This window comes from Coregonus lavaretus (genome assembly GCF_964263955.1).
Source record: "Coregonus lavaretus genome assembly, chromosome: 9".
Taxonomy (NCBI): domain Eukaryota; kingdom Metazoa; phylum Chordata; class Actinopteri; order Salmoniformes; family Salmonidae; genus Coregonus; species Coregonus lavaretus.
In genome coordinates, this window is record NC_139996.1 from 36326577 (window position 1) to 36470755 (window position 144179).

Sequence of the window (144179 nt, forward strand, 5' to 3'; positions counted from 1 at the left end):
TGCCAAGCTTATAGAGACATACCCCAAGAGACTTGCAGCTGTAATTGCTGCAAAAGGTGGCTCTACAAAGTATTGACTTTGGGGGGGTGAATAGTTATGTACGCTCAAGTTCAGATTTTTGTCTTATTTCTTGTTTGTTTCACAAATTTTTTTATTTTGTATCTTCAAAGTGGGGGCCTCGCCCAGCCCTCACCCTTACCTGGCTCTGGCGAGTGGCGCAGTGGTCTAAGCCACTGCATCGCAGTGCTAGCTGTGTCACTAGAGATCCTGGTTCGAATCAAGGCTCTGTCGTAGCCGGCCGCGACTGGGAGACCCATGGGGCGGCGCACAATTGGCCCAGCGTCGTCCAGGGTAGGGGAGGGAATGGCCGGCAGGGATGTAGCTCAGTTGGTAGAGCATGGCATTTGCAACGCCAGGGTTGTTGGTTCGTTTCCCACGGGGGGGCCAGTATGATTATTATTTATTTTTTATTAAAATGAATAAATAAAAAATATATATAATAATGTATGCACACACTAACTGTAAGTCGCTCTGGATAAGAGTGTCTGCTAAATGACTAAAATGTAAAATGTAGGCATGTTGTGTAAATCAAATGATACAAACCCCCCAAAAATCCATTTTAATTCCAGGTTGTATGGCAACAAAATAGGAAAAATGCCAAGGGGGTGAATCCTTTCGCAAGCCACTGTACAATGAGGAGAAGAGGTAAAATGGCAGGTCTAGTGTGTGGGTGGACCAGGTCAATCAAATGTGAAAGAAAATAGAAGTTTGACACTCTTTAATGTCTCTCAGGACGTTTATTTCCCATGCATAGTTTGGACAAGTGTGTAGTGGAATTTGAGATTGAAATTTAAAAAAGAAAAGATCTGACATTCATTATTACTTTTCCATTATTGACATTTGGAATCATTCACAAAATGTTTTCAATTCATTTTAGTTAATGTGAAAAGGTTTAAATTGATCAGCAAGTCCTTCAAGGGATGAGTTTGGAGGAGGAAAAGTGCTGTAAAAACATAAATACATTACAAAAAAGCCTCTAAAACTAAAACATTCAGCACATTTGTACGACACAGTGCAATAAAGGGGAAATTCGAAATGGTTCTCAGCACTGAGTTCCTCGATTTGTGACTTGTTGAAAATGCTAATCTCTTTTAGAAAAGAGAAAGCAATGCAATTGTAAACATTAGTGAGTAAGATATGACTGATACAGCACTGTTCAAAACCACAACAGAGCAAAAATACTCAACTTTTCACTGCCATTTAGTTTTCCAGTTTTTAGAGCAGAGAAACATCTGCCTGTGTAACACAGGGAAAAGTAGGGAAGGGAACACCACAAGTAACAAACCGATCCATTTAGATCATCATGAGAGGTTAGGATAGTGGAGCACAGGACCAACTAACTCAACTCTACAGTAAGGCTGTGCCAGTATAGCCAGTTCTGACTGAGGAAAGATTGCATTTCGCAGGTCTATTCAACACCACTCTGTAAACCAGGGATGTATGTGTGTTTGTGTTTTAAACATGACAGTTATAGGAGCTATCTACCGTGTGTATCTCTCTACAATCTGTGAAATACATCTGCTGTCCCTGCCTATCTCTCTTACACCTTCTCTCGTTTTTTCTACTTCATTACCGGAAAAACACAATAGAACAAGCACACACTAACAGGTGTCAATTAATCAACATAGATTTGAACGGATCCCATGTCTAATTCAAGCATCACATAGAAAGATGGTGGTGTATCAGCAGCTGCAGATTGGCGGATGTAATATGTTGATACAGTAGGAGGTTGGTGGGTTAAAGGTCAGGTCTAATGGGGAGAGGGGCGGAGTTGTGAAGGGCATTATAGGAACAGGAAGTGATGTGTCTTCATCCTGGTACTCAGGTCCAGTCATCTTTCTTCTACCCAAATTTAAAGCACCAGTATTAAAACTTACTTCAAATTGTTTCTGGAAAAATAGGCTATAGCTAATGACCAAATACTGGAGGAAAACAGTTTTTTTCAAACCTCACCGATGAATAAAGAACAAAAGAAAGAAATGCTGACAATAATGAAAATAAGGTTCAGTGTCATCCCAGTGATTACTGTGAAAGATATTACATATCTACACTTACAAAACACTTTTACACACCAAGACTGAAACAGTTCCTTCGAACAGTATGAAAACAATACAAATAAAAAAAACAAATATTTTCAGACGCTAGGTAGTTTTCTGTTGACATGAAATCAGAGATAAATATTTCCCATGCTTTCCCTTGCATTAAGAGAACATAAAAATTGTGGTTTAGGAAAAACTAATCTATCCATTTGCAAATATTTCATCTGTAATTGGTAACCTTGTGACACCCATTCCTGTAATTCAGCTAAAATGCTTTAGCTTTCTAGTTAGCAAAAGAGCCAGTGTTCAAACAAAACCATATAATTATTTTAAAACGTCATAGGTAAGTAGAAATAAAAAGGTGGAGATTGTAAGCTCCACTAGAGGGCTCCGAGGGACAACAGTTGTCCCCACTCACTGACAGGTCATGAGCATCAACGGCACAGGAAAAGCAAGTTGTCATGAGCAAGAAATGCTTCAAACAATCATAATCAAATCAAGACAACTGTAATATAAACAATTCAATTAAGCTTGCTCAGGAGATTAAATGTTGGATCTAAAAGTCATTATCAACATTCTGTGAACCCTGGAGGTGAGAGGGGAGGGTGAGGGCTACGGAACAGGTATTGAGGTGGTGGGGACGGGAAGGTGGGCACAACTGTGTGTGCAGGTAGCGCATCTCCGCTCTTAGTGTAATACGAACTTTGACCCATAAGAAGAAATAAGTTACCATAGTAACAATACCGGAAGCGTCAACGTCCGAGCAGCTAAACAGTGCCTGGCGAGTAACAGTCACATTTACTTCAGACAGTCCAGACGTGGTGCCATGCCGTGGTAGCACTGACACGGGTGAATAGCTGGGGCTGGGCTGTAAGGGAACACTGTGCAGAGACAGGCATGCTCACTTGACGTGCTCAGCGCTGTGGGAGGAACAGTAGTACTTTTTGTGGGCTATGAACGTGGACAGGCTGCTGAACTTGATATTGCACAGCCGGCAGAAGCGGGTGTTACAGTTCTGCACAGGGGAGACCAGGGGGGTCTTAGGTGTGGTAGGGGCCGGGACAGCGACAGGGAGTGGGAGACCCAGGGTGAGGGCTGCCCTGTCTGGAAGCAGAGCAACAGCAGCCTGGTGGTTCATAACCCCCACCTCCCTCAGGACCTCAGGCACAGGGGACACAGTCAGGGGGAGGGACCTCGTGGGAGACACAGCAGGAGGGGCTGCTTTGGGGGAGCTGCCACCACTGGCATGGGGACCCAGGGGGCTAATGTTCACCAGGGGAGAGGAGGGGGAGACAGTGTCCCTTCTGACCCGACTGTTGATGCTGTCCCTGCGGGTCTGGAGGCCCAGTTTGGGCGGGGTGGCGGGGGTCCCATCCTTGGGGCTCAGGCTGGGGCTGATAACAGCTGGCTGGCCCTCCAGGTTCAGGACCAGGCCATGCATGGATCTGAAGTGCTCCACCAGGTCACAGGTCACCGCCCTATTGGGAGGGCAGTAGGGGCAGACCACAGGGGGAGAGCCTGGGCATTTGGCTGCAGGGCCGCTGTGAGGGGATGTAGCCTCAGATCCAGGTAAGGCTGAGGGGTGAGGGCTGGGCGAGGCCCTCTGAGGAGCCTTCTCTGTGGGGAGCCCTTTGGCCTCTGGGTGAAGGTCTGGCCGCTCTAGGGCCCTGCTCTTGGGGGAAGTGGAGGATGGTCTCTTCAGCCTGTGGAGCGTCTTCAGGGTGTGGGGCTGCAGGGTGGTGGCTGGGCAGTAGTAGGTCTTGTGGGCCAGGTAGTTTTCAATGCTGTTGAAGCTGATGCTGCAGGCGGTGCACTTGTGGTAGTCAGTGAGGGGCAGAGCAGGGATGCTGCTGCCCCGTGGGGTGTCCCTCAGACGGGGCCTCTTACTCAGGTCGATCGGGCCGTCTCCATCAGGGCTGGTGCTACGGGAAGTGGCTGGACACAGGCCCAGGGCCAGGGCTGGGACAGTGGCCTCCAGGACCCTCCCCGATGAGGCAGCATCCTCCTGCTTCACAGCCAGGCCCAGGCCTGGAGCAGAGGGAAAGGCAATAGCAGCAGCGTTGGCCAGGGCCTCAGTCCGAGCCATGTGGATCTCATACATCTTCTTCCTCTTGCGCGTGCGGATGGGCTGAGGCAGGAAGGTGGCTTTGCCAGCGCTTGACCTCTGGTTGGACGGATCGTGGCGCGAGGCACAGTAGAAGCGCTTGTGGACCGTGTAGTTCTCATGGCGACTGAAGTGAATGTTGCAGGCCTGACAGAAGGTCCTGGTGGGGTCTTCTTCCTGGTCCTCTGCTGAGCCGCTGGGGCTCTGGCTGCCCTCGCTGGCCCGGCCTCCTCCTCCACCACCCTCCCCCTCAGAGGAAGAGGATGACACAGCCTCTTTCAACCCAGGGTTCTCACTTTTCACCTCCACCAGCTTGCCCTCTGTGCCGGTGCTGCCTGGAACAGGGTCTGAGTCACTCGGGGAGGCTGAGGCAGCCCGACTACCTGTGGCAGCCTGAGGGGATGAACTGTGTCTGACAGATGGGACGGTGACCCCCGAGGCCCCCTCCTTCACTTGGCCAGCCACGTCTCCCTGCTGGTGCCTGCTGGAACAGTAGAGCTTCTTGTGAACATAGAAGTTGTTGATGTTGTTGAAGGTGATGTCACACTCTAAGCAGGTGGCCCCCTTGTGGACAGTGATGGTAGTGCCTGCGGGATAGAAGGCTGGCGCTGCCCCAGGGGACACCTGGCCCTGCTTCAACCGGCTGTGGACCATCTCAGACATCTTGGCCAGGATCTCTGAGGCCTGGGGCAGGATGGCTGCCTCTGGGCTAAACATGTACTGTGGCAGGAACACAGCTCCTCCAGGCAGCACTGAGCCAGGTCCTCCCAGGTGGGCAGGGCTGGAGCCAGGGGTGGGGCTGGTTGGCTCTGCCTTCACGGACAAAGCAGAGGGACTCCTGGGGGAGGTGGTCTGAGAAGACCCTGCCCCTGTGTGTCCACGGCTCTTCCCCTCCCGGTCCGTCTCCTCCTGCCCCTCATTCTCAGAGTCTGAGCGTGGCTCCTCTTTGATCCTCATGTCTGTGGGCAGGTGGTCAGGTGGGCTGCAGCCTCGCGGGGTGGCTGAGCTCCCATTGGCCCCAGGGCTGGAGGAGTCAGGGTGGGGTACGCAGGCGGGGGGCTCAGGGTGGTCAGCTGAGGAGGGGGTGCTCTGGCGGGGTGAGGGGCTCCTCTCTGCTGGGACCCTCACCTCCAGGTGTGTGCGGACATGCTGCTGGAGCTGGCCGGGTGAGTCTGTGATGTGGCCACATATCTGACATTTCAACACAACACCAGAGTCTCCTGGACTTAGACCTGCCACAGAGAGACAGAGACACACATTATTAGAAATGCGTTTCCTACTATTAAACATAACATTAGATCACTGTTGATTTGGTGACATCGCTAATAGACCAGACACTAACTTGAGGTAAGAGACAGAACTAGTCTGTTTGGTAACATCGCTAACAGACCAGACGCTAAAAATAGGCAAGAGACAGAACTAGTCTGTTTGGTAACATCGCTAATAGACCAGACACTAACTAGAGGTAAGAGACAGAACTAGTCTGTTTGGTAACATCGCTAATAGACCAGACACTAACTAAAGTCTATTAATCTAAAGTGGAAGTTGGGAGAGTTATATTTGAGTGTTTCAGTGAAACGTGAGGGAGGCCCCGCTCTCTCGCTTTCCCAGATGCTTAGTTAATTTCATTCCGATCTCCTTTGCATTATTGTAGCCTTTTCTGTAGCCTGTCAACTATTTGTCTGTCTATTCCTATTCTCTACTCTCCGCACAGGCCATACAAACGCTTCACACGGCGTGGCTGCTGCCACTCTAATCTGGTGGTCCCTGCGCGCACGACCCACGTGGAGTTCCAGGTCTCTAGCCTCTGGAACTGCCGTTCTGCGGCCAACAAGGCAGAGTTCATCTCAGCCTATGCCACCCTCCAGTCCCTTTACTTCTTGGCGCTGATGGAAACATGGATTACCACTGAAAACACTGCTACTCCTACTGCTCTTTGATCGTCTGATCATGTGTTCTCGCATACCCTGAGAGCATCTGGTCAGCGCGGCGATGGCACAGGAATCCTCATCTCTCCCAAGTGGACATTCTCTTTTCCCCTTGACCCATCTGTCTATCTCCTCATTTGAATTCCATGCTGTCACAGTCACTAGCCCATTCAAGCTTAACATCCTTGTCATTTATCACCCTCCAGGTTCCCATGGAGAGTTCATCAATGAGCTTGACACCTTGATAAGTTCCTTTCCTGAGGATGGCTCACCCCTCACAGTTCTGGGTGACTTTAACCTCCCTACGTCTGCCTTTGACTCATTTCTCTCTGCCTCCTTCTTTCCACTCCTTTCCTCTTTTGACCTCACCCTCACACCGTCCCACCCCTACTCACAAGGCAGGCAATACGCTTGACCTCATCTTTACTAGATGCTGTTCTTTAACTAATCTCACTGCAACTCCCCTCCAAGTCGCCGACCACTACTTCGTATCCTTTTCTCTCTCGCTCTCCTCCAACACTACTCACTCGGTAATATGCCGTCGCAACCTTGGCTCTCTCTCTCCCGCTACTCTCTCCTCTTCCATCCTATCATCTCTTCCCTCTGCTAAATCCTTCTCCCTCCAATCTCCCAATTCTGCCTCCTCGACCCTCCTCTCCTCCCTCTCTGCATCTTTTGACTCTCTATGTCCCCTATCCTCCCGGCCGGCTCGTTCCTCCCCTCCTGCTCCGTAGCTTGACGACTCATTGCGAGCTCACAGAAGAGGGCTCCGGGCAGCCGAGCGGAAACGGAGGAAAACTAGACTCCCTTTGGACCCGTCATCTTTTCACTCCCTCCTCTCTACATTCTCTTCCTCTGTTTCCGCTGCTAAAGCCACTTTCTACCACTCTAAATGTCAAGCCTCTGCCTCTAACCCTAGGAAGCTCTTTGCCACCTTCTCCTCCCTGCTGAATCCTCCTCCTCCTACCCCTCCCTCCTCCCTCTCTGTGGATGACTTCGTCAACCATTTCGAAAAGAAGGTTGACGACATCCGATCCTCATTTATTAAGTCAAATGACACCGCTGGTCCTGCTCACACTGCCCTACCCTATGCTTTGACTTCTTTCTCCCCTCTCTCTCCAGATGAAATCTTGCGACTTGTGACAGTCGGCCGCCCAACAACCTGCCCACTTGACTCTATCCCCTCCTCTCTAATCCAGACCATTTCCGGAGACCTTCTCCCTTACCTCACCTCGCTCATCAACTCATCCTTGACCGCTGGCCATGTCCCTTCCGTCTTCAAGAGAGCGAGAGTTGCACCCCTCCTCAAAAAACCTACACTCGATCCCTCCGATGTCAACAACTACAGACCAGTATCCCTTCTTTATTTTCTCTCCAAAACTCTTGAGCGTGCTGTCTCTAGCCAACTCTCCTGCTATCTCTCTCAGAATGACCTTCTTGATCCAAACCAGTCAGGTTTCAAGACTGGTCATTCAACTGAAACTACTCTTCTCTGTGTCACGGAGGCTCTCCGCACTGCTAAAGCTAACTCTCTCTCTCCTCTGCTCTTATCCTTCTAGACCTATCCGCTGCCTTTGATACTGTGAACCATCAGATCCTCCTCTCCACCCTCTCCGAGTTGGGCATCTCCGGTGCTGCTCACTCTTGGATTGCGTCCTACCTGACAGGTCGCTCCTACCAGGTGGCGTGGCGAGAATCTGTCTCCGCACCACATGCGCTCACCACTGGTGTCCCCCAGGGCTCAGTTCTAGGCCCTCTCCTATTCTCTCTATACATCAAGTCACTTGGCTCTGTCATATCCTCACATGGTCTCTCCTATCATTGCTACGCAGACGACACACAATTAATTTTCTCCTTTCCCCCTTCTGATAACCAGGTGGTGAATTGCATCTCTGCATGTCTGGCAGACATATCAGTGTGGATGTCGGATCACCACCTCAAGCTGAACTTCGGCAAGACGGAGCTGCTCTTCCTCCCGGAGAAGGACTGCCCGCTCCATGATCTCGCCATCACGGTTGACAACTCCATTGTGTCCTCCTCCCAGAGTGCAAAGAGCCTTGGCGTGACCCTGGACAACACCCTGTCGTTCTCTGCTAACATCAAAGCGGTGACCCGATCCTGCAGGTACATGCTCTACAACATTCGCAGAGTATGACCCTACCTTACACAGAAAGCGGTACAGGTCCTTATCCAGGCACTCGTCATCTCCCGTCTGGATTACTGCAACTCGCTGTTGGCTGGGCTCCCTGCCTGTGCCATTAAACCCCTACAACTTATCCAGAACACCGCAGCCCGTCTGGAGTTCGACCTTCCCAAATTCTCTCATGTCACCCCGCTCCTCCGCACACTCCACTGGCTTCCAGTTGAGGCTCGCATCTACTACAAGACCATGGTGCTTGCCTACGGAGCTGTGAGGGCAACGGCACCTCCTTACCTTCAGGCTCTGATCAGACCCTACACCCAAACGAGGGCACTACGTTCATCCACCTCTGGCCTGCTAGCTCCCCTACCTCTACAGAAGCACAGTTCCCGCTCAGCCCAGTCAAAGCTATTTGCTGCTCTGACACCCCAATGGTGGAACAAGCTCCCCAACGACGCCAGGACATCGGAGTCACTGACCACCTTCCAGAGACAATTGAAACCCTACCACTTTAAGGAATACCTGGAATAGTATAAAGTAATCCTTCTACCCGCCCCCTCCCCATAAAAAAAGAAGAAAAAAAGTGGTTGTCCCACTTGCTATCAAAAGTTGAATGCACAAATTTGTAAGTCGCTCTGGATAAGAGCGTCTGCTAAATGAAGTAAATGTAAATGTAAGTAGAGGCAGTGCTGTTATCCTCTCACTGCAATAGTAAACAAAAAATGTCAGTCTGTCCATGTATTTACCTGTGGACAGAGGCAGTTTGGGCAGGCCAGGGCCTGGGGAGTACACTTCACTGCGTGAGCCGGGCTGACAAACCATGTGACTGGTAACCAGGTGGCTATAGAGGATGTCCCTCGTGGTGGAGACGAAGCCACAGCCATGACACACTCCGTTTTGCGTGTCCGTGTGCACCTTCAGGTGACGCTCACAGTTGGCTTTAGTGGTGAAGGCCGACAGGCAGATCAGACACACAAAGGGACGCTCACCTGCTGGCACACAGGATACAACACAAGAGAGACAGGTCAATAAAAAAGAAAGTGTCTAACGCTAACATACAAAGTGTACAAAACATTAGGAACACCTTCCTAATATTGAGTTGCACCCAGGGCATGGACTCTACAAGGTGTTGAAAGGATTCCAAAGGGATGCTGGCCCATGTTGACTCCAATATTTCCCACAGTTGTGTCAAGTTGGCTGGATGGCCTTTGGGTGGTGGACCATTCTTGATACACACAGGAAACTGTTAGGCGTGAAAAACCCAGCAGCGTTGCAGTTCTTGACACAGTCAAACCGGTGCGCCTGGCACCTACTACCATACCCTGTTCAAAGGTACTTAAATATTTTGTCTTGCCCATTCACCCTCTGAATGGCAAACATACACAATCCATGTCTCAATTGTCTCAAGGCTTAAAAATCCTTCTTTAACTTGTCTCCTCCCCTTCATCTACACTGACTGAAATGGATTTAACAATTGACATACATAAGGGATCATAGCTTTCACCTGGTCAGTCTATGTCATGGAAGGAGCATGTTTTGTACACTTAGTGTAGGTCTTTAACACACAATGACGACCGGTAGACTTGCTTACCTTAATAATACAAAGAGAGAAAGGGTCCTACTGTTATAACTGACTATTAAAAGTGCAATATTTACACAAATATTCAAACTTTGCTTTGAGAGCAAGCTAAAGTAATGTTTTGTTAGAGACGTGACAGTTCTCACCACTGTGTGTCCGCATGTGGATCTCCAGGGAGCTGGCGCTGGGGCAGCTCTTGTTGCATTGTGGGAAGGGGCAGACACGCTCATTGGGGTAGGAGTCCTTGGGCTTGTCCTGTGGGGGGGAGCAGGAGGACTGCTGCTTCTGCCGGCTGGCACAATAGTACATGAGGTGGGCCTGGAGGTTCCTCTCACTGCGGTACCAGATCCCACAGTCCTTACACGGAAAGATGTCCTCTGGACCAAGCAAACAAACAACTTAACTGTATCCCTGCAACAACCAATCACTTATCAAATTAGCAGTACATAAACAATGCACGAGAGCAGTGCATTCATAAAAAAAAAGAAAATGATTTCATATGATCTGCTTACACATTAAAACGTTACATAGACACTTACATGTATACATCATCGTCACTGATGTGTATACACATCACCACACACACATTCACATGCGTCACATGATCGATTCAATGGCGGAACGAGGAAAAACACTCGATATTGCTCCGTGGTCTCCAAGGCAACGAGAGCACAGAGGTTGTGGGAGCGAGCGCCCCGCCTGCGCGGGGTAATCGTACTGATCTGGTGTCAGGGCTCATGTTAAACAGGCTATTTTTGATAACGTCCATAATTACCCACAGTCCTCAGCACAGTGCTTCTACAGCAGGAACCGGGGATACGGCTGATCATGTTTTACCCTTTAGCTTGATTTGTGGTGATTAATCATGCACTCATCACAGCATGTCCATGCCTGCTCCCGCTGCTGACTACACTGCCAATAGGGGACTTTATGAAGAAGCGTGAAAGCAATTACAATGCCGTCTACCTCTGAGACCAGGCATTACAGAGGAGTTACATTGCCACCTTGTGGTGTACTGGGTGAATGAGAAAATGTGGCATGGTGAACTGTTGCACTTGCATTTATCTAGGTTGCAACATTGAGTCCCTCAGCATCTGTTGTTCACATTGACAGTATATACAGTAACTGACAATGCTTTGTGCTATGCATGTAATGACTAAATAGCACTGCAGACACAAGTACAGACATACACATTTGCATGTGCTCACCATAGACATCAAAACCAGTAGATGGTGATTGCGCTGACATTCCTATGGAAAACTCCCGATGGCGCATGAAGCCGGAAGTATTTGAATTTGAAGCGCGCCATATTGCTGAATGGGGCTGAATGGCACAAACAAATTGCTAAGGATCATAGGGAAAGTGGCCGTAACTAGCAAAGGATCATGGTCAATGTACTTGATTTCATCCTGCCTGAGAGAGTCACCCTTAATGTCGATGGTATGAGGGCGCGAGCCTCCTCGTAGCATGCCGGCCCGTGATTGGTCTGTGTCAGAACGTGGTCCTGTGTGACGACAAATGTAGTAGTCAGAATAGGTCACTATTTAATTAAATATCTCGATTTGTAGCGAACTTTAAAATAATGTTTGGCCGTTCTGGCGATCGTAATTTACATAGGCTTTCTAGGGCAGAACAGGGCTTTTGGCACCGCTAGGTTTCTACGCAGTAGGCGACCAGCAGAGCTCGTGACTTCACGCTCCAGACCGGACACTGGCGGCCTGGGTGCTTACACATGTACGAAAGCACACAAGACACACACATAAAAAGAACACATTATTACACATTATTATCCTGAGCACTCCGACACTCACTGTTGACAACTGCCGTGGCCAAGATGGCTGCCATCCCAGCCTGCTGGGGGAGTAGCTGTATCTCAGAGTGGAGGGATGCTGGGTAGACACCTGTAGGCTCCTCCTTCACCGCTACACCCTGGGTCTGAGAGGGGGACAGCTGCTCCATAGAAGGTGTAGACAGCGTAGCCAGCAGACCGTCCCCTGTGGAGATGTCCTGGGTCACCTTACAATACAGCTCCTCACCTAGGGAGAAGACACCAAGTCACACACAACAACACACGTCACACCTGGGGCATGTACCGAAACACAGATGGTATTGTACAGTATGGTCTCTATGGAATGTATAGTAATCTATAGTAGGTCAAAAGATCTCCGTTCTGGTCTCACTCTAATAACAGACCTCTGATTGTAAGAGCACCAGAACTAAAATGTAACAATGTAAATGGTGCATTATCTGCATGAGTGCTGTGTTGATTGTTTGGGCAGTTTGTAGAATTCAGGGATTGGGTCTGTTGGGTAACTACCTTGGCTGTAGATGGTACAGTTGGTATCTGTGGCATCGGAGGTTAACAGGACTCTACTGAGCCAGCAGTCTGCGTCCTCACACACCAGTGTCAACCTGGAGATCTGTAGACACACAAATAAACATACAGAGACAGTCAGACTTCCTCTGGAAACACAGGGTCACGTTGTCAATACAGAATGAGGTGCAGCAAATAACAATTATCATGTATCTTCTGATTCTCACACACATTTCCAAGTCTTTTCTGACAAACCTATTTTTATACAGAACATTATACAGACAAAGACCTACTGAAAAGTGAGGTTTACCAATGAATTAATCCTGACAATGTCCTCTGAATATACTGTTCAATAATTAAAGCACATTGAATATACTCCACAATAAAGGGACTCATCTTTTCCAGCAGTAAGGTGCAGCCCCTTAACATGGGCAATCAGAAGCATAGAGGGAGAGGAAGAGGGCACAGGCTGAACAAAGACTCACAGAAAAGATCTATAGACAGGGCATGGAGAAAGAGAGGGAAGGAACAGAGAGACCCCAGGAGAGAGGAGAAGAAAAGGTAAGAAAGGAGATCCGATGACGTCGTAGTGCTCCTATTCACCCGGACGCCATCTCAGGAGCTTCTCTCAATACATGATGGGACAAAAGGTATGTGAGTAGAGGAGAGTCATAATCTATCTGTGTGTGTTGAAGAATGTGTGTCAGTGTCTGCACATGTGCGAGTGCTGCTGTAGCCAGGGTAGGGCAGACCAGAGAGAAACACACACCTGTGCCATCCTCAGCACAATCTTGTCTTTGTTCAGCTGGGGCTCACAGAGCATTCCACCTGACAATCACTCCCACAGGCTTATCGTGTGTCTGCATGGGACACACACTCATCTATGTACCGCTGTGTTACGGCACAGTTAAGCAGAGTGCATTCATAACCAAATATCTTATAGCAGTCCCATTAAAATGTAGTCTTCTTTGTGAGGCTCAATGATAAATTCATGAGATTGTGTAATAAAACCATAAACACAGTAGCATTAGGTTGAGCTCCACAACTACCGTATAGTATAGTTGCACAAGGCCAATAGCAGCCCTACTACTGTATGGAGGCCTGAGGACATATCGGTTCTAGAACACTCTGTCTCCACTAGGTGGCAGCAACCACAGTCAGTCAGTCAGGCAGTCAGTCAGTCTGCTTGCTACAGAGGATACTTTGGTACACATATTCCAACATGGTAACACATGGACTGAAACTTTGAGAGAATATGAGGTACGAGTTTAAACTGAAGTGTGTAAAAGGACTGGGGGTATATGGGGTGAGTTGGAAGGCAAGGGAGGACAGTGGAAGGGTTTATTTATGAATCGGTCTGTTCTAGCCTGAAGACGCTGCGTATTGTATTTCATGGGGAACTTTCGCTGATGTAGAGATACGGATTCTTTTGTTTTAGTTTGTAACCCAATGCTGGAGCCGTCTGAGCTATAAGTGCTGCTAATTTGTTTCAGACTAATTTATCACAAATCTATCACGATGCTTTGGTATTCACTGAAGAAAAGGCCAGTGTGGTCCGACTTGAGGAAATTTCACCAGAACATTTCACACAAGACTACTGTATATAGGACAGAAAAATAAAACCTTACAACAGAATCAGTTGGGAGTTTTGGACAGTATGAACAAATGCAAAATGCTCTCTATCTTCCTCGATCTCTCCCTGAAAGATTCTCATAGACTAGCAGAGAGAAGATGAGGTGGAGATGGTGGTTTAGCTGGCTCTGATCTGGCTTTGGGCCCTGGCTGGGACTTGAATGATGGCTGGAACCAACACACAGAGAGATAATGAAAAATAAAAGGCATGGGGCAAGATTGCAGTTTGATTAGGATGTGTAATTAACAAAGCCAACAGAGGCTGTGGCCGCCAAAGATTGAGTTAAGAGGAGCAGAGAAGCCTCTAGTATCACATCTCCATAGCCTGGAGGACATTTTCAACAATTACAGTAAGAAATTAAACATATAATCAAATGGCAAGTCCCTACCTCTGAACATACACACCCAACCATACCACCTGCTAACAAGCACACTCCACCACTAGTGCTGTAAACTATCCCACAATGAAGTGGCCAACATCCCTAACTGAAACACTTTCTAAGGAGGAGGGAGAGAACAAGGGAGGGGGAGCAGGAGGAGGACTAAAAGACTAAGAGAAGTGAATGTTGCTCTGCGCTGCCTGTGTTCACCCTGGCGGTCTCCCTAGGATCCAGGCACTTTGAGAGCGCTTCAAGTCCCTCAGTGAGGGAGTCTTTGAGGTGCAGTCTAAGCCCCCTCTTCCGGACCGTCGTCCCTCATGAATATTAATCAGCCCAGCCGGGCTTTAATCTGCCTGATCCCCGCACTGCTGCCGCCGAGACGATAGCAAATCTAATTATTTGGTCTGATATTAACCACCACCAGCCCCACTCCCCACACCATCCAGCCTCACCATAGCCACCTTCAACTCACAAACACACACACAGCCTCCGTGCACATGCAACTCACCGCAGCCCACGACTCCCTCTCCTTATCACTCCCAAAAACGCCCTCTTCTCACACCGATAAAACTTTAATGCAAATGATGCTCGGCTGATTTCATTTCTCTATTCGTTCATTCTGTAGCCCCGTCGTTGCTGAGTATAAAAAGGAATATAGAATTCTCCCCAGACACGCTCGTCTGGGGGTTGGAAATGAAGGAAGAAACCTTTCCCTGAACTAACCCCAAGTCTAACCCTGACTCAGATCAATTCAGCTTAATATACGGTTCAATTAAAGCAGAGGAAGTAAGAAAATGCCTCCCCCATCCTCTAGTAGATTAGAAGATTAAGCCTTCATACCACATAGATTTTCATTTGCATAGACATCATTGCTACCATAATTTGCTGAATATTCCCTGGTGGTTGAAGCAATTATAGAATCCTGTTCTCTGTGGAATCATGAGAAACCCAATGGAATGATTGGTCAATAATGAACTTCTATTTCAATGTGTGCATCCTGGATAATGATGTCATCCAAGTGTGTTTGAATGTACTGTATGAAGCGGACACAGCTGGACAGACAGAGAAGAAAAGAACAGGAAGGTAGAATAGTGTCTGTCCTTTCCTGGCCTGTTCAACTGACTTCCACTGAATTCCACCATAGGCCTCCTGACTATTGTGGCTGGCCTGGTCTTTATTCATACTTGTTTTCCCTCTCGCTCTCACCCCCTCCTCCCAATTACCTCTTCCCCTTTGCTTAATCTTCCCATCCCTCCCTCTCTACAGTACTGTATGGCTAATCACGCCCTCTCTCATCCCTCTCTCTTTCCCATTCCTCGACCTCCCTCTCTCATTCCTACCCCTCTGTCTGCCCCTCTATCTCTATCGCTCCCCTTCAGGAAATGGTTTCTTTCCCAAAAGGGGAATGAAGGGGGTACTCACTGTCCCAAACAAAGAGGTCCCTGTGTGAATCCTCCAAAAATACAGAGAAGAAAAGGAAGGAAGATAAACATCAGAAACCTACTCAACATCCGCCTCTCACACACACATGCTCTCTCAAAACACACACACGAACGCACACTGCACACGCAACATTTCTCTAACACAAATAAATACGCACATTAATACATGTGCTTACTGTACTCAAAAACTCTCATACTCAACAAGCAAACACACTGAAACCCATTCCCTTATACTGGTGTGCTCATGCACAGCCTCACATCTGCAAATACACTATATATACAGAAGTATGTGGACACTCATTCAAATTTGTGGATTCTGCTGTTGCTGACAGGTGTATATAATCGAGCACACAGCCATGCAATCTCCATAGACAAACATGGCAGTAGAATGGCCTTATTGAAGAGCTCAGTGACTTTCAATGTGGCACTGTCATAGAATGCCACCTTTCCAACAAGTCAGTTGGTCATACATTTCTGCCATGCTAGAGCTGCCCTGGTGAACTGTAAGTGCTGTTATTGTGAAGTGGAAACGTCTAGGAGCAACAACGGCTCAGCTGCGAAGTGGTAGGCCACACAAGCTCACAGAACGGGACCGCCGAGTACTGAAGCGCGTAAAAATTGCCTGTCTTCGGTTGCAACACTCACTTACGAGTTCCAAACTGCCTCTGGAAGCAACGTCAGCACAAGAACTGTTAGTCGGGAGCTTCATGAAATGGATTTCCATGGCCGAGCAGCCACACACAAGCCTAAGATCACCATGCTCAATGCCAAGCGTCGGCTGGAGTGGTGTAAAGCTCGCTGCCATTGGACTCTGGATCAGTGGAAACGCGTTCTCTGGAGTGATGAATCGCACTTCACCATCTGGCAGTCCAACGGACAAATCTGGGTTTGGCAGATGCCAGGAGAACGCTACCTGCCTGAATGCATAGTGCCAACTGTAAAGTTTGGTGGAGGAGGAATAATAGTCTGGGGCTGTTTTTCATGATTTGGGCTAGGCCCCTTAGCTCCAGTGAAGGGAAATCTTAACGCTACAGCATACAATTACATTCTAGACGATTCTGTGATTCCAACTTTGTGGCAACAATTTGGGGAAGACCCTTTCCTGTTTCAGCATGACAATGCCCCCGTGCACAAAGCGAGGTTCATACAGAAATGGTTTGTCGAGATCAGTGGGGAAGAACTTGACTGGCCTGCACAGAGCCCTGACCTCAACACCAACACCTTTGGGATTAATTGGAACGCCGACTGCGAGCCAGGCCTAATCGTCCAACATCAGTGCTCGACCTCACTAATGCTCGTGGCTGAATGGAAGCAAGTCCCCGCAGCAATGTTCCAACACCTAGTGGAAAGCCTTCCCAGAAGAGTAGAGGCTGTTATAGCAGCAAAGGGGGACCAACTCCATATTAATGCCCATGATTTTGGAATGAGATGTTCGATGAGCTGGTGTCCACATACCTTTGGTCATGTAGTGTACCGCCAAGAAAAAATAATCCAGGTTTGATGAGCTGCATGCAAATGACATGTAAAAATATACAACTGCGATACTTAACAGGCGAGATAACAGATTTGAAAATGAGGCACTCTTGGAAAGCGGGCTCCAGAATGCCGGAGATGAGCCTCGGAGATAGGTTTTCCTTCTCTCCTTTACTCTCCGCCCCGCAGAAGCCAGCGCAGATGACAGCAAACTGCAGATACCAGCCCAGTCACAAGGACTGAGTGATGAGTATAAGCACCCCCTCCCCATCAACTCCATCTCTCCATTCCCACCTCTTTCCATTCCCTCTCCCTTCCTCTCTGGCACTGCCGTCGTCCTTTTGCTGGCTTTTGCCATTGGTCTTTCCTATCATTTCGATCTTTCTCCTCTCTACTTGCCCATACCATAGTCCACCTCTTGGTCCATTCCCTTTCACTAGTCAACATCTTCTCAGTGTCTGGCAGGGGCAGGAAGACAGAGTAAAAGGCAGAGATGCCATAGTGGAAGTGCCTGAGGAAGGATTTAGTCATCTGGTCCTCCTGTGAGCTCTAGGTGAGCTCTCAGCTCTGTAGCACAACCTCAGGGCCTTGTTGCCAATGAAAGTATACATGGACGTGCTCTCAACATATCTGCCATCAAGATTAAGTTAGTGTAGTGCACTTTATTATCATAGACATTCAGGAGCGATCAAGAGGATGACAAGTGCTAAATTACAGATTTGGGGTCTTCTGGAGCATCTGTTTTAATTAAGATCTAATTTGAGAGGGCGGAGTGCAGAAGGCTGCCATAGACCGTCTCTGTTGATAATTTCAGATCAACTGGAGAGATTTACCAGGAGGTAAACAAACACTGCTAGATAGAGAATGAGAAGGTTCTCACCTTCACTCGTCCTTCCTAGGGAACGACAGAGCAGTGAGGGGGAGAGACTCCCCAAAAGTGTGTTTGCAAGCCGTGGGTGGCGCGCCTTATCGTTTGAGTTCTCCTGGAGAGATTATTGGGGGATTAGTGCTAACGCTTGTTTCTAAAACATGATGAAAAGACGTTCCGCACGTGATAACGCTTTGAACTCTCCGCTCCTTCTAGGATCATGCCTCTAGGCTTCGTTTCCGCGAAAGACAGGAGGGGGAAGAGAGGGGAACAAAAGCGATGCGTAAATTGAGTTGCTTCTGCAGTAGTGTCTGCTCGGCAGAAGATGGTTTGGAGGAGTATCACTCCAACTAAGGTGGAACTTTAAAGCATGATGTTCTTTCCCTTGTTGAAGCTTTGTCATTCTGAAGTTATTCTAACTTGTTTGTTACCAGCAAATCATCACTACATATCAGGTGTAACCTATTAATCTTATGACTCTTGACTGAAAAATATCATCAGAATTTGATCAATTTGTGATCAAATCAAACGAGGGGAACTATATCAAATGTGTCTGATCCAATCAGAAAATACACATTGACCTCAGTTGCCATGAGATGAGGACATGTTCACTGAACCACAAACTCCCAGCAATCGAAAGAAACCTGATCAGCTCATCAGTAAACAGTATTACGCTGTGTACCAAAGTCCAACATCCATATCAGACAGAATATATTTAAAATATATTTTATGCCTCTTTCTCAAGAGATGCAAATGACAGGATTTCCATATGACACACACACAGCCCAGTGACATTGATAATCTAATGAGTGAGATCTCTTTAAGAGAGACCTGTCATGGATATCATCTCACCATCCAGCCCGTTTCCTTAAAACTGACTAACGCTCATGATCCCCACCCACACAAAGCAACAAACACACGCATGAACGAATACACACATTTCTCATAGAAGAATGGTGTCACATCCCTCCAATAGAGGTCCAGACACTGTTTTTTTTTTTTTTTTTTTTTTTTTTTTTTTAACCAGGTAAGCCAGTTGAGAACAAGTTCTCATTTACAACTGCGACCTGGCCAAGATAAAGCAAAGCAGTGCGATAAAAACAAACACAGAGTTGTTTACATATGGGGTAAACAAAACATAAAGTCAAAAATACAAACAGAAAATATATATACAGTGTGTGCAAATGTAGTAAGTTATGGAGGTAAGGCAATAAATAGGCCATAGTGCAAAATAGTTACAATTTCGTATTAACACTGGAATGATAGATGTGCAAAAGATGATGTGCAAATAGTGATACTCGGGTGCAAATTAGCAAAATAAATAACAATATGGGGTGAGGTAGTTGGGTAGGCTAATTTCAGAATGGCTGTGTACAGGTGCAGTGATCGGTAAGCTGCTTCCGACAACTGACGCTTAAAGTTAGTGAGGGAGATAAGAGTCTCCAGCTTCAGAGATTTTTGCAGTTCGTTCCAGTCATTGGCAGCAGAGAACTGGAAGGAATGGCGGCCAAAGGAGGTGTTGGCTTTGGGGATGACCAGTGAGATATACCTGCTGGAGCGAAGACTACGGGTGGGTGTTGCTATGGTGACCAGTGAGCTAAGGTAAGACGGGGATTTGCCTAGCAGTGATTTATAGATGACCTGGAGCCAGCGGGTTTGGCGACGAATATGTAGTGAGGGCCAGCCAACAAGAGCGTACAGGTCACAATGGTGGGTAGTATATGGGGCTTTGGTGACAAAACGGATGGCACTGTGATAGACTACATCCAATTTGTTGAGTAGAGTGTTGGAGGCTATTTTGTAAATGACATCGCTGAAGTCAAGGATCGGTAGGATAGTCAGTTTTACGAGGGCATGTTTGGCAGCATGAGTGAAGGAGGCTTTGTTGCGAAATAGGAAGCCGATTCTAGATCTAACTTTTGATTGGAGATGCTTAATGTGAGTCTGGAAGGAGAGTTTACGGTCTAACCAGACACCTAGGTATTTGTAGTTGTCCACATACTCTAGGTCAGACCCGCCGAGAGTAGTGATTCTAGTCGGGTGGGCAGGTGCAAGCAGCGTTCGGTTGAAGAGCATGCATTTAGTTTTACTAGTGTTTAAGAGCAGTTGGAGGCTACAGAAGAAGTGTTGTATGGCGTTGAAGCTCGTTTGGAGGTTTGTTAACACAATGTCCAATGAAGGGCCAGATGTATACAAAATGGTGTCGTCCGCATAGAGGTGGATCCGAGCTTCAACAGCAGCAAGAGCGACATCATTGATATACACAGAGAGAAGAGTCGGCCCGAGAATTGAACCCTGCGGCACCCCCATAGAGACGGCCAGAGGTCCAGACAACAGGCCCTCCGATTTGACACATTGAACTCTATCTGAGAAGTAGTTGGTGAACCAGGCGAGGCAGTCATTAGAGAAACCAAGGCTATTTAGTCTGTCAATAAGAATGCGGTGGTTGACAGAGTCGAAAGCCTTGGCCAGGTCGATGAAGACGGCTGCGCAGTACTGTCTTTTATCGATCATGGTTATAATATCGTTTAGGACCTTGAGCGTGGCTGAGGTGCACCCATGACCAGCTCGGAAACCGGATTGCATAGCGGAGAAGGTACGGTGGGATTCGAAATGGTCGGTGATCTGTTTGTTAACTTGGCTTTCAAATACTTTCGAAAGGCAGGGCAGGATGGATATAGGTCTGTAACAGTTTGGATCTAGTGTCACCCCCATTGAAGAGGGGGATGACCGCGGCAGCTTTCCAATCTCTGGGGATCTCAGATGTTACGAAAGAGAGGTTGAACAGGCTAGAAATAGGGGTTGCGACAATTTCGGCAGCTAATTTTAGAAAGAAAGGGTCCAGATTGTCTAGCCCAGCTGATTTGTAGGGGTCCAGATTTTTCAGCTCTTTCAGAACATCAGCTGTCTGAATTTGTGTGAAGGGGGGGGGGCATGGGCAAGTTGCAGCGGAGGGTGCAGAGCTGATGGCCGGGGTAGTGGTAGCCAGGTGGAAAGCATGGCCAGCCGTAGCAAAATGCTTGTTGAAATTCTCGATTATTGTAGATTTATCGGTGGTGACAGTGTTTCCTAGCCTCAGTGCAGAGGGCAGTTGGGAGGAGGTGCTCTTATTTTCCATGGACTTTACAGTGTCCCAAAACTTTTTGGAGTTAGTGCTACAGGATGCAAATTTCTGTTTGAAAAAGCTAGCCTTTGCTTTCCTAACTGATTGTGTATATTGGTTCCTGACTTCCCTGAAAAGTTGCATATCGCGGGGGCTGTTCGATGCTAATGCAGTACGCCACTTGTACAATCTATGCCAAGGTGCATTGAATCTGTTCTGGCTCATGGTGGCCCAACGCCTTTTTAAGACACTTTATGTTGGAGTTTCCTTTATTTTGGCAGTTACCTGTATATCAGATCAAAAAAGAACAGGCCTTATCTTAGCTAGGATCTATGTTTGTTGTGTGAGAGTGCACTAGTGTGCAGTGTGTGTGGGTGTTCAAAGTGAACGCTTGTTTCGTTGTGTTACAGGGTAGGCCCATATTAAACTGATCGCTTATCTGGCAAGATCAAATAAGAAGCACATTTGCTCAGAGAAGGCTGAGCAGAGCAGGCAGGTTTGGCATGGATCTGCAGGTATGCCAGGCCAGGCGAGTGGTGCCAAGTCACCCTATGATGTGATGAGGGGCAGAGCCCAAGGGCTCCAGAGACGCCACTGCAGGCTGCATGACACCACCACTGGGACAGGTCTGAGGTGGGAGGGGACAGGGAGGAGGTCACACTAACTGGACAGCACACGGCATACTACCATGAAACCAACACATCAACACTGAATGTCTCTTTTCTGTTCTGGCTGAATCAGGTAACCCTTTGTCCAATCCCCTACACATAATATTCCCTACTGAGGCCTATCAAGCAGAAAGGTTGGTAATAAGTGTACCTCAATCACAGAAAATGAAACAATAGTTAGCTGTGTAAATTGGGTATTTGGAATTGTTTAGGCTGTTAATGTTGAATCTTTACACAGTACATGATCGCAACAGTCATGCAAAGACAAAGGAATTGCCCATCCATTGGAAGCACCACTAGTTTATTAATAATAATTGGTCTCTTTATAGTAGGAGAGAACGCAGCAGAAAATAATCTTGGCTAAGCAGAGATAGAGATGAAGGGCTGCATAGCGGTGGATCTACTCTACTGAGGGTAACCCTGACCCCTGCTGACCCCTGGGCTGGCGGCCTGGCGGGCGGGGAACTGTGGGAGGAGGATGCAGAGTGACAGTGGGAGACACGGGAGGAATGTGAGATTAAACCCACTATCTCCTCCTGATAGAGGGTCAGTCTTCACTCTTTCAGCCCGCAGATAGCAGAGGGAGCGAGAGAGAGCGGGAGCGAGAGAGAGAGAGATGGAGAGGGTGAGAGAGAAGGTGAGAATTCAAAAGAGATGGTCAACTGCATTGAGACGTATTCTTCTTGAACCTGATTAAAGGAAAGAGTGAGAAAAGGAGATGAGCAGGCGAAGGGAGGAAACGAAAGATAGGTGATGGGTGTGTGGACTCAGAAATTCTGATAATAAACTACATCTTAGAAATGAGAGCCTATCAACCAGAAATCCATCATTGGAATTTGTTGTCCAGGAGGATGGCGCCATGCAGAGATAAAATACAGGCGGACGTCTGGGGAGCAGAGGGTAGAGGAGAGGGGTGGGCTGGTCTGGGCTAGCCGGGCTGCAGATGGGAGAGGAGAGGCTGCAGGACCAGTGAGTCAGTCAAGCTCATGAGCATGAGACAAGCCAGTAGAGGAGCAGTCTCTCAAAGAAACATTCATGGTCGTTCAAGTATAATGTCTTCATATATTTATTTATTAACCCGTCATTTAATAACGACATCGCAAAGGGCCGCTATACATTTTAGATTATAAATTGGGTGGTCTGAGCCCTGAATGCTGATTGGCTGAAAGCCGTGGTATATCAGACCATATACCACAGGTTTGACAAAAAAATACTTTTTACTGTTCTAATTCCATTGGTAACCAGTTTATAATAATTGCAATAAGGCACCTCTGGGGTTTGTGGTATATGGCCAATGGCTGTATCGAGGCATTCCGCGTTGTGTCGTGCATAAGAACAGCCCTTAGCCGTGGTATATTGTCCATATACCACACCCCCTTCAAGCCTTATTGCTTAAATAGAGCATGGACTACAAAGCTTTAAAAAGTATTTGATCCAGTCCAGAGAAAGTGTGTGTGTGTGCGTGTGTGTATGTGTGCGTGCATGTGTGTTTTCGTGTATGTGAGTGTGCAATGTTCTGGTATCTGTATCTGGTCAGTGCCAGGAAAACTCTCCCAGCTCAGCATCACATGATTAGATGGACTTTCAGCACATGATGAATAAGAGACAACCCCAGCGAGAGAAACATCCTGTCTCTAACATTTCCCAAGGAAATGTACATAGCGATTAGCCATGGGGTAATAGGAGCGTACGCACACACAGATATTTCCATTTCCCACCACTGACAGATCTATGGGTGATAAGGTATTTTTTAATTATCCTGTCCCATTGACCAAACCCCTTCCCAACCCGCACCTTGACCTCTAACCTCTCCCTCCATGCACTTCGAACCTTCACCTCTGACTCCTGGTCATCTCCAGCATCTTTTGTTTGGACGATTCCAGCGTATGGCCCCCATAGTGTGTCGGTGGTTAGGTCCCTGCAGGCCAGGACCTTGGGGTAAGCAGTATCATCACTCAGCTCCAGGTCATCTACAGATAGAAAGGAGAGAAGAGAAAGGGAAGAGAGAGAGACTAAGTCACCAAGGTCCCACAAGCAAACATGATACACAGCCAAACAAAACCCAGGGAAAAATATGGTCTCAAACAAAACACAACCACAATGATGCATGTCATTTAATGGCCAGAGCCCTGGAGATAACTGAGGAACAGACATGGGAGTCAAGGCTTTTCATAAACAACTGGTGTAGACTAACAGTGAATGCTTACTTATGGGTCCTTCTCCAACAATGCAGAAATCTAACAAAAAATGTAAATAGTGACACAAGGAATAAATACACAGTGAATAACAATAAGGAGTAAAAATAACATGGCTATATACAGGAAGTACCAGTACCGAGTCCATGTGCAGGGGTATAAGGTAATGGAGGTCGCTATGTACATTTACATTTTACTCATTTAGCAGACGCTCTTATCCAGAGCGACTTACAGTTAGTGAGTGCATAAATTTTTTCATACTGGCCCCCCGTGGAAATCGAACCCACAACCCTGGCATTGCAAGCGCCATGCTCTACCAACTGAGCTACACGGGACCTGTACATATACTCTAGGTAGAGGTAAAGTGACTATGCAACAGGATAGATAAAACAGCAGCAACAGATGTGATGAGTGTGGGAGTGTGTCATCAGTATGCATGTGTACGCATGTTATGTGTATGTAGTGTATGTGTGTGTTGGGGTGTCAGTGTAAGTACTGTATGTGTGAGTGTGTGGGTAGAGTCCAGTGTGTGTGTGCATAGAGTCAGTGCAAGAAAGTTAGTGCAAAAAAGGGTCAATGCAGGTAGTCCAGGTAGCTATTTGATTAGCTATTTAGCAGTCTTGTTTAGCAGTCTTATGGCTTGGTGATAGAAGCTGTTCAGGGTCCTGTTGGTTCCAGACTTGGTGCACTGATACCGCTTGCCGTGCGATAGCAGAGAGAACAGTCTATGGCTTGGGTGGCTGGAGTCTTTGACAATTTTTAGGGCCTTCCTCTGACACCGCCTGGTATAGATGTCCTGGATGGCAGGGAGCTCAGCCCCAGTGATGTACTGGGCTGTACTCACCACCCTCTGTAGCGCCTTGCGGTCGGGTGCCTTGCAGTTGCCATACCAAGTGGTGATGCAGCCAGTCAAGATGCTCTCAATGGTGCAGCTGTATAACTTTGAGGAACCTGAGGGCCTATGCCAAATCTATTCACATACAGTAAGTTGTCATATGACACAGCCCCCTTAGCAATGGTGCTCTACAGTGCAGTCCCATTGGAAACCTGCTGTGTACCAACCAGTGGTGCTCCACAAACAGCGTTCGCCTGTCCCTCTCCCTCCATGTTGATTCTGTTGCACTGTGCTCCCCCTCTTCTCACCCCCTCCTCCATGGTTCAGCTTCACTTTCGGGGGTCGGGCTAAAGTGCCGAGCCGATAAGAGTGTTTGTCTAACACTCTCCATGTCAAAACACTCATCTATCTTCTCTGTATCTATCCCCACCAGAGAACAACAGACGCTGATAAAATGGCTTTCCCACAAGCCAAGAGTGGGAGAGAGAGGGATGGAGAAAGAGCGGGTGGCAGGGGGAGAAAGAGCGGGTGGCAGGGAGAGAAGGAGGAGTGGAGGAAGGAAAAATATTCAGCCGCAGTTGTGAGAAGGAGATGGGAAGGAATCAAGCTTGTGAATGTGTGTATGAGTGTGTTACTAGGTTGATGTGACCACCGCTTGACTCTGGTTGTCATAAATGATGCTCATACCACTATTTATTTGAACACACTGAAAGCTACTGTATGAAACTGCACTGGGCTAACAAACTCATGATAAAACAAACTCCATTGAAAATCTCTGAAGCTAAAATTCATTTGATTCCCATGAAATGCTGAAGACTATACAGGCCGTATGCCCATGTCTCTATTAGCTATTAGTCTTCAGTCCACATCAGTGAGGCTGAAGTCCAGTGTCCAGGCTTGGCCTATATCCCATCACCCCCTGGTCAGATCACACTCTAACCCCCTAATCTCAACACTCCAACAATGTCCAGTCTGCTGCCCTGACATTGGCTGGCCTCGTTCACATGATGCCTTATCAGTATGACCACCACTAATAACCTAATTGTGAAATTGTCTGCTGGGATTTTACCTTTGTGAGGAAATATAAAGAGAGCACACAGAGTCGGTGTTCAGAAGCGAAAAATATTTGATCCTGCTGCCCTGTCCTCTCCCTCTCTCCCATCTGTACCACAGGAAGGTGGCGTCACCTCCTGGACGGCAGGGTCCAGCTCTGAGGTGCCCACGGTCAGCCGCCCGGGCACACCATCCAACAGGTGGCTTTAAATTAAAAGATCAGTTTCATCCTCCCACTGAGGAGGAGGGAGGGATCATGAGGCCCATTTTCATCACTGCACATGGGTAATCTCTGCAGGTTAGCACGGTGCTACTCTACATAGGGCCTCCTACAATCCTAATCCCTGCTAATTACCACTACCGCCCACCACAAACCCCCATAATGACCTGGGGCTCTTATCAATACTGCTCAATGCCCTGCCGCTCGCCTCTCGGCCTGATACTGGCTGCTCTGAAGACGATCTACACCCCCACAGCCGTGTTCAATGCCCTGCCACTTGCACGCTCTGTCTGATATCCTGGCCCCTCTCCTCACCTCTACATCCTCTCTATACCCCCACAGCCCTCAACAATATCCCCGGCCTGGACCACAGACATTATCCACGCTGCTGCGTGACCAGTGCCCACAAAAACACAGGCCTTATCAATAGGGATCTTGCGCCACAGAGTCCACACAGACAGAGCGGCCAGCCTTATCAATATAGCTCCACTCTAGCAGTGTCCACACAAAGACTCATCAATACGGCTGCTTCACCAGCCACTGGGGCGCCCTGTCCGTTTTACAACAGCAGACAATAAAACAATCACTCTATCATTAATGAAATGACTAATGCAATTACCCGATGAGTAGAAAGATGGGGATAGAGGGAGGGTAGGACGGAGAGGAAGGACAGGAGGGTGAATAATGCAACAATGAGGTCATACATTAGTATGAAAAATACATTAGCTTTACATGTTTCAACAAAATCATTTATGTGATATACATGTACAATATTTCAATTGCATCATTGACCTGGATGTAACCAACAATCAGAAAACCAGTTTTATTTTATAAGGTTTGTGACCTTTTGTGGCACCTACCCACAGATCCACACACAACTAGCCAAGGGTGACAATTTAACAGACTCACACAAATTCCCTTCCGCTCTGAACCCTTCAAGAGGACCAAAGGAAACATCAGTTAAACATCACATCTAAGCTGAGAAAAATACATACTTGGTAACAGACACCTACAAGTAGTTTGACAAGTCTGTCAAGAGAACAGTGACGTTCTGTTGTTACATGCCCCTATGAGTAACCCAACACCAGCAAATGGGTTATAAATTATATCATGTTAATGTACTACCTATGACTGTAGTTTATGGTATAGTACTGTAGGGGCACTGGAGTTCAGACTAGATAACCCAAACAATGTTTTGAGACAGAGATACAGTAGCACTTCCTGGTAAAGGTCAAATACATACCGTACACTTATCTATTTATTCCCAACAATTCATGGGACTATTGGACAGCAAATCATGGTCTAATGGACAAGAACTTTGAGTTATTGGGCAACGAATGACAACATCACCAGCATTACTCAACGACAATAACCAACATTACATCAGCCAACCTAACCTTGCGTTCTGTTGGTTGTCACGTATGCAAAACAAAATGCATCTGCACCGTCCTATGGGAGTCAAGCATGCTCACAGGGTCTCACCTGATTGGACCTCAATGAGTAAAAAGCAGTTACACAACCCTAAGTAGCAGGTGCGCCCCTATTCCCCAACACCATAGTCTCCTCTATCAAGGCTAATAGATTTTTTAAAAGACTATTGTTGATATCAAATGAGCACATCGCTGCAGAGCCATTGATTTTTTGACACAGTACAACAGGAAATCTTTATCAGGGCCGTACTATGACCCCGCACTAATAGGTGGGGTTTAACCTCTGCTGAATGACAAATCCCTGAGCTTTCTTCCCCACTCACTCAGCATGGGGGCTCCCTCTCTGCTCCGCCCTGTAACTCCCAACTGAGGAAAGGAGATGGGTCCCTACCGGTAAATCAAAATTGTATTTGTCAAATGCTTCGCAAACAACAGGTGTAGACTATCAGTGAAATGCTTACTTACGGGTCCTTTTCCAACAATGCAGAGTTAAAGATTAAAATTGAAAATATAAAATAAAAATAGATAGTGACACGAGGAATAAATACACAGTGAATAAGGAATAACAATAAGGAGTAAAATAACATGGCTATATACAGGGAGTACCAGTACTGAGTCAAGTGCAGGGGTACAAGGTAATTGAGGTAGCTATGTACATACTGTATAGGTAGGTGTAAAGTGACTAGGCAACACGATAGATAATATATTGAGGAACAAAGGAATGCCAAATCTTTTCAGCCTCCTGAGGGGGAAGAGGCGCTGTTGTGCCCTCTTCACAACTGCGTCGGTGTGTCTGGACCATGTTAATTCCTTAGTGATGTGAACACAGAGGAACTTGAAGTTCTCGACCCGCTCCACTACAACCCTCATAGATGTGGATGGGGTGTGCTCAAACCTCCGTTTCCTGTAGTCCGCGATCAGTTCCTTCATCTTGCCGACGTTGAGGGAGAGACCGTTGTCCTGACACCACATTGCCAAGTCTCTGACCTCCTTCCTATAGGCTGGCTCATCGTCGTCGATCAGTCCTACCACCGTCTGGTCGTCAGCAAACTTAAAGATGGTGTTGGAGTCGTGCGCAGCCACGAAAGGTTAGGGTTAGGTTGAAAATGTCAGTGAAGACACTTGCCAGCTGGGTCAGAGCATGCTTTGAGTACGCGTCCTGGCCCCGCGGCCTTGTGAATGTCAACTCTTACTCATATCTGCTACGGAGAGCGAGATCACACAGTTGTCTGGAACAGCTGGTGCTCTCATGCATGGTTCAATGTGGCTTACCTCGAAGCGAGCGTAGAAGCGAGCATAGAAGGCATTTATCTCTATCTCACCCGTCGCTGGGCAGCTCGCGGCTGGGTTTCCCTTTGTAATCTGTGGTAGTTTGCAAGCCCTGCCACATCTGTCGAGCATCAGAGCCGGCATAGTAGGATTCGATCTAGGTCCTGTATTGACGCTTTGCCTGTTTGATGGCTCGAAGGTCGTAGTGGGATTTCTTATAAGCGTTTGGCTTAGTGTCCCAATCCTTGAAAGCCGCAGCAATAGCCTTTAGCTCAGAGCAGATGTTGCCTGTAATCCATGACTTCTGGTTGGGGTATATACATACGGTCACTGTGGGGACGACGTCATCGATGCACTTCATTAATGAAGCTGGTGATGTGGTAAACTCCTCAATCGGATGAATCCTGGAACATATTCCAATCTGTGCTAGTGAAACAGTCCTGTAGCTTAGCATCCGCTTCAATGGACCATTTCCGTATTGAGCTCGTCACTGGTACTTCCTGTTAGAGTTATTGCTTGTAAGCAGGAGGATAGAGTTATGGTCTGATTTGCCAAAGGGAGGGCGAGGGAGAGCCTTGTATGTGTTTCTGTGTGTGAACTAAAGGTGATCTAGAGTTTTGTCAACTCTAGTTGCACAGGTGAGATACTGGTAAAAATGAGGTAAAACAGATTTCAGTTTCCCTGCATAACTTCCCAGAGTCTGCCGTCCGGTCTTGACGATGCATAGAAAAAACAACGAGATGTATATCCATGTCCTCGTTCAGACACGACTCTGAAAAACATAGGATATTACAGTCTTTCAGGTCCCGTTGATAGGATAGCCTCGAACAGAGCTCATCCAGTTTGTTCTCCAGTGATTGCACGTTCGCCATCTGCTATCCACTGCAGCGCCACAGGAGCACTACGGTGAAGGCTTGGAGAGACCACTAGAGTTAATAGTATCAATACCTGCCTGTGTCTATGAGACAGACAGACAGACAGAGAGCGAGACAGACAGAGAGCGAGGAGAGAGAGAGACAGACAGACAGAGAAAGACATACACACACACTGAGAGAGAGAGAGAGAGAGAGAGAGAGAGGGGGAGAGAGAGAGAGAGCGAGCGAGAGAGACAGAGATGGGGAGAGAGAGAGAGAGGGACAGAGAGAAAAAGCCCACTCCTCCAGTCAGGGTAGAGACAAGGCGTGGTTTTCCACCTACGCTCTCTAACAAGAAACATTTCCATGATCATCCAAGCAGACCTAGAGTCCCTTCGGGTCCAGTAGCGGTTCAGTTGAAAATATACACATTTCTGGGATACGCATCTCATGCTCAGGACGCAATCATTTCCATTTTACCCTCTGTTGCACAGCAAAGATAAGACACCTGCATTGCCATGCTAATCAGATGAGCTTCAACAGAACTTTATCATTGACATTTACGACTGTTTACCCAACTAATTTCTTTTAACTGCACTGCTGAACTTTTATCAGCAAAATACATACCCTAGGAAAGAGCAGATGCCAAACATGCAAATTCCAAATATGTGAAATAAGATAAAATAACTTAAAACAAAATGGGGAACATTACTGTAAGCCAGGGTGGCAAGACAGTGTTGACAAAATGTACTCCTGGGAATACAGACAGAAATCAGAAATGAAGAATGCTGACATTCACATGCAAAACTTCATTTTGAGTTCAAAAGCCCAGTGGTTTACTTGTGATAAGAGCCTGTGATTGGGATACATTACTAGTAACACCCTTCTCTGAGTTTATGCTTCAAGTATACTTTATCACTCTAAAAACACAGCCAGCTGGGAGCCCAAGCTTATGTAAAAATGAAACATACAAAAAGGAAAAGCACTGAATGTCATCATTAATAGTGGCTATGTGAAATGTACTTTCTGTGTCTCCAGGAGGCTGTACCAATAGAGGGCACTGTGAAACAGTTATGGTCAAAGGCAGCAGTAGGAATGGAGGGTCACAGATAGGGAGAATGGTTAGATCTGAACAAGACACCAATACTACCCCTGATCTGCACCAATACTCCTTTTTAAAGAGAGAGAGAGAGAGAAAGAAAGATAATGTGTGTGTGTGTGTGTGTATATGTGCGCATGTGAGCTCACTCTCTATTCATTCTTTGCCTCCATCTCTTCCAGCGTCCCCTTCCTCTACTGCTACCCTTTTATAAATTGAAAGTAGAGACCTTCCAGAAACTCTCCCTGATAATCACACATAAATTAATTAGAAAATGTTTCTTGACATTCTCTCCGCATAGATGGAGGAAAAAAGACTCGGGCAAAGCCACAAAATTAATTGTACGGTATGTGACTTCGATAATTAATTCAATCATTCATTCATGTCGTCTTTAACAACTCCTTCTGGCTTCATGAAGGACATTTCAATCATAGCTGTATCAGGATGTAAAGTGAAAAGTGTTATAGAATGAAGCTACTGTAAACGGTCAGGGCCATGTACAGATTCACTAGCTAGACGTTAGAAGGCCTAAGGAGCTATAATAATAGTGAACAAAGAAGTGAACAACGTGCTATAAAACGTGAGTCCTTTTTCTTACACTGGGTTTTGTTTTTGTTTTTTTGTCATTTAGCAGACGCTCTTATCCAGAGCGACTTACAGTTAGTGCATCATTATTATATATATATATATATTTTTCATATTGGCCCCCCCGTGGGAATCGAACCCACAATAATAATAAATAATAATAATATGCCATTTAGCAGACGCTTTTATCCAAAGCGACTTACAGTCATGCGTGCATACATTTTTTGTGTATGGGTGGTCCCGGGGATCGAACCCACTACCTTGGCGTTACAAGCGCCGTGCTCTACCAGCTGAGCTACAGAGGACCACACACAACCCTGGCATTGCAAACGCCATGCTCTACCAACTGAGCTACATCCCTGGTTTGTGTCTGTGCCTAAAAAGAGCAAAACATTTTTTCCATAATGCTGCTTCCTGTAATACATCTATACAGTAATCACGGGCAGTGGTGTAGCGGAGTGTAAATGCAGTTTACCCACCTATTTGTTGAGTACTATTTCACTGATCACGGGTAAGAAATGGGAAGTATTAATGGGCTAACGGAGGAGAGACAATTGAGTCTGCTCTTGTTCCACTTCCTAAAATGGCTACTTTGTTCCTACAGTATTAACGGCAGGTGAAAGAGAACTATAAGGGAATTTAGCTTTTGTTAGAGAAGCACATGGAAAAAGTGTCAGAAATGCCAATTTCCTGGTGTTAATTCATTGAATCAGGGTGTAGGCGGTAACTATTGTATCGACATTCAATCATTCCAGAGATACTTCCCTTTGGGCACACCAAGCCAACAATGCATATAAAAAAAATACTGAGATGAGAAATAACTCTTACTAGCTACACTGCAACCCAACATGGCCAGTCAGTCACCCTCTCCAAGTTCACCACAGTACATGTGACAATGCTCTTTCCCCAGCATGAAATCTCACCACACACATCAGATCTGAACCATATAAAACATTCAGTATAGTGGAGCAGTGAGCTGGAGTGGGAAGCTGGTGTGAGTCTGGCAGCGGAGAGATAGAGGACAGGAGGGGGAAAGAACAAACTGAAATGCAGGGTAAGAAGGACAGGATGTGGGCTAGCACTGCTGAGAAGCCAGGCATCTGATAGGGTTGTAATCACTATGGCACTGTCCCGGCAGCAGGCGCTAACACATCGGCGATGGGAGCAGCTGGGCTGATAGGGCCTGGACAGCACTGAGAAATGTTCCTTTAGATTATACCCCTCGCCTATCAATCATCACGAGGGGAACAGAGTGACACAGAGACAGGACCGGTTGAGAGAGAGTGAGAGCGAGAGCGAGAGGAGGGGGTGAGGTTCAAGAGGAACAGAGATAGACGGGGTAGTTAAAGATGAACTACAGTAGCTCCTTCATTCTAGATAAATACACTAAAGCAGGTCCATCGTTAAATAGTGAGCGTATTATACCACGGTGAAACAGACATGTAATGGCTACCATATTTATTCACAGGAACAGATTTGCTTATGATGGCAGAGTGACAGTCAGCCACACACAAACACACACAGTAGAATTGTTCATGTGACATACATTGGGATGCTGTTGCAGTTTCTTCTCAGCCACAGTGGTCCCACCCTGAGGTTACAGTATAGAGAGAGCAGGTGGTGAACCCTTCAAACAAAACCATACAACTCTATGCATAGGAACTACTTTTGACAATTTCCACTGAAACATGTCCGCAGAAAGAATGGGGTGTCAGCTATGACATGGAACATTGAGTTTTCAAAATATATATTTTGGTTATTGAACTACAGTAAGTGAAGTGGATTTCAACGGAATTCCGGTAATGGAATTACAACATGGGTCCCTGATCTGTACTACAGAGAAATGCATAATTATGGATATGAATGTCATTCTCCTTATGTTTCACAAGTTTAGACATGTGTGAGAGAGAGAGAGAGCGAGAGCGAGAGCGAGAGCGAGAGCGAGAGCGAGAAGGTTGTCCACTCAGAATATTTTAATACTCTTGGTTTGACCATCAGATGACAGAAAGAGAAAGAAAACAGTTATCAGCTGAACATAACAGTATGCCAGTGGAAGGGAGGACAGTAGCAGGTTACCCAACTGTGGTTCATGACTGTTATGATTTCACATTGTAGGCAATTCAGTTGCAGTAATTCCGTTAACGATTTTTTGGTAATTCCGTTACCAATTTGGTAACGAATTACGAGTTTTAATCACTTAATAATTCATTTGTAAAATCACATCTGGTAGATGTTTTCTAAGACCCCTTTTCCATCTGTTTATCCAGAAATCAAAGCCTTTACTTATGCCAAATTTTTTATTTGGAAAATGGTAGAAAAATGAATCTATGCCTTAATTTCCCAAAAATATTGACTCTTAGCTTTCATTTGACACCCAATTTGATATGCTCCTATGAACTTCACATGTAGGCAGTGGCGTGTATTCATGGATGCCAAGGGAAGCCAGGCTTCAACAAATATTTGACCAATAAATAAATTACAATTATAAAATGTTTATCTTTCGTCTCTTTCTGTCAATTCGCAAGTGGCTGAATCTCACCGGAGAAATCATCAGAGCGAGGGAAACAGCGCCCCCCTGTCCCTCTGTGTAGCCCATGTATCTGATGCTGTCTGGACCAAAAGAGTATAATGCGTTGCCGCCGTAGCATTTGATTGATTGATGCCAGCAAGCATTTGGCCTCCCTTGATAAAAAGAATGAGACAATCAGCGTTGAGCTGAGCTCAACTGTGGGTTGTCCCGGTGCAGCAAAACGCCCTCTAAGGGAGGCCAGTTTGGATTTGGCTTCAGACCAATCAAATCACTTCCTTTGCAAAACGTCATTTTCAGAAAAACTTGTCAGTTTCTGGTCTGCTTGTGTTGATGTCCTGCAGTAGCTAGCTTGCTAAAATCGTCCCTTTCCTAAGTGATGGATGGAGATGGTGATTTGGACTTGTGGTTTTGAATTCTCTGTACAGGCCAATGATTATGACACCGATTCTGATCTAACCATAAATGAATATGTTGTGCCACTGGCCTGAGACGATTGAAGTTCAATATGTAGCCTAGTAGGCGCACATTAACTAGCTTACTTAGCTGGTTCATTGTTGGCTATGCTAGGACATCAGGCCAGCAAGCATTTTAGCTAGGTAGCCTATGTAACCGGTGTGAAATGGCTAGCTAGTTAGTGGTGCGCGCTAGTAGCGTTTCAATCGGTGACATCACTCGCTCTGAGACCTTGAAGTAGTTGTTTCTCTTGCTCTGCAAGGGCCGCGTCTTTTGTGGAGCGATAGGTAACGGTGCTTTGAGGGTGACTGTTGTCGATGTGTGCAGAGGGTCCCTGGTTCAAGCCCAGGTTGGGGCGAGGAGAGGGACGGAAGCAACACTGTTACACCTATGACAACAAAAACTAAAAGTGTGCTGTATGACAGAGCCATAGACCATTTTGCAAACATGAAAGAGAGGAGGACGTCATTGGCATTCAACTAGTCTACAAGTAGGATGAGTCAACATTTTTGTTTAACTTAGCGCACACACACACAGCCACATTATATTTAGTAACATTGATTGGACTAAATCATTTTTGGTATCTTTAAGTTTGTTTTCAGTGTATTAAACTAAGCATATATAGCCTTGTTGATTTGATGTCTAAATGTTTCAGTTGAAATGGTGATGGAATAGCAGAGGCAGTGCTCCTGCTGTCTTTGTGCTGACTTGCGGTACTCCGTGGTTCTAAATCAGTAGTTGTTTAGTAAACTGTCAAAAACATTAACTTGCTTGACCATGCTGCAGGTGATATAACTGTTTGTATGCAATATTTGCTTTGGGGGGGTGCTTTGCTGGTGACACTGTCTGTGATTTATTTATAATTGAAGGCACACTTAACCAGCATGGCTACCACAGCATTCTGCAGCGATATGCCATCCCATCTGGTTTGGGCTTAGTGGGACTATCATTTGTTTTTCAACAGGACAACGACCCAACACACCCCCAGGCTGTGTAAGGGCTTTTTTACCAAGAAGGAGAGTGATGGAGTGCTGCATCAGATGACCTGGCCTCCACAATACCCCGACCTCAACCCAATTGAGATGGTTTGGGATGAGTCGGATGGCAGAGTGAAGGAAAAGCAGCCAACAAGTGCTCAGCATATGTGGGAACTCCTTCAAGACTGTTGGAAAAGCATTCCAGGTGAAGCTGGTTGAGAGAATGCCAAGAGTGTGCAAAGCTGTCATCAAGGCAAAGGGTGGCTATTTGAAGAATCTCAAATATAATATATTTTGATTTGTTTAACACTTTTTTGGTTACTACATGATTCCATATGTGTTATTTCATAGTTTTGATGTCTTCAATATTATTCTACAATGTAGAAAATAGTAAAAATAAAGAAAAACCCTTGAATGAGTAGGCGTGTCCAAACTTTTTGACTGGTACTGTATGTTGAATTCTGGTTTTGTGATGAAACAAACGTATGTGTAGTTGAATTTATTCCGCCACTGTGTGACTGTTGTCTTTTTGTTGTCACGGCCTTATTGTATATCACGGTGGCGTATGAATGAATGGGTTATAGAGTAAACAACACAACATAGGTGGCTTTTTTTACTGGCTTGCTCAGTGATTTTACCCACGCACTGCGTGAAGGTGGACCAATGAGCATGTACAGTGAGGGAAAAAAGTATTTGATCCCCTGCTGATTTTGTACGTTTGCCCACTGACAAAGACATGATCAGTCTATCATTTTAATGGTAGGTTTATTTGAACAGTGAGAGACAGAATAACAACAAAATAATCCAGAAAAACGCAAGTCAAAAATGTTATAAATTGATTTGCATTTTAATGAGGGAAATAAGTATTTGACCCCTCTGCAAAACATGACTTAGTACTTGGTGGCAAAATCCTTGTTGGCAATCACATAGGTCAGACGTTTCTTGTAGTTGGCCACCAGGTTTGCACACATCTCAGGAAAGATTTTGTCCCACTCCTCTTTGCAGATCTTTTCCAAGTCATTAAGGTTTCGAGGCTGATGTTTGGCAACTCGAACCTTCAGCTCCCTCCACGGTTTTCTATGGGATTAAGGTCTGGAGACTGGCTAGGCCACTCCAGGACCTTAATGTGCTTCTTCTTGAGCCACTCCTTTGTTGCCTTGGCCGTGTGTTTTGGGTCATTGTCATGCTGGAATACCCATCCACGACCCATTTTCAATGCCCTGGCTGAGGGAAGGAGGTTCTCACGCAAGATTTGACGGTACATGGCCCCGTCCATCGTCCCTTTGATGCGGTGAAGTTGTCCTGTGCGGTGAAGTTGTTCCCCAAAGCATAATGTTTCCACCTCCATGTTTGACGGTGGGGATGGTGTTCTTGGGGTCATAGGCAGCATTCCTCCTCCTCCAAACACGGCGAGTTGAGTTGATGCCAAAGAGCTCGATTTTGGTCTCATCTGAACAAGATGTTCATTGGCAAACTTCAGACGGGCCTGTATATGTGCTTTCTTGAGCAGGGGGACCTTGCGGGCGCTGCAGGATTTCAGTCCTTCACAGCGTAGTGTGTTACCAATTGTTTTCTTGGTGACTATGGTCCCAGCTGCCTTGAGATCATTGACAAGATCCTCCCGTGTAGTTCTGGGTTGATTCCTCACCGTTCTCATGATCATTGCAACTCCACGAGGTGAGATCTTGCAGGGATCCCCAGGCCGAGGGAGATTGACAGTTCTTTTGTGTTTCTTCCATTTGCGAATAATCGCACCAACTGTTGTCACCTTCTCACCAAGCTGCTTGGCGATGGTCTTGTAGCCCATTCCAGCCTTGTGTAGGTCTACAATCTTGTCCCTGACATCCTTGGAGAGCTCTTTGGTCTTGGCCATGGTGGAGAGTTTGGAATCTGATTGATTGATTGCTTCTGTGGATAGGTGTCTGTTATACAGGTAACAAACTGAGATTAGGAGCACTCCCTTTAAGAGTGTGCTCCTAATCTCAGCTCATTCCCTGTATAAAAGACACCTGGGAGCCAGAAATCTTTTTGATTGAGAGGGGGTCAAATACTTATTTCCCTCATGAAATTGCAAATCAATTTATAACATTTTTGACATGCGTTTTTCTGGATTTTTTTGTTGTTATTCTGTCTCTCACTGTTCAAATAAACCTACCATAAAAATTACAGACGGATCATTTCTTTGTCAGTGGGCAAACGTACAAAATCAGCAGGGGATCAAATACTTTTTCCCCCTCACTGTAGGTGCTCATGGGTCCTTTTCGATGGAAATGCCCTGTATCAACACATCCAATGGGTATAGAGTATCTAAAAGGCAAACAAACCTCTGGGAATGAGTAAGAAATAGCTTATGAATGATAAATATAATCTGATGTAATAGAAAGGTTACAGAGAAGCCATGAGAAAAATGTCTAATAATGAGTGGTTGGCTTTCTATACACCACTCTGCTGTGTGCTCATTATAAGAACATATCAAGAGACCAATATTTCCCTTAGACACACATTCCCAGCCTCACCCCAGGGGGTGAAACACATTCCCTCACCCTATCCCCTCACTCCTACTCCTCACCCCTACCCCTCAAGTTTGATGTCAGACCACAATCGAATGTTTATGATGTGACTGCGACAACTGTCTACAGAAATGTCAATAGACCAACTGTAAACCAGCCTTAACACTGGACACCCCTCCCCCCAAGATAACAGGCTGTCTTTACACAACCACAGTCGCTGCCAACCGGATTACCATTTTCTTCAAATTAGCTGCTTTACTTTGGCATTGCCATTATAGAAAAATGCATCCTCTTTCTCAAAGACAAGCTGTAGATATACACCCACACCTTTGCAGAAATGCATAGAAATGCAAACTGTACCATCACAATCAGTACTCTTCATCCATGAAATAATCACTTTGATTTGTGGCCACAACAAACAAGTGTTCTTGTCCTTAGAATCTTCATCTAGATCAGTACAAACTGATGATTTCTAATACTAATAATAGAGAAAATAGCTACAAAACATTATGCAAATATATTATTACTGCACTTGATACCTCCACTGCCTTCTGCCATTCGTGACACACAAGGAATAAGCTGAAATAACAAACCTCAGAGTAAAACTGCTATTTCGCAACCTGATACACAAGACTCATTTGAATAACTTCTCATTTGATGGATATATCTTTACAGAGAAATAAAAAAACTTGCAAAATAATAAAAAAGCAAAGCACACAAAGAGCATTTACCAAATAACGTTACTGCCTTTAATACTCTGCATGGTGATAGAAAAAGCTCTGTCACACGGGATCACTGTCTCCAAAACTTCTAAATATAAGGCATGTTCAAAACCTTGCTGTTAGGTACATGAATTTGCTTTATAATTCACATACAACCATATATCATATGTAGATTTAAAAACAGACTTCATAATAATAATTGTCCGAATTTTTAATATAGTCATGATTAAAACGAATTGTATTTAATACGTTAATCTTGGTATACCTGTAAGGAGCCATGTCAGTACTACCTCTGCCTTTTCCACTTTAGTTTTGCTCATCCCTCAGCTCTCCCTCTAATTCCCTCTACGGAGCTCTCCTATAGAGGGACATGCAGATTCAGTCACTCTCTGCAGACAGACAGAAAACCTAACCCACTATACACACACCTTCATATCAGGACCACTCCCTCCCTGCCCCTCACCCACCACCCCCGCTCCCCCAAATAAATTATTATAATTTATATGCCATTGATAATATGCATATACTAAGTCACTCCATGGTCCCTCATAATTAAATATTATAAAAAAATCCACCACGCCTGGTAAATACTAATAATTATTATTATTACGTTGCCATAATAATGTTTTATTGGGGGTCATTTGAATAACTCTGGAGGATTATTATTTATTATTATAAGGATAGCGTAAAATGCTAGCAAGGCAGGTCTGCTGGGTTTCTCCGGGTCCGATTCTGCAGCTCAGTGACACTCAGTCTGTTCTGTTCTGTATGTGGAGGAGAGAGAGCCAGGAGCGACAGTCCGTGAGCCACGAGGGATTACTGTGACGGCTATTTGCATATCAAGAATTTTATGCAGAGAGGAAAATATCAAACCCTCCAGCCAGCAAGGTCATTCAAAAGATACATTTTTTTCTCTCTTCATAATTTATTTGGCATATCATGCAGCAGGACACATCCTAGATTAAAAAGCCGCTTTACCGTATCATACTATCCCTGCCTGACACTTGTTCCCAGCCACCGCCTTTCATTCTACAACACCACACCCTCATCTAACTCTATATTATAATATATTATATTACACATACAACCACAGACACACACCTCATCTTCCCGATGGCCTGAAAAATATAGCAAGAATATCATTAATTAAATAAATATTTAAACTAGTGTAAGCCTTTTCCTACAGCATCCAACTTATTTAAATATTGCTTATAATCAAAGCATATTTTTGATGTTCATGGTTTTCACTATCAATTAATGCCACAAAGGCATTGTTTTGATAGTTATTGACAGTGAACAGAACAAAATTAATTCAAAATACTGCTTGATAACTATAGTCTATAGTCATATCACTCAGTTGGATGAAAGTGTAGGCTACAATCATACGATAACCACTTATCATATGGTCCTACCAGGACAAATAACACACTAAATCACACTACAGGAAGATAATGTAATGGCTTTCTGGTGGGAAGTGTCGAATTCTATTTTCTAATAACAGGAAACGAATGTGGTCGACAAATATAGGCATGGGAAGAATTAAAATCCTTATTTTCAGCAATTACAATATGAGTCTTCCTTTTGTTAGTGTGAAATATATTGTCTGAGCAGTGGTAATGACACACACACACAATGCAATATAATTTACAGGAACTAAATTGATTTAAGAAAATATAAAAATCCTTTCTATAAAGAATTGCTAACGTAATAATCATTACCATTATATTGTAAAAATTCGACTTTGACAGAATTGGAAATTACATGAAAAATATTTCTACACTGTAAATGAACGACAAATATTCATGATTGTGTTCATCATTGACTCATTATGGCATAAAGAGAGAGAGAGAGAAGGCTGCGAGGGCCTGAAGACATCATTCATGGAGACAGAATATATCAAATTTCTCACATGAAGCGTGGCTGCCATGACATGAACATCTAGAAAGCACAGAAATTGAGGGCAAGCACCAATCTCTGGCAGACAGGAGCATGACAGTCTGCATTTGTGAGGAGGAAAATAGTTAAGTTGGACAGCTTGTGAGAGTGACAGAGAGACGGAGAGAGGGAGGGGGAAAGGGAGAGTTAGAAGGAGAGGGACCTGACCTGACCAGACCCTGCTCTCTAGTGTAAACCACCCCAAATCCATGTACCCAGACGGACAGCCAGAAGGTAGAGACAAAAACAGATACGTGGCTAGAAAGTTCTGGATCTTCAGTCTGATCCGAAAACAGGGGTAAACTAAGTGACAGTGAGAAATGAGCGGAATGCTAACACAAAGTAGGAGATAAAATACTTTTCCATACAAGCAAATGTTCCTCTCCCAGAGACTTGTGAGAAATCGCTGATAGAGACTAAACGAATGTATGAACAAGACCACGTTCACCATGTCTCAATTCCTGACATTCAGAAGAAGAAAAAAGAGGGAAGTGCATGTCTGGGTTTGGGGGTTGTTAGTGGTGATGGGGGGAGGGGGGGGGGGGGTCTTGGCGATAAGAGAAAAATTCAGACCGGTCAAAGTTTCCCTTTTGCCAATCGTGCTCCTGATAAAGACAGTGCCTGCTCCAGTACTGATAGAAGGGCTATCTCTTGCTCGCTCCCCCTCTCTCTCGCTCTCCCGGCAGTTAGTTTGTGAGGAAAAAAGCCTATCACACTAACATCACTGTGCTGCCATCAACCAGTAACCACACAGCAATTAATATCGCTCCAATTACTGTTAAAGGGACAGGCTGGGACATGACGATAATGAAAACATCCTCAACTAAAATAATTAAAACACTGACACATACTCACTGATGGGCACACACACGCAGACAGTTTGAAAATAAATATGAAAGCTAGATCCTGTGGTAATCTCCTTACATGATTTAATCGAACAGAAGAAAAATAAATAACAAAAACAGCCGTGACAAGAAGGAGGAGAAAGAAAAAAAAAAGATGGTAATTGCTTGTTAACTCCCCTGTGTCATGGTTGAATAAATTCCCATTGGTCACATTAATGGCTGCCTCTCCAAAACAACAGCCTGGGCACATCACACCATCTACACAACAACACAGCAACTTAAACACACTCACACTTACTTTACAAAACAAATACACAGTCATCTGTTATGACACAAGAACAAACACATTACACATGCACTACACAATAAACAAGACAAACTAGACATGGATTCACAGTCTCTGACTAGTGGGACAGACAGACAAACTGACTCACCTGGACCCCTCCAATGTAGACAGTCTTCCTCCTCTTCCATCTCCTCCTCCTCTTCAGTGTGTGTTGGACCTTTCTCCTCCACATCATCATCAGGCGCACAAAGGGAGTCATGTGTCCTTGGCTCTGTTTAAATAGGGTATCAGAACAATGAGACATCAAACAACAGGGTTGGTGTATAATATGACATTACATAGACATGAAAATAAACACTGTTCATAAGAGGATAGATGGCCATCCAGTGGCTATTTATCCTCTTACGTCTTTATTCAACCTGTGTGTGTGTGTGTGTGTGTGTGTGAGAGAGAGAGAGTTACCGCCGCTCTGATATCGAAGTTATTTCCGGCTGTTTGCAATAACACAAAAAACATTCTGGGCTAATAACGTAGGAAATAACACACACACAAAAAAAATGCAAAGTTGCTTAAGAGCTAGAAGCAGAGCTGTCATGTCTATCGACCCCATCTACCCAGAGGACAGGACAATATGTGTGTGTGTGTGTGTGTGTGTGTGTGTGCGCAATTCGTCACACTTGAGTGTGTGTGTGTGTGTGTGTGTATAATGAGTCTACTCCACACATACTTTCCTCATCAGTGGCGGTTCCTGTCTGTTGATCAAAGCCCTCAGAATAAAGCCTCCATAGCTGTGTAACACAACACCTCAGCACAGAGATGGACCCTTTGATTCTCCCAGCGACACCACAGAGAGAAAACCTCATTAGAGACAATGTCTAGTGATCTCTCTCTCTCTCTGTCGTATAAAGGCAAATCACCTCCAACAAAGAAACAGACGCAGTATACACTCTAATCACCGTCATCAATATCCCTTTCTGTCTTTGATGAAGGTGATTACTGAATCTCTCCCTCTGATCAAAGTATTCACTGTGTAGGGAGAACTCTGAACCTCCTCTTTGACTTTGGTATCATACACTTTACTTCCACTGTGTTCCTACCTGGCAGAATGGGCTGATTATTAGCCATTAGCTTAAATCAGAGGTACTCTCCCACCCCTGCCCCCCCCCCTCACCTTCTCCCCCCAAATCCCTCCCCATCACCCCACCCCGATAACACCTCGGCCTTGTGCACAAAGGGCATATTTACCATTGCATTCCTGCTCAGATAAACAGCGATAGCTCTCGATCGATACCAGCCATAAACGTCCGCCCACGTGACACCCTCAGAGAGGTGCTGTTATTAATGTAACAGTTGGAGATTAGATCTGTATCATCAAATAAATCAACTATTTCCTGCCACCTCCTCCCTAACCCCCCCCCCCCACCACCACCACCACGTCCAACTCTCCATCCCACCCCATACACACACACACACACACACACACAAACAGCCTGTCCCAGCACATCAGCCCCTACACTACTAACCCTCCCTCCCTGCCTAAACAGTCCTATTATTTTCAGCTATAAATCACATTGAATGGCACATTGATTTTATCATGCAGCGCTCAGCTGGGGGAGTGGAGCTGGAACCACAGTTATTGCGTTTAATATTATCAATATTATCTCCCATATCATCTGAGCCGAGGAGGCAGGTATCAGGAGTCGTCGACAGAGACTTTTCTGCCGCCCCCTCCTCCCCCTCTACCTCTTTCCCTCCTTCTCTGCCCCACCACCACCACCCCTCCCACCCAACCAAGACAGCCTCCATCAATCTGATAAGCAGAACTTCCCCTGTCACACCTGCAGGGCAAAGTCACCCAATAATCTGAACTTCTAAACCCAGACTCCTCTTTCTCATCCCCAACTGTGTGTGTCCTCCTCCCTACTGCATTGTTGACCTCTGCTCTTAACTCATGTTCACTCACTGGTGAACTCCACTGGTTCCCACGGAAACAAAAACAGGGATGCTACTTGAGTGCAAAGGCCCTGTGAAGAGAATATTGACTACCATATTTTGTATTAGCCTAATAAGGTCTCAGACAAGGATCCTTGTTTCAGTAAGAGTTCCTGTCCTCACCTGTAGACCATAGATCACATGAAACACTGAGAATAAACGAACATTGAAAGGAAGAAAAGTCACACCACGACAGAGAGAGATGGATTGAGCAGATGAGTAGTGTGTGTGTGTGCATGTGCAAAGGCACATTCATTTTTCAGTGCAAATTAATATATTTGTTTCCAGTCTAGAAGACGAACACAGAGCGGGTCCTTTTACTGGTAGAATGTGTTTTTCTCTCTAAGTTATCAGGCGCTTATCGCCTGTGTCTCTCTCTCCCAGATGGTGGATAAGGGACCTTGCCTTTATTAGCCAGCGCTGGCCCGATAAAGACCTGGTATTGATCCCAGGTTGAAAGAGCAGGTCTGTCAAACACGGCTGATTATCAGAGAGCTGATAATGGCAGCACCGGGCAACCGAGGAACCCGAGAGAGCGCTAAATCAACAAGGTGACGTGTCGCTTCTCCATTCAGTTTGGGGGGGGGGGGGGGGGAGACAAAGACACAAGAGAAAACACACAAAAATACACGCTTTATTTGGCTCTGAAATGTAATCGACGTTCTATTCTTCTCCCTCACACAGACTCACATTTAATTATCTCATCCTCACCTGCAGCATACAAGCTGAAATCAACACACAACCCTGGGTAATCTCTAATCTAGTCTCGATTAATACCTGACAGAATTTCCAAGGGTTTATCAAACCAAGCCAACCAGCAGATGCTTATCACTCCAGCCCAAAATTTCACAAGTGCAGGAATTTTTCTTATTCTAAAAGAAAAACAGAACTCTTTAATACCTCAAAAGAATATGATTCCAAACTTCACTATCACAGGATAGTGGATAACCTGAGGAAAATATATGGGGCCAAGCAGTGATGCTAAGATCTGGTCAAAAGGAAAAATTGGTAGATGCTTTAGACATATGGATATGTGAAATTATATTTTCAACATTAATTTATGTATTCTGTAAGTTTTGGTTAACAATTAACAAGTAGTGGGATATTGGGATATGATGAGTTTATGGGTATTAGTGGTTACATATCACTGGCAGTTGATTTGAAAGAGTATAGAACTCATTACCCAGGAACGGCATAACGTATCTTTTAACTTACAACTAATAAAGAAATCATAATGAGTAGGGGGAATCAGTCAAATCATCAATGCAAATATTAAATAATAAAGGAGTCAACATAACAGCCGCAGTCATACCTACAGTAGTGAAGACAGCCGAATAGATCATTAATTACTAGAAAAAAATATGATTGAGACTGAAGACTGAGATCTGAGATGATGCTATCAATCTATCTCCAAGATCATGGTGCCATGACAGAAGACAACTGTTGTATGAATCAACTAACATGGTGAGCTCACCACAGATTGTTCCACAGAATGAAACAGGGCACTTGCCAAGAAGCGTTCATGCCCTGGGCCAGAATCAAAAGCAATATTTCAGTGAGAAAAACCAGGGAGCTGCCACTGGCAGTAGTATTTGAGGGGCATATGAGCCGTTTGGCAATAGTGGCAGAGAGCCACGTCGTTCACAGCATCTCAGCAAACTACAGTACCAGCCATGAGCTAAGGCATTGTGAGAGGCAGTGGATCTACTTGGACGCCACCAGGTACTCACTGAGTTTTGTTGCATTGTTATAAGAGGATAGCTGTATGTTTCTCAGTGTTGCCCCGGCTGAGAGCTCACCTTCATTGTACAGGGGGGTGTATGGTGGTGTACTGGAGCTGTCACATTCTGCTGAGTCTGAGGCTCCGCCCTCATCGCCTGATAGGCTGATGTCGTCAGGTGTGTTGTCCTCACCACCCTCCAAGTCCCCAATAGAACCTTCCAGAAGAAACAAGAGGGAACATTTAATTGAATTGAAAATCTTTACTCATTTATATGAAGGCATTAACCACTAACCCACAGCACAATAACATCAGGTGAAGGAATCCATACCCCAATTCATGACGATATATTTAGCCATTTGAATTTAATACAGTGAAACTAGAATATTGTGCTGTCACTCCTCAATAGAGATTACTGAACAGAAAGCTCTGAAGTGATTAAATTTTTCATTTCATGTCCCTTGTAAAATTGGTCTCATGGAATTAGGAGTGCCCAAAAAAATTAAGGATAGCAAATTCTGCACAATAGATTTAGTAATGTGTGAAAAAAGTAAGTGCTATTCCCTGAACGCAACATTGATAATACATTTTATATTTGGTACACTAAAGCGGTTTTACTAATGTCATAAGATAATTAACTCACACCTGATATTGTATTTCTATAATCCCTGCTGACTACCTGCCGATTATGTTGCTGAGCTATTTTAGACCGGTGAGGATAGCCTAAATTAAAGCATAATAATATCATGCTTTCATAATAATGCTAATAATGCTTTAAAATAATAAAAATTAATTGATATGCATTCTCCTAATAATTATCATTCAGACTAAATAAAACCAAGGATGAGAACACAAAACCTCTCGTTGTTTTCATCAGACCCAGTCCCCATCATCACTGTGCTGCTCATTATAGTCTCATTCTATTGGTGCAGGTCGGGAGCAGCTCTCTCCTCATGTGCTTTCAATGTACTGTCACACACAGAAAAGGTTCTACATGAGACCACTCTAATTATAAAAGCACACCAGTATTTCAAATCGCATTGGATGCCACGACTCTCTGTAGACATAACGTTACAGCCTATTCCCAGGAGAACACAGAGAGATTATTAATTAATCTCCGGCCCTATTCCATAAAGAGGATTAGGAACTGTCAAGTCAGTGTAAATGGTTATTCTACTGATTACCATGGGAGAAAATAAACAACAAATGCAAACACAAAGGCATTGCAATTAAGTCTTGGGGCACAACACATAATTTTAAACAAGTACATTTTTGTCAAATTAATACTGGATATTAAAATGGGATTTTACCCCATAGTTTGTCAATTAATTTCCATGAGGTTGTGATGAGCGAAGTGGGATTGTTCCAAGCTAAAGCCATGACTGGGGGCGTATATATTTACACTCCTAGAACAAAAAGGCCTATAATCTATACAAAGCACACAACAATACCCGTGAATAAAGAGTCTTGTAGAAAAAGGGAAAGGGAATTTTTCTAATTCTGTTAATTTCACTTCCAAGCAATTAAAACGAGGCGGAGATAATGCTTGGAAACAATCGCTGCCTGACAAAGTGTTTCTGTCTTTGTAAATGAAACATCTTTAGGCTAATTTTGACTTCCACGCCTGCATGGCTCACTGTTTCAGATAAAATTAACAGTTAGATTTGGACCTTAATAATAATAAAAAGATGAAAGAAAAAAAGATCGATCCCGAACATAATATTTTAGAATTATGTGGTTCGAGCTTTGGTAGATCAAATTTTCAGTATCTGTGAGGACATTTTCATACAATTAATTTTCCTTTAATCATAATTGTACAAAGGGACTTCTCTGTATAAAATTCCAATTATATTTCTTGTTAAAAATGTAAGTTTGAATTATGATTTCTTTCCTCATTACTGTTCTGGTTTAATGAATCAATCGCCGCATCACTGCTTTCAGACATCAAATGGTGCGGAATAAGTTTAAACTTTTGCCTCATTTATCCACAAAAAATAGAATATTTTTCCCTCTTCAGGATAGTTGGAAGAAAGGATAGTATAGGCTACTTGATAAGCATTGTACCATCCTACATCATTTGAACTTTTCAAAGTTATAACCACAAATTATTTAAAACTCACTGAATAAAACGGTGTTAAACAATTCAGAATTAGACTTAACAAATAAAAATATATATTAATTTGTTAACCAATCATATTAAGTATATTAACTAACAGAAAACAACCCAGAAATATATCACACAATGGAGATTTGTAGCCTAGTATAATTTGAGGAGCAAGTGTCTGGACTGTCAATCAAGTATTGAACTGCTGCCATAAGCCAGATTCTGAAATAAGTCTCAAGCCATTCATGTGTGTGCACTCAGAGACACACACTAACCTGCATGCATCTGTGACACAGAATTTTCATCATAAGGACATCAGTGAAAAAGAAAGAGAGACCGGGGGGTGTGGGGGGGGCTCAGAGCAGCCTCCATCTGCCACTCTAATGCAGCACAGAACAAAGTGTTGAGCTGATGAAGGCAGAGGAGATACTGCTTTATTAACTTGCCATCCACATCAAACCTGTGTGCTCAGCAGCGGTGATTAAACACAGAGACAACACATCAAACCTGCATGCTCAACAAGCCTGATTAAACAGCCGCCGCGCCTCACCAGCTCTTACACTAATAACCATCTTACAAAACAGTAGAACTAGAAGAGAAGCGCTACTTGTATCAGACAATCAGAGACTTGTGAGAAAGAAGAAAACCTTACAGGGCGAGTGAGAGAGGCCCTTTGGTATGTACTCTTGAGGAGGGAACTGGGCTACCTGACATAGAGTCACATGCTGAAGAGGAGCCTCGTATTGATCAGAGTAAAGGGAATAACGAAGGATTGAGTAAATATTATTTTTCCTTCAGTTCTATCAGGTCTTTCAAGCTTGAACCCCCCCAAGAGGGTTCAAAGCCCACTTCAATTATCAGAATTCAGCTTTCGTTGTACTTTGCAAAAAATGTAGTCCATGCGATCGGATTGATTTTTCTAATTTGATATCTAGGTGAAAAATAAATAAAAAATCCTTACAGAAATCAAGCAAAACGTGTAGAACTTGACAGATCTGAAATCCTGGTGACATTGATCGCTCTGAAGATCTCCAAATCTCCTGCGATGATGATTGAGTACTCTGCAGACAGATGAAGGACCAGAGTGCAGTGGTGTGACGGGCGCCACAGTCCCTGACGTCGCAGATAAGCCTGAGGGCCTCTGGGCTACTCTGCTCTGCACTCTCACTGCCCTGCCAGCAGATGAGTGGCAGGGACTCACTCTGGTCCAACTGCAGACAGACAGGTGTAGATCAGGGAGATGGATGCTCTGAAACAGGCTGGGGCCCGGCACACCACTCTAACTGGGTTCAGAATGACCATACCACTCCCTAGCTGCCTCACCAGCCCTCAGTGAAGACCCAGGCCCACATAGAGGCTATAGAGAGGATCCACAGCCTGTGGGCAGTCACACACTCTATAATGCCTGTATATGGGCATGATTGGGAAATGAGTATGGTTGGTAGACTACATACTTTTCTTACCATGTAGAATGTTGGGGTTGTGGAACAGAAAATAAGTCATCCATATTTTAGTGGCTTCATCTCATGTCATTCCATCACTTTATAAATAAGTAGCATTCCTGTGAGCAGAACTGTCTATCAAACCACTTAAATACAGCCAGACTAAACAGTCAGAAAATATATGCAGACAGATATGAGTTATAGCCTGCAACTAAATAGAAAAATATATCTGCATAAAATGTCTGTCAACGCCATCAGTGATACGAATGAGTGATTATAATACTTATGATAATGACTGTGATTATAATATGATGATAATGCGTGGCAATGATATTCATGTGCACAGGGCATTGGAACACTTCAAACAGGGCCCGCCTGATCCCAAATGTGGACGACGTGACAGCAGGACGTCAAACATCAAACAGTTAAATCCCCGGACAGAGCACTGAGGTACAGAAGCTTTTCTTTTACACCTCCCCAAATTAAATCTCTCTATCTCACCCTCTTTTCCCTTAACTACATCCCTCACTCCATCCTATATAATCATCCCCCACATTTCTCCCCTTTCCACCCTGCCATCTCTTTTATATTCTCGCTCTCCCGCTTTCTTCCCCTCCCTTCCTCCCTCCCTCTACCCCCCACCACCCCTCCCTCGCTCTCTGAAAAAAACCGCTGTGACTGGGAGCGTCACTCTGTGCGGATAGCTGGGAGCCGTTCTCGGTTATCGGCTCCTGCAGACTCTCTCTGCTGGTCTGATCTGTCTCCTCTTCATTAAGCAAATACGCCGACGTGGAAATGAAAACATAATAGCTATTTGATTTCCAGCAAGATATTTTGCATATTGGTTCGGAGCTGATAGCGGAATTTCATCAAGTCGTTTTTTTTTTTTTTTTCATTGGTTTAAAACAGAATTACTGAGCTGGGCGGCTTCAGCAGGATTTCTTTACATTGCTGGGAAAATAAAAAAAATAAAAAAATAAAAAAAGAACAGTTCCCCAGGAAGACTACTTAAACGATTAAATATCCCCCATTCCCCTTTTTCTCCTTTTGATAACACGAAATAAATTTAAAGAATTCACAGTGCTTTAGGTTCACTATACTAATCAGAGATAGGAAGGAGAAAATTAACTCCTTAATGAGCAGGAGCTCTCTCCCTGATAATGGTCCAGGGGAGACGACAGGGTGAATGAACCCACAGAAAGAGAACGGGAAGAGGAAAGGAAAACAGGAAGGAGTCAGTAACATGGAGGGAAACCAGCTTCCCTCCTGCCTGGATATCACTCTGTGGGCCCTGAGAGGGCAGGTGTGATGGTAGATAGCACCAAGGTTACCCACTGCCCAGCATCACCAGTGATGGATAGTCCAGTGCAGGGTATACTTCATGCCCCCATGAGAGAAAAACTACCCCTGCAAGGGGAGATCAACAAACCTCTTCACACCAATCTATCAGATAGCCCCACCTCTCAAGAGGACATTTCTGCTGGGCTAAAATAAATCTTTCCTCTTGTTTTCCATGTTGGAACATGGTGTTTTTAGCCATGATAGGGTCCAAGTGTCTCTGAGCCTCATACACACTAACAGCATTACATTCACAATGGCATTCTCACATTTTCACCTAGCTCCTCTAGCTACCTCCCAATACAGAATTTTCAGATGAGTCCAGATTGTGTGACACCTCATGGGCAGCAGGGTGGGAAACAGGTTGTTTAAGACACTCATTATACCAACCACACCTTATATCTTGAGATACAGTATATTCCCCACATCAATGGCATCAAACCAGCATTGTGTGCACCAAGGCACAATGAATGGTGAGGTATAAAAAGACATCTGTGATTGCAAGGACATTTTACAAGATTTCATCACCTTTGTTTGGGTGCAGAATACATATTATTATCATCAGAGTATTTGCATTTGTCAATACATTTCACACGGCTTAAAATTCAACAGGTTTCTGGTATGGAACATATTCAAGAGCAGAGCAACATCTAGCTGTGTGACCTAGCTATGACCTGGTGACCTCTCAACCATTTTAGTTATTTGACTATAAACCTCACTGTCCTTGTTCATCTACTTGTAATTACAGTAACTGTTAAAGCATTAACATTGATCAAAATAGTAACATCTAACAGTAATGTTCAACAGATTTAAAATGTATATTATAAATGACACTTCATAATCATAATGAGGCTTTTATATGACCAGTGTAGCATATGCTCCCTCTCTAGGATACAGTATGTGGAATGATGTCCCTTCCCTCCCTAGACACACATCACAACGGTTCCTACTTGGCACCTCATCAAACACTCTCCCGGTGAAAGATGGTCATTATTATCAAGGCCATGATACTATCCCATAGAGGTTATATAGGAGGAGGTCTGGGCCTATGATCCACTCATTATCGGATGTACTGTATGTAAGAATGTGTGTGTTGTGTTGTCTAAAGGGACAATTGTGTACTGTATTTGTCCGTGTTTTCTTGTGTTTAAGATGTAATGCATTTTAAGAGAAGGTTTTGTGTCATGCTGCCTGTACGTGGGAGGGTTATTATGAATACATTTCTCACTCACACACAGACACAACCTCCAAAAACAAGACACACACAGACACAAAAACAATTGAAAAACATTGACAACAATTTTCCCTAAATAAGAAAAAAGGCCGCTGCAACTGTGTGCTGCTCTATCCCCTCTCCATGGTCATATTTGCTCTTGGGCAGAGAGTACAGCCAGAGCAGAGCACATGAGGGGAGAACCAGGGGGAGTTGAGTTGCCAGGCGGCTAGAGCCGAGACCCTGGACTATTGAAGCCAGGCATGCAGACAAGAGCCAGGCGATAAGCGCCCTGATAAAAGATAGAAAATAGCAGCAGATTTTAACTTTCCCACCATCCCAAGATCCATGGGGAGAGGGGGGGTGGGGTTGAATCCCCCCCGAACAACCAGCAAGGCCACTGAGTGGGTATACTGACGCACTCAGACACACACACCCCTCCAATTCACATTTTTGACTAGTGTGTGTGTGTTTGTGTGTACGGAAACTGGATAGAGGGACCTTTCGCAATAACATCCCCCTCAATCTTCTGATCATAATACATACCTTATTTCACATAAATCTAATGGTCTGGACTTCCAACATACACACCTAAGAGGTTTGAAAATGTATTCTACTCCTTAGTATAGGAGCCGTAAATAGGTCTAGGGACTATAGCGTTCAGCTGTGGGTCTTTATGTTGTAACCAAGCGAACAGTTTGCTGAGCCAATTGTAAATAGATGTGCCTATAAAAATCAAAATGGGCATTATTATAGGCATCACTAGGGGGTCGTAAAGGGGTCACTAATCCATCCCGCACACACACACACACACACACACACACAGACAGACACAGACAGACACAGACAGACACAGACAGACACAAGGTCAGTGGATCTTAAGCTTGACTGTTATTTTCCAAAACAGAAACCACAGTAGAACAATCTCTACACTCTAGTCTGGAAGAATAAATATCAGTGACATTGTTGCATATTCTTTATCAGACTCTCACATGGTATATAGGAAGTGTCCTTGAGCACCGATGATAATTTCCACACACATTTTCATAGAATTTAGGTCATTTTGTGTCAAGTGCGTGTAAGATCTTAGGGCCAAACTCCTAACTTGGCTTGGATCCTAACATGGCCTTTTATGCCAATTACACGCACGCTTAAGTGAATCTACACAGGTCTGAGTAGTTCATATCCTAACTTTTAGCTTGGTGCCAGTCTTTCTCTGTGCCATCCATTTTCAGAGCAACACCACTACAAGCATGGAACTGGAGGTGCAAACAATGAAAGAAATCTGAGTGAGTCAAGTTAGAATCATCCCCTTAGTAATTACTTATGTGGGAGGGAACATGTGAGAGATTTTATAAAAGGAGGATGATTGCAATCCCTCCACCACTCTCCTCCTTGATCTTAACCCTGAATGAAGATGGGAGGGGGAGTGATTATGATGGTATGCAGAGGAGAGGAGAAGAGGAGAGGAGAAAAGCCTCAACCTACCGCCTTTTCTCCTCCACTAAGGCTCTCGAAGCTCTGACAGAAACAAGCAGGAGATCTAAGCACCTCCTCCTCTTCCTGAGCCTTGTTCTATCTCCTCCTCTCTCTCTGTCTGAAGTGCCGCGGCCTTCGGTTGGCCATCTTATCTGAGCATTGACCCTGAGGCCTTAGCTTAACTCTCCAACCAGAGGAGCCTACAACCATTGCCACTGCTCCGACAGACAAACACTTCCACAGATGTTTCTGCTAGCTCGAGAGACTAAACACATCCCCGAGCCAGAGAAGAAAAACCTGCCCAGATTTGGATCACCAAAACAGTGCTCAAAGTGCAGAGGCTGTTGGGAAGCTGGAGCGAAAGTGACCCCCAGTGAACGTGTTGGGGGTTAGGGTTTAGACTAGACTGATACAGCCCTGATAGGAGACGATGAGAGGCCTCGACTCATGGCCTAGCTGCTTTTATCCACTTAACGCTGCTTTACAGGCTTTATGCAGGCTATTGGATCACTGTGATATATCTATGCTTGGATATCCAAATTGTTCTGGCTTGTATCTACAGTGTTTGAGTACATCTAAATGGTGTTAACTACACAATGTATTTGCTTACTAAGAACTACAGTATCATAGCCTACTGTTTATGCACTGAGTATGCACCTGCTCTTTAACCCACTCAGTATACAGGTTGCCCTGTGGAAGTCACAACTGTGTATTTCAAAGATGTGTAATATCTACACGTAACCTGTTAAACCACAATACTCTTTTATGGCTCTCCTGTAATTGTTATGACTTAATTATACATCCTAAAAGGACATAAAAACACAGTGGCTACTGCTACTACCCCCTGAAGAGAAACCCTGGAAAGAGAGGAGCTGCATATAGCCAGGATATACAATAACACTAGTCTTCCACATCACTATATCCAACAGTAACTTATCGAGGCATTGCATGATCATATGACCATAGGACCATGTCAGTTTATATTGGTCTAACAACAATTTCAGATTTAGAGATCAACAAAAAATAAATTGAAAGGGCAAAAAAGGGAAGAGAGCAAAAAAAAAAAAAAGAGGAAATGGAGAGTAAAAGAAAGGGGCAGAGGGGCGGATGGCAGTTGAAATGTTATCTATCCCTCCCGTCACATGGCTTAAAAAAAAAAAAAGATCCTGGGAGTGTGAGTGTGATAACTCTGTGGAACATGTAGAGGGGATGTAGAGGAGATAGCGTGGGGTTAGCTTGTTAAATATAACCCACTGCATGGCTGGCAGCAGCAAAGAAAGGGGGTATTTTCAAGAGGCAGGGCATCACTGTAGCCCTCACTGCTCCGATAACATCCAGAAGGGGGAGAGGGAACGCAGCCCAGAAAAGATGCACTCACATCTATACATCTTCCCTGGTTGCGAAAGGAAGTATCAGCACCCCTCAAACGCAAAAAGCCACAACGGGATTTCTGATGGGAAAAATGTGTTCTTCTCAGATGATGGTAAGATAGGTGGGAGTACAGCCAAATGTCAAAGATGATAAATGGAAGAGTGCAGAGAAACAAGTGCACATACACAGTACACACACAATTGAATGCACATACATACAGTTGAAGTCGGAAGTTTACATACAGTGAGGGAAAAAAGTATTTGATCCCCTGCTGATTTTGTATGTTTGCCCACTGACAAAGACATGATCAGTCTATAATTTTAATGGTAGGTTTATTTGAACAGTGAGAGACAGAATAACAACAACAAAAATCCAGAAAAACGCATATCAAAAATGTTATAAATTGATTTTTCATTTTAATGAGGGAAATAAGTATTTGACCCCTCTGCAAAACATGACTTAGTACTTGGTGGCAAAACCCTTGTTGGCAATCACAGAGGTCAGATGTTTCTTGTAGTTGGCCACCAGGTTTGCACACATCTCAGGAGGGATTTTGTCAAACTCCTCTTTGCAGATCTTCTCCAAGTCATTAAGGTTTCGAGGCTGACGTTTGGCAACTTGAACCTTCAGCTCCCTCCACAGATTTTCTATGGGATTAAGGTCTGGAGACTGGCTAGGCCACTCCAGGACCTTAATGTGCTTCTTCTTGAGCCACTCCTTTGTTGCCTTGGCCGTGTGTTTTGGGTCATTGTCATGCTGGAATACCCATCCACGACCCATTTCAATGCCCTGGCTGAGGGAAGGAGGTTCTCACCCAAGATTTGACGGTACATGGCCCTGTCCATCGTCCCTTTGATGCGGTGAAGTTGTCCTGTCCCCTTAGCAGAAAAACACCCCCAAAGCATAATGTTTCCACCTCCATGTTTGACGGTGGGGATGGTGTTCTTGGGGTCATAGGCAGCATTCCTCCTCCTCCAAACACGGCGAGATGAGTTGATGCCAAAGAGCTCGATTTTGGTCTCATCTGACCACAACACTTTCACCCAGTTCTCCTCTGAATCATTCAGATGTTTATTGGCAAACTTCAGACGGCCCTGTATATGTGCTTTCTTGAGCAGGGGGACCTTGCGGGCGCTGCAGGATTTCAGTCCTTCACGGCGTAGTGTGTTACCAATTGTTTTCTTGGTGACTATGGTCCCAGCTGCCTTGAGATCATTGACAAGATCCTCCCGTGTATTTCTGGGCTGATTCCTCACTGTTCTCATGATCATTGCAACTCCACGAGGTGAGATCTTGCATGGAGCCCCAGGCCGAGGTAGATTGACAGTTATTTTGTGTTTCTTCCATTTGCGAATAATCGCACCAACTGTTGTCACCTTCTCACCAAGCTGCTTGGCGATGGTCTTGTAGCCCATTCCTGCCTTGTGTAGGTCTACAATCTTGTCCCTGACATCCTTGGAGAGCTCTTTGGTCTTGGCCATGGTGGAGAGTTTGGAATCTGATTGATTGATTGCTTCTGGACAGGTGTCTTTTATACAGGTAACAAGCTGAGATTAGGAGCACTCCCTTTAAGAGTGTGTTCCTAATCTTAGCTCGGTACCTGTATAAAAGACACGTGGGAGCCAGAAATCTTTCTGATTGAGAGGGGGTCAAATACTTATTTCCCTCATTAAAATGCAAATCAATTTATAACATTTTTGACATGCGTTTCTCTGGATTATTATTATTTTTATTCTGTCTCTCACTGTTCAAATAAACCTACCATTAAAATGATAGACTGATCATTTCTTTGTCAGTGGGCAAACGTACAAAATCAGCAGGGGATCAAATACTTTTTTCCCTCACTGTATTGAAGCAACATCTCAAGATATCAGTCAGGAAGTTAAAGCTTGGTTGCAAATGGGTCTTCCAAATGGACAATAACCCCAAGCATACTTCCAAAGTTGTGGCAAAATGGCTTAAGGACAACAAAGTCAAGGTATTGGAGTGGCCATCACAAAGCCCTGACCTCAATCCTATAGACAATTTGTGGGCAGAACTGAAAAAGCGTGTGCGAGCAAGGAGGCCTACAAACCTGACTCAGTTACACCAGCTCTGTCAGGAGGATTGGGACAAAATTCACCCAATTTATTTTGGGAAGCTTATGGAAAGCTACCCGAAACGTTTGACCCAAGTTAAACAATTTAAAGGCAATGCTACCAAATCCTAATTGAGCGTATGTAAACTTCTGACCCACTGGGAATGTGATGAAAGAATTAAATGCTGAAATAAATCACTCTCTACTATTATTCTGACATTTAACATTCTTAAAATAAAGTGGTGATCCTAACTGACCTAAGACAGGGAATTTTTATTAGGATTAAATGTCAGGAATTGTGAAAAACTGAGTTGAAATGTATTTGGCTAAGGTGTATGTAATATCTCTCTCTCTCTCCTCCCCGCCCTCTCTCATTCATACATATACACATATATATATATATATACATATACATATACATATACATATACATATACATATATATATATATATATATATGTGTAGTACAGATCAGGGACCCATGACATAATTCCGTTACCGGGTGTAAATCCATTTAATTTACTGTTGTAGTTCAATAACCAAAATAGATTTTTTTCAATCTTAAGGTGCCATAGCTGATACCCCATTCTTTCTGCAGACATATTTCAACCTTAATTCGGAGCAGATATTTAACAGAGTTTTCGGAAAACATGGTCGCATTAAAACCTGAGGGAGATTTGACCATAATTAAGTTACAAAAGTTTGCATCTGCACAATTCTTCCACAAAAATTTGTTTGGGTTAAATTCTGTGGAAATTGTTACAAGTAGTTCCTGTGCATAGAGTTGAATGGTTTGTTAAACTTTGAAATCAATGGTAATTCCGTTACCGTGGAATTTCCCCACATATTTCAAAATAATAAGACAGGTTATTATTAGTTTACAGCTTTAACGGAAATATTATTACAGTGTTCTGTTGTCTATATAAATCACTTTCTAATAAAGCCATATGATTGGTGATCTTTCACAAAGCTAGGTCTCATCATTATGGCGGCCCTATGGCTCCTCTATAGTTGCAATTAGTCATAAATATACTTATACAATTTAATAGGATATACATCACCCTAAGCTGAGGGCATAACCTAGAAAAAGCCACGTTTCATCAGTCACTAGCTGAGCTTAGTACATACCTCAGCTCTCATTAAAACAGAGCTGTTTCATTAGTTTGGAGTATTAGTTAGCTCTGATAAAGTCTGGTCCTGTCTTGTCTGGTCTGCCGTGGTGTGCAGTGCAGTGCCAGGGCGAGGTGTGTCTGTGTGGATGACTGTAGATAATTTTAATATCAGGCCGGTGTGGATTGCTGATAGTGTTTTAAGGCAGGGCCCAGTGGACTGAAAGCTGGTAGTACCTATCTGTAATTAGTAACCATTCCCTATCACTGATAAGATAAACTCACCCTGACCTTTTCAATTTTGGTCACCATGGCAACAGCCCTCTACCCCCCTATATTATTTTAGTGATTAAACAGCAAATAGCAGGGAGATGTGAGAAACTGATAGGGATGATTAATAACAGTGTTGGTTGAAGTGTGTGTGTGTTTGTGTGTGTGTGTAGGAGGGGCCGTCAGTGTCACAGAGCCATATGAATAGGCTTGGCTTGGCTTTTTGTGGTGAATAATGGAAATTTAAGATGAGCTGAAAAAGAAATAAAAGCAGGGGGATGAGAGCGATAGATGTCTCCTTTTTTTGAGAGGCACTCTCAGAGGAAAGGGAATATTAACGTTCCCTCCCCCTTCCCCCCTCCTCTCAGCCCATTGCCCACCACTCTCGAGGTTCAGCACTGAAAGTGTTATCTTTTGATTAATAATAAATGCTGGATTCCAGTATTACACTCACTTAAACAGTGTGGTTTTAAAGTGGGGAAAAACACCTTACTCAGAGAAACTGCTGGAAATTCAGAATACGAAACTTTACCTTGGTGAAGCACGCTTATAAATGTATACATTCATACTGCTATTACCAGGTTACAGCCGCAAGCGTATAGTCATGTAAAATCTTCCCATACATGAACCTTCCTGTATGTGCCATATAGTCGAGAAGAATGTAATCTAAAATGGGACTGAAGGGTAAAAGTAACCCAAAGATGTAATTATAATGACCCCTCCACACCGATCCTTACCAACCTGTCAAGACCATACACACCACTGCCCAGGTCCAGCCAGCCCAGTACACTTGAAGTATTAACCAGTCCCATCCTCTAATAACACTAACCAGACCAAACTCCCATAATCTTCACCTGGGCACCAAAATCTTCCTTTAATTATACCAGTGAGGCCCAAAATCCCACTCCCTGGAACCGATCAGTCCATATTTGCATAAAAAAGAAATAGCGGGAATACATGCAAAGTCTGACCAGTTGACTGAAAGGTCACTGTGGCATTGTACAGCATGAGGACAAACAAGCCCGGGCCCTGACAGTGTTTATCGGTTAGATCGCTGCGCTGATACAGGGAGAGACTCTTTCCCTAAACTAAGGGGAGATCTCCATGCATCTCTACTGGGGTTTTATATTGCACCCTTATTACTCAGAACGTAGGTGCAGCACAACTCAAGAGCAGTAACCAGTGGTATATAAGCTTGGTGCTGTAACCTTGGTCCACACCACAGTGTACTGTGATATACAGTAGTGTTTGAGAATATGCACATTTTGTGTAGTCACCATTTTGCAGCTATTGGGAAATTGGGAAAGAGGGTCAGTTGAATGTGGTGCCATGAAGGATTTAGCCAATCAGATAAACGTCAGCCATTCTGAGATATTTCTGAGATAAACCATTCCACAATATCTCTAGAAACATTCCAGGCCTTTCAGTGGAAGAGATAATGGATCCCATAGTGCTGAGTGATGTGCTCACAGAGGGGATCAGACACACACACACACACCTACTGAACAGTCTACACACCATTTTGGAAACCATTTTTGGGATAACACAGTGCTGGGATAAGCACTTACAGTAGCACTTAGAAGGCCAAAGGGCTGTAGGACACACACACAGGACATGTCCGCACGATTGCTTGAGTAAGCGAATTAACCACAGTGATGGCTGAGGAGACCCTCCCAAATTATTTCTTATAGTCTGTATCACTTCCCTGACAGTTGATGTTCCACTTTCTTTTTCATTATTTATTTATCTATTTTTGCTTTGTGTGAATTCAGCTAAAATACTTCTAAAGCACTTAATGGTGCTATCGAGAGCCCAGATCTGCTGCCACACGCTGCCTGGCGGTTTCATTTGAGATATTCACGGGCCGGCCCCAAAGAACCGCAGCATTATCAAACGTCTAACGAGACTGACACGGCCAATTATTGACAAATGATTCCTTTAGAGCGCACCCGGCTCCCTTGATGAGCGCCAAGTTCCTTGATGAGCACATAGTCCCCCCTTCGTCCTCTGGGCCCGAGGACTTGTGTCTATCAGATTCTATTAAACGCTCAACACTTTGGCGAACAAAGCTGCCCGCGCCTTGCGTTCGCATTAACTGCTATTATACGCTCATGAACTTTGTCACGATCATAATGGTTCCCTCTTTATGCTCTTAACAACTCCAACCATTTCTCTTTTTTTGCCACTTTTTATAGGCAGATGAAGGTAAAAAGATGTCAGAGAACAATATGTCAGAAGACTGAGGGGACACCAATTGTGCTGGTTCCACACATATCCTTATCAAATATCACAGCTCTTGGAATTCTAAGTTAAAGAAAGGGAACCATTTGAATACCCAGAAGCTAATATCTGTAAAGGAACTAACGCTTTATCGGAAATTTGTACTGTGCACTTTTGAGTCTCCAGCCACCTTATCAATTGCATCGTAATCGGGGGACTTTGATGCATGACGCGATGGCTCAGGTGATAGATTGAAGCTGCTGATGAGCTCAGGTGGACAGAGAGGACAAAGGGATCAGGGGATAGAGGGCAAAAACATGTCTGAGACACATGAGATGAAAACTTTGATACAGATGCAACCGAACAAGAAAACTAGGGAATACGCCAAAAGGGCAAAGTAGAGATTTAAGGAGAGAGAGAGGGAGGGAGAGGAAAGTGAGCCATGTGTAAAAACAGAGTAAATGAGGAGAGGGTCAGGACAGAGAGTGTGTCTGTAAAAACAAGGGCTTGACCCACGACCCATGGCTGGTGCCGAGGCTTTTTGTTTTTCAGCCCAGGCCCCTTGCTCCCTCTGCCAAGTCCACATCCTCTCTCACGAGGGTGTAGTTTCTTAACATTCATCATCGCTGAACTCTGAAACTTTATCAGCTACGGAACTCGGCGCCACGGACCCAGCCCCGGCTTTCTCGGCTCTCAGATAGGCCTGATAACACACTGATAGATTACAGCCGATTGTTTTACTTCAGGGGACACTGCTGCTGCTAATACTAATAATTTGACAAATTATTACTAAATGAGTTGGAGAAAGGGAAAGTGTGTCTGTCCGTCTGTCCGAGTGACATTCTTAGTATTGATGAGGGAGAAAAAAAAAAAAGGCAAGGAATAAGGAAGTACAATGGGGAAAAAAAGTATTTAGTCAGCCACCAATTGTGCTGTAATTTTCATCATAGGTACACTTCAACTATAACAGACAAAATGAGGGAAAAAAATCTAGAAAATCACATTGTAGGATTTTTTATGAATTTATTTGCAAATTATGGTGGAAAATAAGTATTTGGTCAATAACAAAAGTTTCTCAATACTTTGTTATATACCCTTTGTTGGCAATGACACAGGTCAAACGTTTTCTGTATGTCTTCACAAGGTTTTCACACACTGTTGCTGGTATTTTGGCCCATTCCTCCATGCAGATCTCCTCTAGAGCAGTGATGTTTTGGGGCTGTCGCTGGGCAACACAGACTTTCAACTCCCTCCAAAGATTTTCTATGGGGTTGAGATCTGGAGACTGGCTAGGCCACTCCAGGACCTTGAAATGCTTCTTACGAAGCCACTCCTTCGTTGCCCGGGCGGTGTGTTTGGGATCATTGTCATGCTGAAAGACCCAGCCACGTTTCATCTTCAATGCCCTTGCTGATGGAAGGAGGTTTTCACTCAAAATCTCACGATACATGGCCCCATTCATTCTTTCCTTTACACGGATCAGTCGTCCTGGTCCCTTTGCAGAAAAACAGCCCCAAAGCATGATGTTTCCACCCCCATGCTTCACAGTAGGTATGGTGTTCTTTGGATGCAACTCAGCATTCTTTGTCCTCCAAACACGACGAGTTGAGTTTTTACCAAAAAGTTATATTTTGGTTTCATCTGACCATATGACATTCTCCCAATCCTCTTCTGGATCATCCAAATGCACTCTAGCAAACTTCAGACGGGCCTGGACATGTACTGGCTTAAGCAGGGGGAAATGTCTGGCACTGCAGGATTTGAGTCCCTGGCGGCATAGTGTGTTACTGATGGTAGGCTTTGTTACTTTGGTCCCAGCTCTCTGCAGGTCATTCACTAGGTCCCCCCGTGTGGTTCTGGGATTTTTGCTCACCGTTCTTGTGATCATTTTGACCCCACGGGGTGAGATCTTGCGTGGAGCCCCAGATCGAGGGAGATTATCAGTGGTCTTGTATGTCTTCCATTTCCTAATAATTGCTCCCACAGTTGATTTCTTCAAACCAAGCTGCTTACCTATTGCAGATTCAGTCTTCCCAGCCTGGTGCAGGTCTACAATTTTGTTTCTGGTGTCCTTTGACAGCTCTTTGGTCTTGGCCATAGTGGAGTTTGGAGTGTGACTGTTTGAGGTTGTGGACAGGTGTCTTTTATACTGATAACAAGTTCAAACAGGTGCCATTAATACAGGTAACGAGTGGAGGACAGAGGAGCCTCTTAAAGAAGAAGTTACAGGTCTGTGAGAGCCAGAAATTTTGCTTGTTTGTAGGTGACCAAATACTTTTTTTTCCACCATCATTTGCAAATAAATTCATTAAAAATCCTACAATGTGATTTTCTGGATTTTTGTTTCTCAATTTGTCTGTCATAGTTGACGTGTACCTATGATGAAATTTACAGGCCTCTCTCATCTTTTTAAGTGGGAGAACTTGCACAATTGGTGGCTGACTAAATACTTTTTTTCCCCACTGTATATCTTACCCTGAACTCTCATTCCATTAACTAATATGTAGAAGAGGTAAAAGACGAGAAAGGATGAGGAGAAAGTCGTGAGAGGATAGTTGACTAGAGGACATTAGCTAGATCTCATTGCTGGGATGGCGACGCCCATCCATCCACTGTTACCTTGTTCTCCTGGTCCATTGCAGCTAATCTCCAGCATGCATCATGAGTCAGGGACAGAGGGCACCTCCACCCCACCTCCTGCCTCCCTGACTGGGCCTGAAACAGAGCCTGTCTACCCCAGGACTCACACTGATGCACAGACACACACACACACACACACACACACACACACACGCACAGATGCGCGCACACATACACACGGAAAGGAGGCACAAAGAGCAGGGGAAACCTGACCCTGCCAAGGGGCAGGGGATGGAGCGCCAGGTGACCTACGGTTTAAAAAACAGGGTCAAGTGTGATGCACAAGGACTCCACACAAAGACTAGTCTCTCTCTACTGTAGCAATCTATAACAAACCAGAGAGAACAGAGAGAGCTAGACTGCTTTCTTCCATTTCCTTATCCGTTGAAATTCATTTTAAATTAATCTACACTGAACAAAACTATAAAACGCAACATGCAATAATTTCAACGATTTTACTGAGTTATAGTTCATGTAAGTAAATCAGTCAATTTAAATAAATTCACTAGGCCCTAATCTATGGATTTCACATGACCGATATGCATCTGTTGGTCACAGATACCTTTAAAAAAAAAAAAGGATGGGGTGTGGATCAGAAAACAAGTCAGTATCTGGTGTGACCATCATTTGCCTCATGCAGTGCGACATCTCCTTCACATAGAGTTGATCAGGCTGTTGATTGCGGCCTGTGGAATGTTGTCCAACTCCTCTTCAATGGCTGTGTGAAGTTGCTGGATGTTGGCGGGAACTGGAACACACCGTCATACACGTCGATCCGGAGCATCCCAAATATGCTCAATGGGTGGCAAGTCTAGTGAGTATGCAGGCCATGGACGAACTGGGACATTTTCAGCTTCCAGGAATTGTGTACAGATCCTTGTGACATGGGGCCGTGCATTATCATGCTGAAACATGAGGTGATGGCGGCAGATGAATGGCAAAAACGGTATCTCTGTGCATTCAAATTGCCATCGATAAAATGCAATTGTGTTCGTTGTGCGTAGCTTATGTTTGCCCATACTATAACCCCACCGTCACCATGGGGGACTCTGTTCACAACATTGACTTCAGCAAACCGCTTGCCCACACAATGCCATACACACTGTCTGCAATCTGCCCGGTACAGTTGAAACCGGGAATCTGTGAAGAGCACACTTCTCCAACGTGCCAGTGGCCATCGAAGGTGAGCATTTGCCCACTGAAGTCAGTTACAACACCAAACTACAGTCAGGTCAAGGCCCTGGTGAGGACGACAAGCACGCCGATGAGCTTCCCTGAGACGGTTTCTGACAGTTTGTGCAGAACTTCTTCGGTTGCGCAAACCCATAGTTTCATCAGCTGTCCGGGTGACTGGTCTCAGACGAGCCCGCAGGTGAAGAAGCCGGTTGTGGAGGTCCTGGGCTGGTGTGGTTACACGTGGTCTGCGGTTGTGAGGCCAGTTGGACGTACTGCCAAATTCTCCAAAACGACGTTGGAGGCGGCTTATGGTAGAGAAATTAAACATTCAATTCTTTGGCAACAGCTCTGATGGACATTCCTGCAGTCAGCATGCCAATTGCACTCTCCCTCAAAATTGTGTTGTGTGACAAAAATGCACATTTCAGAGTGGCCTTTTATTGTCCCCAGCACCTGTGTAATGATCATGCTGTTTAATCAGCTTCTTGATATGTCACACCTGTCAGGTGGATGGATTATATTGACAAAGGAGAAATGCTCACTAACAGGGATATAAACAAATATAAACTTCTTGACAATCAATAAACTAAGCTTTTTGTGCCTATCGAACATTTCTGGGATCTTTTATGTAGCTCATGAAACATGGGACCAACACTTTACATGTTGCGTTTATATTTGAGTTCAGTATATTTATTAATTTCCTCTTCTGGATGCATCTTACCAGATTTTTCATGTTTGTATCAGTACCAGAGGGAAGCATTACATGGTAGCCATTTTGAGACCAGTAGGGAAACCAGAATAGACTAGTTAAATACAAGAGAAACAGTACAGAGAATTAGAGCTATTGTATTAGAACAGGTGCAATTAGTGATTACGATGTAAAGCAGGGTCAGGGGGACGGCCTGCCCCTCTTTGTTGTGAGGGGAGAGGAGGAGGGCTCCTCAGCAGAAATCTAACAATAACCAGACCTGCTGTCATCTACGGCAACACAGGCCTGTCCACTGCCTCTCTATTAGTGTCAGATTGAGGTCTGCCTTATCTAAGCCCAGCAGCTCTCTATATGTCTGTGTGGATCATAAGGAGGAGGGGCTTTGGTCTGAGCAGAAAGACATAGCGGGGGAAAAGGGTTAAACAAGGTCCAATCTACTATGACAAAAACGACCGCACCAACTAAGCTATCACACAATGCTAACACTTTATTTTAAAACATTTAAAAACAAAATCACTGAGAGGAAGAAAAACATATTCTTCTTAATTTTTGCGTCAACATTATCAGCCTCCCCATGAATAATCCATGCGGTAATTTCTTTCTTTCTCCCTTTTTGTTCCTGGCATTTTGGTGGAGCGAGATAAGGGGTGAAAAACAACAGAAGGGCTAGGAGAGTGAAAAAGAGAGATAGATAACATTGATATCAACTCCTACACAACACAGTCATTCCCTTATCTAGGCTTTTTATCCCAGTTTATTTTTTTCCCTGCTTCCACTCCCCATTCTTTGCAGCCTAAAAAAAGGACTACTACCCTTAAAAATGAAGTCAGGTTTTGGTATCAAATTAACCTTATGTACACATTTTTACAGGCCTGTTAATGTGAATAATTTAGCAGCAGGGTTAGCTATGGTGAAATGGTCACAGGGGAGTATGGAAAAAGGCAAAGACAGTTTATTTGAACCAGTGGGAGAGTAGCACACTTGGAAGCAGACACAGACTCACCCTATCCTATACTAAAGTAATGTTTCAAAGAAGAGGAAAAAAAATATTTCACACAGACTTATCATTTCTCTCACTCACAGAAAAAAACCATCTGTAATCTATCAAGGTCAGTTAGTGTGCCCTGAACAAACAGTACGTTGTTACAGGCCGCTGTTCTCCCAATGGCTACAGGTCTGTCTCTCTGTCAGGAGGGGGCCGTTTGGGGAGGTGTTCCTCTGCACCTCTAAAAGGGGACAACCACTCACTTCCTGTTCCGAGGCTCTAACAGGGCCCAAGCTTGTGGGGACAGATTCCACTGTGACAGAGAGAGGGGTGGGACTTTTATTACTGGGATAGGCCAGTGAGTTGTTGCCATGTGCAATCAACTCTTGTCTAGCTCTTGTCTATGTGTGCTACAGGCTACGTGAACAGGTTGTCTGACTCAAATCTATGACACATACAACAGCGAGACAGTAGACAGGAGGAGTGACATCATCATATTACAATACAGGAAGAGGACGCATGGGGGAATTTCACTCCTAATGGAACACTATTAATGAGAGGGAAGGAGAGCAGAGCAGAGGAGAGAGGGGTGAGTGGAGGAGAGACGACAGGAGTAACGATGGACAGAGTAAGGGGAGAGAGAAAAATAAGAGGAGAGATAGGGAATGCGGATAAAAAGCAAATGAGTTACAGGATTTGGATGCTGGAGTCTATCCATCACTGATCATCCTGGTATCTCGCTGGCGCAATCAGTGATAAACTCTCAACCTGGAAAAGCCTGTAACTCCGATGGGAGTTCATTGGGCCGTAGATAGGGCTGCTGCCCACGCTCTGTACTGTTTCCTCTGGCCTCGCTGCTAATAGCTGTTTTGGACAACCAAAACAGCACAACCCTTTTATGTGTCAAAAGCAACCTAGATGTATAATGGACCTCCACACTACACTACCCTCAAACTTTCCCAATTATACTACCATCATACACTCTATCCCTATCCTCCCTGTTCCTCCTCTCTCCCTCTCAAAAAGGCCTACAAAGAAAGAGAAATTAAAAAGAGGAGAGGTTTTTCACCCTGACGCACCCCATCCTTTCTAGATAGAGGGAGAAAGAGAGAGGGGGAGAGAGAGAGAGAGATAGGGAAGAAGAGAAAGAGAGAAAAAAATCATAATTTATCTGTGTATTATCAAGAAAGGCAGACACTTTAATCAGTCAGCTATGAAGTCAGTATTTCCATTCTTATCTGTCACAGGAGTGGAAATGGAGAGCAGATAGCGCTCTTGGAGCCCATCGGTGGGCAGGAATGATAATGGGGGAGAGAGGGCTGGCTATTGGACCGCTGTGTCAGCACTATCTGCACCCATTATCAACAGCCTTATCGGCACTGCCATCAGCCAAGCTGTAATGGGGCCAGTTCAACTTTCCACATTATCATACCGCCAAGACCTGGTTCAGTGAGGCTAGAGGTCTGACTAGAGACAGAGAGAGGGGCTGCTGCAAGAGAATGAGGGATAAAGATAGAGTGAATAAAAAAGAAGGACTGGTAGATAGAGAAGAAAAAGAGAGCAGGAGAATAAAGGGTAGGGACATTTTGGAAAAGGTCACACTAACTACAGGAATTATATTAATTATCATCAATTTACAGTAGCAACCATGTATTTACTTAGTATTTTACATGGTCATTCCACAAAAATAACCTATTAATAATGAATTACATTTGTTTATTTGGGTTTCAATAAAAGAACCACTAGGCACCTTTTCCAATTGTTTTAAATTATTTTAGAAAGTACCCATTGACATCACAAAATGTCCTTGTAAATACCAGGATAAACAAGTAGAAACAGAACCATGAGATAAAGTGCACATTCCTAATCTCCTAGCTTATCAATATAGTCTACACAGGTTGCACTGGCTACGAAGATACACTGTAGGTGGGTCCACGTACTAAAAGGACGAAAATTATGTTAGACATCTGATTGCCAACAGAAGTCGTTAAACCACCCGAATGCTCTTCCTCTTCCCCATTTTTACTCTCTTGTTCATTGATTGTCAAGAAGGCAACTTATTCATTTACACACTATATAAAGGAAATGAGTTTCAACTGTGGTCATACTGTCTGACTCAATCTACCATGTTATTCCGTCATCTCGTCTGAGCACAATAAGGTATTTCGTTAGGTGCACGTATCAATAAGATACTAAGAAAGGGAAAATATAAGATATAGTTTGGCATGGCTGTGTATTCGTAGAAAACAAAGGGAGTGGTGTGTAACATGATGTCTGGACTACATCATCTCTCTCCTCACAACAGACAGATTTCTAAACGTGAAGGTGTGACGAGAAGTGATGAGACACTGGACTTCGAGAGGGCTAGTAGTAAGTGGGGTGGACAAAGACACCACCTAACCCATATATGGGTCTGATTGGATCCTTATTTCCCTATGTTTTTACTGAGTACTCCAGAGCATTTCTTTCCTCACTTAACCATCCCGATCTCATACTGTACACCGAAAAGTACACATTTATGACGTGTGATATACTACCTGTGGCCCCGCCCCGCAACTATCTATCTCCCTCCCCTCCGCCTACAGAACTGTCTTTGACTGACAAGTTACTGATCAGCCACAGAGCAAGAACACACATGGTTTACACAAGCGCAAAGCAAACCAGACTAAGACTAAGACCACTCACAAATAACAGGGCTGGCCTGAATGAGTCATACTGTACACGAGAGAGAGAGCGAGGGGTTACTGATCCCTGGTTCCTGGCTCAGTACAACTGGACAGGGAGAGTTACTGGCCAGGGAGTGTAGTGTATCTCAACGTCCCAAACGGCATCCATTTCCCTTCATAATGTACTACTTTTGACCGCTAGTGCACTATACAGGGAAAGGGTGCCATTTTGGACACATCCTAACTGGCCAGAGTGTAGTGTATGAGAGCAGACAGTGAGAGGAGCTGCTGGTCTAGACTACCTCTGTTAAGGTAGGTCCCTGGGGGCAGTCTAGCATCTCCTCTTTCTGGGCCTTTGTCCCTGACGCCCTGCAGTTCTTATCGTCTATTTTCCTCCTCATACACACTGTGTGTGTGTGTGTTTGTAATATAGATCGTTATGGGTGATCTGACGGAGTGGGGGTGCAGGGTCATATGTCCATGCGACATACTGTACATATATCATATTCTACAGGTCAAGAAGACACTTCTGTGTACATCCCGTATCACAGTAACAGTTGGGGGCAGAGCCGCAGTGTACCCGTTGTACTCCGCTCCCTCCACCTGCCTGCCAGCTGTAAAAGCAGGTCAGGCTGGATTGTTTGCCCAGGGATTTTTATACCACAGAACCAAACAGAGCGCTGAACACAGTAGGAGTAAATGGTCTCTCTTATCGTCTGCGCTAGGGTGGCCTTGTCATAATAGCGTCACACACTGTCCCCTGGCCAGCGGCCTGCCTGCCTGCCGACTTAGCCTGAGCATGGCCATGTGGCCCATGGCTACCCAGGACACACATAGAAACACCATCTCTATCCAGACCTCTTTATCAAGACAATATACCAATATAAAGATCAAACATACAACAACCACACAACCTTACTCCATCAATCATATCCTGAATAAAAAGTGTCATCGCATCAAACCATACCCTGCATAAATATCACTCAACTGGAAAATGGACACAAAACTAAAGAATTGTGCCTATGTAATGCCTATGTATTCATTTGGTTGTTACATAGGCAGGTACAGTGTAATTACAGTGTAGGTACACATTGTTAAAAAGTCCTTACAACACACAGCAAGACCAGCAGTGTTTAGAATGAAAGGTGGGACACAGCTGTTATGTACTTGAGGAAAGGGCTCTTTCCTTTAACGTTGGAGGTCAAAGTCCACCTGTACTACAGGACAGCATATGACCACACCGAAGACAAAACACAGCAACAGTTACTGCAAAAGTAAATAGTTTGACAAAGATTAGGCTACTGTAAGTACAGGTAACAGCCAAAATAATGGAAACACTTGAGTAAACGAGGGATACAAAGTATATTGAAAGCAGGTGCTTCCACACAGGTGTGGTTCCTGAGTTAACTAAGCAATTAACATTACATCATGATTTGGGTAATGTCTAAAAATGCTGCACAAGCCATTATTTTGGCTACCTTGGCTATGCCTCCTTAGGATGGCAATAACCCCATCCACAGGCACGAGTGGTTACTGAATGCTTTGATGAGCATGAAAACGATGTAAACCATATGCCATCTCAGCCGTCTCAGTCACCAGATCTCAACCCAATTGAACACTTATGGGAGCGGCGCCTGAGAAAGCATTTTCCACCACTTTCAACAAAACACCAAATTATGGAATTGATTGTGAAATAATGGTGTTGCATCCCTCCAATAGAGTTCCAGACACTTGTAGAATCTATGCCAAGACGCATTGAAGCTGTTCTGGCTCGTGGTGTTTCCCACACCCTTTTAAGACACTATGTCGGTGTTTCAGGGGGAAACAGAAAACTAGCTGTTATTAGCAGAGAGGTTTGGAACTCTTTCTTATTGGTCTATTAACTAATTTACCGCCTGGTGATGTCACCAGGCAGGCCGAAACTCCATCCCAACGAAAAAGGATGACATTCCAGACGGTATTTTCAAACCGCTCTTACATTAAAAGGGCATTATCATAATTTTCACAGTTTCACAGTATTATTCCAACCTCATAGTGTGGTAATCAGTGGCGGTCGGTGCCGTTTCGGATTAGGGAGGACTATTTGTTTATGAGCATGGATTTATTTATATTACAGCATATTGGATGACTGTCATTCATATTTCATTCACCCAGCTCAATGTAACATCAATAGGTTTAGGCTACTACATGATACACATATTTGCCCTATACCCATCATGAGGTTGCTACAACCTAGCCTACAAATGAAAGTTTATAACGTAGGTGCACAGGTCGAGAGACAAATTGGTGTAAACAAGGTGACAGACAGTTGCTAGGTTTCCATCCAATTTGCGACAGATTTTCAATGTGAATATTCTAAAAACTGCATCAAACAGACTTTTTGCAGATAAAAGGATGTGCGTGATGATGTAGTGCACATAAAAATAACTTTTGCCTTTAAAATTCCCATGTACCGAATGAAAAATACAAGTTAAATGGGTTTCCATCGCATTTTCAACCATACTGATGGTTTTGTCACAAAAACTGTTGCGTTATATAGCAAATGTGGATATAATTGGAAATAGTGGCGCCGGAGGGGATGGCTGCCGTTTTACAGGCTGCTGACCAATTGTGCTATATTGTGTGTTTTTTTGCGCTGATCCAAAACCAATGCTGTACATAATATTTTGGCCATCGTTTCATATGACTGAAAAGAGCTTCTGGACATCAAAACAGCGATTACTAACCTCGATTTGGATGAGGACTTCTACTTCAACGAATTGGAGGCGAAGGACATAATGCTCATTCCAGACCAGGCCCAAATCCCCGTCACTCGGAGGAGGTGGCACTATAGGGGTTGGCGTGCGCGATATGTAACGAGACTGCGACGGCGAGTGGATAAGTTGCCATTACCCTCCGTTCTATTGACGAACGTGCAATCACTGGAAAATAAACTGGATGAGCTTCGTTCGAGACTATCCTATCAACGTGATCTGAAGAACTGTAATATACTATGTTTCACTGAGTTGTGGCTGAACAAGGACATGGAAAATACAATATAAATCTAGCTGTTTTTTCTATTAAATCGGCAGGACAGAACAGCTGCGTCCGGTAAGCTGAGAAGAGGGGGGGGGGTGTCTCTTTGTCAACATCAGTTTGTGCACGATCTCTAATATTAAAGAAGCCTCGAGGTTCTGCTCACCGGAGTTAGAATACCCCATGATAAACTGCACACCACACTATTTACCAAGAGAGTTTTCATCTAGATTTTTTGTAGCTGTCTATTTACCACCACAAACCGATGCTAGCACTAAGATCGCACTCAACGAGCTGTAAAAAGTCATAAGCAAACAAGAAAATGCTCACCCAGATGCAGCGCTCCTAATGGCTGGGGATTTTAATGCAGGGAACCTGAAATGTTACCTAATTTCTACCAGCATGTCTCCTGTGCAACTAGAGGCAAAAAAAAAAAAAAACTCTAGATCACCTCTACTCTACACACAGAGACGCATAACAAAGCTCTCCCTCGCCCTCCATTTGGCACATCTGACCATAACTCCATCCTCTTAATTCCTGCTTACAAGCAAAAACTCAAACAGGAAGTACCGGTGATGCAATCAATACGGATGTGGTGTGATGAAGCAGACGCTAAGCGGATCTCAGACTGGGGCGAAGGTTCACCTTCCAACAGGACAATGACCCTAAGCTTCGGGACAAGTCTCTGAATGTCCTTGAGTGGCCCAGCCAGAGCCCGGACTTGAACATCTCTGGAGAGACCTGAAAATAGCTGCGCAGCGACGCTCCCCATCCAACCTGACAGAGCTTGAGAGGATCTGCAGAGAAGAATGGGAGAAACTCCGCAAATACAGTTGTGCCAAGCTTGTCTGTAATCGCTGCCAAAGGTGCTTCAACAAAGTACTGAGTAAAGGGTCTGAATACTTATGTAAATGTGATATTTCCGCAAACATTTCTAAAAACCTGTTTTTGCTTTGTCATTATGGGGTATTATGTGTAGATTGATGAGGGGTGAAGAAAAAAACAATTTAATCAATTTTAGAATAAGGCTGTAACCTAACAAAATGTGAAAAAAGTCAAGGGGTCTGAATACTTTCCAAAGGCACTGTATGTTCCGGGATTCAGCCGATGGCATTGAGGAGTTTACCACTTCAGTCACCGGCTTCATTAATAAGTGCATCGACAACGTAGTCCCCAGTGACCGTACGCACATAAATCTAATCGAATTGCAGCTCGTCAAATGTGGCAGAACCTGCAAACTATCACGGATTACAAAGGAAAACCCAGCCGAGCTGTCCAGTGACGCGAGCCTACCAGACAAGCTAAATACCTTATATGTGCGCTTCGAGGCTAGCAACACCGAACTATGCATGAGAGCACCAGCTGTACCGGACGACTGTGTGATCACGCTCTCCGTAGCTAATGTGAGTAAGAACTTTAAACAGGTTAACATTCACAAGGCCGCAAGGCCAGACGGATTACCAGGACGCATACACAGAGCATGCGCTTACCAGCTAGCAAGTGTCTTCACTGACATTTTCAACCTCTCCCTGACCCAGCCTGTAATACCCACGTTTCAAGCAGACCACCCTGTGCCCAAGAACGCCAAGGTAACCTGTCTAAATTACTATTTTATCCCTCACATCTGTAGCCATGAAATGCTTTAAAAGGCTGATCATGGCTCACATCAACACCAACATCCCGACACCCTGGACCAACTCCAATTCGCCCCAACAGATCACACAATCTCTATTGCACTCCACACTGTCCTTTCCCACCTGGACAAGAGGTACACCTACATGAGAATGCTGTTGACTACAGCTCAGCGTTCAACACCATAGTGCCCTCCAAGCTCATCACTAAACTAAGGACCCTGGGATTAAACACCTCCCTCTGCAATTGGATACTGGACTTCCTGACGGGCCGCCCCCAGGTGGTGAGGGTAGGCAACAACACATCCGCCACGCTGATCCTCAACACGGTGGCCCCTCAGGGCGCCGAGTACAACAGGTGTAGACATTACAGTGAAATGCTTACTTACAAGCCCATAACCAAAAATGCAGTTTAAGAAAAAAATTGCAAATAATTAAAGAGCAGCAGTCAAATAAAATAACAGTAGGGAGGTTATATACGGGGGGTACCAGTAGAGAGTCAATGTACCGGTTAGTCAGTACAGAGTCAATGTACCGGTTAGTCGAGGTAATTGAGGTAATATGTACATGTGGGTAGAGTTAAAGTGACTATGCATAAATAATAAACAGAGTAGCAGCAGCGTAAAATAGGGGATTGGGGTGGGGTGGGGTAGGGGGGCAATGCAAATAGTCTGGGTAGCCATGATTAGCGGTTCAGGAGTCTTATGGCTTGGGGGTAGAAGCTGTTAAGAAGCCTTTTGGACCTAGACTTGGCGCTCCGGTACCGCTTGCCGTGCGGTAGCAGAGAGAACAGTCTATGACTAGGGTGGCTGGAGACTTTGATAATTTTTGGGCCTTCCTCTGACACCGCCTGGTATAGAGGTCCCTGTTCCTCCACGACTGCGTGGCTGCACACGTCTCCAACACCATAAGTACGTTCGCTGACGATGAGACAGCCTACAGCGAGGAGGTCAGAGACCTGGCAGTGTGGTGCCAGGACAACAACCTCTCCCTCAACGTAGGCAAGACAAAGGAGCTGATCGTGGAGCATGCCCCCATTCACATCAATGGGGCTTTAGTGGAGACGGTCGAGAGGTTCAAGTTCCTCAGTGTCCACATCACTAAGGACCTATCATGGTCCAAACACACCAACACAGTCGTGGAGAGGGCTCAACAATGCCTCTTCCCCCCTAGAAGGCTGAAAAGATTTGGCATGGGCCCTCAGATCCTCAAAAGGTTTTACAGTTGCACCATTGAGAACATCTTGACTGGCTGCATCACCGATTGGTATAGCAACTGCTCAGCATTCGACAGCAAGGCGCTACAGAGGGTAGTGCGTATGGCCCAGTACATCACTGGGGCCGAGCTCCCTGCCATCCAGGACCTCTATACCAGGCGGTGTCAGGGGAAGTACTCCGCTACCGCACGGTAAGCGGTATCGGACCGCCAAGTCTGAGACCAAAAGTCTCCTGAACAGCTTCTACCCCAAAGCCATAAGACCTCTGAACAGGTAATTAAACAGCTACACAGACTTTCTGCTTTTCACCCCCTACCTATATGTACATAGTACTTCAATCGATCACCTAACCATTTCTCGCATAATTAATTTTACCTACATAAAAAGATCCCACCACGTCGAACAAACAAATTGTCTGCTGGCATTTATAAAATTGTACTAGCATTTCATGTTTCAGCCCGGTCGTGACTTTTTTCATGCATGAAGTAACATGAAATGGTTGGATGGAAACGTGGATAGTGACGCATTCAATAATGCCTTGCACACTCTGCTGCATCTGCTGATCTCGGGTGTAATTATTGGTCCAAATAGTTGCAAAACTGAACTAAAACTATTGGACAAATTCAGGTAGGTCCATCCCCGTTTCATTCCGTTTAAGAAATGAACAGAATCGGCGGAATGAATACACCCCTGATAACCCACACACACACAGTTCACTTTCATAGCAGCCACAACATACAGCATCATCACTTTGCTCGTTGTATAATTCCTTCTCACATCTACGCGCTCCCCTCCTTTCACCTTTTCCCTTCACTTGTGGACTTCAGTGCACAACAGCTGTCTGTGACCAGGTGAAAACCTCTCAAAGCCAAACCTTCATACCATAACCGCTACACAGCCTACATCGTTGTCACCATATTAGCCAATGTCATAGTCAACATAGCTACTAGAACTAAAGGGCGTTAGTAAACCGACAATCCATGTGTACAATCACGCAGTACAGTGTACAGCAAGCAGTTTAGCAGTTACACCTGCGGGCACCGGTGGCAATAATTTAATAAAACCGAAAGCTTACCTTGACTTGGAAGAGATGCAGTGTAACATTAATAGCATTCCTCTCTGTTTGAGTAAGGTTGTCTCCCTCAATTTTTTTTAAAAATTAATTTCTTCAAAACTGTTCAACTACTGTCTCTCTCCTTAATTGTTTGCAAAAATATTTTTTTCTAAAATGTTCGACTATTGTCTTTCTCTCTCTTTGAGTCAACTACTCACCACACTTTATGCAATGCAGTGCTAGCTAGCTGTAGCTTATGCTTTCGGTACTAGATTCATTCTCTGATCCTTTGATTGGACGGACAACATGCCGGAAGTCATCATAATTACTGTGCAAGTCTATGAAAGGGTGTGAGAACCATGAGCCTCCCAGGTTTTATATTGAAGTCAATGTACCCAGAGGAGGACGGAAAATTGTTGTCCTCCGGCTACAACATGGTGCTACCCTAAACGGTGCCGTTGAGGCTACTGTAGACCTGAATTGCAAAAGTGTTTTAAAATCAGTAATTTGGTGACGTGAATATATTTAGTATAGTTTTTCTAAAAAGAATAACTAATGTTTCACTTTAAAAAATAAAAATAAATTACTGAGTAGGATGGTCCTCCCTTCCTCCTCTGAGGAGCATCCACTGGTGGTAATATATATTTTTTAAACACAGGAAAATCACGTTTTTGACTGCACTGGGTCTTTAAGTATTCTCTCTTTATAGAGGTTCTTGCCTCAGAGGTCAAAGGTGAAACCGTTTACAACAGCTCCAGGGGGGCCAAGGAGCAGAGCATCATAATTCACGCTCCGAGTAAATAGCAGGAAGGTGTAATAACTCATCCACACACCAAACAGGCAGCATTTCCTCTGCAACCCTGCCAACTTCCCTCCACAGACAGGCCACTCACCGATCCTATTAACACTGTTCACAGTCATCAGCTCTATAGACCATAACCTAACGGCAAAATAAACTGATACACACACACAACACTCCACCAAAATAAAATGAGCAAATCCCCTAAAATATTAGCCAGTCATTAAATGTTCTCAAACTGAACAGACTATTTAAAACCATCTCAATTCCAATGTAATCTGTCATCATCTAATAGGTAGAAAAATCAACCACTTTTAGCATTATGCTGATGCTGTACTTTTCTCTCTTTTAGCAGCATCAAGTTATGCTCTTCATTTTTCGCCAAAAAAACACTTTCAAGATAATCATCAATGAACACAAATTCCCCTGCATCTCATTGGTATCTTACATGGAATCTACACTGAGTAATATGTGGTATTAGTTTTAATTAAATTAATCAACTACAATGCTTGTTAGGGAAAAAAACGGGGGTGTGGAAAAAGACGAGGTTGAAAAAGAGAGGGTGGGAGAGAAATGCATTCACACCTATCATCTAATTATACAACAACATTAATCACATTAACGGTGGAACTGATTGCCAGGGTCCAGGCCTTGCTGCTCCTACGTGTCGCTTTGCTATTGCAGTGGAGTCTTAGCTCCTGCCTGCTCTGTGCTGATAACAACTCTAATCATACTTGGCAATCTCTATCTGCACCGGAGATCGGCCCCCAGGGCTTATCAAAAGTTCACATCGAGCTAAAAGCAGAACAAAGAAGGAAAAACACACAAGAGAAAGCCACCAAGGCGCTGTGTGTGTTTATATGGGCATATGGGTTTATGAGTGTGTGTGTGTCTGTCTGAGACAGTGTACGTGAGCAATGTATTATAATATTTTTTTTGTACTGGCTTGGGAAGATTGGATCAATGTTTCAATTGTATAACTATGAAACTGTCATGTAACCCAGAAAGTTTAAAGTATATGTCAGATAATATAGAGCAGGGTTACAATCATCCATACAAATTGTACAAATATAACATCTAAATTAAAAAGTTGATGCACAAATAAACTTCCATGGTTTGAAGATGAGGTCAATGGGTAATTCAGAGGTGTCTCAACCTACAGACATGACATCATGGTTTCTATAGGAGGCCATGCATTATTCACGGTGACCTCTGAGCTTTATCCGTGATGTCATGAGGGCAGAGCGAGCTGCAGCTGTATCTGTGGATCTGCCTGTTCTTATCTATCAGTGATCAGCAGGCGGCCTTATCAGCACTGCACATCTCAGAGAGGGGAAGCTGCCTGCTTTTAAACCTACAATACATCCATCTACCATTTCTGTACTCCTGGCTTTTTTCCACTACACCTTATCAGACCTTCCATCCCTGTTTTTGGTCTTATCCTCTTCTTCCACTTTTTAAATTATCAAGAGATACACCCAGCTAGTCCCAAACAACAACACAAACACAACAAAGATGAGAATGCTGCAGCCAAATGTAATTATAATGCAATCTCCATCCCAATCGCCTCTATCTGTCTCACGCTCATACTATCGGGGGAGCGATCGCCGCCCTGCTTATCCTGTCTCCCATCTCAACCGCCAAAATATAAGCCCTGGGATCCGGACCCAGTGGGCTGCATGCATATCTTTCTATCAAGGAGGGATAGATAATCAGTTTGAGAGATCTTCACCGTTGGGAAAATGACGCACAAAAGAAGCAGACATATCTACCCTGAATTTAGCCTTTCAGCTTCCATAATGCTGGACGCAACATTTGTTGTTGGACCAGCATTCCAAATGCTACGACCATCACCCAGCAAGTGTGCTATAACCATAACATAAAATACAGGCTGGTACAAAGAAGCAAGCTTGTGATGCTTATGGAACAATATTGTGGACGTAATCCAACCCCAAGTCATTATCACCACTCCTCCTCCATTAAAATGTCTGCCAAGGCACAAGAGAATCATGGGACTTCAATGTTTCTCTGTGCAATGTCAAGAGGCCGGGGAAGCATGCTGGTGTAAGAACTGATAAAGACTAAGGCTATGACAACCCTGAGACGCATACATCCTTTCCAGGGTCTGGACTATATCCACATTCCACGCGAGACTGATGTGTGATCAATTGATAGACCACTATTGATAGACCACTATGAAAAGGAAATAACAAATATAATTTATTATTTAAATTACAACCAGCTAGCCTACAGAACATCAACCTCTTCATTAACAACATAAAGTGAAGATGATTTGACTTATAGTCAAAGACTTTAAAACCTCTCACTCTCATGTAGCCTTTTCCAGTGGCTGCTTTGATGATGGCATGTTGCAGATCATATTTGGAGAGTCCATTTGGGCCATTGGCATGACCAACCAATGGTGTGCCTTTTACTTTTACACAAAGTGCTTAATGTATACTAATGTTACCTTATGTGATTTCTCTTTCCTTTTCAATAGTCGCTTTCTGCTTTACTTTTGAGAAGCCCTTTCAAACTCAACCTCCAAGATATTGCTACTGCGTTTATCAGACCAAGGCATCTCTTCTGGATGAAGAACTGAAACAGAGCCTAGCACCAGAGCAAAACAACTTCTCAGCAGTAGTCAGTGAGTGAGGGTGTGTGAGTGTGAGTGAGAGAGAGTAAATATTATTAATATTTTCATTAACTGCATAATCATGCAAACCTTCACACATTTTGTAAACAGGAAGAACTTGTCAAGCAAGGAGACCAAGCACCAGACCAAAATAAAAACATTTTAAATGGAAGCCTATGCATTATGGAGTTAAAAGGATAGATTAAAAAGATCCTATTGTAACCCACTATCAGCAGGCGAGATCAGCTAGGCGGCTATCTGATGCCACATCTCTGGAAAAATGAACAGTAAAGCAGGGGAAAATGCAACGTCAGCGTCAGTGCAGCCTCATACAGAAAACAAATAAAAAAGATCAAATTTTTATCCTCATCTCGGCTGATATCGGATCGCTGTATATCTGCGTTCACGTCGCCTTTTTCAGAGAACTGTTTCCACAACATAATTAAACAGGAAACCACTTTTACAGTTCAGTTGCCAATGGACAAAACGTTTTTAAAAAACTTTTTATTAAGCCTATAGCAACTGTAAATAAAGTAAATAAAGAGAGACTGTAAGTTAGGCTAAGTGGCCCTAACTAATTAAGTGACCCAATGTTTAAACCTACTGTGATAGACTGCATAAACCATTTTTCTAACTGTAGCCTAGCCTACATCTAAAAGAATAATAGCTTTCAATCTATGATGTTTCACATTGTTTAATAATTTATTGCATACTCTCACTGTGGAGTTGAGTAGGAGCACCTGCAGATGTTGCTTGCCACTGAGTGAGATGTGCTTTACATCACAATTAAAATAATAAAACATTACATTATTTTGAAATCATTTTGAATATATATGCTATAGTAGGGCCTATTTGAAAATGTATAATAGCAGCCTAGCTTACGTGCTCGATATTAGGCTAGCTGACTATATTTTAAATGTGGTTTGAGTCAGTAGCCTAGAACATCATTGAAACTGTTGGCTACCCTACATAAAATGTAAAACGAATGCACATTTTCACGAAATTAAAAAAATATATATTGTCACATAATAACATTTTTAAATTAGGTTTGCAGGTAAATGTTAGAAATATGACTTTGGTCACCGCTGAATTTCACAAACCTGTCAACACTTGTGAAATTATATCTTTCACTCTCACAACTGCGCAATGACACTTAAAGTGGCAATCTGGAGTAGCTACATACATTTTGTTGACTTAATATTTACCCATTGATTCTTGAAGAATATAACTTATAAATGCCTCATGAGCTTAGTTCAACTGCCGTACCCCATCAGAACCCAAAATATAAGCTTGTTTTAGGCTATTCTAATGTCTGTAAACAAATACTTGTTAACATGGTTAAAACTATAATGTTGATATCATGGATGATCATTCCTTGCATCCATAGTTCTTTGAAAGTGGTTACATTTATCCAGCCCCATCCCTCCGTTTTTTAGCGAAACAGTAGCCTGGATTTCGCTTTGTTATTGTTTCAACAGCTGATTGCTTCTTTAAAGATAAATGTGAACTTATTTGTTCTTACGTTTGATCTGCCGGGGTTTGCTCTGCTTTCTTCGGGACATGGCTTTCCCCTGTTCTTGTTCAGCTGAAAAGAAGTGATCTTCTTCCCAAGTAGAACGCGACTAGCAATGAAACACAGCTCGATCTCCAGTCGGAGATATCCGCATGACCTGCACTTTGATATTCTTTGACGCGCGATAACTACCTGTGGCCAAGTAAGCTGCTTTAGGTACTTTTAAATGTCTTCCCAGATGTGCGGTTTTCTCCTTGCTCTTCCTCCTCTTTCTTGTGATGTCTTGACTGTCACGGAAGGGATGCCAGTGCATGCAGGTGTGTCGCTATAACTATTGTATTAAATGTTGCCGTTTTATTGTTTTCGTTTTCCCTTGTCCGCCCCACGCTCTAGTACTGGCAGACAGTTTTCAATGGAGCGCGAGCATGACACTAAACAGTACAGCTGATATGCAGACCTGACACGCCTCTCTAACGCCACCTGCGTCTGACGTAGTTATAACGTCTCAATGATGGGCGTATTTTAAATCCTTGATTGTATACCAACTTTGATTTTATCCATTGATGAAGTTTATTTCGACTGTTTATCTTAACTTATCTAGGTTTATCTGGAAGGTTTATCTAAAACTGAAATATTCTGTCATTTATAATTGCATAATATAGCAATAGTAGCCTATGCTTCATGGCAAATATGTAGCCTATCTTTATAATGTACAAACTATAAGCCTAATAGTCCATCCCTTGGAATTTGCCTACACTTTTTTTACTCCTGAAAATGTCGTTTTAAGATGACAGACAGTTATGATATAATTGAAGTGGATGAGAAATGAAGACATGGGAAACCTTGCATAAGGAAAGTATTTATGTGACCCTCTTTGGTGCAATGTAAATGTAATGTCATAGGTGATGTGCAACACTGCATTTTTACTACACACTTAAGCAATTCAAGACACTTTTATTGATTAGTCTTTCGGTAACTGGTGGGTGCCAAGCATGCTGTAGTTTTCATGTAATTCTTAGAGGAAATACAAAATAGATCTCCAGAAGGCATCAATTGAGTGTACAAATCAAAACCAAGACAATAGCTCACAAGACAAGCGTTTAAGCCATATTCACTACTGCCATCTAGTGACAATGTGAAAATCTTGTCAAGTAGAAAAGGGCTGGTGTCTAACAGCACAATAGCTATTATGTTGTATCAACATATGAGTTTGTCTTGATGATGTACAGAAATTGAGACAAGTGTTACATCAAATACTCTGATACACATTAATCATGCTAATCTTTAAAGATATATATTTTTTAAATCACAGATACAGTACACACAAGATCACACATTACCTTTTGGATTTAAGACAGTCATGAGAATCTGTTGATTCCTTATGATACTGGCAAGACCGGTCGGTAACACTTCACATTACGTTGCTGTAGTAATGCTGTTATTGAAACAATATTATCTTGTCATATCATATGGTAATTACTGTGTAATAACATTACTACTATTGTGTGTGTGTGAGTGATAGAAATACACAGGTGGGGGCGTGGCTTAAGCTTTGCTAATGATAGTGTGCGTTTAATACTTATAAGGATTAAACACTTTAAAGAGTCTATTGACGCACCCATGCGTCGATCTAAGTAACATAAAAACATCCTCATCAGAATCCGTCAGTTTAAGCTAGAGATCTGGTTTTTTTTGCATGGGCTGCGTCTCAATCCACCACATTCGCCTGCATCGGCCTTCCACATCTGCACCAGGAGACATCCTGAAAATCAGTCTTCTCACGAAAACATTTGTACCGTCCGAACGGTGAAGCCTACAAACGAATATGACCACTCTATGGAATGGGGGACTCTCACGATGGTGCTCTCCGTTTGATGGTGGACTCGTGATGTCGGTAATGCTGATGTGCCAACTTTTTTGTCTGTAGTGTCCGAACCGTTTGGGTTACATGGTATGACCATCTTATTTTGGTAGTTACGGGTAGTAGCCTATTTCATTTCTCTCTTTCGCTCTGAAAACCAAGCAGAAGATGCTGTGCTCTAAAGATAGCATCGTATAGCCACACAAATATATTAGAAGATAATTGTCAATCTGCTCAGAAACACTATGCTCACAACCTTTATCTCCTAAATGATGTCGCTGGTGTATTTTGTTAGAATTTTGGAATATATTGTGCAATAGGCTATAGAGTTTTTACCAAGCACAAGCCCATCCAGGCTCGAGTCCCGTGCGTGAAACACACATAACGAGCTTGAGAAATGTAGCCTATACTGAAGCAAAGCTTCACCCACATTTTAGATAAGAAAATATCTGCCTACTTCTGTCATGCCAACCATCCATGATCCATCCAAATAAAACAATTCCATGTGTCTGCCTTTTGTCTTATAACCTTTCACATAGCCTCTTCCATGGTATGGGGTAATCCAATGAGCAACACTGCAGATGTTGATTGCAGTGATCAGCATTCATCATGTATGCTATACAGTTGAAGTCAGAAGTTTACATACACCTTAGCCAAATACATTTAAACTCAGTTTTTCACAATTCCTGACATTTTTAATCCAAGTAAACATTTTGGCCCATTCCTCCTGACATAGCTGGTGTAACTGAGTCAGGTTTGTAGGCCTCCTTGCTCACACACACTTTTTCAGTTCTGCCCACACATTTTCTATAGGATTGAGGTCAGGGCTTTGTGATGGCCACTCCAATACCTTGACTTTGTTGTCCATAAGCCATTTTGCCACAACTTTGGAAGTATGCTTGGGATCATTGTCCATTTGGAAGACCCATTTGCGACCAAGCTTTAACTTCCTGACTGATGTCTTGAGGTGTTGCTTCAATATATCCACATAATTTTCCTTCCTCATGATGCCATCTTTTTTGTGAAGTGCACCAGTCCCTCCTGCAGCAAAGCACCCCAACAGCATGATTCTGCCACCCCCGCGCTTCACGGTTGGGATGGTGTTCTTCGGCTTGCAACCCACCCGCTTTTTCCTCCAAACATAACGATGGTAATTATGGCCAAACAGTTCTATTTTTGTTTCATCAGACCAGAGGACATTTCTCCAAAAAGTATGATCTTTGTCCCCATGTACAGTTGCAAACTGTAGTCTAGGTTTTTTATGGCGGTTTTGGAGCAGTGGCTTCTTCCTTGCTGAGTGGCCTTTCAGGTTATGTTGATATAGGACTCGTTTTACTGTGGATATAGATACCTTTGTACCTGTTTCCTCCAGCATCTTCACAAGGTCCTTTGCTGTTGTTCTGGGATTGATTTGCACTTTTCGCACCAAAGTACTTTAATCTCTAGGAGACAGACTGCGTCTCCTTCCTGAGTGGTATGACGGCTGCGTGGTTCTATGGTGTTTATACTTACGTACTATTGTTTGTACAGATGAATGTGGTACCTTCAGGCATTTGGAAATTGCTCCCAAGGATGAACCAGACTTGTGGAGGTCTACAATTTTTTTTCTGAGGTCTTGGCTGATATCTTTTGATTTTCCCATGATGTCGAGCAAAGATGCACTGAGTTTGAAGGTAGGCCTTGAAATACATCCACAGGTACATCTCCAATTGACTCAAATGATGTCAATTAGCCTATCAGAAGCTTCTAAAGCCATGACATCATTTTCTGGAATTTTCCAAGCTGTTTAAAGGCACAGTCTACTTAATGTATGTAAACTTCTGACCCACTGGAATTGTGATACAGTGAATTATAAGTGAAATAATCTGTTTGTAAACAATTGTTGGAAAAATTACTTACAAAGTAGATGTCCTAACCGACTTGCCAAAACTATAGTTTGTTAACAAGACATTTGTGGAGTGGTTGAAAAACGATTGAATGACTCCAACCTAAGTGTATGTAAACTTCCGACTTCAACTGTATATAATCAGTACACGACTTTCAAGGAGTAGGGTATTTGATGCAAACACAGGCTATAAGAATACTTTCCCATTTTATAAAATTAGCCTACATTATCACATTCACTTGCTTGCTCAAGGAAGGCAATTTGGCCCTGGATTGCAAACAAAATCCCCTGCATCCTTTTGTAATTGATTGTCATTAGTCAACCGATTCGAAAATGTAGGCTAATAATAAATGTAATAGCATATTTGATCTACCCCAATGAAAATTTGGACAGTGAGCATAAGCTTAAGTGATAATGCCCAAGAAGTCGGTGTTTGGAGGATATTGTAACATAGACGCTGGGAGTCGAGAAGCAGGTGCAGGTGGTAAGTTTAATGTAACAAAGAACATGGAACGATACAACATAGGAGTAGCTTCTTGACATGAAACAGAAACAAAACTGCCTGGGGAAAGAACCTAAGGGATTAACAGATAAAGGGGAGGTAATGGAGTCCAGGTGTGCCTCATAAAGTGCAGGTGCGCGTAATGATGGTTACCAGGACCGGTGGTTAGTAAACTGCCGACGTCGAACGCTGAAGGGAGGGCAGCGGGTGTAGACGTGACACCCCCTCCCCCCCCATGCGCGGCTCCAGCCACAGGATGACGCCGGCCAGAGGGACGGACCCGAGGACAAGGAGCGGGCTGGTCCGGACGGCGAAGATGGAAATCACGGATGATGTTGGGATCCAGAATGTCCACCGGAACCCAACACCGCTCCTCTGGGCCATACCCCTCCCAGTCCGCCAGGTACTGGTGCCGACCCCCACGACGTCAGGAGTCTAGTAGGGATCTGATAGCATAGACGGGACCTCCCTCGACATCCAGGGGGGGCGGAGGGGTGTCGTGGGGGGACAGCATCAGCCAGGGGACCAGGAACCACCGGCCTGAGAAGGAGACATGAAAAGAAGGTGAGATACGGTAGTCACTGGGAAGCTGTAACATATACACGTCACCTCATTGACCCTCCGGAGAACCTTGAACGGCCCCACAAACTGGGGGCTCAGCTTCTTGTAGGGCAGGCGGAGTGGGAGGTTCCTGGTAGAGAGCCAGACACGATCCCCAGGATGCAACACGGGAGTCTCACTGCGGTGGTGGTCTGCCTGCTCCTTCTGACGGTCTCATGTGAGCATCACTCCACACTTCTGCGTGCCTGAACCCCTCATCCACCACAGGAGCTTCGGTCTGGCCTGGGGTCCACGGAGCCATGGCCGGCTGAAAACCTAGAACACACTGGAAGGGAGTCAGCCCAGTGGAGGAGTGACGTAACGAATTCTGGGCATACTCCGCCCATGGAAGGAATCGGGCCCACTCTCCCTGCCGGTCCTGGCAGTGACTCCTCAGGAACCTCCCCAGCTCCTGGTTCATCCTCTCCACCTGCCCATTAGACTGAGGCCTATACCTGGAAGTGAGGCTGAACGTGACCCAGAGCTTCTCCATAAAGGCTCTCTATACCCGTGATGTGAACTGGGGGCCACGGTTGGAGACTATGTCCTCCGGAAGGCCGTAATGCCGGAAGACCTGCTGGAATAGTGCCTCAGCGACCTGGAGAGCAGTAGGGAGACCAGAGAGATGGATGAAACTACATGATTTGGAAAAACTATCCACAACCACCAAAATGGGTGTGAAACCGTCAGAGGAGGGGAAATCAGTGACAAAGTCAATGGATAGATGAGACCAGGGACGCTGAGGCACGGGAAGGGGAAGGAGTTTCCCTGCTGGAGCGTGCCGGGGGGATTTGGTTTGAGCACATACGGAACAGGAGTTGACGTATCGAATAACGTCCTGCACCAAGGTAGGCCACCAATACTTCTCGTAGATGGATTGAGTAGTATGAGAAATACCTGGATATCCAGCGAAGACAGCTGTGTGCGCCCAGGTCAGCAGCCGATCCCTTATCCCCGTGGGAACGTAGATGCACTCAGGAGGACAAGTAGTGGATGCGGGCTCCCTCTCCAGAGGCTGGCGAATATCCACATCTACGTCCCAGACCACAGGGGCTATGACTAGAGAGGAAGTAGCAAGCATAGAAGTAATTTAGCTCATCTGACACGAACCTACCAGACGAGCTAAATTACTTCTATGCTAGCTTCGAGGCAAGCAACACTGAAGCATGCATGAGAGCATCAGCTGTTCCGGATGACTGTGTGATCACACACTCCGTAGCCGATGTGAGTAAGACCTTTAAACAGGTCAACAATCACAAGGCCGCAGGGCAGATTACCAGGACGTGTACTCCGAGCATGCGCTGACCAACTGGCAAGTGTCTTCACTGACATTTTCAACCTGTACCTGACTGAGTCTGTAATACCAACATGTTTCAAGCAGACCACCATAGTTCCTGTGCCCAAGAACACTAAGGTAACCTGCCTAAAAGACTACCGCCCTGTAGCACTCACGTATGTAGCCATGAAATGCTTTTTATTTTATTTTTATTTCACCTTTATTTAACCAGGTAAGCCAGTTGAGAACAAGCTCTCATTTACAACTGCGACCTGACCAAGATAAAGCAAAGCAGTGCAATAAAAACAACAAACACAGAATTACATATGGAATAAACAAAACGTACAGTCAATAACACAATAGAAAATCTATATACAGTGTGTGCAAATGTAGTAAGTTATGGAGGTAAGTCAATAAATAGGCCATAGTGCAAAATAATTACAATTTTGTATAAACACTGGAGTGATAGATGTGCAGAAGATGATGTGCACATAGAGATACTGGGGTGCAAATGAGCAAAATAAATAACAATGTAAATAACAATATGGGGATGAGGTAGTTGGGTGGGCTAATTACAGATGGGCTGTGTACAGGTGCAGTGATCGGTAAGCTGCTCTGACAACTGATGCTTAAAGATAGTGAGCGAGATAAGTGTCTCCAGCTTCAGAGATTTTTGCAGTTCGTTCCAGTCATTTGCAGCAGAGAACTGGAAGGAATGGCGGCCAAAGGAGGTGTTGGCTTTGGGGATGACCAGTGAGATATACCTGCTGGAACGCATACTACGGGTAGGTGTTACTATGGTGACCAATAAGCTAAGATAAGGTGGGGATTTGCCTAGAAGAGATTTATACAGTGGGGAGAACAAGTATTTGATACACTGCCGATTTTGCAGGTTTTCCTACTTACAAAGCATGTAGAGGTCTGTAATTTTTATCATAGGTACACTTCAACTGTGAGAGACGGAATCTAAAACAAAAATCCAGAAAATCACATTGTATGATTTTTAAGTAATGAATTTGCATTTTATTGCATGACATAAGTATTTGATACATCAGAAAAGCAGAACTTAATATTTGGTACAGAAACCAATGTTTGCAATTACAGAGATCATACGTTTCCTGTAGGTCTTGACCAGGTTTGCACACACTGCAGCAGGGATTTTGGCCCACTCCTCCATACAGACCTTCTCCAGATCCTTCAGGTTTCGGGGCTGTCGCTGGACAATACGGACTTTCAGCTCCCTCCAAAGATTTTCTATTGGGTTCAGGTCTGGAGACTGGCTAGGCCACTCCAGGACCTTGAGATGCTTCTTACGGAGCCACTCCTTAGTTGCCCTGGCTGTGTGTTTCGGGTCGTTGTCATGCTGGAAGACCCAGCCACGACCCATCTTCAATGCTCTTACTGAGGGAAGGAGATTGTTGGCCAAGATCTCGCGATACATGGCCCCATCCATCCTCCCCTCAATACGGTGCTGTCGTCCTGTCCCCTTTGCAGAAAAGCATCCCCAAAGAATGATGTTTCCACCTCCATTCTTCACGGTTGGGATGGTGTTCTTGGGGTTGTACTCATCCTTCTTGGGGTTGTACTCATCCAATGGTTTTCTTTGAGACTGTGGTCCCAGCTCTCTTCAGGTCATTGACCAGGTCCTGCCGTGTAGTTCTGGGCTGATCCCTCACCTTCCTCATGATCATTGATGCCCCACGAGGTGAGATCTTGCATGGAGCCCCAGACCGAGGGTGATTGACCGTCATCTTGAACTTCTTCCATTTTCTAATAATTGCGCCAACAGTTGTTGCCTTCTCACCAAGCTGCTTGCCTATTGTCCTGTAGCCCATCCCAGCCTTGTGCAGGTCTACAATTTTATCCCTGATGTCCTTACACAGCTCTCTGGTCTTGGCCATTGTGGAGAGGTTGGAGTCTGTTTGATTGAGTGTGTGGACAGGTGTCTTTTATACAGGTTACGAGTTCAAACAGGTGCAGGTAATACAGGTAATGAGTGGAGAACAGGATGGCTTCTTAAAGAAAAACTAACAGGTCTGTGAGAGCCGGAATTCTTACTCGTTGGTAGGTGATCAAATACTTATGTCATGCAATAAAATGCATATTAATTACTTACAAATCATACAATGTGATTTTCTGGATTTTTGTTTTAGATTCCGTCTCTCACAGTTGAAGTGTACCTATGATAAAAATTACAGACCTCTACATGCTTTGTAAGTAGGAAAACCTGCAAAATCGGCAGTGTATCAAATACTTGTTCTCCCCACTGTAGATGACCTAGAGCCAGTGGGTTTGGCGACGAATATGTAGTGAGGGCCAACCAACGAGAGCGTACAGGTCACAATGGTGGGTAGTATATGAGGCTTTGGTGACAAAACGGATGGCAGCTTTGAAAGGCTGGTCATGGCTCACATCAACACCATTATCCCAGAAACCCTAGACCCACTCCAATTTGCATACCGCCCCAACAGATCCACAGATGCCGCAATTTCTATTGCACGCCACAATGCCCTTTCCCACCTGGACAAGAGGAATACCTACGTGAGAATGCTATTCATTGACTACAGCTCAGCGTTCAACACCATAGGGCCCACAAAGCTCATCACTAAGCTAATGACCCTGGGACTAAACACCGCCCTCTGCAACTGGATCCTAGACTGCCTGCTCAGTCCCCTCCTATACTCCCTGTTCACCCATGACTGCATGGCCAGGCACGACTCCAACACCATCATTAAGTTTTCCGACGACACAACAGTGGTAGGCCTGATCACCGACAACAATGAGACAGCCTATAGGGAGGAGGTCAGAGACCTGGCCGTGTGGTGCCAGGATAACAACCTCTGCTTCAATGTGATCAAGACAAAGGAGATGATTGTGGACTACAGGAAAAAGAGGACCGAGCGCGCCCCCGTTCTCATCGACGGAGCTGTAGTGGAGCCGGTTGAGAACTTCAAGTTCCTTGGTGTCCACATCACCAACAAACTATCATGGTCCAAACACACTAAGACAGTCATGAAGAGGGCACGACAAAGTCTATTCCCCCTCAGGAGACTGAAAAGATTTGGCATGGGTCCTCAGATCCTCAAAGAGTTCTACAGCTGCACCATCGAGAGCATCCTGACTGGTTGCATCACTGCCTGGTATAGCAACTGCTCAGCCTCCGACCGCAAAGCACTACAGAGGGTAGTGCGTATGCCCTATTACATCACTGGGGCCAAGCTTCCTGCCATCCAGGACCTCTATACCAGGCGGTGTCAGAGGAAGGCCCCAAGAATGGTCAAAGACTCCAGCCACCCTAGTCATAGACTGTTCTCTCTGCTACCGCATGGCAAGCGGTATCGGAGTACCAAGTCTAGGTCCAAAAGGCTTCTTAACAGCTTCTACCCCCAAGCCATAAGACTCCTGAACAGCTAATCAAATGGCTACCCGGACAATTTGCATTGTTCACCCCCCCCCCCCCGTCTTTTACGCTGCTGCTACTCTGCTTATTATCTATGCATAGTCACTTTAAATCTACCTACATGTACATATTACCTCAATTACCTTGACTAACCTGTGCCCCCACACATTGACTCTGTACCGGTACCCCCTGTATATAGCCTCGCTACTGTTATTTTACTGCCGCTTTTTAATTATTTTTTACTTATGTAATTTTTAATTAACACTTATTTTTCTTAAAACTGCATTGTTGGTTAAGGGCTTGTAAGTAAGCATTTCACTGTAAGGTCTACACCTGTTGTTTTCGGCCCATGTGACAAATAACATTTGATTTGATTTGAAGGGATTATGGGTGTACTCTGGACAGAACTCTCTCCTGAATCATAGAGACGGGACAGGGCATCGGCTTTGGTGTTCTTTGAGACTGGGCGATAGGTCAGCGTGAAGTCAAATCTTGTAAAGAAAAGGGCCCACCTTGCTTGGTGCGGATTCAGCCTCCTCGCTGTCCATATGTACTCCAGGTTCCGATGGTCGGTGAGGATGACGAATGGGTCCTTGGCACCCTCCAGCCAGTGTCTCCACTTCTCTAATGCCAACTTCACCACCAGGAGCTCTCGATCGCCGACGTCGTAATTCCTCTCTGCAGGGGACAGTTTATTAGAGTAATACGCACACGGATACAATTTCTATGGATTACCCTGTCGTTGAGACAGAACTGTCCCCACGCCCACCTCTGAAGCGTCCACCTCCACCACAAAGGGTATCGTGGGATCAGGGTGTTTGAGCAATGGGGCGGAGGTGAAACGTCCCTTCAGTAGGCGGAAGGCCTCGTCAGCTGCTGGACTCCTCACCAACCTATGGGAACCACCCTTGAGGAGAGAGGTGAGAGGAGCGGCGAGGAAGTTAAAGTTCCTGATGAACGGCGGTAGAAGTTGGCAAACCCCAAAAACCATTGTAACCCCTTTATGGTGGTTGGGACTGGCCATGACCTGACCGCATCTACCTTCTTGATATCCATCTTCTGAATAGCGTACAAAGCGCCGACTCATTCCATCCGCTGGATGCTGCTACTGTCCGGAAGTTGAGCGCGTACTCGGCAGCAGTCTAGTATTCCTGCCGTTGTTGGAGTAGGAGCTCACCCCACTCTCTGCCCTCCGGTGGATGATCGAAGATACCTCTGAACAGAGCCATGAACCCCTCATACGAATCCAGCTCCTCCTCTCCTCTCCCAGACGGCCGTGGCCCATTCCAACGCCCGCCCAGTCAGCAGAGAAATAACCGTGGCAACCTTGGACCTCTCTGGTGCGCAAAGTAGAGGGACCACTGTAGTAGGAAGACACGGCATTTAGATGGGGTGCCGTCATATTTATCCGGGGGAGACAAACGGGCATCGCTGACCTGGGCGGGTTGCTGAATGGGCTGGTGTGCTGGCTCGCCGGGTCGACTGGTGGTAGAGTATCTAAGTAATGCAGATAGTCTGGGTAGCCATTTGATTAGCTGTTCAGGTGTCTGTTTAAACTGATAGCACACAGCTCGGACACCCATGAACACCCCACAAGACATGCCACCAAGGGTCTCTTCATAATCCCCAAGTCAAGAACAGACTATGGGAGGTGCACAGTACTACATAGAGCCATGGCTACATGTAACTCTATTCCACATCAGGTAACTGATGCAAGCAGTAGAATCAGATTTTAAAAACTGTAAAGAGACACACACACAGGCACAGATACACATGATAAGACATGCGTTGTGCATGCAAATAGCGTGCATATGAGAACAAATCAAAAAGACGAACATTTTGTGCTAACCTCCACTTAATTTAACCCCTTTTTCTCCCCAATTGGTAGTTACAGTCTTGTCCCATCGCTGCAACTCCCGTACGGACTTGGGAGAGGTGAAGGTCGAGAGTCATGCATCCTCTGAAACACGACCCTGCCAAGCCGCACTGCTTCTTGACACACTACTCGCTTAACCAGCCGCACCAATGTGTCGGAGGAAACACTGTACACCTGGCGACTGAAGTCAGCGTGTATTCACCCGGCCCGCCACAAGGAGTTGCAAGAGCGCGATGGGGCAAGGACATCCCAGCCGGCCAAACCCTTCCTAACCCTTTTCCTAATCTTAACCTTATTCTCCTATCGTGTTACGTTAATTCTCCTAACATGCTGCTTTCAAAAAACCTGGGAACACTGAAATCTCCATCTTCCGACATCAGTGCATTCAAAACAACTGGGAACTCTGAACTTGCTCTGACTTAATTTTTTTTATTTGAACGGTCATCCAACTCAGAATTCCAATTTGGGCCGACTTTCCGACCTAAAGATCACTGACCTCATAATTTGACCTCGTATTTAAAAAAAAGGATTACAAAGAAAGGATAGGCGGGAGCTAGACAACCGGCCGTGCCGCTTTGTGGTCAACAACTCCAATTGTTAGGGTGGAGAGACATGTATCTTGTCAGTACATCCATAATCTTTGGTTCACAGCTAGCTGTGTAATCACGTGGGTCAAACGTCAGTCAGGCTAAGACAGAACGGCAGCTTCGGATAAGCTCAAGCGGGGAGGTGTGTGTGTGTCTCTTTGTTAACAGCTGGTGCACGATCTCTAATATTAAGGAAGTCTCAAGGTTCTGCTCGCCTGAGTTAGAATACCCCATGATAAGCTGTAGACCATACTATTTACCAAGAGAGTTTTCATCTAGATTTTTCGTAGCTGTTTATTTACCACCACAAACCGATGCTGGCACTAAGACCGCACTCAACAAGCTGTTTAAGGCCATGAGTAAACAAGAAAATGCTCATCCAGAAGTGGCACTCCTAGTGGCCAGTAATTTTAATGCAGGGAAACTGAAATCCGTCTTACCAAATTTCTACCAGCATGTCACCTGTGCAACTAGAGGCGAAAAAACTAGATCCCCTTTACTCCACCCACAGAAACGCATACAAAGCTCTCCCTCGCGCTCCATTTGGCAATTCTAACCATAACTCTATTCTCCTAATTCCTGATTACAAGCAAAAACTAAAACAGGAAGTACATAAGTGGTCCGATGAAGCGGATGCTAAGCTACAGGGCTGTTTTGCTAGCACTGACTGGAATAAGTTCTGGGATTTGTATTTGTATTTATTATGGATCTCCATTAGCTGCTGCCAAGGCAGCAGGAACTCTTCCTGGGGTCCAGCAAAATTTAAGCAGTTATACAATTTTAAAAACATTACAATACATTCACAACACATTTCACAACACATTACAGTGAGGGAAAAAAGTATTTGATCCCCTGCTGATTTTGTACGTTTGCCCACTGACAAAGAAATGATCAGTCTATAATTTTAATGGTATGTTTATTTGAACAGTGAGAGACAGAATAACAAAAAAATCCAGAAAAACGCATGTCAGGTGTCTTTTCTACAGGTAACGACCTGAGATTAGGAGCACACTCTTAAAGGGAGTGCTCCTAATCTCATTTTGTCACCTGTAGAAAAGACACCTGTCCACAGAAGCAATCAATCAATCAGATTCCAAACTCTCCACCATGGCCAAGACCAAAGAGCTCTCCAAGGATGTCAGGGACAAGATTGTAGACCTACACAAGGCTGGAATGGGCTACAAGACCATCGCCAAGCAGCTTGGTGAGAAGGTGACAACAGTTGGTGCGATTATTCGCAAATGGAAGAATCACAAAAGAACTGAAAATAAAAGAATCTCCCTCGGCCTGGGGCTCCATGCAAGATCTCACCTCGTGGAGTTGCAATGATCATGAGAACGGTGAGGAATCAGCCCAGAACTACACGGGAGGATCTTGTCAATGATCTCAAGGCAGCTGGGACCATAGTCACCAAGAAAACAATTGGTAACACACTACGCCGTGAAGGACTGAAATCCTGCAGCGCCCGCAAGGTCCCCCTGCTCAAGAAAGCACATATACAGGCCCGTTTGAAGTTTGCCAATGAACATCTGAATGATTCAGAGGAGAACTGGGTGAAAGTGTTGTGGTCAGATGAGACCAAAATGGAGCTCAACTCAACTCGCCGTGTTTGGATGAGGAGGAATGCTGCCTATGACCCCAAGAACACCATCCCCACCATCAAACATGGAGGTGGAAACATTATGCTTTTGGGGTGTTTTTCTGCTAAGGGGACAGGACAACTTCACTGCATCAAAGGGACGATGGACGGGGCCATGTACCATCAAATCTTGGGTGAGAACCTCCTTCCCTCAGCCAGGGCATTGAAAATGGGTTGTGGATGGGTATTCCAGCATGACAATGACCCAAAACACACGGCCAAGGCAACAAAGGAGTGGCTCAAGAAGAAGCACATTAAGGTCGTGGAGTGGCCTAGCCAGTCTCCAGACCTTAATCCCATAGAAAATCTGTGGAGGGAGCTGAAGGTTCGAGTTGCCAAACGTCAGCCTCGAAACCTTAATGACTTGGAGAAGATCTGCAAAGAGGAGTGGGACAAAATCCCTCCTGAGATGTGTGCAAACCTGGTGACCAACTACAAGAAACGTCTGACCTCTGTGATTGCCAACAAGGGTTTTACCACCAAGTACTAAGTCATGTTTTGCAGAGGGGTCAAATACTTATTTCCCTCATTAAAATGCAAATAAATTTATAACATTTTTGATATGCGTTTTTCTGGATTTTTTTGTTGTTATTCTGTCTCTCACTGTTCAAATAAACCTACCATTCAAATTATAGACTGATCATTTCTTTGTCAGTGGGCAAACGTGCTAAATCAGCAGGGGATCAAATACTTTTTTCCAAGGGCCAGTTGAGTTGATGCCAAAGAGCTCCATTTTGGTCTCATCTGACCACAACACTTTCACCCAGTTCTCCTCTGAATCATTCAGATGTTCATTGGCAAACTTCAAACGGGCCTGTATATGTGCTGTCTTGAGCAGGGGGACCTTGCGGGCGCTGCAGGATTTCAGTCCTTCACGGCGTAGTGTGTTACCAATTGTTTTCTTGGTGACTATGGTCCCAGCTGCGTTGAGATCATTGACAAGATCCTCCCGTGTAGTTCTGGGCTGATTCCTCACCGTTCTCATGATCATTGCAACTCCACGAGGTGAGATCTTGCATGGAGCCCCAGGCCGAGGGAGATTGACAGTTCTTTTGTGTTTCTTCCATTTGTGAATAATCGCACCAACTGTTGTCACCTTCTCACCAAGCTGCTTGGCGATGGTCTTGTAGCCCATTCCAGCCTTGTGTAGGTCTACAATCTTGGCCCTGACATCCTTGGAGAGCTCTTTGGTCTTGGCCATGGTGGAGAATTTGGAATCTGATTGATTGATTGCTTCTGTGGAGAGGTGTCTTTTATATAGGTAACAAACTGAGATTAGGAGCACTCCCTTTAAAAGTGTGCTCCTAATCTCAGCTCGTTACCTGTATAAAAGACACCTGGGAGGCAGAAATCTTTCTGATTGAGAGGGGGTCAAATACTTATTTCCCTCATTAAAATGCAAATCAATTTATAATATTTTTGACATGCGTTTTTCTGGATTTTTTGGTTGTTATTCTGTCTCTCACTGTTCAAAATAAACCTACCATTAAAATTATAGACTGATCATTTCTTTGTCAGTGGGTAAACGTACAAAATCAGCAGGGGATCAAATACTTTTTTCCCCTCACTGTAAGTGTGCTGAAAGTATGTTGTCAATTTGTTTACTGTAAAATAGCATTGTATCTGGTCAAACACAATTTTTTCCAAAACTTTACTAAGGGTTGGTAACAGGCTGATTGGTTGGCTATTTGAGCCAGTAAAGGGGGCTTTACTATTCTTAGGTAGCGGAATGACTTTTGCTTCCCTGCATGCCTGAGGGCACACACTTTCTAGTAGGCTTAAATTGAAAATATGGCAAATAGGAGTGGCAATATCGTCCACTATTATCTTCAGTAATTTTCCTTCCAAGTTGTCAGACCCCGGTGGCTTGTCATTGTTGATAGACAACAATATTGTTTTCACCTCTTCCACAATCATTTACAGAATTCAAAATTACAACGCTTGTCTTTCATAATTTTCATAATACTTGGATGTGTAGTGTCACCGTTTGTTGTTGGCATGTCATGCCTAAGTTTGCTAATCTTGCCAATGAAAAAATCATTAAAGAAGTTGGCAATATCAGTGGGTTTTGTGGTGAATGAGCCATCTAATTCAATGGAGCTTAGTTTGCCTTTTTGCCCAAAATTTCATTTAAGCTTTTTACTATCATTCTTTATATAATTTATATTTGTTTCATAGCAGTTTCTTCTTCTTTTTATTCAGTTTAGTCACATGATATCTCAATTTGCAGTACGCTTGCCAATCGGTTGAGCTGCCAGACTTATTTGCCATACCTTTTGCCTCATCCCTCTCAACCATATACTTTTTCAATTCCTCATCAATCCAAGGGGATTTACCAGTTTTTAACAGTCATTTTCTTAATGGGTGGATGCTTATTAGTAACTGGAATAAGCAATTTCATAAATGTGTCAAGTGCAGCGCCTGGCTGCTCCTCATTACACACCACAGACCAGAAAATATAGTTTACATCATCAACATAAGAATCACTACAAAACTTATTGTATGACCTCTTATACACTATATTAGACCTTTGGAACTTTGGTTTTCCTAGATATGTCTACTATATTGTGATCACTACATCCGATGGATTTGGATAACGCTTTAAAGCACATTTCTGCAGCATTAGTAAAGATGTGATCAATACATGTTGATGATTTCATTCATGTGCTGTTTGTAACTACCCTGGTAGGTTGACTGATAACCTGAACCAGGTTGCAGGCACTGGTGAAAGTTTGAAGCTTTTTCTTGAGTGGGCAGCTTGATGAAAGCTAGTCAATATTGAAATCACCCAGTAAATATACCTCTCTGTTGATATCACATACACTACCGTTCAAAAGTTTGGGGTCACTTAGAAATGTCCTTGTTTTCGAAAGAAAAGCAATTTTTTTGTCCATTAAAATAACATCAAATTGATCAGAAATACAGTGTAGACATTGTTAATGTTGTAAATGGCTATTGTAGCTGGAAACGGCTGATTTTGAATGGAATATCTACATAGGTGTACAGAGGCCCATTATCAGCAACCATCAGCCCTGTGTTCCAATGGCACGTTTTGTTTGCTAATCCAAGTTTATCATTTTAAAAGGCTAATTGATCATTAGAAAACCCTTTTGCAATTATGTTAGCTCAGCTGAAAACTGTTGTGCTGATTAAAGAAGCAATAAAACTGGCCTTCTTGAGACTAGTTGAGTATCTGGAGCATCAGCAATTGTGGGTTCGATTACAGGCTCAAAATGTCCAGAAACAAATAACTTTCTTCTGAAACTCGTCAGTCTATTCTTGTTCTGAGAAATGAAGGCTATTCCATGCAAGAAATTGCCAAGAAACTGAAGATCTCGTACAACGCTGTGTACTACTCCCTTCACAGAACAGCGCAAACTGGCTCTAACCAGAATATAACGAGGAGTGGGAGGCCCCGGTGCACAACTGAGAAAGAGGACAAATACATTAGAGTGTCTAGTTTGAGAAACAGACGCCTCACAGGTCCTCAACTGGCAGCTTCATTAAATAGTACCCGCAAAACACCAGTCTCAACATCAACAGTGAAGAGGCAACTCCGGGATGCTGACCTTCTAGGCAGAGTTGCAAAGAAAAAGCCATATCTCAGACTGGCCAATAAAAATAAAAGATTAAGCAGTCTGAGATATGGCTTTTTCTTTGCAACTCTGCCTAGAAGGTCAGCATCCCGGAGTCGCCTCTTCACTGTTGACGTTGAGACTGGTGTTTTTCAGCAGCAGGGACTGGGAGACTAGTCAGGCTTGAGGCAAAGATGAATGGAGCAAAGTAGAGAAAGATCCTTGATGAAAACCTGCTCCAGAGCGCTCAGGACCTCAGACTGAGGTGAAGGTTCAACTTCCAACAGGACAACGACCCTAAGCACACAGCCAAGACAACGCAGGAGTGGCTTCGGGACAAGTCTCTGAATGTCCTTGAGTGGCCCAGCCAGAGCCCGGACGTGAACCTGATCGAACATCTCTGGAGAGACCTGAAAAAAGCTGTGCAGCGATGCTCCCATCCAACCTGACAGAGCTTGGGAGGATCTGCAGAGAAGAATGGGAGAAACTCCCCAAACACAGGTGTGCCAAGCTTGTAGCGTCATACCCAAGAAGACTCTATGCTGTAATCGCTGCCGAAGGTGCTTCAACAAAGTACTGAGTATAGGGTCTGAATACTTATGTAAATGTCATATTTCCGTTTTTTATGTTTAATAAATTAGCACAAATTATTGTGTGTAGATTGATGAGGGGAAAAAAATGTTTTAATCAATTCTAGAATAAGGCTGTAACGTAACAAAATGTGGAAAAAGTCAAGGGTTCTGAATACTTTCTGAATGCACTGTACATTTTCAAATAGACCCCCATAGTCCCTGTGCCCAAGAATGCCAAGTTAACCTGTTTAAATGACTATATGCCCGTAGCACTCACATCTTTAGCCATGCTTTGAAAGGCTGGTCATGGCTCAAATCAACACCATTATCCCAGACACCCTGGACCCACTCCAATTCACATACCTCAACACAGGGGCCCCTCGGGTGCATGCTTAGTCCCCTCCTGTACTCCCTGTTCACCCACGACTGCGTGGCCGCTCATGTCTCCAACACCATCATTAAGTTTGCTGACAACACAATGATGGTAGGTCGAAGGAATTGTCCGTAGAACTCTGAGACAGGATTGTGTCGAGGCACAGATCTGGGGAAGGGTACCAAAAACAACGATGATGAGACAGCCTATAGGGAGGACGTCAGAGAACTGGCAGTGTGGTGCCAGGACAACAACCTCTCCCATCAACATCAGCAAGACAAAGAAGCTGATAGTGGACTACAGGAAACGGAGGGCCGAACTCGGCCCCATTAATGTCGACGGGATGTACTGCAGCTGGTCGAGAGCTTCAAGTTCCTCGGTGTCCATATCACTAAGAGTCTATCATGGTCCAAACACACCAACACAGTCGTGAAGAGAGCATGACAACGCTTCTTCCCCCTCAGGAGGCTGAAAAGATTTGGCATGGGCCCTCAGATCCTCTAAAAGTTATACTGCTGCACCATTGAGAGCATCTTGACTGGCTGCATCCCTGCTTGGTATGGAAACTGCTTGTTTCCTAGTCACTTTATTCCTAGTTATATGTACATATCTACCTCAATTACCTCGTACCCCTGCACGTCGACTCGGTACTGGTACACTGGTATATAGCCAAGTTATCGTTACTCATTGTGTATTTATTATTGCTTTTATTATTACGTATTACTTTCCTATTATTTCTCTATTTTCTTTCTCTCTGCATTGTTGGGAAGGGCCCATAAGTAAACATTTCACTGTTAGTCTACACCTGTTGTTTACGAAGCGTGTGACAAATAAAATGTTGTTTGATTTGAGGTAAGCATCCTCAAAAAATATGGCATGGACTTGTTTGGATGCTTCCACTATTTCCTTAGGAAGATTTATGGAAAAGACATAACCATTTCCCAAAAGGTAGGGAGGGAATTTGGCACTGGAGTAAACCTTATGTCCCACTTTGAGGTGCGGTCTCTCACCACATGTGTTTTTGCTGAACTACAGTGATGTAGTTCTTCTTTGGTGTGGTTGGGTCTATCAGCATGTTGACCAGGTTGTGCACGTTAGGGGACCAGGTTGTGCACGTTGAGGCGCTGGGATAGCGAGAGGCCAGCCACTCCAGTATCGGCAGGTAGCTTAGTGGTTAAGAGCGTTGTGCCAGTAACCGAAAGGTCGCTGGTTCTAATCCCAGAGCCGACTAGGTGAAAAATATGTCGATGTGCCCTTGAGCAAGGCACTTAACCCTAATTGCTCCTATAAGTTGCTCTGGATAAGAGCGTCTGCTAAATGACTAAAATGTAAATGTCAGGTTGAAGTAGCTGTCCTGGAAGTCACTCTGCAACAGGTCATGGTACTCCTGGCTCTCCAGCAGCACCTCCTCCTGCAGCCTCTCTGCCCCCACTCCACTGGGCAGGCCCAGCAGGAAGAACAGACGCACAGCCTGGCCCAGAACCAGGCTCTCCTTACCCCAAGACCTTCGGATGTCCTCCCAGGTTACCAGGAGCTACTGGGACCATCAGAAGCAGGAAGTGGCTGCGGTCCTGGCACTCATAAGGCTCATCCAAGACAAACTGGTATTTCTGCAGGTAGGCTACATGGTGAGAAAAAAAACTCCCCCCTGGCCTCCTAGCAGCCAGAGTGGGGTCCGGCTTGTGTGAAGAGGTTGGTTACGTAGAAGATCACCAGAATCCCCACAGCCAGGAAACCAGCACTACAAAGCACCTCCGATGGGGAAAACTCATGCGTTGACATGTTCCACTGTCTTGTGTTTTTTTACTAAAAGTAACTCCTGGCCTCCTAGCAGCCAGAGTGGGGTCCGGCTTGTATGAAGAGTGAAGAGGTTGGTTACGTAGAAGATCACCAGAATCCCCACAGCCAGGAAAATCAGCACTACAAAGCACCTCCGATGGGGAAAACTCATGCATTGACATGTTCCACTGTCTTATGTTTTTTTACTAAAAGTAATGGAAATATCATTAATTAACATTAATAACAGGTCAAGGTTAATTAATTATTTTACTCATTTTTTATGTTTAAACATCAAATGATTGTTTATAATATCAATAGAATACAATGTTCAATATACCACTATGTCCACTATAAAGAAAATAAACAAAATATTTCACCTGTTACACTGACTTTTAAGTGTTGAAGTTCCATGTGTAACAGCTTTCTTTGACCCAGTCAGCCACACACTACCTGCCCTTCTAACCTGTTGTGATTTGTAGTGGTCAGACAGTATATTGCAGCAGTCTCTGACAAAATCCTAATCCAGACAGCATTACTTGTGATGTTATATATAGAGTTGCACAGCATCAGGCATGAAGTGGCCCAGGGAATAGTTAAGAGCCTTTATACAATGCGTGGGTCTAATCCTGAATGCTGATTAGTTAAAACCGCATGCCAGCCGGTGTCTATTCCACAAATTACCACCGGCTAAATCTATGACGTTAAAATGCGTATTTACTCTGTTCCATCTGACTGTGCAATCCACGGTCTCATCAGCCCAGCCAGGCACTTTATAAACTTGATCTCCACTATAAAAAGCATCTAGGCATTATCTCACATTTCTTTTTGACTAACCTTTAGTTTTCAACAGCGGAGATTTGTATAAACCTTGCTGTCTGTCTCTCCGACATTTGCAACATTGTTTCAATATTCAAATTCCATCTCCAGCTGTCGCATAGTAATGGACGTGTCGGGACGAGACACACAGGCAGGCAGCTTTTCTCAGCCAGTCGAAATCATGAATCAGTTCGCATAATTTTTATGGATATATACAAAGAAATGTCAATTGAAAAAAGGTCAAACGAAACGAAGTGCAGCTAGTTCGCAGTCTTTCTAGCTTCAGTTAGAAGTCATTGTGTTAGCTGTGTTGTTGGCTAGCTCCTCTGGACAACAGTGTTCTGACGAGTGAGCACATTTTCTATGCCGGGCGAAATCACACCTCATTAGCTCATTGTTATCGATGTATCCAATAAATGTCACTAGAAAACAGCTTGAACAAAAGCAAATGCGGCTACTTTGCTGTTATTTTGACTGCACTTTTTGACGTGACTAAGTTAGCCGTAGTTGGCTAGCTAGCAGTTTGGCAATTGAACATTTAGAACGAACGACTGGGTCGCGTCCATAGATACAGAACAAAAAGACTGAAGGACTGGGTCGTGTCTCTAGCAACCAAACCGATAGAACGAACAACCAGTAGGCTTGGGTAGCAACCCTAGATTTGTGTCCGGACTATATCTTGTGTAAGGATGAAATAGTATGAATAAATTAAACAAAATAACGTTTTTAGTGAAAATATGTAAATCATTATTTGAATATGTTGGTAACCCGTTGTATAAAAGTGATAATGCACGAGAAGCCTGAGTTTGGAGGATATATTGACACGGTTTTCCCTTGACTTCGTCTCGGGCCTAACAACACCGGTGCCAATATATCCTCCAAACACCGGCTTCTCGGGCATTATCACTTAATTAAATCATGGTGCCAGTTCACTGCACAACCTAAAATAGCACTATCTAGTCTAGTAACATTTCCAACAGAGAGCACTACACATTTTTTGTTGTTGTTGTCATTCAAGTATGGTAAACCTAAAGGATATTGAGCATTGCTGTGAACACTAGCTGTTAGGTCCAAAAAACTGTCATAAGGTTACAAGGGCAAAGCTGGCTTAATAATAATAATAATATGCCATTTAGCAGACGCTTTTATCCAAAGCGACTTACAGTCATGCGTGCATACATTTTTGTGTATGGGTGGTCCTGGGGATTGAACCCACTACCTTGGCGTTACAAGTGCCGTGCTCTACCAGCTGAGCTACAGGGGACCACACTGCAGGGCTTATACTGCAAATCTGCAGTGAGAGACAGAGCAGCACTTCACTTAGGACAAGACCCAAGTAAAGAGGCTCTTTGTCAAAAGAGGCAAAGAGGGTTAAATGCAATCTACTGATAACTTATTATAACCTATAACAAGTCTCACCTTATTACCAATACAGTTGCCAACTCTCACCAATTTCACTCCATAAAATAAAATCCTTTAACTTTGGAACCATTTTTACATCAGCTCTTATTTTAAAGCTTTTTAAATATTAGAGTAGGCCAACTCTTCCATAACTTGGGTATTTTGCTTGTTTCCCTAACCCTGCCTTACTAAGCATGTAGTTCAAAGACTGTTGTTTGGTAAGTTGGGCTGTAGGCAGTCAAGGGTCTGGTGCAACAGAGGTTAAATCAATGGATATATTTGTTTTCAGTTCGCCATGGTGGGGATGTTATACAATGGTGTGTGTGTGTGTTTGTGTGTGTGTGTGTGTGTGTGTGTGTGTGTACCCATTCAGGGGGAGGTGCTTGGTGTACAGAGGGGTATTTGTTTGAATGTAAACTGTCTGTCTCTCTCTTTCTAAAGGCACAGCCATGATGAGAACACTTCCTAGCGTGTACCTGACTATCGTCTTTTTAGGTGCTTCGCTGGGCACAACAGGTAAGAAATCCTTATTTCATTATTTTTTACAAAAGAAAGTACTAAAAAACAGGTACATTACATAACACACATATTTTGGTTACAATAACTACCATGACAATGGGAAAAGTACCACAGAAAACATAGGGTATATTGCAGCATACATCACTTAATTATTTTTAGTTTAAAAGTGAAACATCCTGTACCGATGTTTTACTCCAACAATTAGTTGGCTTCTTTAAATACAGAAACCACGGGGACAACTTAGGTGCTCAGACTTTGATCAGGTTACATGATTAAGCTGCCTTGTGTGTACTGTGCTTCCAGCAGAGACCGGTCCGGTGGTCTCTCTGAAGAATGGCAAAGTTCGGGGCGAGTACATGACTGTGAAAGGCATAGAGCAGAGGGTACAGCAGTATTTGGGGATCCCCTTTGCCCGTCCACCAGTGGGTCCCCTGCGCCTGGCTGCCCCACAACCTGCAGAGCCATGGGAGGGAGAGAGAGATGGCACACGCCAGCCTCACATGTTAGATGGTTTAACCTTTTTACTGTACTGTATCATTGGACATGGAGTGCTAGCCAATATGCATTGACCCAAAGAACTAACTCTCTCTCTCTCTCTCTCTCTCTCTCTCTCTCTCTCTCTCTCTCTCTCTCTCTCTCTCTCTCTCTCTCTCTCTCTCTCTCTCTCTCTCTCTCTCTCTCTAGGTGTATTCAGGATCCAGTTATTTCTCAACACATAGTAAATATAATGGCCATTGAATACGACCTGCCAGACGTGTCAGAGGATTGTCTTTATCTTAATGTATACACACCTAAAGAGGCAGCAACAGACGAAAAACTACCTGTAAGTTATACTGTACATGTCACAGTTTAACATGTCATTTATGTCTTATATAATACCAATTTGAAGAAGAAACTTGGTAACTAACAGGAATGCTGCTTTAACATGAATGAATCATTATACTGTCTTAAGTTTTATAATAGCATTTTAGGATATATAACTTTTAAAGTATTGGAAGAGGATTATGTTTTTTATCCTGCTCAGGTGTTCTTTTGGATTCATGGAGGTGGCTTGTCAATGGGTGCAGCATCTCAGTATGATGCATCACCACTAGCAGCCTATCAGAACATGGTCGTAGTTGTAATTCAATATCGTCTTGGAATTGTGGGATTCCTGAGGTATGACATAATATCCTAATAGTACATTGTTTTTGACATTGTGTTTTATTCTTTGTGCAATGCATCTGATGAATTTCTTTGTATATCTATTGAAAGCACTGGAGATGAGCATGCACCAGGCAACTGGGGTTTCCTAGACCAGATTGCAGCTCTGAAGTGGGTCCAGGAGAACATTGAGAGCTTTGGAGGGGACCCACAGTCAGTCACCATCGCAGGGGAATCTGCAGGAGGCATTAGTGCCTCCATACTGGTAAAAAGAGCCCCAGCCCAGAATGTATCTGTCAGGGAATTAGATATAACATTATCTAATCTCAATTCTTTGTTTCCAACTTGACAGACCCTGTCTCCATTAGCAAAAGGATTATTTCATCGAGCGATTTTCCAAAGTGGAGTGGCAACACTTGGCACTTATACTACAAAAGAGCCTCTGGTCATAGCTAAGGTATTCTACCTGTCTCACAATCATCCAACACAAAGTCAAATATAACTGACTTGTCAAACAAACAACACACTGTGATTTGAATCAGTTCAAACTGTTTACTGATTTAAATGCTATGTGATGTTTGAACAACTCTATGTGGCCAGGTGGTGGCTAACCTGACAGAGTGTGACTGCACCACTAATGAGCAGCTTGTCAAGTGTATAAGAGAGAAAACTGAAGAGGATTTAGTGAATGCAACAAAAAAGGTACGCTCTGCAAAAAAGGTCAACTAGCTATTCTTAGTGGAAACATAAGGAGGCTATTTGGCCTGTGCATTTCTTCTTGGTGGTTCAAATTATTAATTTCATGGTTGAAATGGTTTGACCTCACCTTTAGTGTAAAAGAAAACATACAGAGTAGCATCTCCCTCAGATATGACTGTTAAGTTATTACAATAATAGCCACAAGGGGTCAGGTTAGGCCTGTCTTCAACCATTGAGCCAACTTTTATGCGTTTTAGATGAAAACCTTTATGGGGGCGACCGTGGATGGAGTGTTTCTGAAAGACCTTGCAGAGGAACTTTTAAAGAGCAAGGAGGTCCAAAAGGTTCCTGTGCTGCTTGGAGTGACAAACCATGAGTTTGGATGGATCCTCCCCTCTGTAAGTTTATAGTTTCTTGATTCAAAAACACACTTCTGTTCAATATATCTCTTCATAGCTCTTCATCTTCAAGTTTAGGTGGTTCCCAAAATAAAAAGGCTTTTAATAAGGATTAAGTTGCTGTCTTTTCTCATTTAGGAAGATGAAGGTGTGTTTAATGTCTTGACTTTTATACAGTATGTTCTCCTATGTTTTGTAACAGTCCTTTGCTCCACCTGGCTGGTCGGAGGGCTTTAACAGGCAGTCAGCGATGTCGATAATGAATATTTTCTATCCTGCTGGGGTGAGTGATTTTCATCCACTGTGTCCTCCTCCTTCTGTTCCTTCACCTGTTACTGCTGTTGATTGCTCTTACGCTCTGCATTATTAATCAATCTGAAGCAGTGTTTATGTACCATTTATGTTATTGTATCATGATACAATTTAGTATTATTGTTATCATAGTAACTTAATTAAATTATTAATATTATTAATGTACCATTTACGTTATTGTATCATGATACAATTTAGTATTATTGTTATCATAGTAACTTAATTAAATTATTAATATTATTAAGCAGAAAATGTACCAGAATATGAAAGTACTGCTGGCCACACTAAGATGATGATATGTAGGCCTATACTATACAGCAATATCAAACAAGATTGGTAGTCAGATTGGGTCTTGAACACACAGGGGCACTTAAACCTGTATACCTGCACAATGCCAATTCTGCAATATGCATCTCATTTGCATTTCAGGCCTCCGGAGTTAACAATCTCATTGCAGATGAATACTTCAAGGATGCAAAAACTCCTGAAGATATGCGTGATGGATTCACTGAAATGCTGGGAGATCTGTTCATGGTTCTGCCTGTTATTAAAGTCGCTGGATACCACAGAGGTTAGTTTCAGTTGGGGAAGGCAACCTTCTGTTGCATTGTATTTCACCTTATGATATGATGCCAAAAGCTCTCATGATCACTTACAATGTCTCTCCTGTGTTTTTAGATGCAGGTGCACCTGTGTACATGTATGAGTTTCAACACCGCCCAGAGATGCACAAAGAGACCAGACCAAGCTTTGTAAAGTCTGACCATGCTGATGACATTGGGTTTATATTTGGATCATGCTTCTGGAATGGACATATAAAGATAACAGGTAGGTAGGTCTACAGAAACGACATCAGGGCCGGATTACCGACCGGGCACGCAGTAGTCTTGAAAACCCGACCCTATAGGCAACAGTGACTATAGGGTCTGGTTTCAATTACGGACTCTTTTGGCAACTTTCGATAAGGGAAAAAAAATGGTTACGGGATAGGCCCTCTTCAGACAGACAACTCTCCCAACAAATCACGAGGCAGACATGCCAGAACGTTGCATTTCCAAACCAACGTTTGCAGGCAAAACTTTTGCAGTGATTTTAGTGAAGGTAGTTGAAGCAAACTAGCCACTTGCGAAATGCACTTATTAAAAGTAACCTCCGGATCTCCATCCTGCTAGCTACTATTTTGTATTTTATTCAAGCGGATAAGGTAGTGACGTAGTTCCTCTAAATAGTCCGCCATTGAAACCAGACCATATAGTCAGACCACTGTTGCCTATAGAGTCAGGTTTTCAAGACTAGGCACGCAGGGCACATGCCCAGGGGTCCCGACCTCCAGGGGGCCCCCACTGATTTTGTTATAGTGTTTGAGCCGCTCAGATTGCATAACATTGCATGGCAAAATGTGTTGAAATGCAGGAAATTCGCTTTAAAACAGCAAAATTGTATCTCTGCCACCAAGAGGGGGGCCTCTAACATCTTTCTTGGCCAGGGCCCCAGATTTGGTTTGTCCGGAACTGAACTACATATCCGCCTGTCACATTGGCATGGTTGATGCCATTCGTGATCAACAGAATGATTCAAATGTATTATGCAATGCAAGTTAATAAAAACGGACCTGAACATTATAAGGAGATTAGCCTATGTCTGCTGAGGATATGAACAATATGAAGATTATATTTTCACAAGATAAGAATAGGGATTTTAAAAAGATGATGGATAATCAAATAACGTGGTCAGGAGGCCACTAGTTAATTACCATTATTTGTTGATTTATAACTGTATTGGCCTTGTCTCTATTTTTATCACTAGGTCACGAGTCAGTCACAATCGATAAAAATAGCTTCTAGAGATCATATTAATTTCAAAACAAGGTAAAGTCTGATCACTCCCTATATTCCCTTAAATGTCACTTACAGGAACAGTTACTGAAGAGGAGGAGAAGCTGTGCAAGACAATGATGGCATATTGGGCCAATTTTGCTCGCACTGGGTAAGCATGCACTCGGACATAAACTGACGACAATATGGCTATTTCTTTGTTCTAGAACTTCTAGCTGCATGATTTTCACACAACAGTCCAGCACACCAATAGAAATAGACTCCTGAGTTACTACTTTACTTTATGAATAGGCCTGTTACAGCACACTGATCCCTGGGAATGTACTAACTGTGACTTGATGTAACCCTCAGCTCACCAAACGGGGAGGAGCTGATACTGTGGCCCCTGTATGACCAGAAAGAAGAGTACATGGAGTTGGGTTTGAAGCAGGTGGTTGCTCAGAGCCTAAAGAAGGACAAGGTGCACTTCATGACTGTCCTCCTCCCTCAGAAGCTCCACGGCCTGGCAGCCGCAGCAAGTCGGGGAAACTGACTTTATTAGCTTACACCTCTAAACACTGTACCTGTAAGCCTAATTATTTTGAAAATGTTTTGTAGGTAGGTCTAGACTCAAATTTAAATAAATAGTCTACTTTAATTGCAAACGTGTGATTGTCATCTTTCTGTCTATGTCTTTCTTCATAGCCTTGTGAAGGAAAATGTTATGTTTGTGCTTTTCTAATAACCAATTTGACTGGGTTCATGCAAGTGACTGATTGATCGTGCCTGAGAGGAATCCTCACTATCAGTATCTGCAATTTGGCAGTACGCCCAGAACATTGTTTTGAGAACAAAAGGGATATCTCAGTTTCAAGGTCTCAGCTTGGAGAGAAGAAGCCTCGTGAGGTATTGGTCGGTCACATGCATGAACCAAACGTTAATGATGAATTCATTATGAATAATGAATAAGCTAAATGTATACGGGTAAGATAGCCTAGCTAGCTACATTTTCAGATATTACACATTTCTAATTTTGACAGAAAGTGGTTTCATTTAAAGTGAAAGTGTACTGTTAGCAAGCTAGCTAACGTTAGCTGGCTGGCTCGCTAGCTAACGTTACGTGTATGATCTTATTATTCGTATCTCAGAGCCATTTGCTTGATAACATTGAACCTGGTTGGTTAGCTACCTGCAGATTCATGCAGGGTAGTTAAGTCATGAGTTGGGATTATGGTTCATTGTTTAACTAGCTAGCTAACGTTAGCTGGCTGGCTCACTAGCTAACGTTACGTGTATGGTCTTATTATTCGTATCACAGAGCCATTTGCTTGCTAACATTGAACCTGGTTGGTTAGCTACCTGTAGATTCATGCAGAGTAGTAATGTCATGAGTTGGGATTATGGTTCATTGTTTACCTAGCTAGCTACATGTCTTAACAAAAGACTCCACTATGCAAGTAACCATTTCGGGTGCGATCGTAAATTCAGTCTGAGTATGCCAGAGAGCAGAATAACTGATGAATTTACGAATGCACAACACCCGTTGAATATGGCCGGTGTCAGTAAACGTCGGCAAAAAAGCGTCATTAAATTGTTGCCAGCAGCCCAGTTACAGTCACCAACGCTCTGGATAACATAAAAACAGCCTAACCAGCTCTGCTAGGGCGAGTAAAATGTTCTCTCATTAAATGAGAGAACACCCCACTGACCATTTTACTCGCCCTAGCAGAGCTGCTGTTTTCATGTTATCCAGAGGTAAACAATGAACCATAATCCCAATTTTGTTTCTGGAAGTAGCTAGCAAGCTAGCCAATGTTAGCCAGTTAGCTTGGGAGCTTGACTGCCATTGTGAGGTCAGAACGCTCGGATCAACCCTACTCATCGGCCAGAGCGTCAAGTGTGCGCTCTGAATGCTCCGAGAGCGAAACGAGATGGTGGGGCTAAAGCTTAAGAGGGTGTGAACGACGCTGAATGGGTGTAGACAAAGAAGAGCTCTTCAGTAGGTACCAAAACATTCAAAGGCCATTTTTTCAAAAGTGAGATTACAAGTTGATCAACTTTCAAAGCGGAATTACTTTCCCATTGTTCCCTTAAATGCAGTGTATGATATACAATTTTGTAGCTCTGTGTATCTGCTTTTATCCAATGTAAAAAATACATTTTCAAATTTTGCTACATAAGACCTAATCAAGGCGGTCGGTCACATGTGGTCTCGAGTACTACAACACTGCTGAGTGTACAAAATATTAGGAACACCTTCCTATTACTCAGTTGCACCCACCCCCTTTTGCCCTCAGAACAGCCATCAGGGCATGGACTCTACAAGGTGTCGAAAGCGTTCCACAGGGATGCTGGCCCATGTTGACTCCAAAGCTTCCCACAGTTGTCAAGTTGGCTGGATGTCCTTTGGGTGGTGGACCATTCTTGATACACACGGAAAACTGTTCAGAATGAAAAACACAGGAGCGTTGCAGTTCTTGACACAAACTGGTGCGCCTGGCACCTTATACCATACCCCGTTCAAAGGCACTTAAATATTTTCTCCTGCCCATTCGCCCTCTGAATGGCACACATACACAGTCCATGTCTCAATTGTCTCAAGGCTTTAAAATCCTTCTTTAACCCGTCTCAGACCCTTCATCTACCCTGATTGAAGTGGATTTAACAAGTGACATCAATAAGGGATCACAGCTTTCATCTGGTCAGTCTATGTCATGGAAAGAGCAGGTGTTCATAATGTTTTGTACACTCAGTTCATTCACGCTCGATCCTGCTGTGCTCCTCATCATCCTCTTTTGATCCCTCCTATTCAACCCATATCAGTTTCACTTCTCTCCTTACTCAATTAATACAACAGTGTTCTCTTCCACCTCTACGCTACACTCGTCTTTCGGTCAGAACTGGAGCTGCAACCACCGCTGCAACTCTAGGTATAATTTCATCCTCACTCTCCAGCAACTAGGTCATGCTGGTCATGCTTTGCCTACACCTCACATAGTAGGCCCAATCTATTTGCCATCCTCTCAGCAATGGTCCCTCTACCATAGGTACCATAGCTATTTTAGTTAGCGAGTTTCTAACTACACTCATGCATATAACGGTGGCGGTCATCCATTATTACACCCGGCATTTGGTCAGACACTCTTTGGCATATGTCCCTATTGCGTCATGTTACCGCATGCCTATTATCGATGCCAGCTGCCCAGCATAGGGCAAGCTATCATCAGCATCTGGCGCAGAGGAGCATTCCTCAGAGACGAGGTCTTCCCAAAAACGATTTAATAAAATTCCATGTTGCATTCTGTCTCTGTTGTCATTCAGTTAAGCCTGTACTCGATTGAAATGTAGTCTACGAAAGTTCAATCAGTAAGGCTGGTCTGAATGGCTTGTCACTTTCACATTTATTTAGTGAGCACAATATTACTCACATCGCTTCCTATCTCACAGGCATAGCACATATTCATATGTAGCATTTATAATGTTACCTCATTAGCATAGCAGGTATTTATATGGTAGTGTTTATAATGCTACCTCATCAGCTTGGCAGGTATTTACATGGTAGTGTTTATAATGTCATCTTGTCAGCATAGCAGGTAGTTACAGTGCCTTCAGAAAGTATTCATACCCCTTTACTTATTTCACACTTTGTTGTGCTACAGCCAGAATTCAAAATTGGACACACCTACTCATTCAAGAATTTTCTTTATTTGTACTATTTTCTACATTGTAGAATAATAGTGAAGACATCAAAACTATGAAATAACACATATGGAATCATATAGTAACCAATTTTTTTTTTAACAAATCAAAATATATTTTATATTCTTCAAATAGCCACCCTTTGCCTTGATGACAGCTTTGCACACTCTTGGCATTCTCTCAACCAGCTTCATGAGGTAGTCACCTGCAATGTCTAATATTAAGGAAGTCTCGAGGTATTGCTCGCCTGAGGTAGAGTACCACATGACAAGCTGTATAAGGCCAAAAGCAAACAACAAAATGCTCATCCAGAAGTGGCGCTCCTAGTGGCCGGGGACTTTAATGAAGGCAAACTTAAATCCATTTTGCCTAATTTCTACCAGCGTGTCACATGTGCAACCAGAGGGAAAAAACTCTAGACCACCCTTACTCCACACACAGAGACGCATACAAAGCTCTCCCTCACCCTCCATTTGGCAAATCTGACCATAATTATATCCTCCTGATTCCTGCTTACAAGCAAAAACTAAAGCAGGAAGTGACTCGCTCAATACGGAAGTGGTCAGATGACGCGGATGCTACGCTACAGGACTGTTTTTCTAGCACAGACTGGAATATGTTCTGAGATTCATCCAATGCCATTGAGGAGTATACCACCTCAGTCACCAGTTTCATCAATAAATGCATCGATAATGTCGTCCCCACAGTGACCGTACGTACATATCCCAACCAGAAGCCATGGATTACAGGCAACATCTGCACCGAGCTAAAGACTAGAGCTACCGCTTTCAAGGAGCGGGACACTAATCCGGATGCTTATAAGAAATCCCGCTATGCCCTCAGACGAACCATCAAACAGGCAAAGCATCAATACAGGACTAAGATTGAATCCTACTACACCGGCTATTACGGATTACAAAGGGAAGCACAGCCGCGAGCTGCCCAGGGACGCGAGCCTACCAGACGGGCTAAATGCCTTATATGCTCCCTTCGAGGCAAGCAAAACTGAAGCATGCATGACAGCACCAGCTGTTCCGGACGACTGTGTGATCACGCTCTACATAGCCGATGTGAGCAAGACCTTTAAACAGGTCAACATTCACAAGGCCGCGGGGCCAGACGGATTACCAGGATGTGTACTCAGAGCATGCGCGGATCAACTGGCAAGTGTCTTCACTGACATTTTCAACCTCTCCCTGACCGAGTCTGTAATACCTACATGTTTCAAGCAGACCACCATAGTCACTGTGCCTAAGAAAGCAAAGGTAACCTGCCTAAATGACTACCGCCCCGTAGCCCTCACGCCTGTAGCCATGAAGTGCTTTGAAAGGCTGGTCATGGCTCACATCATCAACATCATCCCGGAATCCCTAGACCCACTCCAATTCGCATACTGCCCCAACAGCTCCATAGATGACACAATCTCAATCGCATTCCACACTGCCCTTTCCCACCTGGACAAAAGGAACACCTATGTGAGAATGCTGTTCATTGACTACAGCTCAGCGTTCAACACCATAGTGCCCACAAAGCCCATTACTAAGCTAAGGACCCTGGGACTAAACACCTCCCTCTGCAACTGGATCCTGGACTTCCTGACGGGCCGCCCCCAGGTGGTAAGGGTAGGCAACAACACATCTGCCACGCTGATCTTCAACACGTGCTTAGTCCCCTCCTGTACTCCCTGTTCACCCACGACTGCATGGCCAAGCATGACTCCAACACCATCATTAAGTTTGCTGACAACACAACGGTGGTAGGCCTGATCACCGACAACGATGAGACAGCCTATAGGGAGGTCAGAGACCTGGCAGTGTGGTGCCAGGACAACAACCTCTCCCTCAACGACAACAAGACAAAGGAGCTGATCGTGGACTACAGGAAAAGGAGGGCCGAACATGCCCCCATTCACATCGACGGGGCTGTAGTGGAGCGGTTCGAGAGTTTCAAGTTCCTTCGTGTCACCAACAAACTATCATGGTCCAAACACACCACGACAACGTCTTTTCCCCCTCAGGAGACTGAAAAGATTTGGCATGGGTCCCCAGATCCTTATAAAGTTCTACAGCTGCACCATCGAGAGCATCCTGACTGGTTGCATCCCCGCCTGGTATGGCAACTGCTCAACATCCGACCATAAGGCGCTACAGAGGGTTGTGCGTATGGCCCAGTACATTACTGGGGCCACGCTTCCTGCCATCCAGGACCTTTATACTAGGCGTTACAGAGGAAGGCCCAAAATATTGTTAAACACTCCAGTCACCCAAGTCATAGACTGTTCTCACTGCTACCGCAAGGCAAGCGGTACCGGAGCGTCAAGTCTAGGTCCAAAAGGCTCCTTAACAGCTTTTACCCCCAACCCATAAGACTGCTGAACTATTAATCTAATGGCCACCCCCCCCCCCCCCCCCCCCCCCCTTAGGTTGGAGTCATTAAAACTAGTTTTTCAACCACTCCACACATTTCTTGTTAACAAACTATAGTTTGGGCAAGTCGGTTAGGACATCTACTTTGTAAGTAATTTTTCCAACAATTGTTTACAGACAGATTATTTCACTTATAATTCACTGTATCACAATTCCAGTGGGTCAGAAGTTTACATACACTAAGTAGACTGTGCCTTTAAACAGCTTGGAAAATTCCAGAAAATTATGTCATGGCTTTAGAAGCTTCTGATAGGCTAATTGACATAATTTGAGTCAATTGGAGGTGTACCTGTCACACCCTGGCTCTGGGACTCATTATGTTGAGCCAGGGTGTGTTCATTTCTATGTGTGTATTTCTATGTTGGTGTTCATTCTAGTTTGTTGTATTCTATGTTTGCCTGAGTGACTCCCAATCAGAGGCAACGAGTGTCAGCTGTTGGCTGGTTGTCTCTGATTGGGAGCCATATTTAAACTGTATGTTTTCCCTTTGTGGTTGTGGGTTTTTGTTCCGTGTTCGGTCATTGATACCGTGGACGTCACGAGTCGTGTTTTGTTTTGTATTTTGACGCTTTAACTAATTAAAGTCATGTTTGTTCATCACGCTGCACCTTGGTCTACTCCTTACCTCGACCTTGACAGAAAAACCCACCATGCAACGACCAAGCAGCGTGTCCAGGGGCAGCTCTTGGGCTGGACATGGGAGGAAGCGCCGGGAGAAGAGACGGTGGAGGCGCGCCGTAGAGAGGAGCTACGGCGTGATCAGGGTCGTCGTCGGACGGTCGTGAGGCAACCCCAGAAAGTTTTTTGGGGGGGGCACACGGCATGGACGACGGGGCTGACGGAGGAGAAAAGGGGGCGGATCCAGAAGGCCACCAGGCCAGGGGTACACTGCCCTGTACGTCCTGTGCGGATGCCTCACACAGAGTGTGTGAGGGTAGGCATTCAGCCAGGACGGGTGGTGGCCGCTCTTCACTCCAGGCCTCCTATCCGTCTCCACAGCCCGGTTCGGCCTGTCCCTGCTCCACGCACCAAGTCTACGGTGTGCGTCGCCAGCCCAGTCCAGCCTGTCCCTGCTCCACGCACCAAGCCTACGGTGTGCGTCGACAGCCCAGCCCGGCCTGTCCCTGCTCCACGCACCAAGCCTACGGTGTGCGTCGACAGCCCCGCCCGGCCTGTCCCTGCTCCACGCACCAAGCCTACGGTGTGCGTCGACAGCCCAGCCCGGCCTGTCCTTGCTCCACGCACTAAACCTACGGTGCGCGTCGCCAGCCCGGTCCGGCCTGTTCCTGCCACCCGCACCAAGTCTACGGTGCGCGTCGCCAGCCCGACCCGGCCTGTTCCTGCCACTCGCACCAAACCTACGGTGCGCGTCGCCAGCCCGGTCCGGCCTGTTCCTGCCACCCGCACCAAGTCTACGGTGCGCGTCGCCAGCCCGACCCGGCCTGTTCCTGCCACTCGCACCAAACCTACGGTGCGCGTCGCCAGCCCGGTCCGGCCTGTACCTGCCACTCGCACTAAGCCAGGGGTGCGAGAAGTCAGCCTGGTAAGGCCCGTCCCTCTTCCACGCACCAAGCCAGGGGTGCGAGTCGTCAGCCTGGTAAGGCCCGTCCCTCTTCCACGCACCAAGCCAGGGGTGCGAGTCGTCAGCCTGGTAAGGCCCGTTCCTCCTCCACGCACAAAGCCAGGGGTGCGAGTCGTCAGCCTGGTAAGGCCCGTTCCTCCTCCACGCACCAAGCCAGGGGTGCGAGTCGACAGCCTGGTAAGGATCGCTCCTGTTAAGTCCAGTCCTGCTCCAGCCGGCGGGGCCAGACTGGACCAGGGGCACTATGGGGGGTGTATTGGAGGGTGGTGGTCAAGGCCGGAGCCAGAACCGCCGCCGAGGAGGTATGCCCGCCCAGCCCTCCCCTGGTTTGTTTAGTTGAGGCGCGGTCGCAGTCCGCGCCTTTAGGGGGGGGTACTGTCACACCCTGGCTCTGGAACTCATTATGTTGAGCCAGGGTGTGTTCATTTCTATGTGTGTATTTCTATGTTGGTGTTCATTCTAGTTTGTTGTATTCTATGTTTGCCTGAGTGACTCCCAATCAGAGGCAACGAGTGTCAGCTGTTGGCTGGTTGTCTCTGATTGGGAGCCATATTTAAACTGTATGTTTTCCCTTTGTGGTTGTGGGTTTTTGTTCCGTGTTCGGTCATTGATACCGTGGACGTCACGAGTCGTGTTTTGTTTTGTATTTTGACGCTTTAACTAATTAAAGTCATGTTTGTTCATCACGCTGCGCCTTGGTCTACTCCTTACCTCGACCTTGACAGTACCTGTGGATGTATTTCAAGGCCTACCTTCAAACTCAGTGCCTCTTTGCTTGACATCATGGGAAAATCAAAATAAATCAGCCAAGATTGTAGACCTCCACAAGTCTGGTTCATCCTTGGGAGCAATTTCCAAACGCCTGAAGGTACCACGTTCATCTGTACAAACAATAGTACGCAAGTATAAACACCATGGGTCCACGCAGCCATCTTACCGCTCAGGAAGGAGACGCGTTCTATCTCCTAGAGATTAACGTATTTTGGTGCGAAAAGTGCTAATCAATCCCAGAACAACAGCAAATGACCTTGTGAAGATGCTGGAGGAAACAGGTACAAAAGTATCTATACCCACAGTAAAACGAGTCCTATATCAACATAACCTGAAAGGCCACTCAGCAAGGAAGAAGCCACTGCTCCAAAACCGCCATAAAAAAGCCAGACTACGGTTTGCAACTGCACATGGGGACAAATATTGTACTTTTTGGAGAAATGTCCTCTGGTCTGATGAAACAAAAATAGAACTGTTTGGCCATAATGACCATCATTATGTTTGGAGGAAAAAGAGGGTACTTGCAAGCCGAAGAACACCATCCCAACCGTGAAGCACAGGGGTGGCAGCATCATGCTGTGGGGGTGCTTTGCTGCAGGAGGGACTGGTGCACTTCACACAATAGATGGCATCATGAGGAAGGAAAATTATGTGGATATATTGAAGCAACATCTCAAGACATCAGTCAGGAAGTTTATGGTTTATTCCTAGAGTAGCCTTGTCCTGAGGTGTCTGTACTATATGCATGCTTATTAGTGTGTTACAAGCATTGTGCAAATTTTTTTATTTTTTTTTATTTAACCTTTATTTAACCAGGTAAGCCAGTTGAGAACAGGTTCTCATTTACAACTGCGACCTGGCCAAGATAAAGCAAAGTAGTGCAATAAAAACAACACAGAGTTACATATGGGGTAAAAAAAACATAAAGTCAGAAATACAACAGAAAATATATATACAGTGTGTGCAAATGTAGCAAGTTATGGAGGTAAGGCAATAAATAGGCTATAGTGCAGAATAATTACAATAGTATTAACACTGGAATGCTAGATGTGCAAGAGATTATGTGCAAATAGAGATACTGGGGTGCAAAAGAGCAAAATAAATAACAATATAGGGATGAGGTAGTTGGGTGGGCTAATTTCAGATGGGCTGTGTACAGGTGCAGTGATCGGTAAGGTGCTCTGACAACTGATGCTTAAAGTTATTGAGGGAGATAAGAGTCTCCAGCTTCAGAGATTTTTGCAATTCGTTCCAGTCATTGGCAGCAGAGAACTGGAAGGAATGGCGGCCAAAGGAGGTGTTGGCTTTGGGAATGACCAGTGAGATATACCTGCTGGAGCGCAGACTACGGGTGGGTGCTGCTATGGTGACCAATGAGCTAAGATAAGGCGGGGATTTGCCTAGCAGTGATTTATAGATGGCCTGGAGCCAGTGGGTTTGACGACGAACATGTAGTGAGGACCAGCCAACAAGAGCGTACAGGTCACAGTGGTGGGTAGTGTATGGGGCTTTGGAGACAAAACGGATGGCACTGTGATAGACTACATCCAATTTGCTGAGTAGAGTGTTGGAGGCTATTTTGTAAATGACATCGCCGAAGTCAAGGATCGGTAGGATAGTCAGTTTTACGAGGGCATGTTTGGCAGCATGAGTGAAGGAGGCTTTGTTGCGAAATAGGAAGCCGATTCTAGATTTAACTTTGGATTGGAGATTCTTTATGTGAGTCTGGAAGTTGAGTTTACAGTCTAACCAGACACCTAGATATTTGTAGTTGTCCACATACTCTAGGTCAGACCCGTCGAGAGTGGTGATTCTAGTCGGGTGGGCGGGTGCTAGCAGCGTTCGATTGAAAAGCATGCATTTAGTTTTACTAGTGTTTAAGAGCAGTTGAAGGCTACTGAAGGATTGTTGTATGGCATTGAAGCTCGTTTGGAGGTTTGTTAACACAGTGTCCAATGAAGGGCCAGATGTATACAAAATGGTGTCGTCTGCGTAGAGGTGGATCTGAGAGTCACCAGCAGCAAGAGCGACATCATTGATATACACAGAGAAAAGTGTCGGCCCAAGAATTGAACCCTGTGGCACCCCCATAGAGACTGCCATAGGTCCAGACAACAGGCCCTCCGATTTGACACACTGAACTCTATCTGAGAAGTAGTTGGTGAACCAGGCGAGGCAGTCATTTGAGAAACCAAGGCTATTTAGTCTGCCAATAAGAATGCGGTGGTTGACAGAGTCGAAAGCCTTGGCCAGGTCGATGAAGACGGCTGCACAGTACTGTCTATTATCAATCGCGGTTATAATATCGTTTAGGACCTTGAGCGTGGCTGAAGTGCACCCGTGACCAGCTCGGAAACCGGATTGCATAGCGGAGAAGGTACGGTGGTATTCGAAATGGTCGGTGATCTGTTTGTTAACTTGGCTTTCGAATACTTTCGAAAGGCAGGGCAGGATGGATATAGGTCTGTAGCAGTTTGGATCTAGAGTGTCACCCCCTTTGAAGAGGGGGATGACCGCGGCAGCTTTCCAATCTCTGGGGATCTCAGACGTTATGAAAGAGAGGTTGAACAGACTAGTAATAGTGGTTGCGACAATTTCGGCGGCTAGTTTTAGAAAGAAAGGGTCCAGATTGTCTAGCCCAGCTGATTTGTAGGGTGCGTTGGGTACATGGAGCATGGAGCATCATGCAGCAAGGGCGTCAATGTCTTGTTTGAATCATTTAGGCCCACCAGAGGGCGGCCTGGTGACTTTGTTTATTAAAAACTACTGTGTGGATCCAGCTTTTGAGAGAGAAGCAAGATACTGTATATCATTCTTGACATCTTGGAGCATTGCCATTTCCGAACTATGTGAATACAGAGTGTTGTAAAACAGAATTTATGATTATTGTACATTTAGTCACTGCTGTGTTTTTTTATTAATCTATTGTCTATATCAATACATTTTGTATTTTTATTGTATTTTTTCATGTTTATTATGTTCAAAGACTTCTTATTTATCACAGTTTTTGTGTTTTGTGTCAAATCTGCTGGTGAATGACTGTAACTGTGTATGATGATTATGGTGATTGTGTTGTGATGTCCAGGTAACTATTTCAGGGAAGTGAAGTGCCCTCATAATTCCCATAGGAAAATCAAATCAAATCAAAATGAATTTGTCACATGCGCCGAATACAACAGGTGTAGACCTTACCGTGAAATGCTTACTTACAAGCCCTTGACCAACAATGCAGTTTTAAGAAAATAAGAGTTTAGAAAATATTTACTAAACAAACTAAAGTAAAAAAGTAACACAATAAAATAACAATAACGAGGCAATATACAGGGGGTACCGGTACCGAGTCAATGTTCGGGGGTAGTCCGGGTAGCCATTTGATTAATTGTTCAGCAGCCTTATGGCTTGGGGGTAGAAGCTTTTAAGGAGCCTTTTGGGCCTAGACTTGGTGCTCCGGTACTGCTTGCCGTGTGGTAGCAGTACCGACTTGGGTGGCTGGAGTCTTTGACAATGTTTTGGGCCTTCCTCTGACACTGCCTAGTATAGAAGTCCTGGATGGCAGGAACCTTGGTCCCAGTGATGTACTGGGCCATACTCACTACCCTCTGTATCGCCTTACGGTCGGATGCCGAGCAGTTGCCATACCAGGCGGTGATGCAACCGGTCAGGATGCTCTCGGTGGTGCAGCTGTATAACTTTTTGAGGATCTGGGGACCCATGACAAATATTTTCAGTCTCCTGAAGGGGAATAGCGTTGTCGTGCCCTCTTCACAACTGTCTTGATGTGTTTGGACCATGATAGATTGTTGGTGTTGTGGATGCCAAGGAACTTGAAGCTCTCGACCCGCTCCACTACAGCCCCGTCGATGTGAATGGGGCCGTGTTCGGCCCTCCTTTTCCTGTAGTCCACGATCAGCTCCTTTGTCTTTCTCACGTTTGTTGTCCTAGCACCACACTGCCAGGTCTCTGACCTCCGTCCTATAGGCTGTCTCATCATTGTTGGTGATCAGGCCTACCACTGTTGTGTCTTCAGCAAACCTAATGATGTGTAGGAGTCATGCTTGGCCATGCAGTCGTGGGTGAACAGGGAGTACAGGAGGGGACTAAGCACGCACCCCTGAGGATCAGCGTGACAGATGTGTTGTTGCCTACCCTTACCACCTGGGGGCAGCCCAGGTCAGGGAGAGGCTGAAAATGTCAGCGAAGACACTTGCCAGTTGGTCCACGCATGCTCTGAGTACACGTCGTGGTAATCCGTCTGGCCCCTCGGCCTTGTGAATGTTGACCTGTTTAAAGGTCTTATTCACATCAGCTACGGAGAGCGTGATCACACAGTCGTCCGGAAACAGCTGGTGCTCTCATGCATACTTCAGTGTTGCTTGCCTCGAAGCGAGCGTAAAAGGCATTTAGCCAGTCTGGTAGGCTCGTGTCACTGGGCAGCTCGCGGCTGGGTTTCCCTTTGTAGTCCATAATAGTTCGCAAGCCCTGCCACACCCGACAAGCCTCAGAGCCGGTGTGGGAGGATTCAATCTTAGTCCTGTATTGACGCTTTGCCTGTTTGATGGTTCGTCTGAGGGCATAGCGGGATTTCTTCTAAGCGTCCGGATTAGGTTCCGCTCCTTGAAAACGGCAGCTCTAGCCTTTAGCTCGGTGCGGACGTTGCCTGTAATCCATGGCTTCTGGTTGGGATATGTACGTACCGTCACTGTGGGGATGACGTCATTGACACACTTATTGATGAAGCCGGTGACTGAGGTGGTATACTCCTCATTGCCATCGGATGAATCCCGGAACATATTCCAGTCTGTCCTAGCAAAACAGTCCTGTAGCTTAGCATCCGCGTCATCTGACCACTTCCTTATTGAGCGAGTCACTGATACTTCCTGCATTATTTTTTGCTTGTAAGCAGGATTCAGGAGGCTAGAATTATGGTCAGATTTGCCAAATGGAGGTTGAGGGAGAGCTTTGTACGCATCTCTGTGAGGTAAAATGGATTTAAGTGGTCCATTCAAGTGCTAGACCAAACAATGTGTCTGCTATATGTAAAATGTTTAGAATAAAGAATTGGTTAATTCCTCCAGTGTTAGAACTACAGTGTGTTGCTGCATATGATGCCTTGTAGTTGAGGTTCTCTGCCTTCTCTCCCGAGTGGCGCAGTGGTCTAAGGCACTGCATCGCAGTGCTAGTTGTGCCACTAAAGATCCTGGTTCGAATCCAGGCTCTGTCGTAGCCGGCCACGACCGGGAGACCCATGGGGCGGCGCACAATTGGCCCAGCGTCGTCCAGGGTAGGGGAGGGAATGGCCGGCAGGGATGTAACTCAGTTGGTAGAGCATGGTGTTTGCAACGCCAGGGTTGTGGGTTTGATTCCCACGGGGGGTATGACATTTAAAAAATAAATAATAATAATGCATGCACTCACTAACTGTAAGTCTCCCTGGATAAGAGCGTCTGCTAAATGACTTAAATGTAAAATGTGTCTTGGAGACGTCTGTCTGTGCTTGCTCTCTCTCTTTCCTTGTGAGCTGTTTAGCAGAGGACCATCTTCTTGTCACAAAGTGTCCATTGTGTTCTGCTCTGTCTTTGTTGTGTGTTTTCCTTGGATTGCAATACTGCCCCCTGCTTCAAGGCTGGAGCTGACCTTCTGTTCAACAATCAGATATATTCCGCTGTATCTGCATGTGTATCCTCTATTGCCATACTGCTGAATGACTTACCCCTTTGTATTGAGGCTGTGGGTAGTTTTGGTTTAGCAACCAGCCCTACTGTGTGTTTGCATTGTTGTGTGGACTGTGACCTCTCAGTATTGTTTGCAGATCAACCCTCAGCCCTCTAATACTGTAGCTGGGAATGCTTCACCTGCTTTTCATGTTGCATGGCAAATGCATAGAAAGTCAGTCGCTGGTCTTTAAGACATCTCTCATACAAAGTGTTGTGCTCACAATGTCCTCCCACTTCTGTTGTGCAGTGGTGGTTGAGTTTGCATGGAAGTGTAATTATGATGGAACAAGTTGCTGAGACTGTAATAAATACAGTATACAGTGGGGAAAAAAGTATTTAGTCAGCCACCAATTGTGCAAGTTCTCCCACTTAAAAAGATGAGAGAGGCCTGTAATTTTCATCATAGGTACACATCAACTATGACAGACAAATTGAGATTTTTTTTCTCCAGAAAATCACATTGTAGGATTTTTTATGAATTTATTTGCAAATTATGGTGGAAAATAAGTATTTGGTCACCTACAAACAAGCAAGATTTCTGGCTCTCACAGACCTGTAACTTCTTCTTTAAGAGGCTCCTCTGTCCTCCACTCGTTACCTGTATTAATGGCACCTGTTTGAACTTGTTATCAGTATAAAAGACACCTGTCCACAACCTCAAACAGTCACACTCCAAACTCCACTATGGCCAAGACCAAAGAGCTGTCAAAGGACACCAGAAACAAAATTGTAGACCTGCACCAGGCTGGGAAGACTGAATCTGCAATAGGTAAGCAGCTTGGTTTGAAGAAATCAACTGTGGGAGCAATTATTAGGAAATGGAAGACATACAAGACCACTGATAATCTCCCTCGATCTGGGGCTCCACGCAAGATCTCACCCCGTGGGGTGAAAATGATCACAAGAACGGTGAGCAAAAATCCCAGAACCACACGGGGGGACCTAGTGAATGACCTGCAGAGAGCTGGGACCAAAGTAACAAAGCCTACCATCAGTAAAACACTACGCCGCCAGGGACTCAAATCCTGCAGTGCCAGACGTGTCCCCCTGCTTAAGCCAGTACATGTCCAGGCCCGTCTGAAGTTTGCTAGAGTGCATTTGGATGATCCAGAAGAGGATTGGGAGAATGTCATATGGTCAGATGAAACCAAAATAGAACTTTTTGGTAAAAACTCAACTCGTCGTGTTTGGAGGACAAAGAATGCTGAGTTGCATCCAAAGAACACCATACCTACTGTGAAGCATGGGGGTGGAAACATCATGCTTTGGGGCTGTTTTACTGCAAAGGGACCAGGACGACTGATCCGTGTAAAGGAAAGAATGAATGGGGCCATGTATCGTGAGATTTTGAGTGAAAACCTCCTTCCATCAGCAAGGGCATTGAAGATGAAACGTGGCTGGGTCTTTCAGCATGACAATGATCCCAAACACACCGCCCGGGCAACGAAGGAGTGGCTTCGTAAGAAGCATTTCAAGGTCCTGGAGTGGCCTAGCCAGTCTCCAGATCTCAATCCCATAGAAAATCTTTGGAGGGAGTTGAAAGTCCATGTTGCCCAGTGACAGCCCCAAAACATCACTGCTCTAGAGGAGATCTGCATGGAGGAATGGGCCAAAATACCAGCAACAGTGTGTGAAAACCTTGTGAAGACTTACAGAAAACGTTTGACCTGTGTCATTGCCAACAAAGGGTATATAACAAAGTATTGAGAAACTTTTGTTATTGACCAAATACTTATTTTCCACCATAATTTGCAAATAAATTCATGAAAAATCCTACAATGTGATTTTCTGGATTTTTTTTTCTCATTTTGTCTGTCATAGTTGACGTGTACCTATGATGAAAATTACAGGCCTCTCTCATCTTTTTAAGTGGGAGAACTTGCACAATTGATGGCTGACTAAATACTTTTTTTCCCCACTGTATATTTTTTATGTGAACGCTTTTGGAGTCGTACATGTACGTGCGTATGAGTGTATGAGAGTGAATAAGACGGGACGTTTGAATCAGACAGAGGTGTTTGGGAAGAAGAATGTCAGAAAGAGAACGCTCTGTGTCTGCACTTCACTGTGTGAGGCTGTGAGTCTGTGAGCGGGGTGCTAAGTGGGACCATGTAGTAGCACAATGTGGGAGTGTTTTCGACCCTGGCCCAAACTGCCAAATGGCTGCCATTCCTGCCTGTGCATGAAAATAAACAGTGGTTATGCTGGCTGCTCACTGATTGGACACAATGTAATGAGCTGTGAAAGCCCAGTCAGTGGTGTTACACAATGATGGCTCAGCTCTCTCTCTATCTTTAATGAATCCCAGACTTGCCAGTTAGATGTCCCAGTCCCACACATATCTTCATGAATACACTCTTCATATCTACACCATACCTTTCTTTTCCCACATTCTCACATTGCACTTCAATGTGTAGTCTATTATACTGAAGAAACATTTTGTATTGTGACAACTCATCTGTTTGTGCGGTAACAAGTGTGTTGTCTTACTGTGAGACAGTGGGAGAGTTTTATTCTATGTGAGTATGCTTGGCTGATTGGTGACACTGTGAGGGAGAGGGGGAAGATGGCGCTGCAGTGGATAGCAGCTGTCTTTTTTTATTTTTTATTTTTATGCTGATCTTAACTTTTTTTGTACATAATGTCTCCGCCATAATTTCCTATGACCGGAAACTGCTTCTGGACATCAGAACAGCGATCACCAACCTCGATTTGGATGAACATTTTTACTTCAACAAGTCGCCAGCTCTGGACATTCTGCTTAGGGTTGGCAGGTAGCCTCGAATACCGGAGCTGACAAGGTAAAAAAAAAAGGAATAATCTGTCGTTGTTCCCTTGAGCAAGGCACTTAACCCTAATTGCTCCAGGGGGCGCTGTACAATGGAGACCCTGGCCGTGACCCCACTCCCTGCGGGTGTCTAAGGGGGAGTTGGGATATGCAAAAAAAATAAACATTTCCATATAAGCACCCCCAAAATTATTATTATTACTCCAGACCAGGCCCTAATCCCAGGGACTCAAAAGGGAAAGCAGTGGCGAAAGAGAGGCAGGCGAGGCAGCATTCTTACGAGACTACGTTGGCAAGCAAATAGGACGCTATTGCCCTCTGTTAAATTGGCGGAGAACAAACTGGATGATCTCCTTTCGAGACTATCCTATCAATGGGACCTGTAATATCCTATGTTTCTGAGTCGTGGCTGAGTGGCGACATGGATAATATACATTGAGTATACGAAACATTAGTAACACCTGCTCTTTCCATGACATAGACTGACCAGGTGAATCCAGGTGAAAGCTATGATCCCTTATTGATGTCACCTGTTAAACCCACTTCAATCAGTGTAGATGAAGGAGATGAGACAGGTTAAAGAGGAATTGTTAAGCCTTGAGACAATTGAGACATGTATTGTGTGTGTGTGTGAACGATTCAGAGTGAATGGGCAAGACAATAGGTTTAAGTGCCTTTGAACGGGGTATGGTTGTATGTGCCAGGCGTACCGGTTTCAGTGTGTCAAGAACTGCAATGCTGCTGGGTTTTTCACGCTCAGCAGTTTCCCGTGTATCAAGAATGGTCCACCACCCAAACGACATTTAGCCAACTTGACACAACTGTGGGAACCACTGGAGCCAATATTCACACCCCTTGACTTTTTCCACATTTTGTTACGTTACAGCCTTAGTCTAAAATGGATTAAATTGTTTTTTTCCCTCATCAATCTACACACAATACCCCATAATGACAAAGCAAAAACAGGTTTTTATGAATTTTTGCAAATTTATAAAATATAAAAAACTGAAATATTACATTTACATAAGTATTCAGACCCTTTACTCAGTACTTTGTTGAAGCACCTTTGGCAGCGATTACAGCCTCGAGTCTTCTTGGGTATGAAGCTACAAGCTTGGCACACCTGTATTTGGGGAGTTTCTCCCATTCTTCTCTGCAGATCCTCTCAAGCTCTGTCAGGTTGGATGGGGAGCGTCGCTGCACTGCTATTTTCAGGTCTCTCCAGAGATGTTCGATTGGGTTCACGTCTGGGCTCTGGTTGGGCCATTTAAGGCCATTCAGAGACTTGTTCAAAAGCCACTCCTGCGTTGTCTTGGCTGTGTGCTTAGGGTTGTTGTCCTGTTGAAAGGTGAACCGTCGCCTCAGTCTGAGGTCCTGAGCGCTCTGGAGCAGGTTTTCATCAATGATCTCTCTGTACTTTGATCTGTTCATCTTTCCCTCGATCCTGACTAGTCTCCCAGTCCCTGCTGCTGAAAAACATCCCCACAGCATGATGCTGCCACCACCATGCTTCACCGTAGGGATGGTGCCAGGTTTCCTCCAGACGTGACGCCTGGCATTCAGGCCAAAGAGTTCAATCTTGGTTACCTCAGACCAGAGAATCTTGATTCTCATGGTCTGAGAGTCTTTAGGTGCCTTTTGGCAAACTCCAAGCGGGCTGTCATGTGCCTTTTACTGAGGAGTGGCTTACGTCTAGCCACTCTACCACAAAGGCCTGATTGGTGGAGTGCTGCAGAGATGGTTGTCTTTCTCCCATCTCCACAGAGGAACTCTAGAGCTCTGTCAGGTCACCTCCCTGACCAAGGCCCTTCTCAGTTTGGCCGGGCGGCCAGCTCTAGGAAGAGTCTTGGTGGTTCCAAACGTCTTCCATTTAAGAATGATGGAGGCCATTGTGTTCTTGGGGATCTTCAATGCTGCAGACAATTTTTGGTACGCTTCCCCAGATCTTTGCTTCGACACAATCCTGTCTTGGAGCTTGGTTTTTGCTCTGACATGCACTGGCAACTGTGGGGCCTTATATAGACAGATATGTGCCTTTCCAAATCATGTCAAATCAATATAATTTACCACAGGTGGACTCCAATCAAGTTGTAGAAACATCTCAAGGATGATCAATAGAAACAGCATGCACCTGAGCTCAATTTTGAGTCTCATAGCAAAGGGTCTGAATACTTATCTAAAAACCTGTTTTCGCTTTGTCATTATGGGGTATTGTGTGTAGATTGCTGAGGATTATCTATTTATTTAATCAAATTTAGAATAAGGCTGTAACGTAACAAAATGTGGAAAACAAAAGTTACAGTACCTCAACCAGAAGCCATGGATTACAGGCAACATCCGCACTGAGCTAAATGCTAGAGCTGACGCTTTCATCAGATTCAATATTACTACGCTGGCTCTGATGCTCGACGGATGAGGCGGGCTTGCAAACTATCACGGATTACAAAGGAAAACCTAGCCGTGAGCTGCCCAGTGACATGTGCCTACCAGACGAGCTAAATGCCTTCTATATTCTCTTTGAGACAAGCAACACTGAACCATGCATGAGAGCACCAGCTGTTCCAGACAACTGTGTGATCTGGCTCTCCGTAGCCGATGTGAGTGAGACCTTTAAACAGGTTAACATTCTCAAGGCCGCGGGGCCAGACGGAATACCAGAACGCGTATTCAGAGCATGCGCTTACCAGCTGGCAAGTGTCTTCACTGACATTTTCAACCTATCCCTGACCCGGTCTATAATACCAACTTGTTTCAAGCAGACTACCATAGTCCCTGTGCCCAAGACTGCCAAGGTAACCTGGAAAAAATAAGGCAACGGTAAACATGTCGTCCCCCACGAATGATGCAGTTAATTACTATAGCTCCTGCCTTGGGCCAATCAGTGTAATTTTGTAAATATCGTATCTCTACGGCAAGACTCATCATTCACCGAAGTTTTGTCTAAATCGGCCCAGTGCTGTCTGAGACATCGCATGTGACTATCAAATTTCAGTTAATTACTATAGCTCCCACCTTGAGACAATCAGTGTAATTTTACACTGATTTTATTTTATTTATTTATTTTATTTGATAATTGCCGGATCTCTATGGCAAGACGCATCATTCACCCAAGTATCATCAAAATCAGGCCAGTGCTTTCTGAGATATTGCGTGTGACTAACAAACGTACAGAGACAGATCCACAGTCCCCTCCCCAATTTCATTGTGGGGGACAATGACTATCGCCCCATAGTACTCTCATTTATAGCCATGAAATGCTTTTAACGGCTAGTCATGGCTCACATCATCCCAGACACCCTGGACCCACTCCAATTCGCATACTGCCCCAACAGATCCACAGATGACGCAATATATTTTGCACTCCACACTGCCCTCACCCACCTGGACAAGAGGAATACGTATGTAAGAATGCTGTTCAATGACTACAGCTCAGCATTCAACAACATAGTCCCTTCCAAGCTCATCACCAAGCTCAGGACCCTGGGACTGAACACCTCACTCTGCAACTGGATCCTGGACGGGCGCCCCCAGGTGGTGAAGCAAGTGACAAATCGAATGTGATTTGGGAGAGTTTTTTATTATACCTGAGTATTTTGGGCTGGTTAGTGACTGTAGGCTAGTAATGGGAGGTGGGTGGAGGTGTACCTCTAAAATGTCAGTGACTATTTAAATTGTTCATCTTGAGAGTTTGTGAAGAGTGTCTGCAGAAGTGGAGCTATAGATTCCAAAGTAGCCTAGTAACTGAAACTATTTTGTGGATGTTGGTACCCAGTTTAAGTGCAGGGTTCATGAAAGAGGACTTTAAATCTGCAAATGTAGTTTGCAGCTGTAAGTGGTTCGCACAAAGCCTTTGGCTTCCTCACATGTACTGAAGGAAAATAGTATTATCAAAGCCAGCTGATTCCTATAATCCTCTTCAAATTATGGTTATTTGTGTATGATTTGTAAGGCAAAAAAACTATATTGAAAAGTTTGTTTTTGAAAAGCGTTTGGTCGTTCGCTTCAAAATCATATTTTCATGGTTTGATCCACTCAGGTAATCATGCCATTTACTATGTAGGTCCATCTGTGTGGGTTTTACTGTGGTAATCCTTAGTATCTATTTTTTTGTAATGGATTTATGTCTATATGCTTTTGGATATTGCTGCCTCTGTCATCTGAGAGCATTTTAAAAACAGAGTTTTGTCTGTTTGTGTGTGTCATTGTATGTGTTCATTCCATGCTCAGTGTTTGTGCATGTCAGAATATGTGTGCGTGTGTGTTTGTGTGCATGTTAGTTTGTGTATACTGTAAACATTGTCAGCAGCATGCATATGCCTGGTGGATATCTGAGGTCGATGATTATGTATAAAGTTGTGTGCCAGGAAACATAACTTGATTAGCAGCTAATGTTCCTAGCAGCGAGCCCATCAATCTTCATCACGGCCCTGCCTTCCTCTTGTGCTGAGTGTGTATTTGGACAAGTGTAGTTGGTTTATGTAGATAGTGAAAAAATATAATAAACATGTAGATTAAACCCCTTTTAAAGCTAGCGGTATTAAATGGCATGATTTAGTGCAGAATGGAGGCCTGATTGCACATGAAATGAGAGTGATGACACTTTCCAAGACTGGCTCTATTTCTCTCACTCTATTTGACCCCACGCTGATTCATCAAGCCTTGTCAACTCAAGTATCAAATGAATTATGGTGAGGAGATTCAACTTTGATTCAGAGAGCTGTGAGTGTGAACCACACACTAAACCCTACACAATATAATATATATGCCTCACTACACCACCATTCACCCCTAGAAATCCTCTCATCCACCCATATTTCTTTCCTGTCAGCCCTCCATTTTACTATTGCAGTCTTGTCCCACTAAATGATATGGAGTCTCTTCCTCGTAGGTGGTCTGACTATTGGTTAGAGGAAAGAGTAGCCAACAGATGATTTTAGGAGTTACTGAATCCACACAATTCAGTGAACTGACCTGATTACCTACAATTTAGGTCTTGAAAAATAAATTGACAGACATCAGTGTTTCAGTCTGAAATGGTGCACTATTGCAATTGATCTGGTTGTTATTAGAGTGTAGATGTGTAGTATGAAAATGTATGCACTCACTAACTGTAAGTCGCTCTGGATAAGAGTGTCTGCTAAATGACTAAAATGTAAAATGTAAATGTAATATATAATTAAAGAGAAAAATGTGCCTCATTCAGAGAGATTTCAGATTTGTTTCCCATTAAAATAAATAAGAATGAGAGGACTACCTCTTGAGTCTGAAGCCCAAATAAGGATAATTTTTCAATTCAAGCACTTAGAGGGGTCAACAGACTCTTATTCATCATTTATTTGTGCAATGCCTTAGAAATAGAGATCGGAGTGCAGAACAGTTGAGCCACTGGGTGGCACTAGAACATTCAGCTATCCTGTTGTGTTTGTGTCTCGAGATCATTACTCTCTCCGATTGACTAACTTTACAGTTGTTGGTTGAAGAGTTTTCTCTAGAGACTAGAAATTATTCATAATATATGCTGACATCATAAGGCTTAGAAGTCATGATGTTAGGGAGTGATATCTCAGACTAGTAGAAGTGTGTTTAAATGTGAACTGAGCTTAGTTTTCAATCATTTACTTAGGCTGCGTTTAGACAGGCAACCCAATTCTGATCTTTTTTCTACTAATTGGTCTTTTGGACCAATCACATCAGATTTTTTCACATCAGATCTTTTTCAGAGCTGATCTGATTTGTCAAAAGACCAATTAGTGAAAAAGAATCGGAATTTGTCACAATAATTCAATCAGAATAACATTGAGAAAGACGTTTTTCATATTTTTATAAAATGCACGAATTTCAGGAAAAAGTAACCATTTTGTGTGCAGCACATTGATTTAAATAAATAATTATAAACAAAAGATGATGTCGTTTCAGATGCTTAGTTCTTGTTTGTTGAGGATCCTCAGTTTAGCAGAGCCACAGTATCTTACAGAAAGTCCTACAGAATCTGTCAATAGAGTTGAAGACTAAATGTGCTGAAGACTGTTAGGGATTGTAACCTCTTTTCCTCCTCAAAGGTTTTCAGCATGACGTTTTATTTACACATCTGACCAAAAGAATCCTATACACAGGAAATGCTTGTGATTGTGAGTTCCTCTCCTCAAATGTGGGGAAGTTTATTTATTTCCACAGACATTCCTGATTTGCACTCTCAAGGTCTGCAGTGAAGGTTTCAGAAGAGTATAAATGTAAGCTATATTTAGAAGTAGGAGTTTGGGCTAAGAGTTTTCATGATTATGTTGTCAATAATGCTCTGATTTCATGCAGGTGTCATAACAAAACCCTACAAACCCACTGCTTATTTATGCGACTGTATACAGTATGCAACTTTACAGTTCTATACCATAACAACTTTCATTCACTGTAAATCACATAGTGGCCTCAAGGAAACAGATGGCAATGCTCTGGTTGATACAGTATTTGTGTTAACAATACTTTTTGCAATGGGGAATTTGTTAAACTGGTAAACAAATGTATGTTTACAGGTGCCCATAGCTCTAATCCTGATGCATTAGGCATATGTACTGTGGGTCATGAAAAAGTTTAACTTTTCCCTTCATAATTTAGGCTATTATTCCAAGGTGTAATTCTGTATGAGGGAGAGCATTGAAGACCAGCTGAAGGGCTATACTGAAGAATGCATGACCAAATGTAATGATCTTCAAGTTTTATAGACTAAGATTGGATGTGTTACATTGCAATGTCCTGAATTTACTTTTGAGAATTTTCATAGAATTAAATCAAGCTGATGTGCAATGTATTATTTTAGTTTATTACGGTTTCATTTTACATTCAAGATGGAAAAAGAAATATATAATTTTACAAAGTTATTTTCAGCTACCATAAAGCTACCACTTTAACATTGAAATTTAACACAGGAGGTTCAGCACAGAATATAACTCACACAACAGTCAAATGGCAGGCACTTCGATGACAAGCTCAGAGCTACTACATATGAAACCATAATTTTCATAAACATTTACATTTACTAAAACAACATCCATAAACTCTTGAGGGCTTTTCGTCAACTGCAACGGTATTTTAGGCGCACCTGCTCATGGGAAGAGAAAGTAGCCTAAAAATCAGAATCATAGGCCTAAATATAATCATAATTGGTTCATCATTATAGTGCTGATAGGCTCTTGATCATATGATTGTAGAAGTCCAATTATTAATATCATATTCTCTCTTCCCACTGTACGAAAATGTTGGCACTAGTGCGTAATATCTTCCATTAGGTTTATTCTTTAGATGTTCCCATTACATCACAGGACCCCTCGTTTGTACATCACTTTGCCTATTTGAAATGTAGGACTTTCTCAGGGCACGTGAATGATAAGTAAGAGCAAAGAGGGAATCCCATCTGGTACAGCTGATGCGTGCGCGCACCCAAGATGACAGACGAATTGAATGGGTGACTTTCGGGGTCCAAGCCTGTCTCTGCTGTCACACCAACGCTGCTTTTGTGCATTTGGTTTCCATTTTTTGATAAGATACTGTCTATGCTAAAACATTTAGATTTGTCCGTTGCTCTGCTTGGGACAGTGGGTATAACATCCTTTGTTCTGCACAGAATAGATGAGTTCAAGTTCACCGCGCAACCGGACAGGATAGGAGACCCGTTCTCCCTCCCATCAAATGCTAGTCTGCTGCTGTCTGGTTCAACCTCGTGGAGTGAAGACGCTCCTGAAAGATGCGCTGCGTCCAACCAGACCCTGTGGTCCTGAACGGGTATGCACCTTGGACCGAGGCGCGCGTCAGTGGATTGATTGCAGTGTATGTCCTGCATGGATTCAATTTGGATTTGATTGTGCACATTTAATTTTGGGCCATGGACAGACCCACTTTGCTGCATCCCAACATTGTTGAACTCACCAACAACATATTTTAAATCTGAACATTGCTCATAATATCTATGCTGTTGTTCCATCTCAGTGCCCACCACAGCCCTCTCTACAGCTGAAATAGGCCTACCCATCCTCCTCAGGTGAGCATCAGTTGGAAGTTTAGACCCTGCCGGGTTCGAGGAGACCGGACCTCTGTTCCTCTTGTGAGTAGTTTTGGACTCTGCTGTCTCTTGGCCCTTTAGTTTTCTCTTCCTCCGTCTATAGTTTCCGTGGTCGAACATGTCCAGACACTTGGTGTCTAAAGTCCAGTAGCTGCCTTTCCCGGGCCGGCCCTTCTCTCTCGGTACCTTGATGAAACAGTCATTTAGAGAGAGGTTGTGGCGGATTGAGTTCTGCCAGCCCTGCTTGTTTTCATGGTAAAAAGGGAAGTGGTCCATGATAAACTGATAAATGCCGCTCAGCGTTGCACGCTTGTCTGGCGCGCCCTTGATGGCCATTGCAATAAGTGCAATGTAGCTGTATGGAGGTTTTTGCGGAGGTTCCTGCCGAGTCGGGATGAAACCCAAAGCGGGAAGAATGGTACCGCCGTCACCTCCATATAAGTAAATCAAGGAGGAATTGGAGAGATTGAGCGCCGAGGGTGGCACTCCAAGCTGCGGCACTCGGCTGTGGTACAGGCTCATGACGCTGGAGCACTAACTGCTTCGCAAAGAACTGTAGCCCGTAGAGAGAGCTGCTCTTGGAATGATGGGCTCCCGCTGCGTCCCTGCCTCATGAGTCTAAAAATGTTAAATAATTGTCGTACGTTTGCTGTTTTATGTTGACTTTGCACTGGAAAATAAATAGTCGATCATAAACACTCGTTGTGTTTTCAGCCCACCCACATTAATTAAAATTTCATTGCCGAAAGCAGCTCTCTCCCGGCGTGTCCCCTGCGTACCAGCCAATGGTGTGCTTGGTTATTCCCTCATTTGTTTATAGAATTAGTCTGTTGATAAGTCTGCCCACCCAAGTTGAATCAAGCTGTGTTTATTTGGAAAAATTTCCGGGCACCCAATACATAAACGCACTGATCTGATGTTTGAAATATCACGTCCACCCTTGACGCTCAAAGTTGCTCACACAGAGAGAACAAGCAAACGGCCGAGTTCTTTCTGGAAGTTGCTGTGGGTTACTTGAAATGAAAACAAAGTGTATAAAAGGAAAATAACTTAAACAATTGTATTTTAACTCATGTTGTGTCAGTCCCCCTAAATTAGGAATAAAAAAGAGAGAAGGTATAGCCTATCATTTACTAATTTAATCCCCAGACCTGCATGGTGTCGATATGCACAGCTTTTATTTCATTTATTGCAATACATAAAAATATACTTTAGGTAATTGTTTTATAATGGAGCATATCCCTCTGCTATACAGCTTGAAATCACAGTGTTTTAACGGTTTTATCAAGAGATGAGCGAGAAAGCCACCCACTGCCATAAAAGGACAACTTGGCAGGAGGTGAAGGTAAACAGTATTATTTGTGGATGCGTGCATGATGCTTTATATTATGTATTTTCCTGTTTATAAGACGGAGGAGGATTATAACAACTTTACAAGTGCACACAGCTGGCTGTTGCTTACATTACGAGTTTGGAGGTTTCAGCATATATAAACTCTGGAGTTTTTCTGAGTTTGTCTTTTTTCCTCTCCTCACAGACTATGATTCATTAAGAAATAAGCCAACATGCCCCAAAGCAGCCTATATGTATCTCTCAAGTGTTTAGACCACACACTCATCTGATATTGTACGGTGCTATTGCAGACCAGTCCGTTCATTGACCTAAAACAAAATATATGGAAATATAGCCCGCTATAAGAGTGACAAATATTTAACAGTTACAGCTTTTAAATAATATCTGTGGTGAATGCAAAAAGGAAAATAATGCGATCAATGAGCTCAGGCTATAGTCTATTTTAATGTAAGCAATTTTTTGGAAATTGTTTTGTGGACAATGAAACTACACTACCACTACTTTGGTGGTTCGGTTAGTGGCCATTATAAAATCATTGTATAACCAATAACACGTATTATTATTTTAAACAACCAATTGAGTAACTAAAAAGTTTAATTTGACAGAGAAATAGGCTATAGAGGTCACTCTTGAATGATATCAATATTGCATTGACATACACAGTGTTTAAATTGCATTGGGAGAAAGTGTTAGATACTATCTAATTATTGTATCACTGAAATGCTCCAAAGGAGTTCAGAGCAACCCTGACAAGAAAATAAGGATTACAGTTTTGGTTAAAGACAGTAGGCCTATGTCAAACCCTGGCCTATGGACCTGCTTTCCAGGAACAAAAACAAAAATACATTTGGCGACATCTAAAGGCAAGAAGGAGAATTGTGTGCTTTTTTTTGCCAATCTCTGAAAATGTGTAAATAGTTCCCACATTCACACTTTTATGTTATGGTTTTTCTGCAGTCATATTATTTTGCAGTCTTGATGCATGCTGCAGCACGAAGATGGTAGATAAGAATACCATCATTTCTAGCCTATGTTTTATGATTATTTGTTGTTTTTGCTCTGGTCCATGCAAATGCGACGGATGCGCATGCAGCTCATATGCTGCGTTCATAACAAGTGGGAAACTCGGAAAATACCACTTGTAAACTGGGAGTAATGAGTTGTGTGCATTCATGAGCTTTGAACTCAGTGTGGACATACTTGCGAACATTAGAAATGTAAACAGTTTCTCAGTCTCAAAAAATCTCAGCCATGAAAGTCTTTCAAATAACTAACACTGTTATTGCAAAACTGCCATCTGTTGGATTATCAGGAGAGTCCTGGACTTTGTTAAAGAATGGCCCCTTTGAGAATGCCAATTGGCTAATGGCAAACAAGCTGCATCAACCATAAACTAAAAGTACAGCTATGATGCGTATAAAGAAATTATAGTGTTAAAAAAACATATTAATAGTTTGTTTTTTATAAATAATGTTTTGTTGAGGCATTTAACTGCAGAAAATGTTGTTATCGAGGTAATTTCCCTAGTATGTGATGTCAGAGTTCAGCATGTGGGAGAAGTCGGAGCTCAGAGATGATAGATGAGTTTTCCACTAGTAAAAATAAAATAAAATATATTTCTCACATAAACAGTTTACAGCAGGTATAAAAGGTGCAGCGAAATGCTTATGTGCTAGCTCCCTCAACAATGCAGAACATTAATCAAAATCCAATAATAACAATGAAAAGAGTCAAGTCAGAAATAACAAGTAGTAGAATTAATAGAATAGTTAATATGGGTAGCAATAATGGACTGTATTTGTACTGTATTTATCAATATAAAGTGGATAGTGGAATCAATAGTATATATTAGAACAGTAGCGTTGACTGTGTGAGTGTGTGTATGTGTGAGCTCTGAGTGCGTGTTTGTGTGTGTGTGTGTTTGTGTGTAAGGGTTGGATGTGTGTGTATTCAGTGCAAATAATTTCTAAGGTGCATATAGTCTCTCCGGTGCTAATAGTCTCTAAGGTGCAGGTTTGTGCAGGGAGACAGCTAGGTTTAGCTTTTCAGCAGTCTGATGGCCTGGTGGTAGATGCTGTCTCGGAGCCTGTTGGTCCGAGACCCGATACTCTGATACCGCTTGCCAGATGGTAACAGAGTGAACTTTTTGGCCTTCCTCAGACACTACCGCCTGGTGTAGATGTCCAGGAGCGCAGGGAGCTTGACCCAAGTGATGTATTGGGCCGTCCGCACCATCCTCTGTAGGGTCTTCCGGTTGAGGTCGGTGCAGTTGCCATACCAGATGGTGTTGCAGCTGATCAAGATGCTCTCGATTGTGCAGCTGTAGAAATTCTTTATGATCCGAGGGCCCATGCAGAATTTCTTCAGGCGCCTGAGGTTGAAGAGGCGCTGTTGCACCTTCTTCACCATAGTGGTAGTATGGTTGGAATATGTCAGGTTCTCTGTGATGTGCACGCCGAGGAACTTGAAGCTTTCTACCCTCTCCACTGCAGCTACGTTGATGACAATAGGGGCATGCTCCTCCCCCTGTTTTCTGTAGTCCACGATCTGCTCCTTGGTTTTGCTGACATTGAGGGAGAGGCTATTTCCCTGGCACCACTGTGCCAAGGCTGTAACCTCCTCCCTGTAGGCTGTCTGCAAACTTTTATTTGGGTGTATAATTTTTTGTCGTCAGCAAACTTAATGATGGTGTTGGAGTCATGTGTGGCCACGCTGTCATGGGTGTACAGGGAATAGAGGAGGGGGCTGAGCAGCACCCCAAGGGGGCCCCCATGTTGAGGGTCAGCGTGGCGGAGGTGTTGTTTCCTACTCTCACCACCTGGGGTCTGCCTGTCAGGAAGTACAGGATTCAGTTGCAGAGGGGGGTGCTCATACCCAGGGTCTTGATCTTAGTGTCAAGCTTGGAGGGGACTACAGTGTTAAACGCTGAGCTGTAGTCGATGAACTGCATTCTCACATAGGTGTTCCTCTTGTCCAGTTGGGATTGGGCAGTGTGTAGAGCAGTGGTGTTTGCGTCATCTGTGGATCTTTTGGGGCAGTATGCAAATTAGAGTGGGTCCAGGGTGTCAGGTAATTTGGAGCTGATGTGGTCCTTGACCAACCTCTCGAAGCACTTCATGATGACAGAAGTGAGTGCTACAGGGCGATAGTCATTTAGGCAGGTTATATTAGTTTGCTTGGGTACAGGGACAATGGTGGACATCTTGAAGCATGTGGGAACCACAGACTGGAACAGGGAGAGTTTGAATATGTCCGTGAACACTCGGAGCCAGCTGGTCTGCACATGCTCTGGGGACACGGCCGGGGATGCCGTCTGCTTTACGAGTATTCACATGCTTGAAGGTCCTACTCACGTTGCCACAGAGATTGAGAGCTCACAGTCCTCTACAGCAGTGGTTCCCAAACTGTGGGTCGGCAGGGGGGGCGCAGGTTTATTTATTTTTAATTATTTAAGAAACTCAGTCCGGCTTTCAACTTACTTTTGAAAGTTGTTATAGTAGAATGCACAAGGTGCATTTTCGTAATTGGGTAGTGCATCATCAGTTTTCCTCTTGTCATGTCAGTCATTGCATACCTTAGAAAGCTATTTATAACTTGTCAGAAATGTCCAGATCAACTAGCCTATGTGAGCTAACGTTTTTTTTGTTACTTTTTTTGCCCATAGATTTTGTGGTAATGTTTGAGCCGCTCAAATATCCCAATGCTGGTTTCCCAATGCTGGAAGGGGGGCCTGAGTGAAAACATTTGGGAACCCCTCTTCTGTTGATTGCCTCGAAACGGGCATAGAAGTTGTTTAGCTCATCTGGGAGAGAGGCATCTGTTTTCGTCGCGCCGCTAGTTTTCCCGTTGTAGTCCGTGATGGTTTGTAGTCCTTGATTGGTCTCCAGAGGTTGCAGCTGGTCTTTTTGTATTCATGCATATCTTCAGAAACCCGTCTGGAGTTGAATGCATTGTTCAGTGCTCTCAGTTTTGCGCAGATGTTGCTATTTACCCACGGTTTCTGGTTCAGATATGTGAAAATAGTCATTGTTGAGACAACATCCTCTATGCATTTCTTGATAAACCCCGTGACTGAGTCTGTATGCTTGTTGATGTTATTGTCAGAGGCGACCTGGAACATTCCCCAGTCCACATGATCAAAGCAGTCTTGTAGCATAGATTCTGATTGGTCAGACCAGCGTTGAACAGATCTTACCATTGCTACTTCCTGCTTAAATTTTTGCTTGTAGACTGGCAGGAGCAGAATGGAGGCTTGGCCTGATTTGCCGAAGGAGGGCTTTGTATCAGTCTTGGAATGGAAAATAACAATGCTCCAACATATTTTTCCCGCAAATGAGGCAAGAGATGTGTTGAAGGAATTTTGGGAGAACTTTCCTTAGTCTCCAGCTACAATGAATGCGGCCTCGGGATATGACTAATAAAATTAGACTTCATTTGATCATGAAACATGCTCCTCTGCCTTTGTTTTTCCCGCAAAGTTATTTTTTCCTGTTTGCGCGTTGTATAGAAAAACCCTGCAGGCTTTATAGCCGTTTCAAGCACCTCCCCCATTAGCCAAGTCTCAGTAAAACAGATTACATTACAATCTCTAGTATCTCTCTGGTAGGACATCTGTGCTCTAAACTCGCATAGTTTATTTTCCAGAGACTGTACATTAGCATGTAATATACTAGAAAGCAGAGGGTGGTATGCCATTTTCCTTACTCTGACTAGAACGCTCTCTTACCCTTTCTACGGTGGCGTCTTTTTGAGAGGGCTCCCATGATGAATGGAACTGCTTTGGATACTCCAGACAAAGTTGAATTTGTGGTGAGTAATCGCTGATCTGATGTTCAGAAGTGCTTGTCGGTCGTAGGAAAAATAATACTAGAAACTTTCTGAGCAAATAAAATCAAAAATGAAACAAAAGACTGCAAAGTTTAAAGAAATTGCAGAAAATGACTGTTACACACATGACTGTTACATGTTAATATTAGCTAGCTTGCTATGAACCTAGCTATGAACCTCAGCTATCATAGCCGGTTGTATTGACCTCGACACTCTGAAATGGCATCAATGAAGCCTATGGATTGAGTAGAATATAATATAACTTTGTGCCAAGAATGCAAGTGTCACGCCCTGACTCTGGGGACTCTTATTAGTTGAGTCAGGGTGTGTATTTTCTATGTGGTGTAGGTCTATGATGTAAGTCTAGTGTGTCTAGATCTATGTTGGCCAGTGTGGTTCCCCATCAGAGGCAGCTGTCGCTCGTTGTCTCTGATTGGGGACCATACTTAGGCAGCCTATTGGCACTAGTGGGTTGTGGGATCTTGTTCTGTATAAGGTTTGTTGTGTTACCTTAGGACTTCACGTGTCGTTAGTTTATTGTTTTGTCGTGTGTTTATTCGTGTAAATAAACATGTTTGCATATCACGCTGCGCCTTGGTCTGACCCGTTCATCAACGTTCGTGACAGAAGATCCCACCAAACGAGGACCAAGCAGCGTGCCCAGGAAGAGCGAATAGCCATGTCACAGGTGGGCAAATGGTGGTCATGGGAGGAGATATTTGCGGGGAAAGGGCCATGGGCGAAGGTAGATGCCCAGGCAGGAGAGGTGAAACGGCGCCAACCGTGCCGACGACGGAGACCCGAGAGGCAACCCCAAGAAAATGTTGGGGGTGGGCACACGGGGTGGATGCGAGGCTACAGGAGGCTAAAAGGGAGAAGGAAAGTGTAGAGGCACGGCGAGAGGAGCTGGTTAGGCAGCAGAAGGAGCGGGGGTTAATAAAGGAACCCAGTCCCGCTCCTCGCACCAAGCAAGTGGTGCGTGTCGCCAGTCCGGTCCGGCCCATTCCTGCTCCCCGCACTAAGCCAGTGGTGCGCATCGCCAGCCCGGTCCGGCCTGTTCCTGTCCCTCGCACCAAGCCAGTGGTGTGCGTCGCCAGCCCGGTCCGGCCTGTTCCTGCTCCTCGCACCAAGCCAGTGGTGCGTGTGTCCAGTCCGGCACGGCCCATGCCTGTTCCACCAGTGCCTGGTTCGGCACCGGTCAGCTGCTCTACTCCGGAACCAGAGCAGTCCGCTCCACCGGTGCCTGATCCAGCTCCGGTCAGCTGCTCCACTCCGGAGCCAGAGCAGTCCACTCCACCGGGGTCCAGTCCAGCTCCGGTCAGCGGCTCCACTCCGGAGCCAGAGCAGTCCGCTCCACCGGTGCCTGATCCAGCTCCGGTCAGCGGCTCCACTCCGGAGCCAGAGTAGTCCGCTCCACCGGGGTACAGTTCAGATCCGGTCAGCGGCTCCAGTCCGGAGCCTGAGTAGTCCACTCCACCGGTGCCCGGTCCAGCTCCGGTCAGCGGCTCCAGTCCAGACCCAGACGTCAGCCCCTCTCCAGGTTCGGGGTCTCCCACACCAGGGTCCAGACAGGGCTTGGAGTATAGTGGGAGGAAGGAGAGGGGAAGCAGCGCGCCGAGGTCCAGACCAGACCAGGGGGGCAACAGGGAGGCGGAGAATAGGTGGTTGTCACGCCCGGAGCCGGATCCGCCTCCGAGGCGGAATGCCCACCCGGCCCCTACCCTGTTAAGTAAAGGTTATGCGGTCGGAGTCCGCACCTTTGGGGGGGGGGGGTACTGTCACGCCCTGACTCTGGGGACTCTTATTTGTTGAGTCAGGGTGTGTATTTTCTATGTGGTGTAGGTCTATGTTGTAAGTCTAGTATGTCTAGATCTATGTTGGCCGGTGTGGTTCCCAATCAGAGGCAGCTGTCGCTCGTTGTCTCTGATTGGGGCCCATACTTAAGCAGCCTATTTGCACTAGTGGGTTGTGGGATCTTGTTCTGTATAAGGTTTGTTGTGTTACCTTAGGACTTCACGTGTCGTTAGTTTATTGTTTTGTTGTGTGTTTATTCGTGTAAATAAACATGTTTGCATATCACGCTGCGCCTTGGTCTGACCCGTTCATCAACGTTCGTGACAGCAAGTCGTATATACATGTAGTTATTACCAAGCATGAGTTTCCCACACTGTAGCATTTAATATATTCACTGATCATGTACTGTACCTTGGCAAATAAAGGTATGGCTCAAGTATGAATGTCTGTAAGACATTCTTTTTCAGTCATATCCAATACCAGGAGTATCAAACTCCAGTCTTTGAATGATACTGTGTCTGCATGTATGTATTACAATTATACACTTCAACAGTGTTTACCAATCCTGGTCCTGGGACATCAATGGTTACACATTGTAACTCTGCAGGAGACTAGAACACTTTATTTTTTTGTTTTATTTAACCAGGTAAGCCAGTTGAGAACAAGTTCTCATTTACAACTCCGACCTGGCCAAGATAAAGCAAAGCAGTGCGATAAAAACAACAACACAGAGTTACATATGGGGTAAAACAAAACATAAAGTAAAAAATACAACAGAAAATATATATACAGTGTGTGCAAATGTAGCAAGTTATGGAGGTAAGGCAATAAATAGGCCATAGTGCAAAATAATTACAATTTAGTATTAACACTGGAATGATAGATGTGCAAGAGATGATGTGCAAATAGAGATACTGGGGTGCAAATGAGCAAAATAAATAACAATATGGGGATGAGATAGTTGGGTGGGCTAATTTCAGATGGGCTGTGTACAGGTGCAGTGATCGGTAAGGTGCTCTGACAACTGATGCTTAAAATTAGTGAGGGAGATAAGAGTCTCCAGCTTCAGAGATTTTTGCAGTTCGTTCCAGTTATTGGCAGCAGAGAACTGGAAGGAATGGCGGCCAAAGGAGGTGTTGGCTTTGGGGATGACCAGTGAAATATACCTGCTGGAGCGCATACTACGGGTGGGTGTTGCTATGGTGACCAATGAGCTAAGATAAGGCGGGGATTTGCCTAGCAGTGATTTATAGATGACCTGGAGCCAGTGGGTTTAGCGACGAATATGTAGTGAGGACCAGCCAACAAGAGTGTACAGGTCACAGTGGTGGGTAGTATATGGGGCTTTGGTGACAAAACGGATGGCACTGTGATAGACTACATCCAATTTGCTGAGTAGAGTGTTGGAGGCTATTTTGTAAATGACCTCGCCGAAGTCAAGGATCGGTAGGATAGTCAGTTTAACGAGGGCATGTTTGGCAGCATGAGTAAAGGAGGCTTTGTTGTTTCGAAATAGGAAGCCGATTCTAGATTTAACTTTGGATTGGAGATGCTTAATGTGAGTCTGGAAGGATAGTTTACAGTCAAACCAGACACCTAGGTATTTGTAGTTGTCCACATACTCTAGGTCAGACCCGCCGAAAGTAGTGATTATAGTCGGGTGGGCGGGTGCCAGCAGCGTTCGATTGAAGAGCATGCATTTAGTTTTACTAGTGTTTAAGATCAGTTGGAGGCTACGGAAGGAGTGTTGTATGGCATTGAAGCTCATTTGGAGGTTTGTTAACACAGTGTCCAATGAAGGGCCAGATGTATACAAAATGGTGTCGTCTGCGTAGAGGTGGATCTGAGAGTCACCAGCAGCAAGAGCGACATCATTGATATACACAGAGAAAAGAGTTGGCCCGAGAATTTAACCCTGTGTCACCCCCATAGAGACTGCCATAGGTCCAGACAACAGGCCCTCCGATTTGACACATTGAACTCTATCTGAGAAGTAGTTGGTGAACCAGGCGAGGCAGTCATTTGAGAAACCAAGGCTATTTAGTCTGTCAATAAGAATGCGGTGGTTGACAGAGTCGAAAGCCTTGGCCAGGTCGATGAAGACGGCTGCACAGTACTGTCTATTATCGATCGTGGTTATAATATCGTTTAGGACCTTGAGCGTGGCTGAGGTGCACCCATGACCAGCTCGGAAACCGGATTGCATAGCGGAGAAGGTATGGTGGGATTCGAAATGGTCTGTGATTTGTTTGTTAACTTGGCTTTCAAAAACTTTCGAAAGGCAGGGCAGGATGGATATAGGTCTGTAACAGTTTGGATCTAGAGTGTCACCACCCTTAAATGAGAAACTTAATTTCAACTAGTAGAGAATGTGAAAAGCTTTATTGAAACTTAATTATCCAAATGTTATAAATACATAATATATGCATTATAAATATTATAATTGTAATATTATAAATACAAGTTCAATCTGTACTTCAATGCACATCTGGTGTGCATTATAAAAACAGAGAGGAAGAAAGAGGAGGTGGGGAGAGAGGTGTGAGAGAGTGTCAAAGACAGAAAGGGAAAGAGATAAGAACAGATTAGCAGGGAAGACAGCATATGATTAATGAATTACAGTGCTACTAAACTTCGTATTCTCGCAGGTCATCACAATTACATAATAGTGTCTTTAGCGGTGTCTCCTAACCAGCCTTGGGCCCCCAGTTGGCCCGAGGGTTATCTTCAAGCAAGTGAGGTGGCGATGACGGGACTGGAGGTTGGCATCCTCTCTCACATCAAAACATACCTGCAGACGAGAGATGGAGAGAGATGGCATGATTAAGCCTTGTGTCTTTTTAATTCTAACACTATGTCAGTCATCATAATCATCAGGTGGTGAAATACAAAACTGACCTTGGATCATTAACTCTGGGACATCTCTATCTGTATTTTAATGTAAAGCATCTCTTTAATAATACTTCCTGTTGACCCGACCAAGTGACCCCTCACCTCTGATCATGCTGTGCCCTCTGTTTTAGGCAGTTCAGAAGCGGGACGGGTTCACCGACACAGCTGATATAACCTAGAGGATTTAGGGAGAAGGGGGGAGAGGGGTGAAGTGAGTGTCTTACTATTCTCCATGGTTGGTCCTCTTGCCTATTCTTTGAAGGTGGAAGGAGACACAGTTATACACTTGAGCCTGCTTACTGCACAATCCATTAATCAGATTGATACACAAGTGTGTAGGTGTGAGTTGTAGGGTGTCTAATTGTAAAAAAATATATATATATATGGGTGACTCTTAAAAGAGCCTGTTTTGTTTATGTGCTGACATCACCCTTACCTGAACAGCACCCTCACCTGAGAAGTAGAAATCAAAGGGAGATAAACTGGTAATTGAATAACTGCAGTTGACATAGCTAAGTAAATGGAAGAATACTCTTATTGAAATGTGGGTGGCTCTTAAAAGAGCCTTTGATCCTTGACTTCGGCGATGTCATTTACAAAATAGCCTCCAACACTCTACTCAGCAAATTGGATGTAGTCTATCACAGTGCCGTCCGTTCTGTCACCAAAGCCCCATATACTACCCACCATTGTGACCTGTACGCTCTCGTTGGCTGGCCCTCACTACATATTCGTCGCCAAACCCACTGGCTCCAGGTCATCTATAAATCCCTTCTAGGCAAATCCCTGCCTTATCTTAGCTCATTGGTCACCATAGCAACACCCACCCGTAGTATGCGTTCCAGCAGGTATATCTCACTGGTCATCCCCAAAGCCAACACCTCCTTTGGTCGCCATTCCTTCCAGTTCTCTGCTGCAAATGACTGGAACGAACTGCAAAAATCTCTGAAGCTGGAGACACTTATCTCCCTCACTATCTTTAAGCATCAGTTGTCAGAGCAGCTTACCGATCACTGCACCTGTACATAGCCCATCTGTAATTAGCCCACCCAACTACCTCATCCCCATATTGTTATTTACATTGTTATTTATTTTGCTCATTTGCACCACAGTATCTCTATTTGCACATCATCTTTACATTTAACATTTTAGTCATTTAGCAGACACTCTTATCCAGAGCGACTTACAGTTAGTGAGTGCATACATTTTCATTCTTCTGCACATCTATCACTCCAGTGTTAATACTAAATTATAATTGTAATTATTTTGCACTATGGCCTATTTATTGCCTTACCTCCATAACTTACTACATTTGCACACACTGTATATAGATTTCGAAGAAGTAGGATTGACT

At 44.3% G+C, this 144179-nt stretch overlaps 3 protein-coding genes and 1 pseudogene across 7 annotated transcripts; 1 reads left to right on the forward strand and 3 right to left on the reverse strand.

Annotated features, from left to right (window-relative positions):
* Positions 1–769: 769 nt before the first annotated feature.
* Positions 770–80310, reverse strand: zfpm1 (zinc finger protein, FOG family member 1). Of its 3 annotated transcripts, none has more exons than XM_084169368.1 (9): positions 79912–80310; positions 45320–45457; positions 41677–41799; positions 23567–23700; positions 12168–12270; positions 11662–11886; positions 9997–10227; positions 9018–9260; positions 770–5435 (listed from the first exon to the last, which is right to left on the reverse strand). In XM_084169368.1, exons 1-9 carry the CDS (start codon positions 79949–79951, stop codon positions 3001–3003), a joined length of 3672 nt encoding a protein of 1223 aa, XP_084025494.1. In that variant the 5' UTR covers positions 79952–80310; the 3' UTR covers positions 770–3000. The 3 variants fall into 3 exon arrangements, with proteins under 3 accessions (XP_084025494.1, XP_084025493.1, XP_084025495.1); XM_084169367.1 differs by having other exon boundaries at positions 9018–9263; XM_084169369.1 differs by lacking the exons at positions 41677–41799; positions 45320–45457; positions 79912–80310 and having other exon boundaries at positions 9018–9263; positions 23538–23591.
* Positions 80311–84577: 4267 nt separating this feature from the next.
* LOC311135340 (beta-1,3-galactosyltransferase 2-like) lies at positions 84578–99999 on the reverse strand (annotated as a pseudogene). Its single transcript has 7 exons — positions 99838–99999; positions 99371–99704; positions 98865–99214; positions 90162–90333; positions 89981–90104; positions 84753–84841; positions 84578–84690 (listed from the first exon to the last, which is right to left on the reverse strand). The product of its transcript is annotated as a beta-1,3-galactosyltransferase 2-like (transcript).
* A 2452-nt stretch (positions 100000–102451) lies between these two features.
* LOC311135219 (fatty acyl-CoA hydrolase precursor, medium chain-like) lies at positions 102452–107587 on the forward strand. Of its 2 annotated transcripts, none has more exons than XM_084169152.1 (13): positions 102452–102560; positions 102870–103065; positions 103248–103386; positions 103588–103721; positions 103818–103971; positions 104059–104163; positions 104307–104408; positions 104663–104803; positions 105006–105086; positions 105545–105686; positions 105794–105943; positions 107029–107101; positions 107302–107587. In XM_084169152.1, the coding sequence occupies exons 1-13, from the start codon at positions 102494–102496 to the stop codon at positions 107480–107482; spliced, it is 1665 nt and encodes a 554-aa protein (XP_084025278.1). In that variant the 5' UTR covers positions 102452–102493; the 3' UTR covers positions 107483–107587. The 2 variants fall into 2 exon arrangements, with proteins under 2 accessions (XP_084025278.1, XP_084025277.1); XM_084169151.1 differs by having other exon boundaries at positions 102454–102560; positions 102867–103065.
* Positions 107588–131248: 23661 nt separating this feature from the next.
* LOC311134543 (uncharacterized protein) lies at positions 131249–132481 on the reverse strand (the record flags this gene model as incomplete). Its single annotated transcript, XM_084168243.1, has 1 exon — positions 131249–132481. One exon carries the CDS (start codon positions 132479–132481, stop codon positions 131249–131251), a length of 1233 nt encoding a protein of 410 aa, XP_084024369.1.
* Positions 132482–144179: the final 11698 nt, after the last annotated feature.

Coding starts and splice junctions, on each gene's coding strand:
- zfpm1 (XM_084169367.1), bottom strand. CDS start 79,951: ATGTCCCGAAGAAAGCAGAGCAAACCCCGGCAGATCAAAC. Junction 12,271..23,566: donor GAGATGACCAGGAGTCAGAG/GTGAAGGTTCGA, acceptor GTGTGTCTACAG/ATCTCCAGGTTGACACTGGT. Junction 5,436..9,017: donor CAAACTGCCTCTGTCCACAG/GTAAATACATGG, acceptor TCTCTGTGGCAG/GTCTAAGTCCAGGAGACTCT.
- LOC311135219 (XM_084169151.1), top strand. CDS start 102,494: ATGATGAGAACACTTCCTAGCGTGTACCTGACTATCGTCTTTTTAGGT. Junction 103,722..103,817: donor GGAATTGTGGGATTCCTGAG/GTATGACATAAT, acceptor ATCTATTGAAAG/CACTGGAGATGAGCATGCAC. Junction 104,164..104,306: donor AGCCTCTGGTCATAGCTAAG/GTATTCTACCTG, acceptor CTATGTGGCCAG/GTGGTGGCTAACCTGACAGA.